General features: G+C 39.2%; 1 protein-coding gene and 1 pseudogene across 4 annotated transcripts; both read right to left on the reverse strand.

Moving 5' to 3' along the window:
• Positions 1–34989: 34989 nt before the first annotated feature.
• RBBP6 (RB binding protein 6, ubiquitin ligase) lies at positions 34990–65652 on the reverse strand. Of its 4 annotated transcripts, XM_054580886.1 has the most exons (19): positions 64384–65652; positions 59887–59986; positions 57774–57810; positions 53500–53544; positions 51408–51496; positions 51199–51295; positions 50673–50812; positions 49001–49114; positions 47941–48113; positions 45927–46030; positions 45467–45807; positions 44110–44206; positions 43942–44020; positions 43791–43845; positions 42541–42609; positions 40303–40665; positions 39923–40024; positions 37308–39065; positions 34990–36958 (listed from the first exon to the last, which is right to left on the reverse strand). In XM_054580886.1, the coding sequence occupies exons 1-19, from the start codon at positions 64547–64549 to the stop codon at positions 35383–35385; spliced, it is 5505 nt and encodes a 1834-aa protein (XP_054436861.1). In that variant the 5' UTR covers positions 64550–65652; the 3' UTR covers positions 34990–35382. The 4 variants fall into 4 exon arrangements, with proteins under 4 accessions (XP_054436861.1, XP_054436863.1, XP_054436862.1 ...); XM_054580888.1 differs by lacking the exon at positions 49001–49114; XM_054580887.1 differs by lacking the exon at positions 39923–40024.
• A 5021-nt stretch (positions 65653–70673) lies between these two features.
• On the reverse strand, positions 70674–71578 carry LOC129076772 (tubulin alpha-1C chain-like; annotated as a pseudogene).
• Between the last annotated feature and the right edge of the window lie 72601 nt (positions 71579–144179).

Here is a 144179-nt window from a genome sequence, read left to right on the forward strand (position 1 = left end):
ATGCCTTTGATTTCTGAATATTGACTTTGTATCCTGCTGTTTTGCCAAATTCACTAATAAGGTTGAGGAGTTTTTTGGTGGAGTCTACAGGGTTTTCTATGTACACTATCATGCCATCTGCAAACAATGATAGTTTTACTCCCTCCTTTCCTATTTGGATGTCTTTTATTTCTTTTTCTTGTCTGACCACTGTGGCTAGGACTTCCAATACCATGTTGAATAGAAGTGTTGAAGGCAGACGTTTGTCGTGTTCCCGATCTTAGTGAGAAAGCTTTTAGTTTTTGCCTGTTGAGTATGATGTTGGCTGTATATTTTTCACATATGGCCTTTATTACATTGAGGAATGCCCCATTTATTCCCATTTTGCTGAGTGTTTTGATCACAAATGGTGCTGTACCTTATCGAATGCTTTTTCTGCATCTATCGAGATGATCATGTGGTTTTTGTCTTTCCTTTTCTTTATGTGATGTATTACGTTTATTGATTTGCGTATATTAAACCATCCCTGCATCCCAGGAATGAATCTCACTTGATCATGGTGGATGATATTTTTAATGTATTGCTGGATGTGATTTGCCAATATTTTGTTGAGGATTTTAGCATCTATGTTCATCAGCAATAATGGCCTGTAGTTTTCATTCTTTGTAGGGTCTTTATCTGGTTTTGGGGTTAGGGTGATGCTGGCATCATAAAAAGAGTCTGGGAGTCTTCCCTCCTCTTGGCTTTTTTGGAATAGTCTGGGAAGGACATGAGTTAGCTCTTCCTTAAATGTTTTGTAAAATTCTCCTGTGAAACCATTCACTCCAGGGCTTTTGTGTGCCGGGAGTTTCTTGATTGCTGCTTCAATTTCACCAGCTGTTATTGGTCTGTTCAAGCTTTCTGCTTCTTCCTCCTTCAGTGTTGGAAGATTATACTTTTCTAGAAATTTGTCCATTTCATCGAGGTTTTCAAATTTCTTGGCATATAGTTGTTTATAGTAGTTTCTTACAACCCTTTGTATTTCTGTGGTATCAGTTGTTATTTCTCCTCTTTCATTTCTGATATTATTTATTTGGATCCTGTCCCTTTTATTTTTGATGAGTCTGCTTAAAGCCTTGTCGATTTTATTTATCTTTTCAAAGAACCAGCTTCTGGATTGCTTAATCCTTTGAATTCTTCTTTTCATCTCTATGTCATTCAGCTCTGCTCTAATCTTGATTATTTCCTTCTTTCTACTTCCTCTGGGATTCATTTGTAGTTGTTTCTCCAGTTCTTGAAGTTGTAGTGTTAGGTCTTTTATTTGAAATGTTTGTATCTTTTTTAGGTAAGCCTGTATTGCTATGAACTTCCCTCTCAGGACTGCCTTTGCTGTGTCCCATAGGTTTTGGACTGTTGTATTTTCATTTTCATGTTTCCAGAAACTTTTTGATTTCTTCTCTTATCTCATTATTGACCTATTCATTGTTTAATAGTGTACTGTTCAGTCTCCATGAGTTTGCAAGTTTTTGAGGTTTTCTTTGAGGTTACTTTCCAGTTTCAAACCCTTGTGACCGGAGAAAATGCTTGGTATTATTTCAATTATCCTGAATTTGCTGAGACTTGCTTTGTGTCCTATCATGTGGCCTATCTTTGAAAAAGTTCCATGCACATTTGAAAAGTATGTGTATTTTGCTTCGTTGGGATCTAAGGTTATATATCAGTTAAGTCCATTTGATTTAATGTATCATTCAGCTCCACAATATCCTTGTTGATGTTTTGTTTGGAAGATCTGTCCATTTTTGACAGTGGGGTGTTAAAATCCCCTACTGTCAGTGTGTTGCTGTCTATAGCTTTTTTGTAGTTGTCCAAGATTTTCCTTATATATTGGGGCGCTCCAATGTTGTGTGCATATAGGTTACAATGTTTATGTCTTCTTGATGGATTCTTCCTTTGAGTATTATAGTGTCCCTCTGGGTCTCTTTTTATGGCCTTTGTTTTGAAATCTATTTTGTCTGATATAAGTATTGATACCCCTGCTTTCTTCTCTTGCCTATTTGCTTGGAATAATTTTTTTCCATCCCTTTACTTTCAATCTGTGTAGGTCTTTTGTTCTGAGGTGGGTCTCTTGAATGCAGCATATGTGTGGGTCATGTTTTCTTATCCATTCAGCTATCTTGTGTCTTTTGATTGGGGCATTTAGTCCATTTACATCAATAGTTATTATTGATAGAAACTTATTCACTTTTTCCCTTTGTACCTGTGTTTTTCTGTTTCTCACTCTTTTTTCATCTTAATCCCTTTAGCATATCTTGTAGTGCTGGTTTGGTGGAGATTTATTCTTTTAGTCTTCTTTTGTCTGGGAAACTCCTTATTTCTCCTATTTTAATTGAGAGCCTTGATGGGTAGAGCAGTCTTGGTTGTAGGTTTTTGCTTTTCCTTACTTGGAATATTTCTTGCCATTCCCTTCTGGCTTGCAGTGATACTGTTGAGAAGTCAGATGCTAGCCGTACCAGGACTCCCTTATATGTTACTACCACCTTCTCTCTTCCTTGCTTTCGGATTCTGTTTGTCTTTGGTATTTTCCATTTTAATGATGATGTGTCTTGGAGTGAGCCTCACTGGGTTCTTCTTAAATGGGATCCTCTGTGCTTCCTGGACTTTTGAAACTTTTTCTCTCCTCAAACTGGGGAAATTTTCCATCATTAATTTTTCAAAGAGGTTCTCTATCCCTTGCTCCTCTTCTTCTCCTTCTGGTATCCCTATTATGTGGATATTATTGCGTTTCAGGTTGTCCTGCATTTCCCTAAATGCCTCTTCATTCTTTTGGAGTCTTTCTTCCATTTCTTGCTCTTTCTGGGAGCTTTTTTCTACCTTGTCCTCCAGCTCGCTGATTTGATCCTCTGCTTCATCTAGCCTGCTTTTTATTCCTTCTACTGTATTCTTCAATTCAGAAATGGTATTCTTCATTTCCTCTTGTGTCTTCTTGATAGTTTCTATGTCCTTTTCCAGGTTGATATAGTTTTCTGTAAGATCCTGATAGTTTCTCTGCAGTTTCTCATAGTTATCTTTGAGCTTGCTGAGCTCATTGAGCTTCCTTAGAGCCATTGTTTTGAATTCAATATCTGATAGTTAATTGCCTCTATTTCATTTAGCTCTCTCTGTGGGGATTCCTCTTTTCCTCTCATTTGGGGAGAACTTCTTTTTCTTCCCATTTTTGTGATAGTCTTTTTTTTTTTTTCTGCTTCTGCTGCAATTGATCCATCTAGATTTCCTGACTTTGTGGATTAAACTTCTATGGTAGTAGGCGTGCCTTTTTATTTGTTTATTATTTTTTCTTTTCTTTTCTTTCTGGGCCTGCCTCTGATGATGTCAGTTGTTGACCCTATCTGACCTTAGGCTGTTTGTTTGAGACTTCCAGGAATCTACTGTCTGTGTCTGTCTCCTATAATTGTCAATCTGGTCACTCTGTCCTCATCTGTCAGGCTTAGGCACCACAGGGCAGAGCAGTACCTCCTGATGGCGTGACTATTGTGTCCTTATAGGCTGCTGTCACTCAGGGGAGTAGTCTGCCTGAGCAAGATGGAGAATGTGGACTGGGGAAGGAATCAACACCAGGGCTCCCCAGTTACTCCTCTAGTTCTTTCACCAACAGCTCTGTCTCCAGTTTCTCCTTAAGGGTCTCTGGGCAGCTCTGTGACCCCTTCGGCCAGGGATCCACTATTTTTGTGGACCGCTCTGCACTCACATGTGGGCCCACTTGCGTGCATGCCAGCCCTCTCACACACTCACCGGCCCCTGGTCAGCACACGCTGGCACTGGGCGGTTTAGGGCTGTCTATTGTGTGCTTTCCTGCTTTTGGCTCTTTGGGGGCGTGGCCTGCCCATGCAAAATGGAGAGAGACTATGGAAAGGGGAAGGAGTCAGCTCTGGGTCTCCCCAGTTACTCCTCCAGTTCTTTCTCTAACGTCTCTGTCTCCAGTCTCTCCTCAAGGGTCTCTGGGCAATCTGTGACCCCTTCAGCCAGGGATCCTCTATTTCTTCCAGCCACTCTGCACTCAGCCCCCAGCTCACATGTGCACTGGCTGTGTGCGGAGTGCACAAAAGGCAGGTTAATTGACTCCCTTATGCCTGAGCGAGATGGTAGCTGCAGAGTGGGAGGTGAGTTATCACCGGGGCTCTGTTGGCCACCATCTCAGTTCTCTTCACAAAGTTTTCCTCACCAGTCTTTCTTCAGGCACCAGCCACTCTGCTTTCGCCTCTACCCAGAGATCAAGGAAGGTGGCTGCCACTGCAAATTTTTGTGTCAGCCCTTTAAATGTCTCTGTGCATCTCCAGCTGCCTGTCTCTGGCAGAGAGCACCCCTAAGCTTTTCGGGGTTGCATTTTGTTTGTGTGTTTTCCTGGTTTCAGCTGCTGTAGTATCCCTGTAGGGGTCCCTGTTTATGATTCAGACCCTGTTCTTCTCAGGGGGTTCCAACTGGCTGTTTCAATGTCCCTCTGTTGCTGGTGCCCATGGGTGCCCAGCCCACCCTCTTGAGCCTCTGCTGCACTTCTCATCCATTCGGATGTGTGAAAGTTGATTCCACTGTCTGTCTGCAGCTCCAAGTCTCCTCTCCCTCTATCGTTCCGTTGTTTTCCAGGTGATTTCTCCACTATTTAGTCACAATTCCAGCTTGGTCTTGTGAGGAGGTCAGTGTGACTCCCATTCACTCCTCCGCCATCTTTTTTCTCTATAGCTTGTTTCTTGAACCCATTTCTTCTACAGCTTACTTCTTCTACCTCTGTGACTGTCTAAATATACTTTCTTTTATAAAAAATAAGTATATCTACAATAATTTGTAAATGGATATACAATATAAAAGAGGTAAATTGTGACATCAAAAACATAAAACATAGAGGGGAATAAGAGGGGAGAGTTTTCATATGCAATCAAAGTTATCAACTTAAAACACTGTTATTCTGTAAGATGTTTTATGTAATCTTTGTGGTAACCACAAAGCAAAAACCTACAGTAGATATACAAAATTATGATAACAAGAAGGGAATCAAAGCATAACACTATAGAAAATTACCAAGTCACAAAGACAGCAAAATAGGAGGAAAAAACCAAGGAAACTGCAAAAACAGTTATAAAGCTGTAACATGGCATTAGTAAGTCCGTACCTATTAATAATTACTATAAATGTAAATAGATTAAACTTTCCAACCAACAAGCACAGAGTGGCTAATGGATTAAAAAACAATTCCCAACTATGTGCTTCCTACAAGAGACTCACTTCAGCTTTAAGGACACACATATGCTCAAAGTGAAGTGGTGGAAAAATATACACCATGCAAATAGAATCCAAAAGAGAACAGAGTTATTATAATTATATCAGACAAAATAGACTTTTAAGTCAAAAGCAGCAATAAGAGACAAGGTCACTATATAATGATGAAGCATTAATTCATCAAGAGGATATAACAGTTATAAATATACATGCATCCAACATTAGAACACTTAAATATATTAAGCAAATGTTAATAGGTATAAAGGGAAAAAGAGACAGCAATACAATAATAAGTAACTCTAATACCCTATTTCAATAATGGATAAATTATTCAACATTAGACTTGAAGTATACCTAAGACTAAATGAGCCTAACAAACATCTACAGAACATTTCACCAAACTGCAAGAGAATATACACTCTTCTCAAACACACATGGAATATTCTCTAAAATGGAGCATATTAGGTTGCAAAACAAGCCTTAGCAAATGTATTCAATAAGATGATTGAAGTCATAACAAATATCTTTTCTCACCACAATGGTAGGAAACTAGAAATCAATTTCAAGATGAAAACTGGAAAATTCACAAATGTATGGAAATTAAACAGCACAGTCTTGAATAAGCAATAGGTCAAAGAAGAAATCAAAAGGGAAATATAAAAATATCTTGACATGAACAAAAATGGGAACACAACACACCAAAACTCATGTTTGGTGTGATACAGGATGCTTCTAATAAGGAAGTTTAAAGCCATAAACACCTTCATTAAGAAAAAAGAGCCTTGGCTTGTGTGGCTCAGTGGATTGAGTGCTGGCCTGTGAACCAAGGGGTCACTGGTTTGATTCCCAGTAAGAGCATATGCCTGGGTTGTGGGGTCTGGTCCCTGGTAGGGGGCACACAAGAGGCAACCACACATTGATGTTTCTCTCCTTCTCTTTCTCCTTCCCTTCCATTTCTCTCTAGAAATAAATATTTTTGTTAATAAAATATTTTTAAAAAGAAAAAAGAAAGTGATCTTCCTAAAATAAACAAACCCAGCCAGTGCTTCTTGCAATGGAGATGGTCACTTCTTGTGATAGCTCCCAGTTCTGGAAAATGAGCATCCTCAAGAAACCTCAGAATCCAACAATAGCATGTCTATGTCATGAAATCTTGTCACTGCTATGACCTGATTCGCACAAGCTCTAAATTGGCTGTATTTAATACTTTCCTGCAAGTGGAGAAAGCTTTCTTTGCTTTGTTTATTAGTGGTGAATGAGCTGGCCCTTTCTGGGATAGTAAGAAGCAGAGTTTTGTGGGCATGCTGACCATCATTGATTTTATCATATCCTGCACAAATTAGTCTTGGTATATATCTATGAGCTGGAAAAACACAAGATAGAAACTTGGGGAGAGGTGTACGTACAGGACTCCTTTAAGCCACCTGTCTGCATTTTTCCTAATGACAGCTTATTTGACATTTTCTCTTTGTTAAGTCAAAACAAGATCCACAGGCTGACAGTGCTAAACCCAGAATCAGGCAACACCTTGTACATTCTTACCCACAAACTTTATTACAAAGCTATAGTAATCAAAATAGTATGGTACTGGCATAAAAACAGACACATAGATCAATGGGCCACAATTGAGAGCCCAGAAATAAACCCATGCATATTGAGTCAACTAATATTTGGCAAGAGAACAAAGAATACTCAATGAGAAAAGGATAGTCTATTCAATAAATGGTGTTAGGAAAACTGGATATTCACATGCAAAAGAATGAAATTGGACCCCTATCTTACACCACTCACAAAAACTATCTGGAAGTGAATTAAAGATTTAAATGTTAAGACCTGAAATTGTAAAACCACTAGGAGAGAGCATAGGTAAAAAGCTCCTTGACATTGGTCTTAGAAACATTTTTTAGGATATAGCAACAAAAGAGAAAATCAGTAAGTGAGACTACATCAAACTAAAAAGTTCCTACACAGCAAAAGCAAAAATGAGCAAAATAAAAAGTCAACCTATAAAGTAGGAGAAAATATTTGTAAACCATCTTACTAATGGGGTTACTATCTGAAGTATACAAGGGACTCTTACAACTAAATAGAAAAAAGAAAACTTACAACTAAACAGAAAAAAGAAAACAATCCAATTAAAAATGAGCAAAGGAGCTAAATACACATTTTCCCAAAGAAGACATACAAATGGCCAACAAATACATAAAAAGGTATTCAACATCGTTAGTCAGGAAAATTCACATCAAAATTACATGAACTATCACCTCACAACTGTTAAGATGGCTATTATCAAAAACACAAGATGTAAGTGTTGGTGAGGATGTAGAGAACAGAGAACACTGGTACATTGTTGGTGGGAACATAAATTGGTGAAGACACTATGGAAAACAATGTGAAGATTCCTAAAAAAATAAAAATAAACTACCGTATGATTCAGCAATTTCACTTCCAGGTAAATATCTGAAGAAAATAAAATCACTACTTCAATGAGGTTTCTGTACCTTCATGTTCAGTGTAGCATTATTCACAATAGCCAAGACACAGAAACATCTTAAGTGTCCATTGGTGGATGAATGGATAAAGAAACTCTGGCACATATATACAATAAATATTGTTCACCCATAAAAAGAAGAAGGAAATACTGCACTAGGTGGATTTAAATCATGTTTACTCTATTACAGTTGTCTCAATTTCCCCCCCTTTTCCCTCCTCCACCCATCCCACCCCACCTCCCTCTCCCACAGTCAATTCCCACTTTGTTGTCCATGTCCATGGGCATTCATTCATGTTCTTCATTTAGGAGAGGGGAATGTTCTTAATCCCACAAAACTTAAAAAATACCCACTAGAAAACCCCTTCAGCAAACATGTTACCTAATTGTATAACATTGAATGCTTTCTCCTTGGGATCAAAATGAGACAAAGATAATCACTTTTGCCATTTCTATTATATTGTATTAGAAGCTTTAGTTGGTAGAATGAGGCAAGAAAAAGAAATTAAAAGGTGTAATGATTGGAAAAGGACAAAATCAACTTGCAGAAAACAGTTTGGTATTTTTTTTGTATGCTTTGTGATCTAGCACTTTTACTCCTAGATAAATACCTAGGGAAATTCTTGCACAAATACACATGACATGTATAAGAATGAAAAAATAAATTAAAATAAAAAAAACAATGTTCATAGCAGCATTATTCATAATACCCCCAAACTGGGGGCAGAGGGGTAGGAGTGGGGACAAATGTCCATCAAGAGTAAAATGGATAAATAATCTGTGTACATTCATATGGTAGATTACTATACATCAGTGAAAATTAATGAACAATAGCTACAAACATAAATGTGGGTAAATCTCAAAAATAAGATATTGAGCAAAATAAATATGACAGAAAAATATCTGTGGTATGATTGCATTTACATGCAACTAAAAAGTTATATTTGTATTACACATAGGTGATAAAACTAGGAGGAAAATTATTATTACAGAAGTCAAAATAGGGTTTGCCTTTAGGAAAGATGAACAGGGATGCTATTAGAGGGCTTCTAAGGCACTAGGTGGTGGTTATACAGTATTTTCATTCTTTTGGCTGTTTATATATATTTTATACATGTTTTATGTGATATATCTCACCATAAAAGTTTTTTCTCAAAGCAACTCTTTTTAGGTCTAATGACCAGTTTACAGAGGACACAAATGGTAGAGGGAAACATATTGATATTTTTATCAACTGGCACCATGACCAAGAAATCACCAAAGTCTAGATCGTGGGGAAATCTAGAAGACAGATTATCATGTTTCTTCAAAACAAATTTCAAGTGAAAAGAAGGAGATAAAGAAGGAGCCTGGAAATTGCAAGACTTAAGGACATTTTAACAAATTGCCATGCATGGACCCTGTTTGAATCACTAACAAATTACATATCATGACAATTGCAGATATGTGAACATTAACTGGTATCTGAAGATAATGAGGATTGATTCTTGATTCTATGGGGATGTGGTAATGGTATAGTGGTTGTTTCAAAAGGGGGGGTACCCTTGTCTTTGAGAGCTAGTTAATGAATATTTACAGATGAAATGAAATCTGTTTAAGATTTGGTTCAAAATAATCCTGGGTGGGAGGGATGGTATAAAGTATACAAGATTCTCCATGAGCTGAAAATTACTGAAGCTAATGATTGTATACTGGGTTTCATGAAATTTTAGTGTTTGAAATGTTGCATATTAAAAATTAAACTAAAATAAAAACTAGGCAAAAAAAAACCCCACTTTTGATCAATCAAGGCTGTTCTGAAAGGAACATTCTGGGGTTAGTTCTCCTCACCTTGCCCAGAATAACACCTTTTTCCCCCACAAGACAATCTCCATCTTTGCTACTCAGTCTTTAATGTACATACGAATCATCTGGGAATCTGGTTAAAATCCAGATTTGGATTCAGATGGTCTGGTGTGGAGTGTGAAATTCTGCATTTCTAACAAGCTCCCACATGATGATGGGGATAGATTACCTCCAGGAACACAGCTTTTCACTTCCTAATAACCTCCATTCCACTGAGCCTACCACTTACCCATTCCGTATAATTCCTACCAGGTTCCATTCCCATTCTGACCCGCTAGATTCTGTGGCTCATCTTGACTGTCACACCCTGGTCAACCTCTCCAATATCCCTATCTTTTTCTTTTCTGTGGACCTTGACCAGCAGAACTTTAACCTGAAGAGATTCTACCATCTCCAGGTGCTTGAATTGAAACACTTGAATGATACTGGAGAAGGCTGCCCATTTACATGCTCTCTGTTCTGAAAGGACACTCCACTTTGCCCAGCAACATTACTTTATTTACAGTGCTTATTTCTACCTCTCCAAGATGACCATTGTATACATTTTCCTCTTCCCTCTTTCTACGCTTTTTCTCTCTACTAATTACCTTAACTTATATTACATGGTGAAAATGACAGTTGTCAGATAGGAAATTGTTCGTTCTTTTGACAAAATATGTATGCTTTCACATATCTGCTCTATCTTTTTTCTCATTGGTCTCTCCTATAAAAAATAAAAATATATCATAACCTGTTCATACACACACACTTTGGATCCCATTCCCTTTCCCTTTCAACTGGACCACTCCAATCGGTTACATGATCTAGAGGATCCTGATATTTTTTATTTTAAAGCAAACATAATATCTAAATACTGTCTGATTTCTATTATCTCTTTTACAGTTTATTTCCCTTCATTCACTCCTTAACCTACTCCAGTGTGATTTCCATTCTCACAAATTTACCAAAATTGCTCTTGTCAAAGTCTTCAGCCACTTTCATATTGCCAAGTCAAATAGACACTTTCCTGTCTTCAGTTACCTCAGTGTCTCAGCAACATTTGTTTGACCCACTGATAGAATGCTTAATTTTTTTCTGCTCTCATCCTCTTACCATCCCCCAAATATTCTAGTCATCTTCTAGTATTACCAATCTGGGGGACTTCTTTCATATGTCTCTTTTCTTCAACTCCTATTAAATCCATCAGCATGGCTTGTTTTTCCTACCTCTTAAAGCATTTTCCTAATCTGTTCACTCCCATTTCATCTCCATTATAATTACATTAAACTACATTGCCTCCTATTTCCCAAGCAAGCTATTTTCTTCTCTCAAGACCTTTTTGCATGTGTTGTTGCCTTGCCTAGACCCCTTAAAACACATTCTGAATTCCATATGGCTTGAGTTATATTCTAGGGTAACAATCTCACAAGTCTTCCTGGACTCCAAGTCATTCCCAAATATGCCATGAAAAAAGGAGACATTTCTACATCATGTTCTAGATACCATCCTGAGTCATACCCAAAACCAATGCTCAGGTCTCTGCTTGTTCTCAGCAGAAAGCAAAGGCTGATATTTGATCAAGTCTATCTCCCATCATAGCAAAATCGGTACATGATTTAATCTTGGCTTTCAGTTCCTCCCATAATAGAGGAAGACAGTATCAAGCTTATCAATTTGAATTCATGTAGAAAAATGGAAACAGATAGACACAATATTTTGTAGCTCCCCTAGTCAAGAGGTATGTCCCTCCATTCCTTGACCACATAACTTATCTAGGCCAGTGGTACACTAGTAAACATGACATGAGCAGATGTTCAAAAAGTTCTTGTGCATTGGGCTCCTCCATCTTACTGCTTTTGGAATCCACCACCATATGAAGAAGACTGGGCTAGTTCCCTTGATACAGAGACACATGGCCTGCTCAATTTCAACTGCTTCTGCCAATCGGCAGGCACACAGTGACACAATCTAAGATCAACCACCTGTAGCCAGCTTGTCAGCTGACTAGCTGCATAAATGAATACAGGCAGGGACAGAAGTACTGTCCAGATGATCCCTGCTCCAATTGACAACTCCCAGCATAATGAGCTATAACTAATTGTTGTCTTGAGCCACTAAGTTTTGGGTTGTTTTGTAATGCAGCAAAAACTAACAGATATCCTCCTGAAGAAGTCTTTTTAGATTGCAGATCTGATTGTGCTACTTCCCTACTTAAAATACTTTAATCATTGTTCATTGACCCTGGGATAAAACAGCCATTTAGTAATGCCTACAGAGACCGCCATAACTGATGGCCTCATCATGGTCCCACTCACACACCTCACTCAGCCCACAAGCATTGTTTATTCTCTTCAAGTGGTCCCAGTTCTTTCCCACCTCAAGGTCCTCACAGGTGCTATTCCCTCCATCTGGAATATTCTTCTGGGCTTTTCACCTTGTTGACTCCTGCTTCTCTCTCAAGTCACAACTTAAATATGACATCAGCAGAAGAGACTCCTTTGACCAACTCTTCCCCTTCACCCTCCAAAAGAAACATGTCTCTGATTATGTAGTCTCATGGTGCCCTGCTATCCTCCTTCTTAGCAAATACACTCATTTGAAATAATATATTGTCTTGCATGATGATATATTTAATAGTTGCCTTCTCTACTGTGTTGTAAACTTCATGAAAACAGGATGTTCTATTCAGAAATGTAGCCCCGAACTTTGCACACTAAACTGTCACATACATAACAATGTGGATAAATCTTTTTGGAGGCAGATTATCATAGCCATTCACTGTGCAGGCTCTGGAGAACAGCTGTCTGGGCTTAAACCCTAGCTCTACCACTTACTGGCTGAGTGAACTAACTAACTGCTTTGTGCCTCAGTTTCCTATCTCTAAAATGGGGATAATAATAACACCTACTCGTTGAGTTGCTGGGTGGGTTGTGCTCAATAATTGTCAATTATTTCTCACCCAACAATGTCAACACACCTGGGTAACAGTAAACCAGAAACTTCTGACACAGCCAACATCCCCTTCCTATGTGGCTATAGGAACTGTTATGATTAAATTTATATTTCTCTTCTCCATGGCTAGTTCCTCAGCCAACACTCTGCCTCATTTAGCAGAGGTGTGGCCCCAAACCCTGAGCCAGCTCTAGGAGGTGCCTTGTGACACCTGAGCAAGCCCCTAAGCATTGAGTACTGGATTTTGTCTCCTGATTTAAGGTCTGAGTTCTCCCATGGAGAGTCAGACATAGAGAGTCAGAGAGCATTGTCTTCCAACTGCTGTAACTGCCCTTTCTATCACTTGATGACCCCATAGCTGAGCTGAGATCTGGTGCCAACAATCATCCACCTAAGAAACAGTTCTGATGACCCCAGGAAATACACCAATCCCCCTTAATGCTTATGTGCGTGCACACATAAACAACTGGAAGGGGGCCATCTACATTGTCTTGTTGGGAGAAATATTTTACAAGGGGCTACTCAGTACATTTCCAATCACCAGTCCTCAGGAGCTGCTCTTTAAGGTTCTGGGCAGAAAGAATATAAAATCTAAGTGTTCAAAAAATTAATCTTAAATGGTGAAGGGGAGAGGAACTCCTAAGAAAAGCAGTGTGGGAGAGAGAGAAAAAGAGAGACAGAAAGTGGGGATGAATAAAAAGAGATGAGGGGAATGGAGAGGGAGAAGGTGATAAGTAATAAGAGAGACTGAGGAGAGAGAGAGACTCGGAGAAGCAAGACTGAGAGGGGAGAGAGAAGATGGAAGGGAGCCAGGCTGGCAGAAGAGAGGGAGGAGAGAAGGAGAAGCCCCTTCCACCCCAGCACAGCAGAGACAGCCAGCACTGCTCCCCAGGAAGCCTGCATAGGTTTGGGGCTGAGGGCTACAACTCCCCAAGGCCGGCAGGCACTTTCCTTCCAATGAGGCTGTCTAGGGCAACCTTACAGATAATTGCTCAGAGTGCTGATAACTTACCAGACTGGAAGTCAGTGGGCTGCAGAATGATGGGGCACAGCTCCTGGGGACCCCAGCTGAGGGGCCTGGTCTCCAGGTCCCCGGTGCTCACAGGTTAGTGGCTGTAAGATGAAGGGTTTTCCATTCAGTAAGCCTCCTACCCAAAGGTAGGGAGAGCCAGACCAAAAGGCAAAGGAGAGGAGGGGAACCTGCTTGTGTTTTTGTATTTAAATTGTTTTTGAGCCCACGTAGCCCTGAGAGTCACATGCTGCCTCCAACATCACCGGAGCCATCACATGATACAGGTCCCCCATCATGTGATGAGACAAATCTAACTTCAGCCCCCTGCACCCCCACCTCCAGCTCCCAGACTGACAGATAAAGTGTTTCTGGAGGAGCCTTCCTTCTCCCCGCAAATCAGTGATAGAGGGAGGGATGCAGATGTAGAACCCTCAGAGCCCATGCAATGCTCAGATCCTGATGAATAGTTAATATGTGTTTCTCCCTCCTCCCAAGCCACTGCGACTTGGAGCAGTGCCAGCCTCATTTGAATTCCAGCCTTTGTGAATAACTCAAGTGTCGCCAGCAATTGCAGGGCGTTTGAGCTCACACCATCCTGCCTTATTCTGGAAAGCCCAACTCAGCTGCCTCCCCTCACCACAACTTCCAAGCCTCCCCACAGGGCAGTGTGAGTGGGGGTGGGGTGGGGTGGGGGAGGGACTGTGGAGCGGCAGGGGGGGACACTGCTCCTGCTGAACCTAGTCTTTTTTTTTTCCCCAGCTGCAGTAAAAGTCAGGTGGGGCCCCGTCTGGCTCTCCAATTAGGTTGTCTGCTCTTCACCCAGTGATTGTGGCTCTGCTCCGTCTGCAGTTCTCCCTGTCTCACCATCTCTCTCTCCCTGTCTCTCTCCAAGTCTCTCTCTCTCTCTCTCTCTCTCTCTCTCTCTCTCTCTCTCTCTCTCTGAATACAGTTAAATAGATTTGGTTTAAAAATCTGTTTGGCTTGTTTCCTCCCAATGTCGTCACCTCCGTTACTCATCTATTCATTTACTAAAAAAACTCTAACTAAACAAATGTTTTGTTAGAGCACGTAGTATTGCATGTCTTGTTCTAGGCAGAGGAAGGAAAAAGGGAGGGATTAGATGTTAATGAAACACAGAAAACAAGATGTCTGACCTTGAGGTGCACGTGTCTGTTAGAAGCACAGAAACGTAAACAGATGTAGCAGATGCAAATCTGAGAAACTGAGGCAGGCAAACATGGAAATCCTCTATTTGTCTATACATAGAGTTTCTACCTCCAGTCCCCCTACCCCCATTCTGTCCAGTGTAATTCAGTCACTTCCAAATAAACTAATCTGAATGATTTTTCTCTGCTTCATATTTAAAGTCAAATTAAAGATTATGCTTTTGTCACTGTACAGCCTAGGCAGGGTTGATACAAAGCTCTGATCCTCAAACTACTAAACAAATGTGTGGCCCACTTTCCTTAGAGGAAGATAGTATGATTGTCACTTTGCAACCCACAGGTCTGTTTGAGCAACGGAGGATTATGTTTTAAGATATCTGAGCAGCATTGTAAAATGCCTCTGTTCCAAATCAGAAGTCTTGCTCTATACTGTCCTCTGCAATAAGAGCAGAGAAGGTGTCTGTGGCAGATACAGCTTGCCTACTCCTGGGTCTGCTTATCTCAGAAAAATTAAGCACCTGTATGTTTTAGGCCATCTTTAGTCAGGTATTCTATCACTTGCATGGCCTCCTTGTCATCGAAGGACTTTGGACAGCATCAGTGAAGCTGTAGAGGTGGAAGTCTGGTGATGGTGGATTAAAAAGTAAATTGGAAAGTTCTGATCCTGACAATACGGAGGACCACATAATCATGGAGAAATTCTGAGTAAAATATCTCAGACATTCTTTAAGTGTATAACTGAGCTCTCTAAAAGAAAGAGGAAATAGAAAACCAGAACTAAGCACTTGAGTTAATACTGTGTTAACCTTGGGGAATCGGTGCTTGTTGGGAACATGGCAGCCTTAGGCTGTAACTGCAAGCAGGTATAGGAGTCAAGGTCTTGTGCCTGGAGAGCTGAAACTGAAATTTCTACATCAACTTAGGGCCTTTAAAGTATATTCCCAGTGAAAAGGTGGAACAAAAGGAAGTTTACCTTTATATCCAAGGAAACAAAATAGCTTGTGCAATTTTATTTAAATTCTGAGTCAACGGAAAGATGACTCTCATAATAATTAAAAACCAAGGCCTGCCCTCGTAGGCCTTTGATATTTGAATATATACTACTTTCATCATTCAGGAATACCAAAAATGAGAAATAACACTTAAAGAGAACATTGGAGAGGCAAACATAGAACTGATCTAGAGGTAAATTCCCTAAATCTGAGCCTCACAGGCCTCGCAGAATCCCCGCAGATTAAGTTCCTGATTTTGGATATTTCTTGCCAGTCCCTTCTATCCTGCAAAGTTTTTTTTTTTTTTGAGAAATCACCTGACAGTCTTATGGGAACTCCTTTGTAGCTAATGATCTGCTTTTCTCTTGTTGCTTTTAAGATTCTCTCTTTATCTTTAACCTTTGCTTTTTAATTATGATGTGTTTTGGAGTAGACCTCTTTGTATCGATCTTCCTTAGGACTCTCTGTGCTTCCTGGACTTGAATGTCTATTTCCTTCACCAAATAAAGGAAGTTTTCTTTCATTATTTTTTCAAATAGATTTCCAATTTCTTGCTCTTCCTCTTTTCCTTCTCACACCCCTATGATGCGAATGTTGTATCCCTTGAAGTTGTCCCAGGGGCTGCTTATACTATCCTCATTTTGTTGGATTCTTTTTTCTTCTTCTTGTTCTGATTAGTTGTTTTTTGCTTATGTTCCAAATCACTGATTTGATTCTCAGCTTTATTCACTCTACTATTGTTTCCCTGTAAAGTGTTCTTTATTTTAATGAGTGTATCCTTTGTTTCTAACTGGACCTTTTTTATGCTGCTGAGGTCCTCACTGAAGTCCTTGAGCATCCTTATAAGCACTGTTTTGAACTCTGCATCTGATAGATTGCTTATCTCCATTTGGTTTAGGGTTTTTTTCTGGAGTTTTGATCTATTCTTTCATTTGGGCCACGTTTGTCTCCCAATTTTGGCAGACTCCCTGTGTTTGTTTCTATGTATTAGGTAGAGCTGCAATGACTCCTTGTCTTGGTAGAGTGGCCTAATGTAGTAGGTATCCTGTAGGGTCCAGTGAGACACCATCCTGTATAACCCAAGCTTGGTACTTGACTCCCTTTGTGTGAGCTGAATACACCCATATCTTGTAATTGAGCCTTGACTGCTGTTGGCAGGTCAATGGGAGGGATTTACCTAGGCCAGTCAGTTGCAAGCATTGGCTGTGACCACTGACCCCCAGACCCCGCCCTCTGTGGACGATCAGCTGTGCAGGGGCTGGGTGGTGGTGTTCTGATGTGGTGTGCAGCTGTCTACTGAATGCACATGTCCTGGGGTTTTCCAGGTGGTGCAAGCCAAGGTCAGCCTCTACCTGAGCTATAGAGCAACCTGAGATGGCTGCTACTTGTGCTGGGCTTGAAGATTCCCAGGTGAAGCCAAGCTGTGAATCTAGTAGGCTAGCTGTTGCTAGTGCTGGGCCTGGGGCCATTTCACAAGAGTTGTGTGGGCCTAGGGCCTCAATGAGGTCAGCTGTTGCTTCTTTGAAAGGATTTAGGAAGTCATGAAGCCTGAGCCAAGGCCAGGCATTCATATGGAAAAGCCACTATTAACAGCTGTAATTTGGGTGGGATGGAGCCTCAGGGGATCTCCAGGGTGGGGCAAATAGTGTTAGCCTTGTTGATGGAGACTCAGATATAGCATCTACATGCCAGGCCTGCGGCTCAGCCTTTCTGCCTGGGAGAAAGTTGTCCACCAGTTCTTGCCTTAACGCCAACCACTTCAGTTCATCCCTGTTTGTCACTGGTGCCTGTCAGGCTGCTACTCCAGTGGTAGAGCCTAGAGGGAGTGAGACTGAGTAAGTCTGTGTGTGGGTTCTTTAAGAGGAACTGCTTGGGACTCCAGAAGTTTCTCCCACTGACTAAATACCTGCTGCCTTTCTGCAGCTAGAAGTCATGGGGACTTATCTTTCTGGCACTGGAACCCTGGCCTTGGGGGCCTGATACAGGGCTGGGACTCCTTGCTCCCAAGATATTCCTCCCAAATTTTTATCCACCACATGTGTATATGGGACCAGCCCATTTCATGTCTCTGCCCCTCCTACTAGTCTTAATGGATGTAGTTTCTTTAATCCCATAGTTATCAGACTTCCATTCAACTCAATTTCTGCCTGTTCCGAGTGACGGTTGTTCCATACTTGTAATTTTGATGTGGTTGTATGAGGAGGTGAGCCATGTTTACCTATGCCACCATCTTGACTGGAAGTCCTTGGAACTATTTTCCAAATTAAGTTCCTGTTGCAGATGAGTTTATAACCAAAATTATCCAACACGAGCTATAACATATAAAGCACAAGAAAGTAGAACATTGAGCAAGATAAGATCCTATAAATTTCACATAATACAACAGTTGTATGGAGACTATAAACCTAAAATAACCACTAAAATAACATAATTAAGAGTCATAGTTAATAAGCCAATAGGAAAGATTAAATAGAATAAAAATATTCATTTCATCTGAACAAAAGCAGAAAAAAAGAAAAAGGAGGAAGAATAGATTATTTTAACCTATTGGTATCAATAATTACATTAAATGTAAATTGTCTAAATATCCCATTCAAAATAAGATTGTCAGATTGAATAAAAAAGCAAGAAACAACTGTATGCTAAAGAAATCCATTTTAAATATAAAATACAAATAGTTCAAAAATAAATAGAAAAAGATACATTATGCTTATAAAATTAATCAAAAGAAAGCTGAAGTGGCTCTATTAATATCATACATAAAGAGATGGCTGTCTACTACAAGGGATAAAGAGGGTAATTTCATAATGACAAAAAGTTCAATTATCAAGAGTATATAACAGTCTTAAACATTTATTCACCAAATAAGAGAGCTTCAAAATGCATGAAGTACAACCAATTGAACCATAAGGAGAAACAGAAAAATCCACAATTATGGGCAGAAACTACAACATCCCTCTTTCAATAATTAATAGAACAACTAGATAGAAAGTAAGTAAGGGTATAGAAGACTTTAACAACATATTAACAAACTTGATCTAATTGGCATTTATAGAACATTCCACATAACAGCAGAATACACATACTTTTCCAGTACACATAGAATATTTACTAGGATAAGCCACAATCTCAGTTATAAAACAAATCTCAGTAAACTTAAGTAGATTAAAATCATGCCAAGTATATTCTCTGAACAAAATGGAATTAAACTGGAAATCAAACATAAATAGATCTGAAAAATATCCAAATATTTGGAAACTAAATAACACACTTCTAAATAATCTGTGGGTTAAAAGACAAATCAAAAAGGAAATTAGAAAGAATTTTGAACTGAATTAAAATGAAAACACAATGTAAAAATTAGTTAAATGCGGCTAATGCAGTATTTAAATGGAAATGTATCACTAAATGTCTTTATTAGAAAAGAAATATCTCAAAGCATTAACCTCATCTTTTTACTTTATGAAACTACAGAGGAACAAGTGAAGTGCAATGTAAGCAGGAGAAAGAAAAGATTAGAACAGCAATCAATGAAATAGAAAATTATAAAACAATACTGGAAAATCAACAAGACCAAAAGCTTACATTTTCAGATTAATAAAATTAATACATTTCTAGCCACACTCATCAGGATAAAAAAGACACAAATTACTAATACCAGGAGTGAGAGAGATGACATTACACCAGATTCTATGGGTAATAAAAAAATAGGAAGAGGATATCGTAATTAACTTTATGTTGATAATTTCAAAACTTAAACAAATACCCTGAAAGAAAAAAACTACCAAAACTCATTCAATAATAGTTCAGAACATAAGATCAATACAAAAAAAAACCTATTGCAGTTCTGTACAGTAGTAATAAACCACCAAAACTCAAATTAACAGAGCATTTCAACTTACTATAGTTTCAAAAAATTATAATACTTAGGAATAAATTTAACCAAGGATGCACAAAATTTGTACACTGAAAACTACAAAACATTACTGCAAGAAATTAAAGATGATGTAAATAAATGGAAAGATATTCTATGTTCGTGGACTAGAAGACTTAACATTAAGATGGCAATACTACCAAAAGAGATCTACAGATTCAGTATAATCCTGTCAAAATCCCAGCTGCCATTCCTTTTTGTAGAAATAGATAAACTAATTCTAAAATTCATATGGAAATACAAGGGACTCAGAAGAGCTAAAAAAGATATACTTAGAACAAACTTGGAGGACTCACACTTCCCAATTTCAAAAACTTACTATAAAAATGCAGTGTAGTACTGAGTTAAGGATAAGCATATGTATCAAGGGAATGGGATTAATAATCCACATATAAACCCTTACATTTATGGTCAATTGATTTTGGAGAAGATGTCAAGATTCAATGAGTAAAGAATGGTCTTTCAACAAATGGTACTGGGAAAAGTGAACATCCACATGCAAAAGAATGAAGCTGGACCCCTACCTCCCACCAAAAATTAACTCAAAATGCATCATAGACCTAAATATAAGAGCTAAAATAATAAAATTCTTGGAAGAAAATGTAGGAGTAAATCTTCATGACCATAGATTAGGCAATATCTTAGGTGTGACACCAAAGGCAGAAGTAACAAAAGAAAAAATAGAATACATTGAACGTCATCAAAATTAAAAACTTTTGTGTTTGAAAGTGCACCAAACAGGAAGTAAAAATACACTCCATAAGAGAAAATATCTGCAAATCATATATCTGATAAGGAACTTATATCCAGACACTATAAAGAACTCTTGCAACAGTAGATAAACAGTCCAAGTAAAAAATGGGCAGAGGATTGGAATAGACATTCCTTCCAAAAAATATGCAAATATGGCCAATAACCACTTGCAAATATGCTTACTATCTTCAATCATTAGTAAATCCAAAATCAACGCAAATCCAAACCACAAAGAAATACCACTTCACATTTACCAGGATGGCTGTAAACAAAAAGATGGATGATATTAAGTGCTGGGAAGAACGCAGAGAAATTAGAACTCTCTTACACTGTTGGTGAGAATACCAAATGGTATAGTTGCTTTGGAAAACAATACGGCACATGATCCAACAATTCCACTTATAACACTGAGAGTCAAAAATACACATCCAAAGAAAAACTTGTATCTGAATGTTTATAGAAGCATAATTCAAAATAGCCAAAAAGGAGAAACAAGTCAATGCCCATCACTTGGTGCATCAACAAGATATGGTACAGTCACACAATGGAATACTATTTGGAAATAAAAACAAAGTGCTGATACATACTACCACATGAATGAACCTTGGAAACATCATGCTAAGTGAAAGAAGCCAGACACAAAAGGCCACATATTGTATGATTTCATTCATATGAAATGTCCATAACAGGCAAATCCATAGAAGCTGAAAGTAGATTCATGGTTGCCAGGAGCACATGTGAGGAAAGAATAGAGATTGATAGATGTCTGATGTTTCTCTTGGGAGTGACAAAAGCATTCCAAAATTACATGGTTTTGTCCTGGCTAGTGTGGCTCAGTGGATTGAGTGCCAGCCTGCGAACCGAAAGGTCGCTGGTTTGATTCCCAGACAGAGCACATGCCTGGGTTGTGGGCCGGGTCCCCAGCTGGGGGCATGCGAGGAGCAACTGACTGATGTTTCGCTCACACATTGATGTTTCTCTCCCTCCCTTCACCTCTCTCTAAAAATAAATAAACAAACAAATCTTTAAAGTTACATGGTGGTGATGGATGCATAGCATCATGAATACATTAAAACCACTGAACTGTATATGTTAAAAAGGTGAATTTTATGATATGTGAAATGTACCTCAGTGAAGCTACTATTACAAGTGAATCATTAAGTGTAGAACCTAAAACTATAACATTTTTAGAAGAAAACACAGGAATAATCTTTCTGAACTTGAGTTAAACAATGATTTCTCAGAACCACCACTAAATAATGATCTTTAGAAGATTAAACATAGAAACTGGATTCATTGAAATCAAAAAATATGTTCTGCAAAAGATCATATTGAATGAAAAACAAGTCTTAGACTAGAAGGAAATATTTGCATGTTACATATTTGAAAAGGAACTTAAAGAACTCTCAAAATATAAAAATTCAATTTAGAAATGAGTAAAATTTTAGAACAGACACTTCACTAAAGGAATTGTTTGAATGGCAAATAGTACACAAGTACTAAACATGAAATGTAAATTAAAACTACAATGAAATATTACTTATTACTAGAATGGCTAAAAATTAAAAGGCTCATGGATGTGAATCAGCTGGAATTCTCAGATGCTGCTAATAAAAACATAGAATGGTCATCCACTTTAGAAGACAGTTTGGCAGTTTCTGAAAGTGTTAAGCAGGCATGTGCCATATGATCCAGTATTTTGCTCTTAGGTATTTTACCCATGAAAAATGAAAGCATATATATCTGTAAAAAGACTTGTACATGAATATGTATAGCAGCTTTACTTACAATAACCAAACATTGAATACATCTCAAATGTCCATCAATAGGTGAATAAACAAAATTTTTTAAAAATCTACTTGGTAGCAAAAGCAAATACATGTCACAGCATGGATGAATCACAAAACAATTATGCTGAGTGAAGAAATAAGACAAAAAGAGTACCCACTGTATGAGTCCATGTATAACATTCAAATTAATTTACATTGTCAGACAGTATAACCGAAACTTTCTTGGGGGTTGAGAATGTGAGGATAAGAGGGAGGCTTACAAATGGCAAAAGAAAATATTTAGGAATGGCAGATTTGTTCACTATCTCAACTGTAGTGATTGTTGATGGTTTTGCAGGTGCATACATGTCAAAATTTATCAAATTTTGTAGTTTAAATATGTGCAGTTTATTGTTTAGTTAAATCTCAACAAAAATGTTTGACAAAGTAAAAAGAATAAAAACTAGTTTGTGATGTCTGTTTTAGCATTTGAAAGAACAGCCAAAGAAAAAAAGCACTATTGAATTCAGTATTAGTATACTTAACACTGTAATAGCAAAAGTTGACAATTTAAATTATAAATAGGTACCCAATAAAATGCACAATGGAATATCATACAGCTTTTAAAAATAGGAAAATTTCCTATGTATTGATTTAAAAGAAGTCCAAGTATATTAGTGAGTGAAAAATGCAAAGGGTAAAATGGTGTGCTTAATACTGTATTGTTCTAAAACTATTTATGTAAAAAGAAAGGGTAATAAAAATGTGTGTGTTAATAAACGTTAAAGAAACTTTGAAAGGATATACAAGCACCTAATAACAGTGGTTACTTGATGCGGGCTGGTTGTGGTTATTGATGGAGGCTGTACAAGATGTTAAAGGGCACGTCTTCACATATTTGTACATATATATTCATAAATACACACATTCATAATTTTTGAACCATGTAAATGTATAATATATTCATAAAATTAAAATAGAAACAGTAAGAATTAAAATTTTTAAAAGAACAAGAATAATTACATATAAACTTAGAAGAATTGGTAGAAAATATCATTGAGTTATGTGATTACAGTAATTTTAATTTTCTGTTATTTCCAACTTGTTCAAAACAAACGTGTATTGCTACCTTTGAAACCAGCAGAGCAAAAATAGATGCTACTTGGCCCTGGCTGGCATGGCTCAATTGGTTGGGCGTCATCCTGCAAACCTAGAGGTCAGTGGTTTGATTCCCCAGTCGGTACATGCCTGGGTTTGGGTCACAGCACTTGCAGAAGGCGACCAGTCAATGTTCCTCTCCCTCTTCCTCCCTCCCTTTCCCTCTCTCTAAAATAAAGTAAAATAAAAAAAATATAAAATAAAATAAAAAAAATAGGTGTAACTTGATGTGAAAAAAGAAAAGTGAGAAAAGGACAAACAAAACACCAGATTTTGTTGTTGTTGTTAAAAATAAAAGTCAAATAGCTCTCCCTATTTGTGTATTGGTGACTAAATGAAAAAAAAAGTGGTGTAATTCAAAATGTGAGCCACAATTATGTGGAGACTGAGTTGCTTTCCTGTTCAGAAGTAAGTTAATTCCTCAGGAACAACAAAAAAAATTACAATCTATGTTTATTCCATGTTCTCAGCAAGACTGAAACGCATTCTATGTCTACATAATAACTTGATCCAAGTTACCATAAACAGCGAGCAGCAAAGGAGGAATGAATGGAGGTGAAAAGTGTAGTGTTGGAATCAAAACCATTGAGGAGAAAGTGAATGACAGACTGTACCTGGGATTTACCAAATTAGAGAATATAAATTATGACTTCCCCCAATAAAGAAAAAGGAAAAAGATTAAAAATAATTTTTAAAGCTTATGGAAGAGGTATATGGAGGAAAAATCCCTCATCTCCTTCCTACAACAAAGTTACCAAAAGAAAGAATAAAAGAAATAGGTAGAGGAGATGAAAGAAATAAAGATATGATGCGGGGAAAACATTCCTGATCTAAAGAAAGAATTTAAGTTGACCAAGGAGCCTGAAGTCACAAATCCTGAGTGGCCTTGAGAACACAAGCAGTTCAGGAATTTACAGAACCATGAGGGAAACTCTGACATTCTATAGGCCTAATTTTTTCTAAATCTGGGCGACTTGGCAAGCCCCCAGCTAACAATTTAACTTTTTTTTTTGTTTTTTTGTTTTTTTGTTATAGAGGATAGGACTGAGGAATTCCAGGTCAATGCAGTGGATCGAATGTATTCTCCTCTGCTTCTTCCCAAAAGTGCACTGTAATGATAATAAAGAGAAAAAAGGCATAAACAAACAGGAACAAAGAGACTAGCAAAGGAAATAATAGCATCGTATTCTTGGAAGGTAGAATTCATATGAGCAAGTGGTAACTGATCTAGCACACAAGAAAATCAGAGGTACAAATCAGAAACCCAAAGCCAGATTATTCCTAACACAGAAGCCCAGTAAGAACCAGAACATTTAGGTAGCAGGCATAACTGAAATCAGGAATGCAGACAGGGCCAAAATGGTAAGTACAAAACAGCTCATGCTGGTGAAGAATGGAGACTAGCCCCTCTAGAGAGGTTCACCCACAGTGGTTCCCAACCCTAGCTGCATACTGGAGCTATTTGGGCAGAGCCTAACGTTAAAGCCTGATGTTGAGGCCACAACTAGATGTAGTAAATCAGAAACTCGGGGTGGCATCTACCCAGATATCAGCATTCTAAAAAGCTTCCCAAGCAATTCCAATATGCAGCCCTTGTGAGAACCACTGAAGAGAAAGCCTCTGGATATGAGAACATCTGGCAGAGCTGTAAGCAGGTGCTGTACTGAAGATGCGGTGATGCAGTCTATATACTGAAAAAAGCCTACCTGGTTCCCAAAAAGTATTTGGTAGCTGGGTTTGTTACACTGCATCTCCTCTATCCCATCTTAAAGAGTGGAAGGCTCCTCTCTGGGAATACTAGAAATGCCTAGAAGTTATCGGCAGCTAGGGATCCCCAATGAAATGACCCAATCAGATCACCCAGCAAGGGAACCCACTTGACAAACCTTGCATAGAGTTGCTAACTCAAGGAGCATAAGAAAACCTTGAACAAATTCTATCATATCTCTACAAACCCTATTATGTCCATGAAAAAAAAAGAATAGAATGTTCTTTTTTTAAGGGAACAAGAAAACAAAAAGGAATTCTGAGAAATGTATTCTAAATATGCTAGCAGAAATAAAAATAATGTTGAAAAAAACTTCACAGCAAAAAACATGGATGGAAAATAGGTGAAAAGGGTTAAGAAAATTGAAGGACTAGCTCAGGAAATCTAACATTTAAATAATAAGTTGCAGGGGAGAAAATGAAATGGAAGATATTATCCCACAATAAAATATTTTTCAGAACTGAAAGACATGAGTTTCCAGATTGAAAGAGCTCATAGAGCACTTAGCAAAATAAATGTGAAAAGACTCATATCAATGCACATCATTGGTTTTTTAAATACACTAAGGATAAAAGGAATTTCCCAAAAGTTTCCTGGGAGAGGGGAAAAAATCACATACAAGTGGATTAGGAGTCATAATGGTTATGAAATCCTTATCAGCAACACCAGAAACTGTATCATGAGAAATGTCTCTGATAATTTCCAACCTGGAATTCTATGCTTAGCCACACCGTAAGTCAAGTGTGGTGCGGGGCAAATAAGAACACTGTTGGTATTATAGGCTCTCCAAAAATTATCCTCTTATGCAGCTTTCTCAAGAATTTACTAGAGCATTCCTCCACCCAAAATGAGGAACCAAAACTAAAAAGAAAGACATAGGATGGAAGCCACAAAAATCCAGTGCAGGAGAGAGGATGAGGAAAATCCCCAGGTGACAACAAAAGCAGCTAGTAAGATTGTACTTGTTTGGCAGGCTGAAGAAGACAAACACTTTTTATAGAAATAGAAGAGAGGTTCTAGGAGGGTTATTGCAAGACAAAAAAAATAAATAAAACTGAAAACACACTTATTTGAATATACTGAGGAGGTTTGCATTTTCAGTAATTTATTGGAAATAAAACACTTTTTAAAAAATGAGCCACTTATTAATTCCAGGAAAAACAAAATTTTACAAAGAAATATTAATATATCAAATGATTTGATTCTGAACAATATATATTGGCATAACAATGTGCACACCATTTCAATTTAGCCCAAATGATAAAACTTATTTGGAGGATGGGAGAGAATATATATGTATGTGGGCGTGTGGAAAGGAGCTGCTAAAGTCAGTAATAACTAATACTTGAAATTGAAAAATCAAGAAATAAGAGTATGCTCTTTATATATAACAAGTTTGTTTTTCTTTTAAAGAACTAGCAGAGTTGAAATTGACTCTCTGGAGAATTGGTGTCAAAGTTCAATGGGTAAGTCAGGAGACTAGCTTTTGTTGTCTTAAAAAAATATGACTTTTTAAACTATGTACAGCTTTGTTAGAAATAAAAACAAAAAATTTTAAAGCTTGAAACTGAGATTGTGTATTATTATTATCTGGGCAAACTTAATGAAGAAACCATCATAGACAAATCCTGGTGGAGATATCAAGGTGGTGGGAGGAGGGAGAATTAGGTCGATGTTGGACTTGCAGGTGATTTTAAATGCCTGAATGCAATGACACTTTATTAGCATTTTCATTACCAGTGACATTTAATTTTCTCAAATGTTAGTTGGACATTTGTATTTCTGTGTACTAGTTGCATTTGTAATTTTAAAAAATGTGAGGGGAAAAAAGCTGCTTTTTAAAAGAACTAACTGCAGTTTCTTCTGCCCTCTAATGGCATAATTCATCGAAGAGGAATTGTATCTTCATTCAGAAAAACAACTTACTGATTAATTTCAGTTTAAAAGATAAAGAAGCTATCATATAGGACAGAAAAGAAGAGGTAATGTTGTGTACAGAGAATGGGAGGATTATATGATCTGCTCTGGGGAAAATGTCATAAGATTAATGAAGATTGCAACTCTACCAAAGTGAGATCAGAAGAGAAAAATCAGCACCAGGAGTAAACAACAGGAAACCAAAAAAGGAGCAAACTGAGATGAACTCAGAGTATCATCAGAAATATTAGAGAAGATCCTGGTTTCAAGTTTATTGGCCAGTTTGAAAAATAAAGACCTAAACTATTAAAGAGAAGGTGATCCTAGAACAGCAGTAAAACTGATCAACACTTGGGCAATACAATTTTGAATTTTGGGATTATGACACCTAAAACACAAACAATAAAAGAAAAAATGAACAAGTAGGACTACATCTAAAAGGACTAAAGCTAAAAGGCTTTCTCCTGCACAGCAAAAGAAACCATCAACAAAGTGAAAAGACAACCTGCAAAGTGGGAAAAATATTTGCAAACCATCTATTGGAGAGGGGGTTAACATCCAAAATATATCAAGAATTCATACAGCTCAAAAGCAAAGAAGGAAATAACTCAAAAATAGGCAAAAATGTAGAAATTTCTCTAAATGATTATCCAATTCTCTCAAAACTCCTAAAAAATTGTTTTCACATTTATTTCTGCTGAAACTGTTGCTGAATACTTTTATATTTGGGTCATTTTTGGATAATTATTCAAGTCTACTGATTTGTCTGCCTAGTCCAGTACCAATACCATATGATTTGAAAATGGTACACTGGAGGTTCAACGGTGTAATGGTGAGAACTCTGGACTCTGAAAACTGTTATCTTTGAGTATTTCTCCCCACCTGTGACATACCCAGGGGACTGAGGCCAGTATGACCTCCTTCTTAGCAATGAGACCAGGTATAGTAAATCCACTTTTGGAGTCTTCCTCTATCCCCATCAATGTTGTAGCCCACACCTTTGGTTTCCTTCAAGAGATTTCCATCATATGAAAAGTGACCTCCAAGGGAATGATCCTCATATGCTCCATAACATTCCCTGTCCTCCCAGGTTATGAGGTGCTCACAATACCCAAGGCCTTCTGTTTGTACTTTCCAAGAGGCATCTTCCTTCTCAAGAGACAATTCTGTGTGTATATTTTAAAAAAAACTTTAAAATGTGGTATTGTGGCAAAATTTCACACTTCTGGCTATGTCTGTCCCACCGCTTGTTCCTTCCCTGGCTTTTAGCAGTGATAGTTTCCCCCATATTCCTTTTTTATCACATTATTATTCTTGTTTCAGAAAATGAAAAAAAAATCATTCTACCAGCTTTATCTACACATCATTAAGCCTAGCTTAAAATATATTTTAAAACAGTAATTAAAATCGTTATTAAGGGGAGTTTCCAGTCAGGATGGCAGAGTAGGTAAATGTGGTACTCATATCCCTCTCATGATATCAAAATTGCAGCTAAACTGCAGAACCACCATCATGAGAACCACCTGAAATGTAGCTACCAGAAGTCCTATAAGAAGGATAAAAAGAAGCCACATTGAGATTGATAGGAGGGGTGGAGACACAGAGGACTGGGTCTCATACCTACTTGTAGTGGTAAAGTATCAGGAGGATATATTTCAGCTGGAGAGGTCCCCACAGAAGAGTGAGGGTTCCCAGCCCACACCAGGCACCCCAGCCCAGGGTTCCACTGCCAGGAAGAGAAATCCCCATAATTTCTGGCTGTGAGAATCAGTGGGGATTGTGGCTGAGTGAGACAGAAGGTTTCTGGAGCCTCAGGCATTCCTCTTGCCCGTGTATGGACTTACTCAGACTCACTCATTCTGAGATCCAGTGATGCAGCAGCAGATAGAAAGGAACCAGAGACATACAGGGAGGAAATGAATTGTCTGAAATGCTGACAGAGACCACTGTTCCTTTACTGAACCCTCCCCCGTGGGTACAGGAAGGTGAAGTATCTGAGTATCCATCAACCTGGCTCACTGTTCTACGTGCCCTGGTGATTCCCTGAGACCTCTCCCCACCCAATTTGCAGGCCTGTCCAAGCTGCTTTCAGTAGCTTTTCCATACAAACGGCCTGTATTGGCTTATGTTGCAAACTTTCCTAAAATCTGAGACTTACAAATCCCAAACCAGCAGCATCTGAGCTAAGGGTGCCCCATACTTCTTGCTAAGTGACCTCAGACCTGGCACTGGTAGCAGCCAGCCTTGGTTTGCAGCTTGGCCTCTCCTGGGTACCTCCAAGCCCAGCACAAGTAGCAGCCATCTGCAAATTGCTTTATAGCTCATACTGGGTCACCCGGGCAGGGCACTGGCAGTGGCTGACCTTGGCCTGCACCTCCAGGAGGCCCCAGAACCAAGACACCCAGTGGGTATCTTCAGACCATGCCAGAGCACTGCACCACCCAACCACCTTCATAAGCAACACACTCAAGGAGCAAACTCATCAGACAACAGAACTCACTGAAGCAAGTCTTGCTTTGCGGGGGTTGGCCCCTGTACAGCTGATCCTTCTCTGTGGTTGTGGCTGGCCCTCGCAGATGATCAGTCTGGGGGTCAATCCCTCCCACTGATGTGCCAACAGCAATGAAACCTCAATTACAACAGAGGGGTGCACACAGCCCATATGGGAGGAACAGCTGGAGCATCCAGTTCAAGTGAATGGGGAGGCTGTGCCACTGGGTCCTACAGGACACCTACTAAAAAGGCCATCCTACCAAGTCTGGGAGACATAGCAGATCTACCTAATGCATAGAAACAAACACAGAAAGGTAGCCAAAATGGGAAGGCAAATGACTATATGAAATGGAGGCATGCAAACTAATAACAATGATTACAAGAATGTTCAAGGAACTTAGTAATGAACATACTTAAGACCTTAGTAAAGGTCTTAAATGGCAAATGACTAAATGAAATGGAGGCATGCAAACTAATAACAATGATTACAAGGATGTTCAAGGAACTTAGTAATGAACATCCTTAAGAAGTAATGAACATCCTTAAGACCTTAGTAAAGATCTTAAATGGCAAATGACTAAATGAAATGGAGGCATGCAAACTAATTAACAATGATTACAAGGATGTTCAAGGAACTTAGTAATGAACATCCTTAAGACCTTAGTAAAGGTCTTAAATGGCATAAAAGATGACAAAAAAGGACAGTCAGAAATGAAGAATACAATAAATGAAACAAAGAATACACTAGAAGGAATCAATAGCAGATTAGATGAGGCAGAGAATCAAATCAGTGATTTCAAAGACAAGGTAGAAGAAAACACCCAATTAGAGCAGCAAAAAGGAAAAACAATGATAGTTTAAGGGACCTCTGGGACAATGTTAAGCATAACAACATCCACATCACAGGAGTAGCAGGAGAAGGGACTGAAAAACTATTTGAAGAAAGACACAGAGTTCAGGAAGCGCAGAGAGTCCAAAACAAGGTAAACCGAAAGAGGCCCGCACTAAGACACATCATAATTAAAAGGCAAAAGGCAAAAGTTAAAAGACAAAGAGTGAGAATCTTACAAGCAGCAAGAAAAAGCAGTTTAGTTACCTACAAGGGAGCTCCCATAACACTGTTAGCTGATTTCTCAACAGAAACTTTGCAGTCCAGAATGGATTGGCACAAAATATTCAAGGTGATATAAAGCAAGGACCTACAGTCAAAATTACTCTACCCCACAAAGCTATTATATAGACTCAAAGGACAGATAAAGAGCTTCCCAGACAAGAAAAAGCTAAAGGAGTTCATTCACCAAATCAGTATTACAAGAAATGTTAAATGGTCTTCTTTAAGTGGGGCGGGGTGGGGGGAGATAAAAAAATGTGAGTAATAAGATGGCATAAATACATTATCCATCAACAATTACTTTAAATGCAAATGGATTAAATGTTCCAGCGGAAAGATATAGGGTGGCTGAATGAATAAGAAAAGAGACCCTTACATATACTGTCTACAGGAGACCCACTTCAGTTCAAAAGACACACACAGACTGATTGTAATAGGGGTGGAAAAGGTATTTCATGAGAATGGAAACAAACAAAAAAAGCAGGGATTGCAATATCAGACGAAATAGACTTCAAAACACAGGACATAACAGAGGACAAAGACAGACCCAGGATTTCCACTTCTGGGTATTTATTTGAAAGAATCCTAAACACTAAATTGAAAAGACATTTGCATCCATATGTTCATTGCAGCATTTAGTCAAAATATGGAAACAACTTAAGTGCCTATCAATAGATGAATGGATAAAGAAGTGGTACATATATACAATGAAATATGACTCCACCATAAAAAAAGAATGAAGTCTTATCATTTGCTAACATGGATGGACCTAGAGGGTATTGTGCCAAGTGACGTAAGTCAGAGAAAGACATATGCCAGATGATTTCACTTATACGTGGAATCTAAAACAAAACAAAAAACCAATCAAGTAGAATGGAAATAGATACATATAACATTTTGATGGTTGCTAGATGTGAGGGGATTTAGGAGTGGGTGAAAAGGGGGAAGGAATCAGGAAGTACATGTTGATAGTTACAAAATAGTCTTGGGATATAAGGTATAGCATTGGGAATAGAGTCAATACTGTAGGAAGTTATGTAGGAAGTGGAGTGATCACTTCATAAGTTAAATAAGTGTCTAATCACTCTGGGCTGTACAGCTGAAATTAATATAATCTTGTTCATCAACTATAACTGAAAAATTAAAAAAAAATTTAAATTGTGTTGTGCCAATGCTTCTACAAAAAATGTTTTCTTTTGAATCCTAAATTCATGTCCACACTTTTTCAGTATCTTTTACTACTAAGAAGGGAAAACTAAATAGAAAAATATTTATACTTGGCCAAGCCAACTTCATACCAATTACCAATAGCCACATTTCCAAGTAAAAAAGCAAGATTCATGCTGGTGTTGACTTTACTATGAAATCAGTTCACCCTCTGCTAGCTTTTTCTTTTCTAAGAGCATAAAGAAATTAGCAGTAACTATTTTTAAGTCATTTTAACATGATCTTTATATTACAGATTTACAACAAAGAGAAGGAAGCCTTGATAAGCTGTTTAAGATGACATTACTGTTTCACACAAAATCTATTTCCCTAACTCTATCTCTTTTCCACAAGTGTGATGAACTGTTATTCACATACAGCAGCCCCACAGTACCCTTTATCAAGGATTGAAGTGGCTTAGGTTAAATTCTCCTTTCATCACTACTTGCAATTCTTAAAATTCAATGAAAAGAAAAAGTAGGGTACACTATATACATATCTATTTATTTGAGGCTTTTGTGGTTAAAATGAGACCCACTGAAGCCAGATTGGGTGAATGGCAGATGTATAAAAGGATTGAGGAAAGAGCATATTCCGAATCAGGGCTTTCGTTCCATATAGGTTTTTTTTTTTTTTTTTTTTTTACAATAACAGCATTGTTGAAGGAGTTAAGAGACAGGAAAGTGTACAGACAGATGGGGACACCTGCACATATCAGGATGAATAAATCATTAACTAGCTAGGATTTCTCTGAAATCCTGGCTTAACCACTTTAGAGGGGACTTCGCTCTCTTCATTAGGCATACAGAAACTAGCAAAGGAATTCTTAGGCCTAATTGCAAGGCTTGCCCATTCCATTGGCACACTGAAGCAGCTAGGTATTGTGAGAATACAATTTTTCTAATTTACAGTAGAACGAAAATTATTTTGTCCTTAGCAAGGTGACATACCAGTGGTTTCCAGGATGTTTGCAAAATGTAACTTCAAAGCTAAAAAAATTTTTTTTAAAATCAATTCAAACATTGTAACGTGCAAGGCATTGTTTGGCTTCTGGAATTAGATCAGACACATTCCTTTTGATGAGCTCACACTTAGTCCAATGAGAGAGATGACCAGGCAGAACCCACAGAGAACTTGGGAGTATCACTATAGCATCCTCAGTGAGGGTATTGCATATGGGCATGGGTAGGCAGGCCTTGTAAAGGAGTAATCAAAAAAAAAAAGGAAGGCCGACTCTTGAACAATGAAACTGTGGAAACTGTGAAGCAGGTGAAGGATGAAGGGAATTCCAGTCAGATGAAACAGCCAAGAGCAAAAGATACGGAGATATAACATGGCTTTTTTGGGGACCAGCAAAAATAGGTGGGCCTTACACATTGTCCAATCCCTCCCATGGTAGGAATGAGGAGGACTTGTTAGTCTTGAGTATCCAAAGATGGACTGAACCTTCATAGGTAGTTTCCTGCTCAAAGTAGCATTAGACATCATGAACCACTACAATTTCTAAGGACCAAGTAAGTACAAGCACCTAGCACAGTTGTCTGGCAAAGTTACTTCTTAAATTTCAAGTGCGCTCAGCACCCTTAACTAATTAGAGTATTAAATTGTTTAGGTACAGCAAGATGGATAAAGGGAAGCAGGTTTGGGGGAGTAATGTGATTGAAATGATGGTGTGCAAGCAAACATAAAAAGATAGAAGAGTAACTAAAGGCTGAATTGACACCTCAGGCCTTAACAAAGCTGTGAGGATGGAGTGGAAACATGAGGTTATAGATGAAATGTTGAGTTTAAATTCAGCAGGTAAATGATCACAGGCAATAACTCACCCCAGGAAACTGTCATTGGAGTGGACTGCAGTTAAAGTGGTCAGGAGAGCTTAAAAATTAGAAGACAATGAGCCTAAATAATGAAACTTACCCCACACGATGGAACTGAGTGTCAAAATTCTCAGTGTGGGAGATATAATCTGGGTTTGGGTCTAGATTACTAAGAATTAAGAGTCTGGCTGCCTGCCGGAACTAAAGCAGAAATGCTGTTTTGTGTGGGGGGCAGAAAGGCTGGGGGTGGGCAGCAGAGACATCCCATCCCTAGTGACAGCTGTCTGGGGGTAAACAAATGTGATCTGAGAAATCCTAACAAAAGTAGAGCTCTTTAAAGAAAGTGGGTTTCATTGAAAGGCAGCATTTCCTAAACTCAGTCCTGAACAGCTTTCATGATGTTAACAGAATTTGTTTTGCCTATAATTTTTCTTTAGATTACCTAATAATTTTAAATATTAAATGCTGCATTAAAAAACATACTTAAGAAAATGTTTGCATACCACCAGAAATTGGGTACCAACACCTGTATACAGCACTGTAGTCATGCACACTCTGGAGACCCTGAATCAAGGCAAGGAGACAAGTTAATAAGCCAACTGCTTTCCCCTCCCACCACCAGGCTAGAATCGGTCTCTTTATTGTCCTTTTTTTCCTCCCTTGTTTTATTTGATTCTAAAGGAGAGAGGGAGAGACACATCAACTAGTTACCTCTAGCGCACGTACCGGACTGGAGACCAAACCTGCAACGCAGGCCATATGCCCTTGACCAGATGTCAAACTGGCAACGTTTCAGTTTGTGGAATGGCACTCAACTGAACCACACTGGCCAGGGGCCAGCCAGTCTTCTTCATCCCTCTTTATACATCCATGTTTCCAAAGTGGGCTACCTCCCAAATCTGAATAGCATTTCATTACCTACTCTATATATACTTCCTGAACCACAGCCATTAAGGAAATTCATCAGTTGTACCTAGTGCTTCTGCACCTACTACTGCTTGCTTTTGTCAACTGGGCATAGATAGATGCTCACTGGTCTGTCCTCTTTAGCTAACATCTTATCAAGGAACTTAATACTCATTCATCCAAGTTTGAAGAAAAACACATGACCATAAACAGGTAATTCCTCCTCTCTAAAATTCAAGTTCGAATTCTGACTATTCAAGACCCTTCTAGATTTATTCAACCAAATCTCCAATTAATCCTAGTTCATTATTTCTGGCCATCTACTACCAGTCTCAATAGACAATACCTTTTATGCTTACTTTAGAATTCTGTATATTCAGTCCACCTTATAGTAAAGCTCAAAGGCTATTTTAAGTGGGAAAATGGAAAGACAAAGAGACATGACACTACTTTCTTCAAATAATATTCCACATTTGAAAAGTTTACTGAAAACTTTTATTGTAATCAAAAAGTGACATAACGGGGTTTTAATGAATTCAGCAAATCATTCTGCTGATATTTTAGAACTGATATCAGCTTTTGCCAGGCAATTAAAAAATTCAAATGTGAAAATTTCACAGTACAGTAAACTCCACCCCAACTAATTAATGGTGGTTAAAAATAATAAATCCTAGCAAAACCTCTCATGTTACATGGTCACAACTCACAATTCTGTACAAAAGTTCGTGTTATAAAGCTCTGATGTAAAAATCAAATAATCAAGCAGCAATATTTTAAGTGCAGCACAGGGTCTTCCATATCATTATTTACAAGGCTTGAATCTCTTTACATTATAACAAAATTTAATACAGATGACTTAGTAATTAAGTCAATTTTTAAAATCTGTCCTACACAGGGACAGATTTCACTTTTTGGTCATCTTTCTCCTTCTCCTTCTCCTTCTCTTTATCCTTGCTCTTCTTTGATTTCTTTTTCTTGTGTTTGTGTTTCTGGCTTTTTTCCAATTCTGCTTCAGGACCTGCATGTTTCTTATGCTTCTTATGTTTTTTGTGTTTCTTGTGCTTTTTCTTTTCCTTCTTCTTCTTCTTCTTCTTGCTGTCCTGACTTTCTGCAGAACTGGCACTGCTACTGTGGCTTCGAGTTTGGCTTCCAGAAGGGCTGTGACTTCTACTTGGGCTAACACTAGGACTGCTCTGACTCTGGCTCCTGTTGAAGCCTATCTGGCTGGCTGGTGCTGTGTCTGGACTCTCTTTTACTTTCTCCATGACTTTATCTTTCAGTTCCTTAGAAACTTTTCCTGAAGTTTCTTCCTCTTTCACTGATGCATTGCTTTCACTGTCACTTTCATTATAGTCTGGTTCAAAAGCAGCTTCATCAGTTTCTCTAGTTAAGTCAGAGGAAAGGCGAGAGGAGTGACTTAACTGGGTTTTAGGCTTAGTAGCATTCTTGTCAATCTGCCCAGTAACCTGCTCTTTTTCAATCTGTGGGTCTGGTGGGTTAAGTATATAAAGTAATTTATTGCCACTTGACTCTTTATTGTTCCTCGTTTCTAACACATGCTTCTCACGATCCTTGCAAGGATTTTTATCTACAGATTTTGTCTCTTCGCTTAGGCGTTTAGTATCATAAGGGGGTTTATGGTCATGAGGTTTTTTGTCTTTTGAGGGACTAGAATTACTTTTTTTGGAATCTCCTGTTCCTTTTTTAGGCAAATCTCTCTCCTCCCTTGGCTTAGTTTTCTGTCCAGATGCAGAATCTTTACTCCGAGAAGGAGAGTCTTTTCTTCTTGTTAATTCATTCCTTTCATCTCTACGTTTGGAACTTGAATGTTCTCTGTTGTCATAGTCCGTTTTTTTGTCTCTATTAGGAGTGAAGTCTTTATTTGAGGAACCTCGAGTGGAATCATGCTTATCTGAAGTTCTAGTCTCTTTGGAAGATTGAGACAAACTTTTAAAATTTCCTTGTTCATTCAGACGGTCCAAATTACTATCTTTCTCTGGCTGAGTACTGCTCTTTCTCTTTTCAGGGTTTTCCTTTTCTAATACTGAATGATCTCTATCTTTGGTTTTCCCTTTTTCACTAGATGCAGTGTTTTTTGAACTTTTGAGCTCATGCTGTATAATTTCATGGCTCACTTCCTTGGTGACTTTCTGAAGTTTCTCTGATGGCTCACTTTCTTTTTCAGTATATTTGACTGTATTTGATGGTTTAGTGCTAACATTTTTTATAACACTGGCAGGTTTTCCTACTGTCGATATAGGCTGTGTGGCTTTAACATCTTCTTCTTCAGATTCAAAGTCATCTTTATCCCATTTGGACTGAGGAACCTGAATCATAATAATGACATCTTCAGCAGGAGCAGTATTGTCATTATTATATTCTTCCATAGTTTTGATGACAGTTCGCTTTGTATCTGTTTTTTCTTCAGATTTTCTCACAGGACTGCCTCCAGTTGAACTCGTACTAAAAAGAAATTAAAATATTAATAAAGAACTTATTATTGAACACTAACATAAGAAAGCTAACTTATACATGATATTTAACTTTCAAATGCAATTATTTTGCTCTAATAGAGATATAAATGATTTAAATATATAGTTGCATTAAAACAATGTGACTCACCCTCAAACTTTACTTACCACCTTAACAATTCCTTTCTTAAGACAAAAGTGAACAGCCTAGCCCCCAGTATCAATACACACGTTATTTAACATATTCTACTTTAATAAAAAGTACCAGCATGGATAAAATTAAAGAAAACTCTCTCCCCGAAACAACCACCTACACCCTCCCCACCACCCATGTCAGATACCTGGTATAGTCCACAAGAGTGGAGCTGGATCCTTCTGTTCCAGTTACTTTTCGTCTAACCTTCCCTTTGACTTTTTCTTGTTTGATTTTGCTAGATGTTGACTCCAATTTTTCAGAAGGTTCTTTTGTATTAGATACACTTTCTGTACTTCCAATTTTTTTACCAGTTTCTCTGTTGAGCTTGATTTTTTTGGCTGGGGCTGTTGATGATGAACCTTTGTCTTTCTCCGGGGTCCTGTCCAACTTTTCAATATCAGGTTCCATTTTGCGTTTTGGCGATGGTTTCACTATTTCAGTTACTTCTAGTTTAGAGATTTTCATTGATGATGACTCAAAATCTTTATCTATACCTTTTTCTTCTGTTTTTCTTTTTCTTTTTTCTCCCTTGCTGTCAAGCAGCTTACTTTTCTCATTAGGCTTCTTAGCCTTGTCTTCCTTACTAGTTAGCTTTTCTGATTTGACATCTTTGGGATAGTCCTTCTTCACTTTTTCCTCTTTGATGGGTTTTGTTTCTTGGTGCTCTTTGGCTGACTTAGAGTGAGCTTTTCTGGGGGTACCAATGGTTTTTTCTTCTTTCTGAGAGGAAGATGATGACTTAGCACTGTCGGCCTTTGGAGTCTCCTCTTTGGCTTTTTTAAGTGGAGGTTCAGATCGAGGAGACTTTTCACGCTCCCCTTCCAGTTTTTCTTGTGGTCCCCTCGCAGGTCTTAAAACAGTTTCTTTTTTGGACGGAGCAGATCCATCATTTTTTCGTTTGGCCTTGTCACCTTTTGCTTTCGGTTTATCTTTTTCTCTTTTGTCTTTTTCAGACACTGATTTGAAAGTGATAGATTCTGCATCCATTGGTTCATCTCTAACTGGTGTAGCATCATCTCTGCTTGGGAGAACAAATAATGAGTCTGTTTTATTTTCTTCACCACTTGTAGGTTCTCTTGATTTCCTAGAAGTTTCTAACAACTCTGGGTTTAGAAAGCCTTCACTCTCTTCCCCCTTTCTTCTCCTCCTGTGTTTCTTATGTTTACTTCCTTTAGCATCTCCTGGAGCATTGTCACCGTCCTTCTCTTTTGACTTTGTACTGTCCTTTTGATTGTGACTGTCTCTTGTTGAAAGCTTTTCTGGATAGCTGCTACCTATGGTCCGACTTCTGTGACTTTGTCCACCAGAATAATCTTCTCTGCGGCCTCTTGTAAAAGGAGAATTCCTGATGTTAAGTTGTAAAAATCTTTCTGGAGAAAAGTTCTCTCTATTTGCTGATGGTCGAGGCTGTGTTCCAGCAGCATAGCCTTTGTAATATTTTTCATACCACTCTCTGTATTTTCTCTCCCATTCTCGGTAACGTTCTTTTTCAAATGGGTCTCTAAAGTCAACACTCCTTCCATAATAAGCTTTCATGTCATAAGGTGGTGGAACTTCTCTGTATCTATTAAAATATTCACGTTCTGTTTCTCCTTGAGGTACAGTACGTTTATTGGGAGACTGTCCCCTAAATGCTTGAGGAGATCTTGATCGTGAATGGTATCGCCTATATGGGGGTGACCTCGACCTAGATCGATGATATCCATGAGATCTAGACCGTGAACGGTAATTTCGACTCTTGCCTCTGCCTCTTCTGGGGTATGGAGGTGATCGTGAATAGGAACGAGAGTGTGAGCGGCTAAATGATCGAGAATAAGAACGTGATCGCGTTGAACCGGATCTTGATTTAGAGTAAGTATAAGAACTTCTTGAATATGAGGAACCACTATAGGGAGATTTAGACCTAAAAACAAAAACAAAACAACAGTTGATAGTTGAGAGATATATACAAAATAAAATATAGACCTCAAATTCTAGCATGCTTCTCCTCACGGTTCCATCTTTCTTTATACTAAGTTTTATCTTGGATGATTAAAGAGGCACAGGTGCCTCTATTGGAATGGAATAAAGTATACAAGGTCAGATCACTCACTTATTACAAAATGAAAGAGAAATCTTAACAATTAGAGTGAGGTGCATTAATGTACCATGAGTTATATGAGCTAATTAACTTAACATTAAAAAAAAAAGCCAATTAAATTTAAATTTTACTTCCTATCTGCTTATTTAAGTGAGTAATTTTCTTGTCCTATCTTGGCCAATAGTCTAGCTTTAAAAGAAACCACATTTCAACTGTAAGCTTAAAATATAAGAACTTTAAACAAACTTCCAGGGAATTTTTATAATTCAGTTTTTCTACCAATAAAGCAACTTTTATTCTACCACACATCATAATTACACAGGTTAATGTTCCAGCAAGAAGCTGTAGCCTTAAGTAACAGGATCCTCAGAAATGTGCTTTGGCTATTCCCCTATTTCTTTCCTTCCACAAACATTTCCCAATTATTTCACACTACAAATAACTTCGAGGGACAAGGGCACTTTAATCCCCATAACTGCTAGTTCTACACAATAGAATTGACACTGAGACATTATTTCAATAAAAGGATATTGGGAAATAAGCTGCAGCTCTCCATCTCTATATATCTAGACCGAATCAGAAAAATTCCGTAAGTGCAGTGTTATTTATATCCATAGCTAATCCCTGGATATGCAAAGTCCCATTTGTAATTCTGTTGTGAAGGCTTGCAAAACACTAACCTGGAAAATGAGCGCCTACGCTCCTTTTGAATCTTTTTGTATTCCATCAATTCCTTAGCAAAATCATTTGTAAACTCATCTAGCTTGGACTTTTTCTTTTCCCTAGTAAAATAAAGTTAAAGAGTGAAAGTTAACAAAAACCATTTAAGAAAACTAACAAGACAAATGTAATTAGACCATGAACGAAATGAATGAAATTGCCATTAGTTTTCCACTTAAAACTACAGGTAACTAGGAATCCCTGAGGAAGTTGCTTGTATGGCTTTGGTTCAATTTCTAGGTGATTTTTCTTATACTAACTGGAAACACTGGAAAATGTTTCCAAAGATACCTACATCAGAAAATGAAAATGTATAATAACTTCAAATGAAAACACTTACTCTTCTTTTAGCCGTCGTTGCTCTCTATAGAATTCTTCCCTGGACAGAGGTGGTGCTTGTGTTGTTGGGATGGTATTTGAATGAGCGGTCTGCACTCCTGATGATACCCAAGGTGTTGATAAATTGGCTGGTGCTGGAGGGAACCCTGGGGGAGGAACACTATATCCAGCAGGTGGTGGCTGGCCAGGAGGAAACTGAGGAGAAAACTGTGGTGGAGGAACACCTGGAGGGAGAGGGAGTGTATGTGGAGGAGGTGGGTACAAAGGAGGGGGTGGGACAGGCACAAAAACTGGAGTTGTTGGTAGTGACGGGCCTTGAGTTCTCTGTGATCTTTCGCTGTGGTGTCGTCCACGGTTTATACTTCTGGAGAAATAAATTCCAAGATATTATTCCTTCAAACCAAAATCATCTGAGACAAGTAAGCCTGTCTTTTCTATCCATACTTTTGAACTTACAAACAATGGAACAGAATAAGAACAAATAAGTATAAGAACACTGATATTATTTATATGTACCATCATTTATTTGTAAAATAATTATAAAGGCCATCTAGAGACTGAGATGATATGATACAAGTTTACAGGGCCTTTTCTACTTGGCAAGGCTATATTTAAAAGTTATTTTTTGTGAAGTTCAGATTTATTATCACTCCATAATAATCTCACTACTTCCTAACCTGTCCTTAAAAGGAACTAGCTGACAGCTTACTGTCTCTGTAAGCTAGTTCTCCCCAAAATGCCTTCCAAGACCAAAAGTTTAAAAGGAGAAAAAACTTCCTGTAATCTTTTTGAGAGAAGAAATGGATAAAGACCCTTCAAAGTAGAATAAATAATGAGTTTTAACATTTTTAATTTCACTGTTTTCTTTCAAAAAGGGTTAGGTAAAAATAACCCTTTTTGAAAGGGTTGGCCAAAGTTTCTGATTTACCTCATCAAAGACACAGTGGCTTCTTTGAAAGAGTGTGCTTTTTTCTATTAAACAAGATTCTTAAAATTATAGGTAACTGGTACACAGCAGCGGCAGGAAGGGTGTTTCGATTTTAAGCCTGTTCTCAGAGTCTGATTTAGTAAACATCACCTTACCATAACGTACTCTATAATGAAGTCTTAGTTAACTTTCAGAAGCTTAGCAATTCTCAATGGTACACTAGAAAATACCTGAACTAACCCTGTTATAAAATTAATTTGGAGGACTCTCTATCCTGGGGAGGAGTATGACCTAGAGATTAAGACTTATGGCTTTTTAGATTAACACTGCTTCTACCGGTGGAGCCCCTAAAATCTCCTTGCCTCTTCTTATAGAAAAGAATGAAGAATGGAGATGACTGGGAAAATTGAATCTGGATGGAAGAGAAATAAATGCATTCTTTCTTCCCAATTGGGAGCTGAGCTGGTTAACTTAAATATTATCTGGGCCTTAGTGACTTCCCCTGCCCTCAAAAGAGTAAATGTAAGTCTATATTCTGCTGTGCGCTGACAGGGAGAAAGTAGTCGTTGGAAAGGAGGCTTAAAAACCATCATTAAAATAATAAGTGTAATCTGTTTCTTTCTAGGCCTCTTAAGGGCAACTACTGAAGACTTAAGTGAAATACAAAGGGAGATCACCCAAAACTGGAATTCAGTTATAAAAAATCGTGTATTTATTCTTAGATGATTAATACTTCAGTAATCTTCAAAATACTCTATCATTTTTTCCACTGCTCAAAACAGGTTTTGAACTCATCAATTCTGATGTCTTTTAGTGCTTCTGCCATGTTTTGTTTCATCTCTTTCACATCAACTAAACATTTGCCTATGGGGACTTTTTCTTCTGGGGAAACAAAAAAGTTGCTTGCGGTGAGATCAGGTGAATAGGAAGGGGGAGGAGGCATGGCGGTCATGTCGTGTTTGGTCAAAAATTACTGAACACTCAGTGTGTTGTGGGCAAGCATACACTCATATATCATCCATCTCAAAATGGGCAAATGCAAGCAAAAAGTCTTCAAAAAAGAAAAATTCACTGAACCTGAATGCAGTCTTTTCCAACACCACGAGCTGATATACTGATACAGATGGGTTCCTGGAACACTCACCTGGTAGAGGAAGCCTGTACTATAAGGGGCTTGCCCTCCAAAAGATAATTCCAGTATTTTTTTGCCTCCCCTTCCCCCGTAAGTGTTACCATTGCTGTGTTTTAATTTCTGCATGTTATATTTTTCATTGTGTCATTAATGTTTTTCAAGATTTTTAGCAAGCTTACCTGTAGCAGCTCCTCTCTCCCCTTCTAATTTGCTGTGGTGGAGAAACCAGATATCCAAGCTTGTTGGAACTGTGTGGAAAGAAAGATAAAATAGGCTTGATTATAACACATTACTTTTTAGTGTGTATATACTTATTTTAACTACCATGAAAACTTTTTTCTTACTCCCTGATCCCAACTCTTAGAATGGTTCCAGCTATGAGCAAACATTACAATTATTTAAAATTAACTGATTTTTCTGATTAACATATTGTAACAATAATCACACATCAATATAGAATATTTTCTGCAATATTATATTTTAATTAGCATTCTGTAAGTTATACTGTGAACTTATTGTTATAGAAAACGAAGAAAGCCCTTTGTCTGTTAGGCAACTGTGTAGGCATTTTCCATGTTAAGTGGTCAGTATCAGTCTAATTCTATAGATGAGGAAACAGGCTGAGAGGTAAAAACCAGATGCCCACTGTCACGCTGCTAATAAATGGAGGAGCTGGGATTCAACCTCAGGTCTACCTGTTTCCAAATCTCACACTCTTTCTTACTGATGCATTCTGCTAGTCTCTCATTTAACAAACATTTTCTCTTAGAAATTTGGTTTATCTTTCAAGCCAAAAGACCAAAGTTTTAGAATATATACACAAATATATAAACCTGTTTATATGGATTATATAAACAAATCATTGTATAAATAGGAAGATAATAAATCTACTGATTTTTAATGCCATATAATACCCTATAGGAAGATCAAAGTTCTTTGTATTTCAGGGCAGAAAACCATTATCACAGAGATTTTAATATGCAATAAAATTTCATTAACGCATACTATTCAAAACAAGAAGTTTGTGTTTGGTAGACTTTAATCTTAATATGTATTTATTTATTCAAACTTTGAACAAATTAAGAACAGGAAAAAATATAATCCATTAGTATAACGGAGTCAGTATTTAAACTATTCTTTTAAGTAATTCTTATCTATTAACCGAGATCCTGTCAAAATCACCACTTGTTAAGACATAAAAGCAAAAAGAATCTAAAAGATTTTATATTCTAGAAAAGAATTACTCATTTTTAAGAAAATTCATAGAATTTTGAATTTGTGATATTTTACATAAAAACTATGTTAACATGACACATAAAAGAATTTACAATAAAGCCATTCAGAAATACACTGCCCCTAGACTGTAGCTTTTACTGTTATTATCTAGGTCAAGGCAATCAGCTGAAGATTATTTTAAACATATACTTACTGTTCCCAACCTGGTCGACCACCACCTGGACGAGCAGTATTTATTCTTACTGGACCTTGGAAGCAAAAAAAACAAAAACAGTAAGTAAACATGAAATTGCATTTAAATAAAGTTAAAGGAAAGAAGTCCAAACCAGGATAATTTCACTCACCAGTTGTAGGAATCAGCTGTCCATGCAATAATGACTGTCCAAGCAAAGATGGAGTTCCAAGTACAGGTACCTGGTAACCCTATGGGGGAAAAAAAGAAGTTTAAAAAAATAGTTTAAAAATATATTATAAAAAAAGTGTCTCCAAATTTCAAAGCCAGTAAAACTTACCTTCTCTTCCATTAGAGCAGTAATTGCAATTGAAGAGGTTCCCTTTGAATGTTCTGATGCAAGGGCTGCAGCTGGCAATAATTTATTATCAGAATCCCTGAAAAACAATATAATTTACAATACATTAACAAGTCATCTGAAGTGAAAAATTAAAAATCACAAATTATTTATTCATCATCTGCTTTTAGATGAGTTAAATCAAAGATGATGAAAACTTTTGAGGAAAATGAGAAACTGGACTTTTGGAAAGTCCTTCATATACGAGTGAATAGTAGAAAGAAGAAACCTCCTTAAGAAGCACCATCTATGATTTGTGATAGATACGTCAGAAATCAGTTCAGTTCTATATAGCAAGGACTCATGGACAAAACCAAAGGGGAAGAGCTGAGGGAGGGGAGGTGGGAGGGGGCAAGGGAAAGAGGTGGGGGGAAGGCAGAGACAAATGTATTTAAAAAGTAAATAAATTAATAAAAAAAAAAAAAAAAAAAAGAAATCAGTTCAGTTCTAAGAATAATAAAGCCTGGAAAAAGAAGCTCAAAGTGTGGGACAAAAAAAAAATACAGAATTTAAGATGAAATTCTACTTCCAGCTCTGCCATTAAATCAAAGGAGCAATTCTCAGATAAACCAATGAATTCTGTGCCTTAGTCTCACTGTTAATCAAATAAAAGGCTAACCTATCTAGGTCAGTGGGATTTCTCAAATATACATGTAAAGATCCCAAGCCTGAAGATTTTGCTTCAGCATGTCTGGAGTTCGTCCCTGGCATCTATTTTTTAAAAACTGGTTGACTTTTTAAGAATTTATGAGCCACTGGACTACATGATCAAAGGTCCCTTTCATTCTTCAAGTGGAAAGATTTAAGTAAGTTTTCAATTCTTTTCTATGTAATTATGCTATAAAACAATGATTATTTCTGACCTCTCTACCTTTACCAATGTTCAATGCCTCCCTTCTCCACCTACTCAAAATTGCTCTTAGTTCTGCTCACAACTGTTCTTTTCCAATACCATCAGTAAGACCACAAGTAAATTCTTCCCGCTGTGAACTGCAGAGCCTTTGAACTGCAGAGCAATCAAATGTTGAATATGATTCAACATTTACGAGGGGATGTTGGCAACCTGTACAGTTTTTGAAGTTGGGATACTTAATTATTTGCCAACCAATCTCCTTCATCTGCCTTTTCCTCCAATAAGACTAAGCCATTTCTTAAAAGTCACTCATCTTACCGAGCAGAGTGGTCCACAAGGATGTATACACTGCATGTCACTAGAATAACCATAAAAGCAATATATAACCATGAAAACCACACAACTGTTCTCACTTGTTTCCTAACACTGAGAAGTCCTTAGACCTACCGGAAAGGTCCATCTGATTTTTCTGAGTGGACTGATATGGAGACTGTTGCAGTTATATCAGGTACAGGCGCTGGGGTAGAAGATGAATTTCCAGGCACAGCAGGGGCCAAGGAAGACTGATTAGAAGTTAATGAAGATATAGAGGGAGCTGGGTGAGCTGAAGAAGACGTCACTGGAATCATCAGAGGGTCCTGTTGTCTTGATATTGGAGATCTCATCAGAGGCTGTAGGTTCCGCTGTATGAGTGGTCTCGGAGGTGGTATTGGTGGTGGTGGTGGTGGGGGTAACTGTTTTCGTAGTCTTTTTGTATAACCAGTTTCATTTTTGAAGTTGTTAACAGCCTACAGACATCAAATATAAAAATGCAGAAAATGTAGTGTTTATTCAAGTACAGTTAAATCAAAAGTTTAAAATTTTTTTCATAAAATGGTTACTATAAAAGGAATAGAAAGATAGTTACCTGTCGTAAGAATTTATTGGCAATTAATGCATCAGGAGAGACATCATTTTGATGACACGTTGGACATGTATGGTCATCTGATTCCAAGAGTGCTGTTCTTATACCTATGTATCAGATTTTAAATATTAGTAAAAGTATAGTACTGTTCCATTACATTACTGTTTCCCAAGCACACATCACTAATCATTTCTATTCTTTGATTAATAAACTTAAAAGTAAAATCCCTCACCTCATAGCACTCTGCTAACTTCTACCTTAAAATAGAAATCATGAATATAACAAACATTTAAATTGAGAAAAAAAGCACTTTCCCAAGTACTTTTCTCTTTGTTGAGCTAGTAATTGGAGTATTACAGAAAAAAATAGCCTAGAAAAATAAAAACTTTACGTGGCTACAAAGGGTTTAAAAAAAAAAAAATCACCAAGAAAAGGCATTATAATATAATCTTTATTTAGTCAAAGAAATCAGAGACATCTAGAGCATGTAGAAATAACACTAAATTATAGATTCACTGGTTATATTCCAGTGTAGTAAAAAAATTCAGTAATACATGGTTAGTTAAATCCAAGACACTCTGAAAGAAGTCTTAAGTGACTTCCTCTCTTGACCAGTCTTCACTAAAGAGGCCCCTCAAAAATGTTTATATTTCAAAACTATCTTTTGAAATGAAAAAGGCCAGAATAATAAAATTTTCAGATGACACTATTTTCATTTTGGTAAGAAGGAATGAATTTGGGATTAAGTGGCAGGAAAAAAAGTGCTAACACAAGTGATCATAAAAAAAGTCATGAATAACCACATGGCAATTTTTTGGGTCTGTTTACAGAGAGCTGTTCTAAATTACACTTAGAAATTTACAATTCAACAGTCTTTTCTTATCCTTGGCAGAATGGGAGGGAATACATTCCAAGACCCTAAGTGGATACCTGAAACCTCAGATAGTGATGAACCCTATATATACTATGTTTTTTCCTATACATACATACCTTTTCACTTAAAGGAAGTACTTTCTGGCTTCTCTTTGGCATATATGAATTGCCAACATCACTACTCTCGTGCTATGAGGCCATTATTAAGTAAAATAAGGGTGAGTTGAACATGAACACTGTGACACCATGACAATAGATATGAAAACCAAAATGACTATTAAATCACTAATTGGGGTGAGTGTATGCAGGGTGGAGACACTGAACAAAGGGATGATTCACATCCCAGGTAGGGAAAAACTGCTGGTTGTGAGATTTCATCATGCTACTCAGGATGGGGCACAATTTAAAGCTTATGAATTATTTCTAGAATTTTCTATTTAATATTTTCAGACTGTGATTGATGGGGGTCAACTGAAACCACAGAAGGCAAAACCTCAGATAACAGGGGAGCTATGGTAAGATATTTTTCACAATCCAGGAAAAAGAATTAATTACCATTTAAAAGTATTTCCAGATTACCCAATGCCCAAAAGGCTTTCAAAGTTCTGGATACCTTTTGAAATGTATAGGAAACAAAAATCTTACAATTTATAAAACGTAAAGTACAGTCAGTCACCATGATGAAGGCAAAGGAAGTGGTTAAAGGGCTATTTAAAAAAAAAAAAGGCAAAAAAAATAAGTTCTATTAAATGTTTTATCGACATTTCATATTAAAATGCATGATGTTGCTAAGTGCCCTTCCAAGCAGAACAGCTGACCCTTGAATATGGGTCTGAAATACATGGGTCTGCTTATTCAAAGATTCTTTTCCCCTAATATGATTTTCTTAATAATTTTTTCTAGCTTACTTTACTGTAAGAAAACAGTACAAAATACATATAACATAAAAAATATGGGTTGATCAGCTGTTTATTTTTTGGTAAGACTTCTAGTCAATATTAGGATATTAACAGTTAAGTTTTGGGGTAGTCAAAAGTTATATTCTGATTTCTGGTCAGTCAGTGCCCCTAATCCTTGTGTTTTTCAAGGGTCACCTGAATACATATCCTAAAATATACGTCTTCAAAGGCTCAGCATGTCTTACATTCATCACAGTAGCTGTTTCCACAACAGGGAATGACAACAGCATCAGTCATAATATCTTTGCAGATGAGACATAGCAATTCATCTGGGATAGGATCCTCTTCTTCAGAAGAAGAAGATGGTTCCTCTGGTAAGAAAGGGGGTTTTTCTTTCTTCCCAATTGCATATGCTTCTCTGTAAAAGAAGGTTTTAGCATTTTAACAATGTTAAGAAGGCAAAGTATTTCAAGATATTTACATGTTCTACTATACCCTAATGGAAGCTTATCACTTAGTACAATGCCTAATGAGTTGACACAAGTGTAACACCTTCCAAAATAAAGGAGCAATTATGAACATTCTCCCTCAAAACAATGAAAAGATATAAAACAAAATCCTCAACAAGTAGAACAAAAAGAAACAAAGAAATACTATAAAATTGGCTAAAAGGACCTTAGAATCCGTAACTCTAAAAGCTGAGGGCGAGAGAGGTAAAGTGACACATTCAGTGCCACAAATAGCAGAGGCAGGACTTGAGCTTCGACATGACAATACCCTTATCACAGTTTTTTCCCTACCCTATATGATGTTCCCTGAGGAAGAAAAAAAGTTTCCCTCCATAGTCTAACAGTCCTCAATACTTGTGAAGATAGTTAAGAGTGAATGTCATAATATGGGTAACTAGAATTGGTACAATTAAGGGGAATACTATGTCACCATACACAAATGATTAACAGCCAGTGGTCTACATATAATCAGTATTTTAAAAGAGATTTATCTATTTATAGGCAATCTTCATTTAAACAATTAGAATATATGTTACAAAAATTTAACATAACACCTCATTACAAATTTTGGGTCCTTTTTTTTTGGTAGAAATGCATTATGCAGAAATGCTAGATATTAAATATATTAAAAATAAAAAAAAACAAAATACACTATTCTCAGACTCATCACTACTGCTTCCAACACCCCCATCTTCTCTGTAATCAGGCAAATTTGTCAAACAGGAATTCTTAGAGAAATCCTTTCTATCTCATTTAAGAACAGAGTGTGTTTATCTCAGCTGGACAGAGAAGGTACCTTAGGTGTGCTATTTGTGTTGCAGTTGCTCCATAGACATCACCACGATTCCAGAAATAAGTGTCAATTTGCTTATGCCCCATTGTTCCCAATTTTTGAAAGAGGAGTCTCCCACTGCCCAAGAGAGAAAAGAAAAGAAAAAAAAAGGAGAAGAGAGGACAGAAAAAGAAACAGAAGAAGAGTCTGAGTTGCTTATTAGTGGTGTTAGTGGAGAGAGTGAAAGTTTCAATTAAAATATTTGGGCTCCCATTTTCCCCAGCATTTGCTGTGTGTTTGGCACAAATGGGCTTTTTGTATTTCAGCATTCAAAAGCAATGAAGTTAATTATTAGTTATGGTTCACAGGTGATGCTAATTTTCCAACACAAATTTCTATTTAAATACTTTTACTTCTATATATTATTAATAGATGAAGCGGTCTGCTCTTAAACTGTGTCTGTAAAAATCATCAATTTCAACCTAAAATTTTTTGGAAGCATGTATGAAATGTATGATTTAGAAAGAGCTAACAAAAGACTGCACTAAGATGAACCACAAAAACACAAGATGGTAACTGATAAAAACAGATGGGGATGAAGCTAAGAGTAAGCAGGTTGGGAGTTTAGGAAAACACATTCTTTCTGTGACCTAAAACAATGTATTTACTGAAGTACCTACTGAAAAAACACTAACTTTTCAATGTCATCCCACGGCACAGCCATTTTTTCATTGTCCTCTTTTGTTCACTGTACTACATTTCAGTATCGCAAGAAGCTGAGTAAAAACTGTGTTCTTACATACAATTTCTTTCACACTGATAACAGGAACATCCATTCTCTAAGTTGATGTGTGCCAAGGTAATTTCAAAATTTCTTGGAGAACTTGTTAAGAGTGCAGAGTCCTAGCACAGAGCCTCTGAATCAAATGGGGGTGAGGTGGCACACATGTGGCCAGATCACTTCACACACTTTTTGTAAGAGATTCTTATGCACTATGAAGTTAGAGAACAACAGTCCCCAAAAACAACACTTAATATTGTGTTGTATGAGTACTTGAGGGTAACAAACTTGTTACAACTTGAGGGTAACAAAAAAGGTAATTAAAAGCATTACTAAGAGCACGTAACATAGTTGAACTACTTCCCCAGGTTTTCACATCTACCCATTTCATTAAAAATTGGTTCACAAAATAAAATCTGAAAACATTAAAAATAAGCAGTAAGGTATAGCTTACGGTGCTACAGATGACCTGAATAGTTTACAAAATAAGCCATACTTCAGAATCTTTAGATTCACACCGATAACCTAGTATTTCATCCCTTCTTGGCACTTACATTTTGCCTTGACATATTGCAGAACTTTTGTTCTTAAGCCTCGTTTCTCAAAATGATTAAGATACTCATCTTGTTCACTTAAAAAGTGCAAGTAGCATGTAAAGTTATGTGGGAGTATGTATGTGAATGAGGAAGAAAGCAGGGAATGACAGAAAAAGAAAAAAATTAGAAGACTACAAGGGAAGTGGCACTCACTGATAACAAAAGCCCCCAAATCCATTTTAAATTTGCTTCAAATGGAGCAGACTGCAGCCTCTCATTCATAACACAGAAGTTGCCAAGTCCCAAGCTCATGATTAAACAAAACACTATAACCTGGACGGACTAGTCCCCACAGGCCATATGTAATTTGAATACTCACGCATCTATAGTTGGTATGGCATATTTTCCAGTGTTGGTGAGCATTGCACCTTTCATGTTAGGATCTTTCACTTCCATCATGAAACTTCTGGGAATTCCAGTGCTCTTTTTAATCCTAGGACCAGATTCAAAGTTCTTATCCTTTTCAGAGGTGAAAGGAGAGAGGAAGAGAAAAAGCAGTTACCTTTATTTAATAGTTAACATGCAGTGCTTACCAACTATTTGTAGTGCTTTACATGTAACTTCATTTAATCATTACAACAGCCATGTGAAGTACTATTATCATCATTTCACAGGTTAAAAAAAAAATTCATGGTTGGAAAAATCAAGTAACTTGCCCAAGCTTACTCAGCTATTAAATGGCAGAGCCAATTAATTTGAAAGTTTCATTAGTTTGAAACTGGCAATGCAGCTCCAGAGCCATTTGCCACTGTAGTACAAAAGGCAGTATTTACCAAGAAAAATAAAATGACTAGTGAATATCTGTAAGAAAGTAAGCTGTACCATATTTTGTACTCTGGACTTACCCCATTTGTTGGGCAATTCTTAATATAATGGCCAGGTTTACCACAACGGAAACAGGTGTAAGATGGAGGTGGAGGACCTAGAGGTTTCTTCATGTAACTGAAAGGGAGAAAAAATTTCATGTACACAAAGGCTCAGAAAAATAGTGCTTCTCAATGGCGGGGAAACCCACCCCAAAGCCCCTATTAGTATAAAGTACTTATGAACTTACTTGATTGGGTCGTATTCATGGCCAGATTGCGACATCATTGCTTTAATTTTATCTTCTTCAGAAGCATTGGCTTCAGCCAGATTGGCAGTCTGTTTAACAGGTAATTATTTGACACACACATTAGAAACACATTTAAGACCACACAGCCAAAGACAACACCACTCATCCTGTAAAGAGCAGTATCTAATCTTGCATAAAAACAGCTATTTACATGTATAACCCAGAAGAGGCACTGGGAGTTCCTCAGGTGTTTGTGTGTATGCAGGACTGAAGTCTTTCTGGGGGTACTCAAACCTTAGACCCTGTTTGTACCTTGTGTTCAGATTTCCACACTACTCCTCTAAGAGTTAAACACTGAGATTAAGTTTAGAAAGAAACACTTGATGTCTTTCCTACCTTAAAAATAATTCAAGTGTCAAAGCATTAAGACTGTAGTTTATACTTACAAGTGGGAGGTGGAGTTGGGGGTAGAATAACCGAACACATTATGCAGCTGACATTAAAAATCAGAAGGCTCTTTAGGGAGTGGTGTCAGTTTCAAATTAGGTGCAAAACACATGCAATGAGCGTTTATAGTTTTAAACCCAACTCTCTCAAGTTTTATGAACTTTGTCTTTTAAGATATATAAAATATAGTCTAGATATAAGCAGGGTCTAAGGGACTGAGTCCTAATAACTTCAATCTTCAAGCATCTAGCATTCATATCAGCCATTCACTGGGTTTTAATCTTTACATTCATCCACAAAACAAGCAACCAGTTTTAATGTTTTATTGTAATTTTATATACAAAGTATGCTTAACATTAACAGAGCTTAGAACAACAGCAACATTTACAGAAAAATGGATTACAGAAGTTGAACAACTAATTTGTTTGAACCCAAACATTTACAAATAGTTAAAAAAAAAATCCCCCAAACCTCCAAAACTCCCCAACTGCTTCCCACAGAGAAACAATGGTAGGAATAAACGGAAACTCAAACGTGGTCCTTACAGTACATAAGAATTAAAACAGTATACTAGAAGTTGATAATGATGTTAACTCTATGCTAAACCACTTTGTATTAGAAAATCGTTAAGAGGATGGTTTTAGCCCATTTTACTGTTTATAGTTTTCCCAGAACAGGAATTTAAAAGCTATATTTGTAACTAGGACGTTTTGGGAGATACATTCTAGGGGAAAAGCATACAACCTATAACAAAGCCAAGGAAAAGATAGAACACCACCAATGGAAAACCCATCAACTCATTAATCTCAGTTGCTAAATTTGGTTTTACAGTTCTGAAAGCAGGAAAAAAGATTTCTGGAAAACTTTCTTGGCCCTCAAAAATCTCCCTATCCTGTAATATTTGCCTTTTTTTTTAAAGGCATGATTTGCAAGCTAAATCTATTGTTTGAAAAAGTAATCCATCACTAGTGCCTTCCCAAACAAAAGTACACACTTGAGCAGAAAATGTAAGCAATTTTATAGCAAAACATGGCATATACAACAATTTCAGGAGGACACAATTTGCCCCTCTGCCAAACAAACACATTGGTGTATTACTGCAAACAGCTTTATACATTTACATAATTCATGTAGTCTGTGTTCAAACAAATTAGGTTGTTTAAAACTTTTTCTAATGCAGACAGACTGCAAGTCTATAGCATAAAGAAGCAATTGTATTACATTTAAACTGTTGACCTTCATAGGTTCAATTCAAATATTCAAGAAAGAACCACGCAATCGTCCATGTAAAAAGCTTCTATTTGGCTGCTTAAAGGAAGTCCACATAATTCGCAGCCAAAACCAGGGAATTCCTCCAGAACTTTGTTTCCAATGTATAATTAAACAAAATGTATGGGGGGGGGGGGGAGTGTAGCTTCATGTGTTTCTTCTGTCTTGAAGATGAAAATACTCCAACATTATGGTAAGGCTGACAAAATACACCCCCTATCTTCTCAAAAACCACAACTACTCTTTACAGGATAGTAATAATATGTACAGTGTTTTTACAAAATTATCTCCTCCCCCAACCCCTCCAAAACAATTGTTCCACATAAAAATACGGTTAGAAAAAGATTTATATTTTCAAGAATATATGTATATATACCTTTGTAAGCTGGGCCAGAGAAATAGACGCAGAAGAGTCATCAATCTGTTCACAAAAAATTAAACACACATTCAAGTTCCACACTGAAAACATCTGAAAGTGATCATTTAGTCCCTATTGCCACTTAATGTTTAAATATTGGGCAATTTATTAGAAGTTCGCCAAAGAGGGTTATTGTCTAAAAAAATGTTTTAAAGCTGAAAGTGTAGCTTACCCCCCTTTATCTCTCCCTACATATTTCACACAGTAATAAAGGCTAACAGTTGAGGGAGGTTCAATTACAATGAGAAAATGGGGTAAAGTATGTCACACAGGCACCCTGTTCAGACTGGTGACCAAACGCTAAATATGAGTCCAGTGTCTCCCAATGGTCTCTAAATGTGATGATGCTCAAGACAATGGACACTGGAAGAGAGAGTAAGAAATCTATCTTTCTGGAATGCCACTATACAAACTGTAAAATAAGCAGCTCTTCAAAAGCTCAGATAATCTTTAAAAAACAACTCCCACATAATTACTCCTTTTTCCCCAGCATATACTGCTCAATCTGAGTAAGTTTATTCTCCCATAGAGAGTAACAATAGCTTGACAAAGAAACCACAGCTTTATCAAGGTGAAGATGTTAGGCCAAACAAAAAGGGAAAACAAAAGGTGTCCTGGGGCAAGGGCAAACAGCTGGTACATATGAGGGTTAAATTTAATATGTGGAGAAAAGAAAGTTAATCAAATGGAGCAAGTACTATATAGGAAAGATATAATGGGAACTTTAAAAAAAATTTTTAAATATGACTTTCTTAAATTTTTCATTATTTGGCCCCCTGACATGATTTTAATATCAGCTTTAAAAAGTGTTTGTATGTGCATCTATGTTCACACACATACATGCACATATCTTTAGCATGTAACTGTGAAGATAGGTTTTCCATATAGGTGTACCCAAATGAAAACATTAGCTTCCTACGCACTAAGGATCATGTTATAATTCTCTCATTTTTGGTCATAACTTTAAAGTAGAGAGAATGTAGCAAGATGTCTGAATCAAAGGAAAAAACAACAAACAAAAGAAGTGAGTCTTCATCAGGTATATTTCAAGTATTCCAGAGTAGTAAAAGCAGCATGGTGTTAAGAGGCCCAAACAGAAATATAACAAGTTTCAATACTAAGTTCTTGGCACAATGCCTGCCACAGTCGGAATTCAATAAATGCGAATTTAAAAAAATGTTGGCTAAATTTTAAAATACATCTTATAAATATCCTGAGATTTTAAGTTAGTTTGATGGTTATTATTACTGGGATGCTTACACAGAAGGTTCTTAGCTCTATGCTGAGGGACTCTATACAGAATTCATAATGCAGCTTTTGAAAGAATTTACAATACCCTATTTTTAGCCAGAATAAAATGACCTAGTCAATCTATTTTAGAGGGTTACATTTTACATCAACAAGAATTATTTGAAATTTATTTAAATAACTGAATAAACCGTCAGCCATCATCTATACTATACTTCTAACCAATGAAACAAATAGCCTTTAAAAACAGTCCATTACTACCTACCTACAATATGATGCTGATCATTACCTTAGAAAGTAATCAGTTATATTAACTTTCTTATGTTGAAACTAAAAAAGTAACATTTTTGTTCTTCCAACTCCCAACACTTAAAATACAGCTGACTTTTTGTTCTTATGCCAGGCTTTCTTGTCCTTTCTTTTTACTTTCTGCTAACCTGTTGTAAGTACTGTATATTTCCCCCACCAAATAATCACCACAGCAGCTAAACACCTTATAATCTACAAGGAAGTCAACTGTACCACAAATTTAGAAGGGTACCCAAACTGTTTTCGACATATAGCAAGGTATGAAGAAATAAGAGAAAACTGCTGACAAGGAATGGTTTAAAAATGACTAGAAATATGTATGTACTAAACAAAATAAATATAGTAACTCTCAGATACTACTGATAAAAATCTGAAGTCGTCAAAACAACTGATGAATGCACATTGTAGACATCATTAAAATTTAAGACACCTCCCCACATCCAATTTGTAGTCCTGCTTCCAGGAGCAAGAATTAAAATCTCTTTCACCAAATATACTTGCTTGAAATTAAAGGACCCTACAAAATGTAATTCTGATGTCTGGTTAGTAGAAAGAGCACCCAGCTTTGGAGTCTCAAACATGGAAGGACAATTAAGTAAACAAAGCTGAGGAGTAGAGACAGAAATAAACAGCCATCCTTGATTAGAGATGGCTAAGTTACCAAAATGTACATATTCACTTTTACTAATCAGAATTTAAAAAACTGGTTTAGTGACTTTATCTTACTTGGATTTTGTGAATGTGTACAATACACATGATTCTTAAGTCTCCTAAGGTGAGCACAAATTACACTTGATGAATCAAATCTCTTTTCTCATCCTAAATGTCAGTAACTGTACCCCAAGCAAATAAATGATGGGGATATTTACCAACTTATCTAATGTCTCCATTTCAGACAGTTCTACCTAAAGATTAAAGCCACTTTAAAAGTACAAAAAAAGAAAAAGAAAAAAGAAAAAAAGAAAGAAAGAAAAAGAGAAGCCTAAGTAAGCATAAATACACTGCTTCTTGTAAGTGTAATACAGACATGCCAGGGAACACACAAGGCTAAAAGAATGTTAACTTTATTTATGAACATGTGATTTGTGTTTATACACATGCTAATAAACAAAAAGGAAATAACTGTTTTCAAGAAATAAAACTTCATCTGAATTAGTTAAAATACTGTATAAAATGTACTTTATACAAAATGTGTTACATTAACTACTACAGTCACCAGGATGTCTTCTATTTTGTGCTAGCATTTGGATACATAAAAATCAGTTTTAAACCAATCACCAGCAAAACAGAAACTTGGACAGTTTTTACAGCATTATGCTTAAAAAAACAAAAACAAAAACCCATATACCCCAAAAGAGGGGGAAAAAAACCCAAACACTATGAGTTTGGAATCACTGTATTTAGTTCCATGGGAACTAAGGCCATATATATTTTAGAGCACAAGTCCAAAGTTCAGATTTTCTATGTTATCATGTTTAAGATCCAATGATCCAAGGTTAGTGAAATGCCTGATACACAATTCAAGATCAGTATTTTAAAAGAATAAAGTGAAACAGCAAGCAGTACCCTTGAATTCTAAATGAAGATTTCAGACATCTTGTATTGTGTACAAATCAGCCTAAGCAGTCATATGTTTAGAGAACCATCCAGTTTACAGAACCCGATTCCTGCAGACCTGTGTTTGGAAACAGATGCTTTTCCTCATAGTTGAGGAATGCTACTAGTTGTTAGCTCAAAGTCAAAACGGTGTCATACTTCGGATTACTCTGTGGTAAGACAAGACCTTACCCTGGTTATGGGCAATTACCTTTGATAAACTACAGCTCTCAATTAGCTTACAATTAATGCAACATTTTAATATCTTATGAGAAAGGGAAATATTTTAATTTGAACAACTGAGCAGACTAGAACTGAAAGACCTTGAATTAAAATTTGAAAGCAATGTACTCAATTGTATAAAATCATCAAAAAGACATCGATATACTTGTGGGGGGCCCAATTTCAGGTTTTACTTTATAGTACGGATAGAAACAAAGAGTATGAGCTCAAACTTGCCAAATAAAGCAAAACTAAATAATAAAGCTGCATCAACGGTCTCTGGAAAGCTTTCTTCTATGATGTGTCTGACCTTGGAGAAAGCATCAAACTTTAATACGAGCTTCACATGTTGCTAATGCACTTTTCAAAGCCATCTATCAGGCAGGGGGGGGGAAAAATCTAACAAAAACTAAGTGATACAACGTGAAAATGGCAAAATATACACTCCAAACATTTTTTTTATTGCAAGAAACAAAAAGCACACAACAGCCTGTACATACATACAAAATACTAACTATAGACAGACAGATGTAGAACATGTTGTCATGTTCATTAGTATAAAAACTACATGATCTAAAAAGGATCATACATTAACTGTACAACACAGTGTCATAAAAGGTTGCTATCATAATTAATATGAAACTGTTTTGGGGGCACAAATTACCCATTTCTACAAAATAAGTGTGCAAATTATGCCACATATATCCAGATTCAGCTGAGCTGTAATCAAAATACATTTTATTTACAATATGTACTATGATCAGTTGGATATTAAGTTCTAAAATGATTTACTTCACTGCTACATTTAAAGGTAAAAGCAATGTGTAGAAAAAGTGTGAGATTGTGTTTTTACATACTGCTTTTGAAGTTCCCATCACTGGTTCAGTTCGACTTCTAAAAAACAAAAACAAAAATAACATTAGCTCTATGAGCAGCTATTTAAGATTTTTGTGCTAAAAAATCTTAATACGTATCTCTAATCACACATTTACAGGACAATCTTCCCTTGGGATAAAGAATTAAAAAGAGCCAATTTCCAAAATAATGAATACACTAACTTTGACTAATCATCACCACCACCTCTGAACACAAATTGCTTAAGGTGTATTTGGGTTAAAACAAAACAAAACAAAACAAAACAAAAAACTCCATACTGGGGAATTCTAGAATAGGTATATCTTGCCACTTACAATGTTTTTGAGAGGCAATATGAGGACTTTGTTAAGAAACACTGTGGTTTTTTCTTAACAGACTAAACAAATTATCCCCAGTTTTTAATAGGTATAAATATTAATTTTCATACATCAGATTTTCTTAAAACAAGACCACTGTTAACATTTGTAATTTGGTTCCCTGAGAAACTGCTGTGCTCTAAACACTAGCTTTCAAATCCAGAAAGACAGGCTGAGATTCCTTTAATTTTTTTTAAATTTGAAAAACACTTTATGAGTATTGAGTTGCTTTTAAATTTATGAATTATTGGATTCTTTAAAAAGTCTCAAACTGTGACCAAGACTAAAACAAGAATTCTAACTTCCAGAAAAATATAACATAAGTTTGACAGACTATTTTAGTAAAAAAGTTAAACAGTTATGAAGAATTGGACAAACTGATTTTTAAAAAGAGAATACAAATAAGCCCAAAAAGAAACTCCTTTAAAAGTCCACACAGGAAACAGGCCAGAGGTTGAGTTGCTAAATATAGCATTTAAATGCTTAGTTTTAATTTTAAGTTTATGCTATCCTGACTAGAGAGAAATGTTAGATAGTATCTGAAAGGAGTTTCTAAGTTTGTGCATGATTTGGAAGTCTTGATAAAAATAAAGTTCTCATTTTCTAATATTTGCTCAACTAACTCAGAGGCATTTTGAAGCAAAAATGTATTAAAAGAAATCATACCAATAGTGAATTAACATGCAATTCTGTAAAAGCAAACTTATTTTTCCATGTACTTCAAATAATTCCCCAAGAGTTTTTGAATTAAAAAAATAAACCAACCAACCAAAAACCCCCAAAACTGAAACTCAACGTTTTTAAAAGGCAACTGATAAAGTATAATTTCACACTAGATTTTAGGAATTAACTTCTTCCTTATAATTTCTTAAATCACATTAAGTTAAAAGCACATAGTTCACTTGGTATTTACTGCAAAAAAAAAAAAGTATTCAGCTTTTAAAACTGTTACTATAGAGAAGTTATTATACAAGACATTAACGGAATATACCTTTACAGCAAGCAATGAAAATAGTCCCCTTCTAGTCAATTTCTTGAGCTCTAGACTAGTCCTAAGATACTGCTGTTTTCTTACTCCAATAATGGTCATTTACCATGTGCCAGGCACCATTTATACATATCTCCATTTCATTTTGAGGCCTCTTGAGGTAGACTTTAGGAGACTCACTCAAATTCACACAATTAGTGTGAAGCAGTAAGTAGAGTCAAACCTAAGTCTGATACCAGTGTCTGCTCATAAATCCTATGAACTCTCTGGCCTCCCAACAAAACCCCTTATGGATAAGGAGCAAATGTTATTACTGAATACTTCTGATGCTATCAAAATATTTAGGACAGATCTCTTAAGAAATATACTTTTTTTTTTTAATAGTAAGGGAAAAAAAGAAAGTGCAGAGGCAGATAAAAACAAAGAAGGGTACAGAAATATTTGAACACCATTTTCTTGTCTTTCTAAATATTACATATGTAGGGCAAAAATTCTTCCTAGTAGTGCTCACTCCTAACTACATACAGATTAAGTTAATCTAAACATCAGGCAGGGGACCAGGGGTGGAAGCGCACAGGGAGAAGTCAGAAAAAAGAACAAACCCATCCTCACAGTCTTAAGGACTGAGGAAACATAGGAGACATATTCATTAGCGTAAAGAGTTTCATTCTAAAATACACCTGGTTCTTTCTCAAACAATAAAAGTCTATTATTTTGAGACTGAAATACATGAAATTTATAAATACTTACATAACATATGTCTTGCTTGTAGACTTAACACCTCCAATAGGAATTCTTCTAACGATAACAGATGAATTCTTAGGAATTAGAGCATTATCATCAGTATACTCTGTAAATAAAATGACAGAATTGAGTTCCTATTTGGGAATTTGGGTAAGTCACAGTCCTCAAGAAATAGAGAACTTTAACCGAACACTAATTTTATGAGAAATAAATAGAAAAGAGCATTAGTAACTACGTGTTCCTTGCATCTAGATTACCAATACTGTCATAACAAATATCCAAAGCCATTAAGGGACTTCTCTTCAAAGGATATCAAACAGTGTCAGCTGGTTCTTGGCCCTGACACCTCTACTTTTGTGGAACCTCAAATTTTAGTGAGACTAAATTATTCTCTAGTTTATTTAGCCAGTAATGCTTAACATCTGAATTATGAAAAAAGCTGTTGTTTATAATGAAAAAATGTTGTTTATAATGTCTGTCTCTCCTAGCCCCTAAACGTGAGTATTACTGGGGAAAACAGACTAAAACATTAAATTGACATGTTTGAATACAGAAAAAAGGATTTTATAATGAAAAATTAAGTGGGATACAATTTTGAATAGAAAGTTGATTCAAGGAACTGATATTTGAGACTTAAAAGACTGAGAAGCCAGTGAGATGTGCAAAACAGCTGGACAAAGAGTTTTTCCACACAAAGAAAAGCAAGTGAAAAAAAGAAAGACACAAAAAGACCAAGTAGCTGACGCAAATTAAAGAATGACATGAAATACAGGTAAAAAGGCACTGATCATATACTGACTTATATTTTGTTTCTAAGCACAACAGAAAGTCACTGAAGGTTTTTTTTTTTCTTAAATGACAATTTGATGTATGCTTAAAAAAAAAAGGTAACTTTGGTATCTAGGTGGAGCATGAACCCACAGAGAAATAAAAGCAGAAACAGGGTAACTAATAAGGCAGCTATTGTGCATTCCAGGTAGGAGGAGATGAGAATGTTTTGTGCTGGGAATATGACAGAGAGAAATGGAGAGTCAGAATGTTTGAGGCCGAGCTACTAAGGCTCATGCAGGAACTGCACTGGGGTGAAGGAGCAACATGAACTGGGCATGAATTTCTGGGTTCTGGTTTAAATAACTGAATGAACAGTGATGTCACTTTCTGAGAAGACAAATGGAGAAGATGAGTAGATCCAATTTTTCTACTGTTTGAAGTATTACTGCGATATTTTTGTAAGAATTAAATTTAAAAAGTAACTGGACCAATGAATTTAACTATGGTAAAGAGTTGCTAAGGAAGGAACTTGTACAATTACAAAAAAAAAAAAAAAAAAAAATCCACCACAGGGAAATATTTGTAAAACTGTACCCATCTCCCTTAATCACACAATTAGGCAGACATTAGGGTATACTGTTAAGGTTACTAAGTTTACTTGCTTCACTCAGCACGAAGTGATTGACTTCATTTTATACACACATATGTATCAGTTCTATTATTTTTAATCACAATACTATTAGTATTTCCTGTTATGAACTACTGTTCAAGAAAGGACTCTTTTGAGGATATTTCAGGCAGTAGGTTGTATCTCACAGGCATTGAGTTAGAGTGATGCAATTTCCCAAATTCAGGAATACCAACATAAGCCTATCATCTTGCATAGTTCATGACAGTCCCAGATTCCAAGCAAGCTCTGAGCAAGAAAATTGGGAACAGAGGAGATGGGGATTCTTTAAAAAGCAAATTCGAGAATCAAAAGTTGGTGTCAAACACCTGACAGTTTCTGAATATTTAACAACTCTCAAAAGTGTTCATGGAGAGGAAAAATTAGCAGGTGTGCTCATAGTAGCCTTCCAATACAATTTAATCAGTACAGTGCTCTGTCAAACTAGAAGTTGTGCTTCAACACCAGATGCTGTAATTGACCTTTTAATTTTTATGTACCTGAATTACACCAATGATTTCCTAACCTTGAATACCTCTTTAATAACCTGTCAGCTTCAAAAGACCCTTTCTATGCACCATTGTAACTTTTAGTCAAAAAACATACGAACACCTTGGATGAAAAGGAAAACAAGATAAATTTGAGAAATGAGTAAAAACAGTAAGAGTATTTTAAAAATACTTCACTCTCAGCTTCCAAATCTTTCACACTAAATTCAAAATGAAGGCTGTTTTTTGGGGGGCAGGGGAGGGCTGCTGCACAAACATAGGAAAACAAGTTTATATAGTTATGTAGGAAAAACTTTAAAAAGATCATTGGAATTTCATTTTGAAATATAGCCTAGAAATAAAGTAGGATTCTTAAATCTAAAGCATGAAACTCCGAGTCAAGCATTTTAATCTTATGAAGAACTGAGGGTCCTAAACATAAAGAGATCAGGCAATTTAAACATTAATTCCAGTCAACTAGTGATAATCCAGCTCAGCATTCTCTTCTTGGTAATCTCCTAATTATGAAGCTATAAACATGTTTTGTATTCTTTTTAATACATTGGATGGTGCTAAAACCAAGTGGCACCCTTAATTCAGCTATCTTGTGACAACTGGGATACTATTTCCAATAAAACTCATTAAGTGACTATCCTCTGCACTACAATATTTCCAATTTGAGGATTACAAACAATGCACATTTTCTCTCCCAAAGCTCCTTCTCTTAACCCATTTAGTATTACGGCTTTCTCCAATAAGGACAGGTCACACAGATACATAAAATAAACACGCTGCTGGGCAAAGCATTTCCTTGTTTCCAGGATTTATCAAAATAACGTATTACAATTTTGTGGCTTAGAAAAAAGTAAAACATCACAACAAAACTCTTAAATTTTGGACAAGAATGCCATTGACCTTACTCTATCAAATTTACTCTGGCCTAACAAAGTTGTAATCTATTAGTTAAAAAAGATGGACAAGTCTAGCCTCAAATGATTAAATTGTGTAATACTTCAGTAACATGAAACTTGCACGGTATCTAATGATTGAAACTTCCTTAACATTCTATAATACCATTTATGTTGTCTTTCATAAGTACCATTCACTATCAAGATGGCCTGAAATTCTTAAAAATTCACCTGTTTTATTAAGTGTGACTATAATACTTAAGGAATGCTTTTGGTGGTCTTAAAGAAAATATTTCCCTTAGGTATTTTCTTAAACAATATTTTCAAAAGCTCTTTCTCAAACATCCATGATTACTAATTTTTCCTCTCCTTAACTAGAGAAATGCTATACATAATTACAATTACTACAGCCTTACATGAAGTGTCCCTTAAGTATGAAACTTTCTTAAAAAGGGGGAAGTAAAGAATATTGTTTCACATATTAAGTAAAATTCTTCCTCAATGATTATTTTTGAGTCATGATTGCCAGTACTGCTGTTCCTTAACACTATACAATCATACTTATGTTTGAGTGTAAATAGAAAACAGCTCTTACATGACAAGACTTATTCTACCTACCAAACGACAGGCTAGAAGTGGGGCATCCCCCACTACTGCAACTAAAGGAACCTGGGTCACCATAAACCGAATTTAGTAATCAAGAAAAATCCTAACCTAATTAGGACTTCACTTTATTTCTTTTCTTGGCATGGATAAAACCCAAAAGACTGATGAACTGAAAACTACAGATCAACATTACAATACTGAGAAAAGAAACCAAAACAAGTTCAGAGTCAGAACTGAAAAGGTCATCTGTCACATTTTCATATCTACTGTTAAATTCTCATTATAAAATGCTTTTACAAAAAAGAGTACAATCAGTTGGTAATGGATACTCATATGGTAGCAGCCTGTTTTTCAGTATCCTAGTATCAACATAATTATGTAAAAAGTCTAGCAATCATTACTTTAAAAAATCTCTACTTTTGATACTCAATAAACATAAAAGAGTTCAACTGCTTAATTACTGTATTACTAATTCTTAAATTTACACACAAGACATATCAAGTTCCAAAAGCAAGTCCAACATTTTAAGACTGGCTGGATTAAATCCTCAAAAATATTAAAGTAAGGCTCCTTTCTCTACAAAACAGGCAACTACAAAATTATAATAGACAGCAGGAGTTTGAAAAAGACATAAAATTTACCATTAAACCCCAAAATGTTATGTTAGAAAGTTAGAGAAGTAGCTCTAACGCTGCTTTTACAAATATGAAGCCTTGCATATATATGTTCTCCCCCTTCCTCTGGCAGAAAAGTTAGAAAACTCCCACTAATCAAGCACCCAGAGAACCCCTACCCTCTTCCACCAAAACCCTCATTTTCAAACATTTGAGAGGAATAATCAGACTCCCACGTTTGTGGATTAGCCTGTTACAGATGATCCTCGTATACATCAGATAAAGCCAGTTAAAACTCCAAATGCTGCAACCCTTGGCTGTCGATTAAAGTTGTATCAAAAGCATTAGAAACAGTCCCACAAGAGCCACAAAGGCGGTTAGTCTTCTGCCACGAACCTCAACTAGTATGTCTTCAACCGGCACATATCTGGAGTCCATGTGACTCTTACCTTCTTTCGTCTGCGCGTTGGTGATCTGCAGGTCGCAGTCAGCAGCTTTCAGCTTCTCTCTCCCCATAATCTGCTTCTTTAGGTCGCAGAGGGAGATGTGGAGCCCATCAAAGGTGACGGTATCATAGTTGAGTTTAGAAGAAAATTTATAATGCACACAGGACATGGTGCCAAAGGATTCCTAAGGTTCAGCGAGGAGACGTGGACACGCTCAATATATGTATATTTATAAACTTAAGAGCAGAATATGTACACACACAAAACACTCAAAGACACTGAAGGACCCTAAGGCCTCGGATTAAATACCCCCCAACCACAAGCAGGGGTTCGTAAAAACAATACCCCCGATACTCAATCACTTCATGTGCAAGAAGGCGGACGAGGACGGGGAAGGGGAATGGACAATCCGCCAACGGGCACAATGTCACCCGGCTGGGTCCCCCTCGCTCATGCTAAGGGCCGGCAGGAGACGGGGGGAGGGCAGGCGGTGCAGTCAATAGCGGTCAGTCCACACGTTAAAGTCCGAGTGACCCCGCGGGGTCAGGGGTCCATAGTGCGGCCGCACCTCCCGGTGGGTCTCTCTCCGTGGTTTGGGATGACCCGGGCCCCGGGAGAAGGCTGAGGGGAGAGGGCCTAGGCCCGGAGTCCACCAGCGGCCTCTCGCCTCCTCCTGGCTTCCGGACGACCGGCGTCGGCTTCCCCAGGCCCAGGCCCCCCACACACACAAGCCCTGGTGCCTGCTCCCCGGAGGCAACAAGCGGTGCCGCGGCCTAGGCCCAAACGCGCCGTCGGCGGCGGAGAGGCCTTCCGCAGGCCGATGCTGCCTCTACCCCCCGCCGCCGCCGCCAACGCCGCCGCCGCCGCCGCCGCCACAAAGCCGGCACCAGGCCTCCACCGGGCCTCGAAGCGCTGCCTCACCACCCCGGGCCCCGCCGGCGGCCGGGGGTCTTCGGCGGACCCTGGCGCCGCCGCCGAGGCTCCCTGACGCTTCCTCCCGCCGTGTGCTCCGCGCTTCTCTCGCCTTCCGCTCCCGTCGCCTCTAGGCCCAGAACATCGAGAACACGCCCGGGAACCGCCGGGCGACGACAAGGGCTTCCTTTTTGTTCTGCCCCACTGCCGCTCTCAGGCGCTCACCAGGAGCCGGCGACACCTCCGAGCCAGGCACTATGGCGGACGCGGCCTGGCTCCAAGCGAGCGCCCACTCCGGGGTCTCTTAAGCAGGGATTGCACGGGCGGCGCTTGCGGGCGGGGCCGGCGTGCGCGCGTCGGCGGCCCGAGGGGCGGGGCCCGTGGCGTCACAAAGCGCACTCTACCCACGTGATCACGCGCTTTGTGACGCCCAAGCGCGGAACCGGAACCAGCGAGAGAGCGGAAGAAACCATTTCCCTCCAAAGGGCGGGGGAGACTGCAGAGAGGTTTAGCTCGTAGGTTGGTTCCGGGAAGCGAGCTCGGGTTTCGCCAGGTATTACCGCGCTAGTTTGCACTGCAAAAAGGGGTTGCGGAGGGGTGCTCGGCTAACTCCCCTTGCCAACAATTCCCAATTTCTCCGAGCCCTCCAATTTAAGTTAACGTCATAGTTGCTATGCAAGCACCCTGTAGCACCCCGTAGCTTCCTTTCCAACAAACTTGCTACCCTAAGATCTTCTAAGAGGAAAGTATGGAGCAGCCCCAGGACTGAACTGATAACAACAAGTATTGTAAAGATTTATTGAACTCTCGCTACGTGTTAGGAGCAGCGCTCGGCGTTTTGTAACACTGCCAGGCTGTGGAGCCACGTTGTGTGAACTGGATCACTACCTCTGGAACTCCTAGATTTAACTCTGTGCCTCAGTTTCATTGCCTGCAAAATGCTGTTAAAGTCTAGTCTCCTTTCATCGCCATACGTTTTGGGTGGTGAGCACACAATGCAAGATACATATGTTGTATTATAGATTTGTACACTTGAAACCGATACATTGTTATTAACCGCTGTCGCCCCAATAGCTTTAATTTCTAAGAAATTCTATTAAAAATAGTACTTGGTTTACTGGGTTGCTACTGATGAAATAAATGAATACATTTCCATTGTTTAGGACAATGTCTGGTACATGGTTTAGTATGTCTCCATGTGGTTCAATCAATGTCAGCTTAATAATAGCAACAAAAAAACCGTACCATTACCTCCAATTTATAGATGAGGAAAATAAAGCTAGAAATCATGAACTTTCTGAATTCACACAATCAGGGTAGTACCTGCTCAGTGGCTGGCCCAAAATCTCATTCCTAATTATAAAAGCCGAGAACTATGCCAAGAATCCCCTCAGTGGATTGGAATAGTTTTTCCTTGGGGCATGGGGAAGTAACTGTTGTTAAGACGATTAGTGACTTGGGCTGTGAAAGAATTCCGAAAGAGAAGAAAGTGTAGAGGATAAAGTATTTACTCCGCAAGAAAGGAGAGCGGCCTGGTGTGGCGAGATACACTGTGATTGAGGGGTGGGGGCTTTGTGCTTTTATTGGATTATAATTTGATTAAAAAAAGGGTGGGGGGTTGCTGTTGTGTGGCCCCTGGGCTGTTGGGGCGTTGGAACAGGAGGCTGCAGTTTGTTCCAATGTTATCTGTCTGCGGCAGTAGGGAGTGGTTAGTTCTGGTCTTGCTCTCAGTAATTTCCAGTCTTGGGGACATAAGCTCAGAAGAGTAAAAAAAATGTCAGTCATGTTTAAGAAGGTCATACGCCTGCCAGGCAAATAGTGCCACAATAGCAAATGGGGCTGGCTTTGTCCTTTCATTCCCCCCTCTGGTTTTAAAATGGATTTATTCTTAATGACCTGGTCCAGTTCTGGTTTTGGGGACTAGGGATGAAGTTCTCTTCTTCTGTAACTACTCCCTGTGGATTATGAATGTAGAGTTGTTCCTGCCTGCGGATGGGGTATGGGTCATTAATAGGGAGAGGGTGGAACTGGACAGCCTGAAAGGCAAGAGCTGTAGCCAAGGGTTGTTTGTGAAAGGAGTCTCCTAGAGCTTGAACTCTTTGTTAGATAAAAGACATGAGATATCTTAGGAGATATGACCCAATATGACATAAAGGGAAGAGCTGCAATAGGGCCAAGGAAAGGAGTCAGTCAAGAAAACTAGGACCAGATGTTGGTTTTAAAATTCCACCAGTTAAATCCTCCCGTGGCTCCTTCTTTATACAATTTGTTCACTTTGTCAATCGTATTTTTTAGATTATTCTGTATTTTTCCAGATTGTTTAATGAAAAAACAACAGTCCTCATTAAGCATAGCACAGGTCCATCCCAGGTTGGCCATTAGTAAGTCTAGGGCTCACCTATTCTGTAGGACAACTGTTAAGGACCTGATTTGTTCTTGTAGGGTAATAATTTGGTGGGCTACTTCAATTATCTGTTGAGTTACTTCCAAGGATAGTTGTTGGGCCATAAAAATGGAATTTAAAAGGGTCTGTTTTGAGAGACTTGTAATGAGGGGTTTGAGTCCCTTGAGGGCCTCTAGCTTAATTAGGTATTGTGAGCGGCAAGGAAAGTGTGTGGGATCTTTCCTGTGGATAGTGATGGGCTGTATGTAATGTGTTCTCCCAGGAGTGTCAGTGTTCCAGACCTCAGGTGGGACCCTATTTATAACCTGAGAGGGAATGTGGTTCAGGAGAGAGGCTAGGGTTGAGGAAGTCCCCAACAGCCCTAGGAAAGAAGCCTGAGGATGTAGAAGGATCTGAGTACTTAGCTTAGTAATTAAGTCTCTTCTGAGGAGAGGAGTGGGACAATTAGGAATTAATAACAATGAGTGAGCAAAGACCTGATCTTCCAAAGCCGGAGGAGGTGAGGGTCTGTGCGGTGGCCTGAGGCCTTCCCTTGACCCCAGGGATGGAAACAGGAGAGGAAGACAAAGGGCCCAAAAATGGGAAGAGCAGAGTAAGTGGCTCTGCAATCGATTAAGAAATTAATTAGCTTACCCAAAATGGAGAGAGTTACCCAAGGCTTGGCCAATTCGGTGGTATGAAGTGGAGCCTGGTCCGATGCCGGGGCCCATCAGTCAAATGTCTGGAAGGAGGCCAAGGAGGTATGTGGGTATGGAGGAAGCCCCTCTAGGAGTGCCTGCCAGTTCCAGAAAAAGAGTTTGATCTCCTCCCTTGAGCAGCAATCCTCCTTCCAGTGCCCTGACCTTTTGTATCATGGGCAGGATCCCCAAGGCTGCTGCTTTTTCTTATGTCACTCTTTGTTCCAGTGACCCTTTTGTTCATAGTTGAAGCAGGTTTGGGTCCCCAGTGCCACTGATGGCTGTCCTTGCTGTTGCATCCTGGGCCTCAGGTACGTCCCTTCCTGTAGAGCCCCCTCAACTACTGAGGTTAGCATTTGGAAAGCCTCTTTTTGCTCCCAGGATCATTGTTGATTCTGCTCCCTTTTCTCCTCTTGTCTTGCCTCATCACAATTGTTAAAGACATTGGAAGCCAGATCAACTAGCTTTGATTGTGGGGTCTGAGGGTCCTTTTCTAGCTTTTGGAGTATGCGCCAAATGTCTGGGGCTGAGTGGGAAATGGAGTAAATTGCTAGGGCAGACTGGCCCTCCCTAGAATTGGGGTCTAGGTTAGTGTAGAGGTGAAAAGCCTCCAAGTCTTAGAGAAGAAAATAGCAGGATTCTCATCTGGCCCTTGAGTGACTTCGTTAACCTTGCCGTAGTTAACAGGCTTAGTAGTGGCCCACTTGATTCCTTCTATGAGGCAGAAGAGCATGTGATCCCATTTACTGTGGTCAGGGGAATTAGTTTGTTAGTCCCTATTGGGGTACTGATAAGGGATGTCTGTGGTGCTGGGGCCATAAGTATTAGGCCACCTCCCATTTAGGTCAGGACCATACTCCTGTGCCTTGGTCCAAATATGGCCTCTCTCTCCCAAATTGGTACATGTAGAAAGATAATATGAATATCTCTCCAGGAGAGGTCATAGGAGAGAGAGATTCAAACTCCTTTGTAAACTTAGCAGGGTTTGCCAAAAATCTGCCAAGTCTGACCTCAATTTGGGAGAGGTGTGACATTGAAAAGGGAGCCTGGACCTGAATAGTGCCCTCTGATCCAGCAGCCTCCTGGAGAAGGAATTCGGTCACAGGTTTAGGAGGTTCCTTTGAAAGAGACGGCCTGAATGGATATGGGTGGGGGAAACCCTATCTGAAGGTGGGACAGGGAGAGAGGTCTGAGGAGGAAAAGTAGGGAGAGGAGATGGAAGGGGTACTGAAGAGTCATGTGATGGGGAATATTGAAGAGGAGGATATCGTCAGAATCTTGGGAAGATGGAGGAGGAAGGGAAGTAGGTGTAAGAACATGCGACAGGAAGCACGGAGAACAGGATGGTGAGAGAGTTTGAAAAAGGCCTGAATGTAAGGAACCTCAGACCATTTCTCGGAGCTACAACAGTACAGGTCAAGTTGGAGGATAGTATTATAGTTAAGAGACCCATTCATGGTCCAGACTTCTTGGTCACTCAGTTTTGTATTGAGGCCTGGCTGTGTTGCAATAGAAAATCACGTGCTTGGGCTTGAGGTTGGTTAAGTCCCAGAACGTTCAAGTTCATAAGTAGACAACCCAATGGGGACATTTTTGGGTGGGGTTGATTGAGTATTGTACATGGTGAGAGCTATGAAAAAGAGAAGGGAAGGATAACTCAGGGATGGGAACAACCAAGGCAGGGGAAGTTTCAGAAGGGTGTCCCCAACTCAAATGACCTAGAGGTCTGTGGCCAGAGCTGAGCATCCTTGAGCCTTAGGGCAGACCAAACACAAGGTTCTGCCTCAGAACCATGAGTCCCCGATTCTGTTTAAACTTGGTTTAAATCAATCGTCACCTTGTCAGAAAAATCTTCCTAAGGCTACCTTATCTAAATAGGAAGGCCATTATTCTGTATCCCTTTACTCCTTTTTTTTTTTCCTCCAAGCCCTCATCACTACTTGGCATGGTATATGTTTGTTTCTTAATTTTTTGTCTCCCCCACAACTGAGAACAGGGATTTGTCTTTTTTGTTTATGTTGTATCCCCAGCTCTCAGAACACTTCCTAAACATAGTAGGCACTCAGTAAATATGTGTTAAATTTGTGGTCTGTAAACATATCATGGCAATAAGATTTTGGTAAAGTCAAGGGCAGCCTCAGAAATGAAAATACAGTTCAACTCAACCACATTATCAATATCAGTGCTTTTTTTTTTACATTTAAAATAAAAACATAACTTTCATTGACAAACTTGGGATACAATGGACTTCACAGAACAACAGAAATAAGACACCAGAGTGTAATATTGCAGCAGACAGGTTAATACTCTTCACCCTCTTCCTCTCCCTCAGCACTACCTGTTCCAACTTCCTTGTAATCCTTCTCAAGGGCAGCCATGCTCTCACAGGCCACAGAAAACATACCAGTGGACAAAGGCATGCTTGGCAAACATCAGGTCAGGCTTGTGGTTCAGACAAGCCCAAGCCTCAGCATCAGCTGTGATATACAGCTTGCTGTACTTTGGCCAGGTCTCCACCAGGTACCACAGTGGGAGGCTGGTAATTAATGACAACATTAAAACCAGTAGGGCACCAGTCTATAAACCAGATGGTAAGCTTGGTCTCGGTGGCAATGGCAGGATCGACATCTTTGGGAACCACGTCACCACAGTACAATAGGCAGCAAGCCTATGTATCTACTGTATTTCACCATCTGGTTGGCTGGCGCAAAGCATGCATTGGTGATCTCTCCTACAGGAAGCTGTTCATGATAGGCTTTCTCAGCAAAGATGACAGGGGCATGTGTGGCCAGAAGGAAGTGGATGTGGGGATACAGCACCAGGCTGGTCTGGAATTTAGTCAGATCAACATTCAGGGCTCCATCAAACCTGAGGGAAGCAATGATGGAGGGCACAATCTGGCTAATAAGGCAACTAAGTTTAGCGTAGGTTGGGTGCTCAATATTGATGTTTTAGAGGGCCTCGTTGTCATCCATGAAGGCACAATCAGGGTGCTCCAGGGCGCTGTGTGTAGTAAGCGTGGAGTTGTAGGGCTCAACTATAGCTATGGAAACCTGGAGTGCTGGGTAAATGGAGAACTCCAGCTTGGACTTTTTGCCATATCAATCAAGAGATGTTCCATCAGCAGGGAGATGAACCCAGAACCAGTTCCCCCACCAAAGCTGTGGAAAACCAAGAAACATGAACACTTGGAACCTGCAGTCATTAATGAAGTTTGTCCTGATACCTACCACCAGCTCTTCTACCGTGAATAGTTCATCACAGGCAAGGAAGATGCTGCCAATAAATATACCTGACGCTACACCATTGACAAAGAGATCATGGACCTTGTCTTGGACAGAATTCAGAAACTGGCCTACCAGTGCACAGGTCTTCTAATTCAATCCTGCCAAGTGCCCAATAGCATGACAAAACCAGGTTCTTAGTCTGGTCTCAGCCCAGATTCACAAAAAGTGTGTCCCCTATGTCACCAATGCATCTTTCTCAAATGGTTGATTGTCTTCATATTTTATTTATTTAATGTTGCAAACTACAGAAAGTTTAGCATTTTTATGTAATAAAATCCCTCAGTCTTTTTTCCTTTATGGTTTTTACCTTTATTTGCAAACTTAAAAAGAAATAACTTTCTAGCTACTCAGCATGCATCCTAGATATTTATTTGCTTATGCTTCCTTCTAGTTTGTGTATGGGCATCATGATTTTAAATTAAACTCTATTCTGTTTGAATGTTTTGTGCATAGGGTATAATATAGAGTGAAGATGGTTTTATGCCTTATAAAATTGTGAAATATATTGTTAAAGAAAAAAGCATAAAATATGTACTTTGATACAAACTATATACATGTTCTATAGATATTAAAGAGTTTTTAATTATGTTTTAAACTATATATTTTATACAGATCAGATGATTTTTTAGTTTTTAGAAGATTTTGCAACATTGCATTTGACTCCTCTTTGTTTTGTCTTCTTACCAGCACTTTAAGGTACATTCAATTTGTTGAAAGCCTAAGGTCATGGATTAAGTCATCATATCAACTGAGTTTTTGAAAATTGATGTAAGCAACCTATTGTTTCTCCGCTGTTAACTCATTTATTCATTCAACACACGTTCAAATGTCAAAATAAAAATGTCTGAAAATCCCACACGTGGGAGATGGGGATCACTAGGATCCCCTATGATCACTGGTGGGGTATACATTGGAATAGTATTTGGGGAAACGATTTGGAATTCTCTTGCAAATTTAAGTATTCCTATACCCTATGAATCAGTAATTCCACTCCTGGTTATGATTGTTATGTATTTGCACAAGAATTTAATGGAAGCTCTTTTTAATAGTGAAAAACTGAAACAACCCAAATGCCCATGATCGGAGAAGAGATAAATGCATTATAGTCTATCCAGACAGTAGAATATTACACAGCAGTGAAAATAAATAAAATACAGTTGCATGCAACAACATGGTGACTGGATCTTTTTAGCTGTTCTGGAATCAAACAAGCAGGTCTCAGAAGATGACACATTGTGTAATACCCATTCTATACATTTCAATAACAAATAAAACTAAATAATACATTATTTAGCTTGGCATACAAATTTAACACCTCTGAAAGAAAATGACCAGAAAACAAAAAATTCAGCATTGTGATTACTTCAGAGATGGAATATGAGTTACTGGTAATGGTCTTGTTCTTGGGTAGATTCACAGATATTCGTTATTTTACTAAAAGTAAACAAATAAAGACAGTAACTAAACTAAAGGGGAGCCATGCACAAAACAGTGTTGATAAGAGATCCTGAGATCAGAATTTTGACTCATCCACTGATGGGCCACTGAGGTTGCATCTCTCCCTTCTTCCCACTGCCAGCAAATAGTGTCACAAACATTCATACAGAAAAATGAAGTCCCTTAAAGAAACAAAAATTAGACTAGCTCCCTAAACTCTGTCACAGCACTTAACGCTCTAAGTATAAATAAAATTCATTTTTACTTGTACTTTAATAATTCAGTTCTAGTTTTCTTGTGCTGAGATTAGAGAAGGGACTTGGCCATCAGGCTCCCAGTGATCTGGAGCCAGAAAATGCCACCAGTGATCTTACATCATCCAGTGTCTTCTAACTTTTTTCCATCTTATACAAGTGGGACTCAAAACTAGGAATATTTTTAAATGGTGGAGCCTCATAAAAGTGCCATGGGATGTTATATATAGGCAGATACATGCCAAGCTGCCTTCTAGGAATTCAAGGGTTCTAGGTAAATACAAAGGAGGAGCAGCAATGAGAATGTTATTGTGTTAGAGCTGAGGCAAAGCAAAGGACCTCAGAGAAGCCTCTTCTCTTTTAAGTGAATGCAACTTATTCATTCATTCCCCAGACATGCACCAGGTCATGAGTGCCAGTGAGTGCCAGGCACAGTGCTGGGCGCTTGGCTGTTACCAGTGAACAAATCAAAGTTTCTGCCTGCAGGGAGTTACCATAAGCAAGGGAAGTCATCTACTTTTAGAGGCCTCAAAGTTTGCCATGTGACCTTGGGAAAGTAATTTAACTTCTCTGGCCCCTGGTTTCCTCTAAGACCTGTTTCATGAGCCCTGTGTGACTCCACTTGGAAGGGTCCCATGCTTGGTTTAATGCTCTGCTGTTGCTGTCTTGGCATTCCTCATAATTTTCATTTTGTCCTGAGCCTTGCAAATTATGTAGATGGTCTTAGTTTCTTGATTTGTGAAACAGTTAAAATAGTGCCTTCCTAGAAACAGAAAACAGGGGTTCGGGGAGGGGAAAATGGGAGATGATACTCAGTTCACATAGTTTCAGTTTTGCCAGATGAAAAAGTTTTAGAGCTCTGTTGTATCACAGTGTGAATATATTTAATGCTACTGAGCTGTACGCTTAAAAATGATTAAGACGGTAAGTTTTACATCATGTATTTAAAAAAAGGACTAAAAATAGTACCTTCCTGATAGGGTTATTAACACAATTCTATGACAGTGCCTGGCACACAAACACCATTTAAGTGTTGTTTGGGAAGTTAAACTGCTGGAGATGTCTCTTTGAAGTGCTTCCAACTTAGATAAACATAACAATGCCAGCAAAAACTATGACTGGCATTTACCACACGTTTCCTCTTCACCGCTCCCTGTGCAAAGTAGTTTTTATGTAATCCTCCCAAAAACCCTGCGGATAAGTCCCAATATTATCCCCATTTTATAAACTTGGCAACGAGGTTCAGAAAGGTGAGGTCACATGCCTTGAGATCACACAGGAGCCACAATTTAAAACAGGGCGTGCCTGGCTAGGAAGGGCAGTCTCTTCACCACTATTTTATGGGCAAGGTGTTAGTCCTATCATGGAGCCTGAAGGAAAGGGCTGCCTCTGTGTGTGTATCAGGCACAAAGCTGGTCCACTGCCAACAGACTGTCCTGTGGCAGCTTTTCTCTTCTCTCTCCCGCTTACCCTCAGTTATCTCTGGTTTAGTGTTTTTATCTTATCCTTACTCCTAGATTAAGTTCCAGGAGGGCACAGACCTCATCTGCTTCATCTGCATCTTCCCTGAGGCACCTGGCAGGTGCTAGGGAATTATCTGTGTAGCCCCATATGACTCTTGATAAGTGGTTCTGCTGGCTTCTCCAGCAGTAATAAGCTTGGTAGATTAAAGCAGGACAGTGGCCCGAAAGGTCCCTGGAGGAAGTGCAAATGGAGACACCTGTACTTACACAGGCCTCATTCAGGCTTTTTGCGTGCCCCTCACCCCTGCATGCCCATTATTGCTGGGCCCATAGTCCCGGCACTGGGCTCTGTGCTGTCCCATTTACCATGTACTATCTCCTTTATCCTTACCTGTGAGGTAGGTGTGGATCTTCTCCCAGTTTTACACAGGAAGAAAACTGAGGCTCACAGAGGTGAACCCAAGGTCACAGCTAGTAGTGGTGGAGCCAGGATTCCAACCCAGTGGTGAGCTTACTTTCCTTGTTAGGCAGGTACTCCCGGTGGTGTCTGTCATACCTGTGCCTGTCTCAGGGATGCACTTTGCCTTTGGTTTCCTGGCTTTTTCTCCCAGAGATCACTGGTTGAGAGGAGGGGAATAAGAGAAAAACATTCATTCATTTCATAGAACTCACTGAGTGACAGCTTGTCCTTAGCATGGTGCTAGGCACTCAGAATGCAGCTGTGAAAATGACAGACATGGCTTTTGCCAACCTGGAGTTTCCATTCTAGTGAGGGAAAGACAGAAGAAGCAGTCGGACAAGCAAAGAGGAGAGATGATTGTAAAATATGCTAAGTGTTATGCAGAGGCAGAGTATGATGGATGGTGGTTAAGGGTGATTAACACTGGATGGTCAGGAAAGGTCTCTGGGAGGAGGTAACATTTGAGCTGGCATTTGAATGACAATAAGGTGAGGTTCTTGGGGAAGAAGTTTCTAGGTAGAGTGAATGACAAGTGCAAGAGTCCTGAGGGTGATCAAGGGATAGTCAGTAGGCCAGTGTGGCTGAAGTATGTGGATAATGAGGGGATGATAGAGCTCATACCAGAAAGGCAGGGGACAGGTCATGTAGAGTTATAGAAGCCATCTGAACAACTTTTGATTTGAGGGAGGACCGTCCTAGAAAGGTATGAGAACTCAGGAACACCTTATGTTAATGTTCAGAGCAATTTGAGTATGGAGAGGCACCATGGGTTCCTAAGGCTCAAGTCACAGCTGAACTGTAATTACCTTCACCAGCATCCTGGTGTAAATTCCAAGGAACTTGTAAGTTCCAGGAACTTGAAGAGGCCAGGAGAGCATGGGGTTGTCAGGTGTGATTTATTGAAAAGGCAGTGGTTGAGTAACACAAGACACATGGCTCATAGCATCTTCCCCAGGGGTCACATGAGCAGGACTGTGGCTTTAGATAGGTGGAGAGGGATTGATCCCAAGACAGATCCTGCAGCTCCTGGAGCTTGTTCCACCTGTCATGCAGAATGGTGACATAGATCTGTCAGGAATGGGTCAAAAGTAAACCTGATTGTCCAGGCCTGTGATTTGTGAGAAGGCCTGCAAGGGACTGGAAGTAGAAGTCCTCCTTAGTGAGACAGGACATGGGAGTCACACAGAGGAAAGAAATGCCCATGTAACTCTGTGCCAAGGCCTTGAGCTTGTTCCAAATGCAGAAGCCAGAGTGTCTGACTCAGCAGGGCTTTGTGCAGGTGATTCCGAGGCACAGCCAGGGTTAAGAACTCCCACTTTCTTGGTGGCTTGTAGTTTAGTGCACGGATGCAGGCACCACATACAGCCTTGCTTCAAATCCCATGCTGTATTAGGGGCACTGAGCAAGTCACGTAAGCTCACTGTGCCCTGTTTCCTCACTGCCCAATGAAGCTGGTAACTACAGCACCTCGATCATAAGGCTATTCCAGGGAATAGAGCACCTGAGAGCAGTACCCACACCAAGTGAATATTGGCCATGATTGCACTACTCCATTGACCTTCAGAACCATCCTGTAAAGAAAGCATCATTATTATTCAGGTTTTCAAATGAGAACTGAGGTTTAGTGAACTTTCCAAGTTCATACTAAAAGCATTTTGTTTGCAAAACAAAAAGACACATTCCATCCCAAAATGCTCATGGGATCTGAGGTTCAATGGGCAGATCACTGCTACTGCTTGCAGAAGGGAGGTGATAATACCTTTCTTGCATGGTTGTCCTCAGGGTGAAATGTGGCAAAATTCCAGTCACAGTCACAGATCAATCTTGCACAAAAAACAACTATAAACTCTGGAGAAAATGCAACAACCTGAAAACACTGTGGAGCAATCAAACCCAGACAAGTGTTAGAAGGGTGTCTTCACTTGGAAGAAAGGGACAGCACAGGGTAAGTGTCTTGTTTTCAAAGGCAGGACAAATCTGTGCCAAGGAAAGTAGCTTAAGCTCTGCTAGAATACTACCTAGTTTTACTGGCCAGAGGAAGCAGAGGACAAGGATACACAAACACAGCCTCTGGAAATTGAGGGGAGATTCCTGGAAAGAAAGATCCAGAGAAGAAAGCCCCGAATTCTGTGTGTAAACTCTGCTTAAATCTCTGACAGAACACTTGTATGGAGGGTGACTCTGGCTAGAGCTCTAAAAAAAGTGAACTGGCATTTCAGCTGACACTCATCCCAGGGGAGGCAGTTCTGCAGTGTGAGTTCAGCCAAGTTAACTGTCTGCTTAAAAAAAGGAAAGAAATTGCCTGCTACATAGTGATACAAAAGGATATTCAAATATATAGTTAAGTGCCAGGCATCATAAAAACCATTGTGTAATGTGCTTCTGAATTATATATACCTAAGTATCTGTATATGTACATGTACATATATACATGCCACATACATATATACATACACACTTGTATCTATCTAGAATGTTTCCGAAAAGCTTAAAGAATACACAAGCTGATAAGAGTGATTGCTTTCTGGGAAGGGGAGATGGAATTGGGTGTTGGATTGACCAATACAGGAGGTACTTTTCTCCCATTGTCTTTTTTTTTTAAGTCACAATCATTGAAGTAATCAATAATTTTCATACAGAAAAATTCACCCCTTTTGGTTTACAGTTTTCTGATCTTTGGCTAATACCTTCCCTCACATAACAACCACCACGGTCAGGGTACAGAGTATTTTCATCACCCTCCAAAATTTGTGGTCAATCCCGCCCTCTACCCTCAACCCCTAACAACTGTCGAGCTGTTTTCTATTCCTACCATCTTGCCTTTTCTAGCTCATTGTATAAATGGAATCATGCAGTATGTCCCTCTTTGAGGTTGACTTCTTTCACTTAACATGTTGCATTTGAACTTCACATCATATCAGTGCTTCGTTCATTTTGTTGTTGACTAATCCTCCATTGTTTGCATGTACCACCGTTGGTGTAGTCTTCAGCTGAATATGTGGGTTGTTTTCTCTTCCAGCAATTACAAATAACACTGCCTTAACTTTCACATGCAGGTTTTCATTTCTTCTTGGTCAGTACTGAGGAATAGGTTATTGGGCTACAAGGTAAAGTGTCTGTTTAACTTTGCGAAAAACCTGTCCAACTGTTTCTCAAAGTGGTTCCATTTTGCATTTCCACCCTCCAGTGGGTCCACAGCCTTGTCAGCACATGGTGTTGTCAGTACTTTTTCCTTGTCTTAGACATTCTAATGAATATGTAGGAGTATCTCACTGTGGTTCTCATATAAATTTCCTTAAGAGTTGACAAGTTGGAGCATCTTTTCATGCGTTTATTTGCCACCATGTATCTTTATAACAGCATTATTGAAATAAAATTCACATACCACAGCACTTACCTTTTAAACATATAGAATTCAGTGGTTTAAGTATATTCACAGAGGTGTGCAGCCACCACTACTGTCTAATTTTGAAACATGTTCATCACTCTGTACCTATTAACAGTCATTTCCACTCCTTTCTCCATCCCACTACCCAGCACCTGGCAATCATTAATATATTTCCTGTCTCTGTGGACTTGCCTGTTCTGGACAGTTCATATAAATCAGGCATCCCCAACCTCTGGACTGTGGACCAGTACTGGCCTGAGCCTGTTAGAAATTAGGCTGCACAGCAGGAGGTGAGCTTGAATATAATGTGCTAGAATCATCCTGAAACAATTCCTCCCCCTGACCCCCATTCCATGGAAAAATTGTCTTCCACGAAACCAATGGTGCCAAAAAGATGGGGACCTCTGATATAAATGGAATCATACAGTATGTGGTCTTTCTTATCTAACATCTTTCACTTAGCATAGTATTCTCAAGATTTATACATGTTATAGCATTATCAGTAATTCATTCTTTTAAAAAAATTTTATTTAGCCTATTACAGATGTCTCAATTTTTCCTCCTTTGCCCATTCCACCCCCAGCTCCCGTAGTCAATCCCCACACCGTCGTCCTTGTTCATGGGTCATCCATACATATTCTTTGACTAATCTCTTCCCCTTCTTTCCACCATTTCCCCCCTCTCCCCTCCCCTCTGGTAGCTGTCAGTCTGTCCCATGTTTCCATATTTCTTGTTGTATTTTGCTCATTAGTTTATTTTGTTCATTAGATTCCTAAGTGAGGTCATACGGTATTTGTCCTTCTACAACTGGCTTACTTCACTTAGCATAATAGTCTTCAGTCCCATCCAGGCTGTCACAAAAGGTAGGAATTCCTTCTTTCATTCTGCTACGTAGTATTCCATTGTGTAAATATACCACAGTTATTTAATCCACTAATTTATTGATGGGCACTTAGGCTGCTACTAACATTTGGCTATTGTAAATAGCATTGCTATGAACATAGGGGTGCATAAGTTCTTTTGAATTGATGTTTCAGGATTCTTAGGGTATGTTCCCAGCAATGGAATTGCTGGGTCAACTTTTTGTGCGGCTGAATGATATTCTATTGTATGAATGTACTATTTCATTATGGATATGTAGCTTATTTTACTTTTTGGCTATGATGAATAATGCTGCTGTGAATATTCATGCACAAGTTTTTATGTGGACACCTATTTTCATTTCTCTTAAGTATGTACCTAGGAGTGGAATTACTTAGTCAAATGGTAAAATCATAGTTTAACTTTTTGAGAAACTGCTCAGCTGTCCTTTAAAGTAGCTATACCATTCCACATTCCCACCAGGAATGGATGAGAATTCTGATTTTTTCACATCCTTACCAACACTTGTTCTTCTTGGTTATGGCCCCCCCTAATGGGTGTAGAGTGATACCTCATTATGGTTTTGATTTGCATTTTACTAATGACTGATGATAAGCATTATTTTGTGTGCTTATTTTCACCACCAATTTTGCTTGTCTGGTGGTTTAGCCTAGTTCTTTATGCCTGAGGGCTCTGAGCCCCTGGTTTTCATGCCTAAAGGAGCCTGGGGTTGCTGCAATTGCCTCTTCATGGTTAAAATTGGGCAAAGGAGCACCCAAGGGCACCCCAATAAATACTGTATCAGAATCCTCTCTGTCCTCATTATGTAGCAGCAATCCTATATCCTTGTGATAATGAAAGTCAATTAGTTCTGCAAATACAGTAACTGCTGTTTTTTGCCTGCTGGGCTCCTGGCATTAAGTAGCTCCAAATGACCACGTAGCAGGTTCAGGTTAGTGGAATGGTTTCTATGTCACCTGGTAGAAGCATCCCTCCTCTAGGAACCAGGGTCTTTAGCTCAGCAGGGCTTAAAATTTCAGGAAGAGGAAACACAGATTCCTAAGTGGGTCACTGGGAGTGACAGTGGAGGGGCCACTGGTACCCCTTTGTTGTCAGATCTGTTCATCATAACTTGTAAGTACACACCACCATATAATGGCTGTTGGTTCAAAGGATATATTGCATCTTAGGGGGCAGTACCCTAACCCCAGGATCTCATCAACAAGCTATACTTTCAAGAGGCCATTTCAGTGTTCTGTCAGACAAGCAGCTTCTGAATGATGAGGAATGTTATGTCCATGATCATCTCTCTTTCAACATAAAGTAAGTCCCTTAGCCTTAGCTTGTTATCCAGGACCCCATGAAGGAAAATCAGATATTTTGTGAGTTGTTAGATAGTGGTGCTCACCAAGGTACTATGGACACGAAAGGTAAACAAGTCTACACTTGGGATCCACGTGAATCACAATAGGGACAATTCATTGCCTTCTCCAGTAGAAATGGTCTGATGCACTCAATATTCCCTGTGGATTGTTGGATTCTTCTAGTGATGGCTCCATTAATAGTGGGAAGAGATGATGCTGACAAGCAAAATATTCATCTTGCAGCAGTGGCCTCAGTGGGAGGGAGCCCACGGTTCTAGGCCTTTGCTGAGTCTCTGTCACATGATTATTTCATTCAAGGGCTCACAGTTACAGCCTAACTATAGCTGTAAACAGAAGGTTACACATCTTCACTGGACAAGTTTTCCTGTCCAGCCAGTTTAGTTGCTTTCTTTTGGAGGATGCTCTGGTGGGCACTGATGTGAAGCACAGGGATGCACACCCTTTGTGCCTCTCCCGCAGATCCATCTATGCACTTCTACTTCAAGATCTCTGATTTCTCATCTTGCTTCTTCAAGGCTCCTGATCAATCATTTGAACCATTCTGCACCGACAATAAGTCACTTCTCTCTTCTCACCAACTTGATGACCAGGTAGGTCTACTACCTGAAACTCTGTCCAGTCTTTTGAAGCTGCTCCTGAGTGGGGACACTATATTTTCAGCTCACACCAATGTATTGAGCATCTATGGACTTGGCTTTGGTTTTCCTATTCTCTGTGGCTGCATGTAGGAAATTCTTCACTAGGACATAGGTATAAATGAGGAAGAGCATCAGAGCCATAGAGGTAGGTAAGAGTGATGTGTGGGTCACATGTTTGTATAACTCAATTGAACTCTCTGGGCCTACTCACAAATGGTCCTGAATGGGCCATTTCCACTGTCCTATGGATTTCTGTTGTACTTGATGAGTGTTTTCACTCGGTGGGTCTAATGGCAGCCAGCTCATTTTAGATGTCCCATAGTTAGGTGCTCTCTCTCTACTAGGGTAGAGTGTTCTGTTAAGAGTGTGGGGTTTGCAGTCAGAACTGGACTCAAGTCTTGGCTTTAATGTTTTTTGCATGAGTTTCTTAACATTGTTAAACCTGTTTCCTCTTGTGTAATGATAATACCATAGAACCTGCCCAATCGGGGGCTGTGAGGGCACACATGAAATGCTTAGCATCATGCCAGGCAGGGCCCACATTTAATAACTAATAACTAATCCTAGAAGTAACAGTGTTCATGAAATGGAAGCCCCTCTACCCCATGTGACTAAAGAGCATCCTGAGCTCCTGGCCGACTCCAAGTATAGTTTCATACGAGGCTCCAAAAATGCAGTAAAAGGCAATAAAACCATGGTAAACCAGTTTTTGCAGAGTTTCTAGTCCATGTGGCAAGGTCAACCACCCCGAAAGAAGCTGGCTCTCATGGCAGTATTTCCAGTGTCACAGAGAAGAGAGCCTGGGACTGAAGAGCAGGAACCTCTGCTCTGGAAGTCCTAGTCTCTAATTTCCCTAGGGCAGGTATCTCATGTGCTTTGTTTTCATTAATCACCAGAGTCTAGCATAGTGCCTAACACAGATAAAATATGTGATGAATGGAAGGCGGAGTGTGACTTCGGAGTAGGCTATTTAGAACTGAGCTTCTAGGTATGAAAAATGGGTCTAAAAACCTTTGTCACAGAATGTGTGTTGTTCCATTGATGTAGCGCTATATAAACAGGATTTTTCTCTCTGAATGATGGTTTTCTCCAGCTGGGCACTGTGCATTGTGGGTGAACAGGATTCAGTTAAAATCTACTCCTTCCACTATAAACAGTGTGGACTTGACCACGAGTATAACTTCTCTGTGGATGAGCACAATTCAGCATTTAGTAAGCTGTCAATCAAAGCCTCCTGGCTGGGGCCTATCAGCGTTGGGGCATGCTTTCCACTGAGTTTTCTGTTTGGTCACTAGAGGTCAGGCTAATCCCAAAGTTCAAGGCTCTTAACATGTTTGGTGTCCAAATCAAAAAGTCATCTTGTCCTGTGAAACTGTACACATATGCCTTCTAGGGTGTGTTTCTGTCCTTCCCAACCAGCTCTCATATTTTGTCACCAGGCTAAGAGAATGCGGAAGCCCACTGAGGGAAACTATGTTGAATTATTTCTGAGAAATATCCAGAAGGCAAAAGAAAGACAAAGCTGAAAGTAATAAGAATTTCTGGGTGTCAAATATGTGCTGGAAACTTTCATAAAGAATTTTACACATATTAATCAGCTTAATGCTTATAAAACTCTAAGGGGTATGTATTTTTAGTTTCATTTTGTAGATAAAAAGTTGGTGTAGGAACAATAGCAACTGAGATGAGCCTGGGTTCAGGCCTGAATGCCATTAATAATCTGGGATCTATGAAACACTGCCCGCTGTGAGCACTTCCCAGGCCCAGATTCTTTTGGCCTTTGGGTCAAGCATGTTGGAAGATGGAGGGCACTTGATCCCTTCCTTTTACTTTCCTGTCTGTGGCTGTTTGGCAGACACACAGACATGGGTTCAAATCCTGGCACTGCCTTTCGCCAGCTGTGTGGCCTGGGCAAATACATACCTTGCTGAGCCTCAGTTTTCCCTCTGTAAAAGGTAGAACCTTCTACACAGGTTGTTCTCCAACCTCTCCAACTCCTCTTCTGTCTCCTCTGGAATGTGAATTCCCAGAGGGAAGACTTTTTTTTAAAAAAATTTTTCCCATCATTTAATCAATTTATAGTTTTTTGTTTCTTTTCTTCTTAATTTTTTTAATTTATTGGGGCTGATATTGGTTAATAAAATTATATATGTTTCAGGTGTATGATTCTATAACACATCATCTGTATATTGTATTATGTGTTCACCACCCAAAGTCAAGTTTCTTTCCATCACCATTTATTCCTCTCATACTCTCTTCCATTACCATTTATCTCCCATTTACACTCTTCTACTTCCTCCCACCCCCCTTTCCCACTGGTATGGTGATTACCATACTATTGTCAGTGTTAATGGGTTTTTTTCCCTTTTGCTTAACCCTTTCACGTTTTTTTCATTCAACCCCCATCCCCTCTCCCCTCTGACCACTCTAAGTCTGTTCTCTATCTCCATGAGTCTTTTTCTACTTTGTTAATTTTGTTAATTAGATTCAACATATGAGTGAAATCTTATGGTACTTATCTTTCTCTGACTATCTTACTTCACTTAGCATAATACCCTCCAGGTCTATTCATGCTGTTGCAAAGGGTAAGATTTCCTCCTTTTTCACGGTCAACTAGCATTTCATTGTGTAAAGGAACCTCAGCATTTTTATTCACTCATCTCTTGGTAGATACTTGGGCTGCTTCCAAATCCTTGCTATTGTAAATAATGCTGCGATGAACATATGGTGCATATATTCTTTAGAATTATTGTTTCAAGTTTCTTCAGATATAGTCACAGAAGTGGAATCACTGGATCATTAGGCAATTCCATTTTTAATCACGCCCCCAGCTGGGGACCTGACCCACAACCCAGGCATGTGCTCTTACCAGCAATTGAACTGGCGACCTTTTGGTTTGCAGGACAATGTCCAAACCAGTCAGGGCCATTTTAATTTTTTGAGTTAACTTCATACTGTTTTCCACAGTGGCTGCACCAGTCTACCTTCCCACTGACAGTGCACGAGGGTTCTCTTTTCTCCACAACTTGCCAACACATGTTTGTTGACTTATTGATAATAGCCATTCTGACAAGCATGAGATGATATCTCAATGTGGTTTTAATTTGCATTTCTCTGATGATAATCATCTTTTCATATGTCTTTTGGCCATCTGTATGTTCTCTTTGGAGAAGTGTCTATTCAGTTCCTTTGCACATTTTTTAACTGGACTGTTTGTTTTTTGGGTGTTAATTTTTTTCTGTTTAAAGATTTTATTTATTTTTAGGAGGGGGAAGGGAGGGAGAAAGAGGGGGAGAAACATCGATGTGTGAGAGAAACATTGCTAGTTGCCTCTCACATGCCCACAACAGAGGACCTGGGCACAACCCAGGCATATGCCCTGACTTGCTATCAAACTGGCAACCTTTTCATTTGCAGAACAATGCCCAATCCACTGACCACACCAGTCAGGGCTGGTGTTAAATTTTGTAAGTTCTTATAAATTTTGGAAATTGACCCCTTATCAGATGTAACATTGCTGAATATGTTCTCCCATTCAGTGGGTGTTGGGAACTGTCTCGCCTGGTTTCAGGGACTGTAGCCTTGCTGACAGGTGAGAGGTCCCCAAGGCTGGAGTTGAGCAAGGAGGCCTTGGGAAAATAGGCCACTGAGGAGACAAAACCTGTCCCCCTGGCAGGGGCTGCACCCCTCACATCACCCTGCTTGGCCCCGGAGGATGGCTGGTCAGTCAATGAAGGGTAAGACCCCTCCATGGCAGGGACAACTTGAGACCGGCACAGTCACATAGGGGCCATCAGGGAAGGACTTGGGGGACATGGAGAAGAGGAAAAAGACCCTTACCCCTCAGCTTTGTCATGGCCGGAGTCCTTGTTCTACCTAAAAGAAGTCTCCTTATTTCTTGGCTGCTCTGCCTGCTGCTTGACTGGGTCTGTGAAACAATACTAAAGGCAGGTACTGCCCTAACCTGGATCAGGCAGTTCTGGGGGACAATTAGGCCTGGAAAAGGGAAGCGTTAGAGCCTATGAAACTTACTTTGCTAAGAATGCCCTCGTGTGAATGAGTACTGATGTTTGGCATTAGGCATAAAATGTGATCAGTTTCCCAGGTTTCTGGGCTGAATGGGCACCACTCTGTCTACCAGACCCTAACCTGAGGCGAATCTCTGTGTTCCTTCAATCATAGCCTTTTGACATTGATTGATGAGCTTTGCATCCATGCTGTATACCCCTGTACATATTGTTCTCAATAAAAGCCACTTTGAGAGAAGGGCTCAGGGCATTCTACACTAGAGGGAATCACCACTTCCTTTCCCTGGCAGACTGCAAAGTGTCTGGAATGACTTATTTCATTTTCCTCTTCCCGTGGCTACCCCCAGGGGGACTCTGAGCAGGATGCGGTAACCCCCACATCAAGTGGGTTCATTTCTCATTTTGTTTATGATTTACTTTGCTGTGCAAAAACTTTTTAGTTTAATGTAGCTCCATTTGTTTATTTTTTGTTTCCCTTGTCCAAGGAGATATATCAGAAAAAACATTGCTATGAGAAATGTCTGAGATTTTTCTGCCTATGTTTTCATCTATGATTTTTATGATTTCAAGTTTAGTCATTTAAGTCTTTAATCCATTTTGAATTTATTCTTGTGTATGGTATAATAAGATGGTCTAGTTTCATTTTTTTGTATGTATCTGTCCAATTTTACCAACGCCATTTATTGAATAGACTGTCTTTACTACATTGTATGTTTTTGCCTCCTTTGTCAAATGTTAATCGACCATAAAGGCATGGGTTTATTTCTGGGCTCTCAATTCTGTTTCATTGATCTATGTGTCTGTTTTTATGCCAGCACCATGCTGTTTTGATTACTATAGCCTTATAATATAGTTTGATAACAGGTAGTGTGATTCCTCCAACTTCACTCTTCTTTATCAAGATGCTATGGCTATTTGGGGTCTTTTGTTGTCCCACACAAATTTTTGGAATATTTGTTCTAGTTCTATGAAATATGCCATTGGTATCTTGATAGGAATTGCATTGAATCTGTAGGTTGCCTTGGGTAGTATGGACATTTTAATGATGTTAATTCTTTCTGTACATGAACATAGTATACATTTTCACTTACTTGTAACTTCCTCATTTTCTTTTTTCAGTGTCCTATAAGTTTTTGAGTACAGGTCTTTTACATTCTTGGTTAAATTTATTCTAGATTTTTTTTTATGCAATTATAAATTGGACTGTTTTCTTCGTTTCCCTTCCTGATCATTCATTTTTGGTGTATGAAAATGCAACTGATTTCTGGATATTTATTTTGTATCCTGCTACTTTACTGAATTCATTTATCAGTTCTAGTAGTTTTTTGGTAGCATCTTTAGGATTCTCTATATAGAATATCATGTCATCTGCAAGACTTCTTACACATTTTTTTTAATGCCTAGAACAGTTCCTGGCACATAGTCGGTGCTCAATAAATATCTGCTGATGACTGCCTGACTCTTCCCACTGAACATTACTTAAAGTGGAAGTGTCCCCCCTTTCTATATTTTCACCAAGTGAGCATGACTTCAGTCATTTACTAATGATTGTTAAGCCATTCATTCATTCCCATACATTTGTTGTGCTTCTATTTTATAACTTCTGGGACTGTGAAGAGGCATAAGATGTCTACTCTTGAGAGCCTCAGGTCCAGGATGAGACAAGTTGGCAGTTTTGCATGTCAACAGTCAACCCCTGTGGGATTCACTGCCCATAGATGTTTCTCGTGTACTTGACCCTTGCTCATTTAGAAGCAGAGTTCATTGTGGCTAAGGGAAAACAACATTTGGGCTAGACAGTCTCATTGGGTGGCATAGAAGTGTCAAGAGCTGGGAGCATGGCTGAGGCTGTGCTATAGAAATGGCCATAGGCAGGCTGGGTCAAGTCTGGGCTCTTATTTGAATGGACAGGCAAGGAGGAGACAAGCTTCCCTGGTCCAAGTAATATGCTAATTCTCCTAAAATTGATGGCTAAAGAACCAACCACATGCTGACATTTCATACATTGCTTTAGATCCTAAATGCAAATGGACGCTTTACAACCCAGTCATACTTGTTTGTTTTAAGGCCTGTGAGCTTCAACTAATTGAAAGGAATCTCGTAACTTGGAGGAAGTCTCATTACAAAGGGGCATTGCACAATCTCTTGGGGAACCCCTATGGCTAGGAGTCCAAAGCCCAACCAACCATCCTTTGAGGGTACTCTGACTCATTGAAAGGTAGGCAGGTTTGACATCACGGGGAAGATCACATGGACCTTGAGAAATGATTGGGGCACATATGGAAATCGTGTGTACTTGACCCTCAGTCAACAACATGGCAGCTACTGCTGTCCTTACTGAACCAGCTATGTGGCTTCTAGCCCTGATGCTGTGCAGGGCTCACTCCAGGTAACAACAAATATTTCAGTCATACCTGTTAGAGGTCAGTCATTATTCCAAGTCCTTATATAAATTAACCTCTACAGCAGCCTTGTGAGGTAGGTACTGTTAATAGCCTTATTTAATCAAAGAAACTGATGTACACAAATTTGTGTCAGTGGTAGATCACAGAGGTGGTAAGTGGCAGAGCTGGATTTGAATCTAGGTAGTTCCACTCATTTTCTTAGATGTTGTAAATAAAGGCAGTGGTGGCTTTACCTAGTTTGGAGAGTGACTTTTTCTCTGGCCTTTGATCTTAAAAACTAAGAATTTGTTCCCATTGTTCTCTGGTTTTACATGACAACCTCCTCCCTAATGGCATGGATGGGTGACTCACGTTAAGTTGCCTGGGGGATTTGGGTGGGGAACAGTGTCAGCATAACAAGAGATGGAATATATTACATCTGTCTCTGTGTATCCTGCTTCCCATCTCCTCTACCTTCACATTATTCTACTTCCTGTCCACCTCCAGTTTTAGAAGTGGGGTTTAAGATTCTGTGGGCAGCTCAGACCTACCTGTTGTCTTCTTCCTCCATGGCAGTGCTGGTCAATAGAAATATAACGCAAGCCTCACACATCACTTAAAACTTTCTAGTAGCCACCTTGAAAAGGTAAAAAGATAGCAGTGAACTTAATTTTAATAATGTTTTATTTAAACCAACATGTCCAAACTACCAGGGCTTCAACGCATTATTGGTATAAAAATTCATTACATTCTGTTTTTAGAAGATGGCTTTAAGTCCCAAGGCTATGTTTATCTCCAACATAATGTCTCTCAGAGACAAAAGTTTTGTTCTCTTTTAACAGAGAATCCTCCATGTTTGCTGATTGTGGCAGGTTTGACCCAAGTTCACTGAACACATGGAGAACAGTACAATATGTATTCATTCAACAACTACCTGTTGCAGACTTCATAAATTCAGTCCTGCATAAGGGCCTGAGGAAATGGGAGCACCTTCTCTCTGCAGAAAGAGGACTCTGGAGATCCGCAGAGGGTTCCCCTCAAAACTGCAGCCGAGTGCTTATTAGCACACGCCTGTGAGGAAACCACCCCTGGCCAAGGGAAGACCACCAAGAAGATTCAAGTAGACCTTACACAGGGTCAGAAATTATTTATGTTCTTATCAACCAGAAAGAAAAGAACTCCTAAGGCATAGAATATCAAACAGAACCCTGAGAAAGATAAAGAACCCTAGGTAGTACCCAAATTAGCTCTAGACTAAAAGTTGTGCTGGACCTGCCTCACATTATTAAACAGGCCTCAAAAAATGCAAATCATTTCCGGTAACTTAACTGCATCTTAAAACTAAACCTCAAAATATTTAAAGAAAACAAACAAACAAACAAACAAAACTTTAGCATATAACAATGTAAAATTTAGTGTTCGGTATCCGATAAAAAATTACCAGGCACTCAGATGATACAGAGATCTGATCAGATCACTGGGAAGGAGGAGGGAGGAGCTGTAGGAAGAGGCAATGGTAAAGAGCTTAGAGTGGGGTTGGCCGAGAAGCTGAATGCCTCCAGAATGCATGGAATTATGGGCCAGAAGATTTAAAATAAAAAGAGGGCAAAGATTGCCTCTCTGGCTCTTCCTCGAGGATGCCTAGATGATAGTGCTGCCACTGCCTGCGTTTCTGAAAAGATGGTAGAAGGAACGCTGGGTGCAGCCTAGGATTTGGCTGGCCTGGCAGAGGGTGGCAGGGTTAATCTTCTTTGGATGTTCTAGAGGGAATGAGCTCTGAGGCAGAAGCCTGCCATTCTTCCAAAATTGTGTAGCTTTTGTATCTTATGTTGTTTTGGTTTGTAAACTAATCCTGTAGAAATAAGGTAACTAAAAACCAATGGGAAGAATGATAGAACTCAGGAGTTAAAGAGTTTAGCCCTAAATGATAGGCTTAAGCGATAAAAGTTGTAACTAAAGAGTTAACAGTTTAGGCTTAAGTGGCTAATTAATATGGAAAGTTGTTATTTCAAAATTGTCTAGCTTTTAAATAAAGACTCCTTTCCTTTATCACTAAAACTTTGCCTCCTGATTTTCACCTAGAGGGTGGTGGCAGGCAGTAGAGCCCCACTCGCTGTTCAGTAACACAAAGAAGCAGAAAAATATGTTCTGTAAGGAGGAGAAAAACTAACCAATAGAAACAGACCTTGAAATGACACAGATGAGGAAATGAGTAGACATATGCTCAAGAAAGAGGTATGAGAGACATGAGAGATAAAAAAAGACCCAATTCAAACCTCAAGATCTGTGGATCTCAAGGAAACCCAAGCATATCTTGGCTCTAACACTTGGCTGTGTAACCAAAGACAAGTTAATACACATGTTTGAACTGAGTGAAGCCAGAAAAGCCAGTGTTTGTGCTGCTTGTTAACTACCAGAACCAATAAGTAGAGACAATTATTGAATCTTCATGAGTACTTAATTCAGATGCTGGTGATCTGAGAAGATGGCAGGTTATGTACCTTCAAAATCCATTGTGACATCTCATCTCAAGTTGACCTTTTCATATGGAGAAGAAAGAGTGGGTAAGGCATTCAGGAAAAAAGTTAATTAGATAAGAGTTGCTGTCCAACACAATTTTCCTAGTGCTTTTTTTATTTGTTGATCAACAATTCTTTATCTGCCTCATCCTTCCTTAGAACACAATGGCTCCAGGGAAAGGGGAGGCAGATAAATTCAATTATACCACACAGTATCATCCACTGTAGACCCCATATTTTATATGAGATCCTCAGAATTTACTCATCCTAGAGCTTAAAGTTCATCGACCTTTTTTGTGATGGTCAACCAGATAATCCATGTGAATGTGTTTACTTAGCACAGAGTGTTTTTTCAAAGTGAAAAAAGAACTTTTCAAGATGATTCAGAATGGCTGGTGTGAGGAGAGGTAAGGGCACTAAGACCATGAATGAGCATTAACACCACTATTTATCAACTTGGAGAGAAGATTTAGGAAGGCATAGCCCACTTGGACTGTTGTGTAAGACCCTTGCTTCCTTTGGACGCCAACCCCTTCCCATGTCCCACCCTACCTTTTTCCTGGAAAGGAGGAAGTAAATGAAGACTTGCAGCTTCCTTCTCCTTCCCATCCTATGTGGAGTGTGTCAGGGAAACTGAGCTCAGAGAAGGTGACTGAGGGCTCTTTAGTGTCCTTTGCTTTTGAGTCACCAAAACTTTTTGCTTTGTCTAAAGATATTCTCAAATCTCAAAAGAAGCATGTACAGGCATATGGAGGAAATGATCCAGTATACTAGGGCTTTTAGGGTGTTCTTTGTTGCATTCTGAAAGATTGACTTGGTTCTGAAAATGCCTGACAAAACCTCAGTTTGAGCTCCAATCAACTCTGCATTTTCTGTCCAGATTTGTCCCTGGGACTAAATATTAGAGAAAAGCAATCTCCAGTTCACAAAATCTATAGATATCACTTACCAGGTTGGAACTATCTTCTTTTGTGAACCTACTTGTTTGCATAAATATTTCTATAACTTTTTTCAAATTTAGTTTAGTATCAATGTTATATTTATTCCTAAAATTTCCTTTTATTGTTTTGTATTAGAAAAATAGTAAATGTCCCTTGTAAAACATTTAGAAAATGTAGGTAAAAAAAAAGAAAAAATTTCCAGTAATCCTGCCAGCACATTTTAAATTTTGATGTATATTCTCCAGCATTTAAAAAAGCCTGTAATGAAAGTACAGTCACACTTTTTAAAGCTGCCATATCATGGTTGTCTTACTCAGCCATTGTTTATTCTTCTGGGACGTGTGTGTGTGTGTGTGTGTGTGTGTGTGTGTGTGTGAGAGAGAGAGAGAGAGAGAGACACTTCATAATAAATATAACAGTCAGGTTACATTTAATGAGAATGTGAATTGCACAATTTGAAATAGTAGGATATAAAATATTAATTAAATCTCACTTTATGGGCAAAATTTGAAATAATGTGAATCTTGCTTTGCATTTGTTGTTTTTTTTTTTTGCAGGAAATTAAATATTGTACAATGTGAGTTTTGCATTCTGTGAGGTCTTCAACAATGCAATCCCTTCTATAAGTATGACTATCCATTACTACCTTTTTTTTTTAGCCAGTGTTTAATTAATGGCTGATTGCTACAGCAGTAAGTTTCTTTGAGGATAAACACTTGCATATGTCACAGATGACGTCTTTAGGAAAAATTCTTACACATGAAATTGCTGGGTCAAGTCTTTTGATGCAAGTTGTCAAAATTCAGCCTGAAAGTGGTATCAACATCTATTTAACAAATATTTCCATAGTGCTTACTATGTGGCAGGCACTATTCTAAGAAGCATGCATCCTCATAATGATGATATGCAATAGGTATTATTGCTATTATCCCCATTTTACAAATGAGGAAGCTGAGTCTGCCTCAGGTGCCCAAGTTACAGATCTAGTAAGTGGTAGAGCTGGCTTCTGAGTTCTAACCCCTATCCACCACACTTGCTGCTTCTTCAATGTTCATAGCAGCAAACTGCAATGTGGCCTTCATGGTAATATCTGTCTGCTCAACAGGATTGTGAATATACTACATATATTGAAGAAATCAACTCACCAAAAGGTGATTTTTGAGTGCTGGTGCTATGAGAGAAAAGTCTAGTCCTTGGCTATCAATGAATTGTTAGCCTATTTGATTTCTTTAAGAAACCCCATCAAAGCAATGTTTTCAGAAGTTTGCCCTAGGCAGAAGAGACCTTTCATCTTTGGTCTTCATGCTTCTGGGGTCCACGTGTTCCCTCTATGGCTCTGCTCATGGCACCAGGTTTCTAGAAAACACTCCCAAGCTACACGGCTCCCTCCCTCTGATGTCTGCCCCAGATTCTTGCTCCATGCTTTAAGGTCTCCGCAGCCTGTGAAATCCCTCACCCAGTACTTGCTTTATCCACACACTCCAGCAAATATTCACGCTGAGAGGCCAACAAAGAGGCATGAAACTCTGCAGCTTTTTATCTGATGTACAGGTCTCAGTTTCTATACTTTCCTTGAGCTAGAAACTCAAGCTAGACCCTGGTCATAGTTAGGGTAGAAATGCTAAACTGATATAACAAAAAACAGTAGTCCCCTACTATCCATGATTTTGCTTTCTGTGATTTAATTACCCATGGTCAACTGTGGTCCAAAAACATTAAATAGAAAATTCCAGAAGTAATTCATACATTTTAAATTGCAGAGTGTTCTGAGTAGGGCGATGAAATCTTTTGCCTTCCTGCTCTGCCCCTTTGTGAACTTGTTCTGTTGTCCATGTCTCTATGCTGGGCATGCTCCCTGCCTGCTAGTCACTTAGTGGCCGTCTCCGTTACCAGGTAGACTGTTGCAGTATCACAATGCTTGGATTCAAGAAACCCTTATTTTAATTAATAATGGACCCAAAGCCATTCATGTAACTTTTATTACAGTATATCGTTATAATTGTTCTATTTTATTAGTTATTGTTGTTAAATTCTTACCGTGCACATTTTATAAATTAATCTTTATCATAGGTATGTATGTATAGGAAAAAACATAGTACATACAAGGTTTGGTACTATCCAAGGTTTCAGGGTTTCAGACATGGGGGTCTTGGAGTGCATGCCCTAAGGATAAGGGGGGATGGCTGTATCTTCATACATGGCTTAAAGAATAAAGTAGTTTATTCTCTCTCACGTAACAGTTATAAGGTAAGCATTTCTGATTGCTGGGGTGTCATTAATTCACAAGTTTTTCAGGGACAAGTTTCCTTTCATCATGTCACCTTGTCAGATAATAGGCCCTTGACCTCTGCACGGTCAAGGTTTCCATCCCAAGGAAAGGGGAAGGACATGGAGGAGCCACATCCTCTGCTTAAGGTCTAGGTGCACATTACTTCCTCTTGAATTCCATTGGCAAGGACTGAATCACATGGTAACACCTAAGTGCAAGGGAGACTAGGAAATGTAGTTTGTCCACATACCCAGAAAGGAGAGAGAATGGCTTTGAGGGAGAACTATGACCATCCAATAGATCCTCCAAGCAGGAGACAAACCTAGCTGGGCATCGGTCTACATGTAATGAGATTATGATATTTCCATTTCTTGCCCCTCTTCCTAACATATCAATGGGTGAACTTAAGAACAAGGCATACAGGCAGCTGACATTTATTTAATCTGAGCACACCAGCCTCATGGGCTCTCAAAAATTAGCCCAAAGAGCAAAATACACAGTGTTTAGATAAAAATTTCTGAATGAGAAGCCCAGCTCTATCATTATCTAACTTCTGCATGACTTTGCAGATGTTACTTAAACTGCATGAGTTTTAGTTTGTTGTGAGAATTATAGAAGCATGCAGAGAGGACCTGATGCAAATATTGGCTTCTGTGACACTAGACAATTCTGACAATTTATCTGAGCCCTGGCTTTTCTGGAGAATGGGATAATACTCTATCAGTGGTGTCCAACGTGCGGCCCAACACAAAATTGTAAATTTACTTCAAACATTATGATATTTCTTTTGTGATTATGTGTCACAGTGTATTTAATGCACGGCCCAAGACAACTCCTCTTCCAGTGTGGTGCAGAGACACCAAAAGTTTAGACACCCCTGCTCTACCTCTCACCAGGATGTGTAATGTTTTATGTCCGGAGCACATAAGTCAGTGTTGGCTTACTAAGTGTTGGTACTAAGAAATTCAGGAAATAATCAATCTTTAGGCTCAAACAGTATGAACATCCCATCTCTCCATTTTTCTCTGTAGGTCAGCTTTATCCTCAGACTGCCTTTGCATGGTGGCAAGATGACTGTGACATATCTAGAGAAAGAATGAAATCTTCTCCTTAAGACACCCCTTCAAGTCTCATTGACTCTGATATTTTATGACCCTGTCCCTGAACTGAGACTTGGGAGATGAAATTAGTTGATTGGCTTGAGCCAACTGGGCCCCACTCATGAAGTTAGGGATAGGGTCACTCTCAAACTACTCTATGGCAGTCACATAGTTCCTCCAAGGGAAAATGGGTTATAATTACCAGAAAGGCAGCCAAAACAACAGATGTCCATGACAGAAAATGTGTTTGAAGAATGAGTTAATTTGGCCTAATTATGGCCCAATTTTTGTTTGTTTTTTGAAATTCCTTCTGATGACAGATCAACTAATCATGGTCTCCGGCAGTTTTCTTTCACACCCTTCTTAGCTGACTCCTAGAGTTTCCTTCTATTGCTTTGCTCACACCCATTGCTTTCCTTCCCACAAGCTGATGGCAGTGTATTTCTGACCCACAGGTTCATCAGACATCCCCAAACCAATGGACTGAAGGGACTCCAGTAGGAATCCATATTTTTGAACTTGCAGTATTTGTCTTTGAAAGAGCAATGAACATTTTGTTTCCAAAGCCTATGAATATATACATTAAATCTCAGTATGAAAGACTTTGGAGATGAAACATTTATATATATAATTTAATATATAAAATATATTTAACCTAATAAAATAATCAACAATTTATTAAGTTAATTAAATAATTGATTAAATTTATTATTTAATTAATTAAAATGATTTAATTTTATTTAATATATAATTCCATTTAGTGTATTGATATATTAATATGGATAAGTAGATTAAACTTTTGGGGTTTCAGTTTCTCATTTATAAAATTTCTCAATAGAACTAGATACTTTCTAAAGTTCTTTTCAGCATGAAGACCCTTAAAAGAGGCAGTGTTATAGTATATCACCATTAATAATGGCCAGCATTAATTATTGAGTACTCAACTCTAAACTCTAACATACATATTTCATTCAATCTTCACAACAACCATTCAAGGTGTGAACTATTAATACCTTATTTTGATGGTAAAATTGAGGATTAAGGAAGTCATTTGACTTGTTCAAGGTCACATATGAGGTGGCTTCTTGGAACTGGAATTCAGGTCAGTCAGATTCCAGAGCCTGTGCTCTTCATCGCATTATGCTGCCACTGCAGCTTTCTCTGGGAAGGAAAGGACTTAGACTTTGGAGTCAGAAAGCGTTGGATTTGAATTCTAAATTCAGCACTGTGTACCTTTGGGAAAGTTATACCTCTCTGAGCTTTAGTAAGATATAAGATGGAAATAATAGTTGTACCTTATAAGTAAGGAATTAGAATTATAGTAGTTGAGTGAGTGAATGTAAAATCTTTACTCATAATCACTGCTGAATAAGGGACATCTGTCAGAATGACCCACTACAATAGACCCAAATGAATGCTAATTAATAGAATGCATTGTTACCAGGCACATGAGAATTCTATGAACAAATGTCTGGCTTCTGAGTCACCACCTTGAAGCCCATCATAAACATGTTTGTGAATGTAATTGTCTCTAAGAAAACTTTGCCTGTTTCAAATGGAAATAAATGCAATGACATAGACAATTCACAAATGATGGGGCAGGATTAAGATCTTTTAAATACCCCTACCAATGAATATTCTTTTGCAAACAAGTATTTTTTGTCTTTCAGTAATCTAGGTCATTTTTTTTTATTAAGGGGAACCATTTTCTCTATTATGGCTACATCATGAAATTCATTTTTCTAGGAATGAAGGGGGTACAAACACCTGAGAGCACAAATAAAGACATAGGATGCATGGGGGAGTTCTGCACAGATAGGGAGGGTAGTAAGACAAGTATCCTCTTTTCAGTCTGGGAGCTTGGATAAAAACGTAGAGGAAAAGAAGGACAAGGCATGAGATAAGTGTGTCCTGCCTCCCTCTTTCAGGATCAAAACTCCTGTTGGGAGGGGAAAAGTGTGTGGGTTCAAAAAAACTAGAGGCATTTGGAGGAAATGTGACAGCAGTGGGGCTTGATCCTCAATCCCCATTTAGGACTCTGAGTGTAAATGATTCATAGGAGGCCCAGCACCAATGTTGAGGGGGATGGCTTCATTACCTCTGATGGTGTCGTGTACTTACGCAGAGAGGTTCTATACTGGGATCTAGAGTCTCTGCCGATTCCCCAGTGCCTGGGAACACCCCAACACCCCCTCCATCACCACAAATAGGGACAAAGAAAGCAACTGGATATATTAGCTGTCCTTTCATTGTAAGGTCAAAATGATCCTGTAGCCAAGAGCTGCGGGATGGATTGTCTGAACCTGGGAGATTAAATTAAAATCATCATCAAATCTCAGAGCAATCCACAAAGCCAGTAAAAGCCAAGGTGGGACATACCCATCACAGGGTGCTGGCCCAGCCACCCAGGAACATAACTCAAGTAGGAGGACTGAACAGGAGTTCTGTGTCTGTGCGTGTCAGCAGAGGCCAGAAGATACCCCAGTGATCAGGCAGGGCAAAGGACATTACTTTGGAAGGCAGTGAAGATCCTGGAGGACAGCACCATGAGGAACATGTGGATCTGCCCCCTCCCATCCCCCAACAACCTCCAACTAAGAGGAAGTGAAAGATTTTCCATGCACCTAGATGCCATCTTGGGAAGGAGAAAGATAGTGCTGATAGCAAATTTGAACCTTAAATTGTATTAAATATTTACCCAAAAGTAATTGAGCCAACCAGAACTGTTCTGAAAGAGAAGTGACCAAGTTACTAGTTTAATTGCACTTAAGGTTTTTCTACCTCTGCCATCAGTTCATGGGATTAGGAGCCCATGAACAAGCTCCTTACAAAGAAATGAGAAAGCCCTTGTTTTGCACACTGAGTTGAAGTCTGCAGCAGATACTGTTGGTCACCCTGATTTTAGGTGTCTTCCTTTTTTCTGCACAGTCATTTGTTCAAGAAAAGTGACTCTCTCCCCTACAACTCAGAAAAAAAGATTGATTGTTCAAACTGGCCACTGTGCTCCATCACTTGTTAGTGATTGGTTTAGGCATGAGCTCATGCAACACTCCTGCCCATACTAGGACATCTGCTGGGGGCATCTGGGAAAATTTTCCTCATTGAGAAAGAGAGACATTACAGGGAAGAAGGTTTCTAACCTGATACAGGTAAGGGCTTGCAACTGTGGCAGACAGCTTGGGAGCAGGGGTCCAGTTAGCAGACTCATGACCAGGGCAGAATGGGAAGCCTGAAGGAAACTGGCTCCTTGATGATGCATTTGGACCACCCTCCCTGTATCCTTCTTCTTATGTTTGAGATGAATATCTGTTCCTTGCTGCCAAAATCATCCTAAATGAGGCAAAGTGTGGGTAAATTTTTGATTTTGCTACTCCTGTTTCATAAACGTGTCCATATGAGTGTAAAAGAGAATGTGGTGCTAACAGTCATTAGCATTGAAAACAATTTGTATCACTTCCTCCAGGCAAGATTTATTCCCAGACGATTGAACACCCCCCTCCACCCCCCACCCTGTCTGACAACTGGAGCTACTTTACATGGTAGCATCTCCTCTTATTTGCCTTAGATACCTTTCCTAAGGGAAGAGATGAAGTCACATTTGTTCATTCTTCTTGAACATGAACAAATGGATCCCTTTTGCCCTTTGAAAACATATTGTTAAAATGTAAAAAAAAAAAAAAATGTTTCTTCTACACTTACCTGGAAAGTGAGCTGGGAACAGGTCAACATCAAACTCATTGCCACTTTTTGGCTTTTACTGGTATCACCTTTGCCTTTTGCTGTGGAACAAAGAAAGTCTTAGAACATAAAATCATTTCAAAAAGAAGTGGATTTTAACTGCTGAGCTGCCCCAAGATGTAAAGCTCACACTGACTGGGGCTGTATAACTTGGCTCTCTTTTTAACATTCAGACTTCTCTCTGATTTTCCAAATTCAATCTACTTCGGTCAAGCCTATTTTTCCCCCAATCAACTTTCATTTCTTGGAGTTCATCATCACACATCCCTACTTATTCTGACCAAAAATTATCCTGTTTCAGTTACTAGCTGGAGAGAGAGAGTGAAGGCATGAGGGAGAGAGGGAGAGACAGAGGGCAGGAGAGACAGAGACAGAGAAAGAGAGACAGAGAGAGAGAAAGAGAGGCATAACCAATCCTTCCAAGGACTGTTTTCATTACAGAATATCCCACAGTTTTATATTTAATGAATCTGCAATCCTTAAGCTATGTCTTTCCTTTTGGAAATGCTATTATGTTCTAAGGTAACTTCAAGGGTGAGCTGGATATGGAAGGTGTAAAATTGTCACTACTTCAACCCTACTTCACTTTGAACAAACTCAATATAATATTTGTTTTACATAGTAGCTTAGAAAAGTGTTTATTGGGAAAAAAATTTTTTATTACCAAATAAAGTTTGAAAACAACAGCATTATATAAGAACAAACAAATGCACACAATTCAAATATTAAGTCCTGACTTTTAGTGTCATGTGGGTCTCTCATACCAAGTAGCAGATAAGAATAACATTTAAATTAATAATACGAAGTTTAGTAATATTATGAAGAGTTGCTATCCAATGTAACAAATAAACTGCAAACGTTGAGTGGCTAAACACTATGAACATTTATACACCACTCATTCAATGCACGTGTTCCTAGCCAGTGGTAGTTTTTCTCCTTGTAGTAATACAGGCACCCAGTTGTATGTTATCTATTGCTGTGTAACAAATTACTCCATAAAAACAAATGATCTCACACAGTTTCAAATGGTCAAGGATTTGGGAATGCGTTTGCTGGGTAGTTCTGGAGGGAGTCTCTCATAAATTTTAGTCAAGATATTGGCCAGGGTTGCAGTCTTCTGAAAGGTGACTGGAACTGGAGGATCTCCGTCCAAGAGGGCTGGCAAATTGATGTTGGCTACTGCTAAGAAGTCTCAGTTCCTCACCATGTGGACCTTTCCCCAGGGCTGCATGATTGTCCTTACAGCCTGTCCTTGTCTCCCCAGAGTGAGTGACCTGAGATAAAGCAGTTAGTCTCAGAAGTGATACTTCCCCATTTTCATTAAATCCCATTGGTTACACAAGTCAGTCTTATTCCACATGGTAGGTGAGTACAGGGATGTGAATGAATACTTGAAAGTAAGAATCTCTGGGGACCATCTGGGAGTCTGGCTAGCACACTAGGAGCTTTCTGTCTTGCAGTTATTACCATCCCCTGGGTTTTAGTGTTTTCTGATTCAAGACAGGGGAAGAGGAAAGAACACAAAGGAGTCACTTATGGGAGGATTTTATGGACCAGGGAAAGAAATGGCACATCACGTCCACTCACACTCTGTGGTTACTACTTGATCATACGGTGCCATTACCTATAAAGGTGGTTGGGGAATGTCAGCCCTTGCTGGGAAGCCTCTTCTCAGCAACAACCCTTTACTATGGGAGGAGGAGCATGAACTTTTGGTCCTGCCACGGGGGGACTAAAGACAAAACAAACAAGCAAACAAAGAAAAATATACATATACAGTGGTCAACATAACAGTGCAAAGCAAATGCTCAATGAATGATAATCATTACAGAAAACTCTTCTGATAACCTTGTGCCTATCTAGAACCCGGGACATATTTGCCTTAAATAAATGTTTATTGTATGAATGGATGAGTTAATGTAATGAATGTGAAAATGGTGCCAATGGGAGGAATTATAATTGATATATCTTGAGTTAATAAATTGCATTGGCAATCCTTATTGAGGTACAGATCCCCCTCTGGGTGTGCAAATTACTATCCCCACTCCAATTGGTTAAATAGAGACAGCAAATACAGATGGCTTTGCAGGCATACGGTCATAATCGCAACTACTCAACTCTGCTGTTGTAGCGTGTAAAGCCATAGACAATATGGAAATGAATAGGCATGCTGTGTCCGAATAAAACTTTATTTACAAAACAGATGATTAACCAGATTTGTTCCAGGAGCCAGAGGTTTTTGAACTGTGCTCCACAGGATTCAGACTGAAAGGGCACAGCCACAAGCAATAACATTCTAACTCCTTTAAAAAATACTGGATGAAAGAAGTCAGACACAAAAGAATCTTCCATTTATAGAAATATATGAAGTTCAAAAGCATGAAAAATGAAAATACATTGTTTAGGAGTATACATTAACATAGTGAAATTATAGAGCAAAACAAAAAGTGGATTATTTAGAAGTCAAGGATTGTGTTACCTCTGGAGACCAGAAAGGAAGATATAATTGGGAGGTGTCCATGAGGGACTCCTGGGCTGCTGCAGTATCTTCCTCTTGACATGGTGGTGGTTTCACGAGAGTTCACTTTACATGATTTACATGATTTGTTAAGTTATATATTTGTGTTTTATGCATAAAGAGTATGTTCTATTTCTCAATAAAATGTTGGAGAAAAATGAATATTAAGAATTATGCACCATGCTGTTTTGCTCCACTAACTAATTGAAATTCCTTTTCTTTGGTTAAAAACATGAACCTTTATTCCTACATTATTCTTATTAGTCAACTCATTGTTATTCAGCCCTGGCTGTGCATCAGAATCTCCAGGGGAGTGTTCCTCCCCACCAAACACAGATGCCTGAGCCTACCCTCTGAAGATTTTGATTCAGCAGATTCAGGTTGGAGCCTAGGCCTTGGCAGTCTGCAGATGCCGCCCAGGCAACAGTGGTATGCAGCTGTTGTTGAGAGCCTCTGCTGTATACTATGCTATCTTGTTGCAATTTTGTAGAGTATTCCCCTTAGTCACACACTTTGTCCCCAACATTCATCCAAACTGACAAGCTGAGCAGTTTTTAAAAATTGCATTTGCCTTAAAGCTAGGTTTCCTCTCAGTAAAGAAGTCTGGTCCTATTCAAAGTGGTATCTCATTTGGCATTTATTTTAGGCTTCCGTTCACCCACTCCTATGGAAACATGTTGAAACTGCCTCTTTGATACACTCATTTCCTTATTTTAAGCCAAGTGCATATTCTTGAGCTCTTACAGCCAATCCTGTCCCCCTTTCTTCGGTGGCTGGCCACACACCCTAGGGTAGATAAGTGCCTATTTATCCCTTGCTTTTGTTTTCGGAGCTCTAAGTCAGCTTCCTATCACAAATGAACATTCCTTCCATCCTCTGCTGACTCATCTTTATCAGCATTTACTGGAGAACCTTATCAATAGTCTTTTGAACAACTGCAAAAATTATGTGTGGCTCTTATCCTCAGTCTTTATTTACCTTTCCTACTATCTCTAGCAATTGCAAAGTATTTCAGATTGATTTCCTCTTGGAGGAAGTATGGCACTTCTTCCTAAGAGGTTTACAATAAATGCTTAATAATTTGTTCATTGGGAGATAAGCTCCATTTCTGTCAAAGCCAGAAACGGTACTCGTAAGTCCCTATTTGTTCTGGACAGTCCTATTATATGTCTGGCAATTGTTACTGGTGCTTCCTTTCACTTTAAAAAAATGTGTCAGTTTGCATGATAAGTTTTATGGTGACCTTATTCATTATTAAAGTCTGTGCAGTATAGTTGAAAGATAAAGAGAGGAAGAGTCAGGAGACCCTGATCTTCATTCCCACAAGGCCACAAACTAGCTGTGTGGGTTTGATAATTATGAACCCTCATCTCCAAGTGTGGTCCCCAGACCAGCAGCATCAGCATCACCTGGGAACTTGTCAGAAATGCAGAAATTCAGGCGTCATCCCAGACCTGCTGAAGCAGAATTAGCATTTTAACCAGATACCCAGGGGATTTGACAGTTTTTGAAGCACTGTTCTAAACTTCACCAGGCTTCAGTTTCCTAGTAAAATAAAAGCTGTCCGGCCTTCACAGAGCATTAAAAATAATATCAATGCATTTAATCCACTCCATCTTAATAAAAAATCCACAGGAACAGCTGAGAAGTACATTAAAAACATGTACTTACCTGTAGGGTGACTTGCTTTACATTTTACAAAAGTGAATGAATGGAATTTACAATTAAAGTGCTGCAAACATCCTTTAGTTGCAGCAGATAACAAAGGTACCTGCTTAAAATGACTGCCATTGGAGGGGGCAGTCTTCACAACAGGGAGCAGAGTGGACAGCCAGCGTTAATGGGTGTCGGTGTTCACTGTCCAAGGAAGGAGTGTCTCAGTGGGGCACCAAGAGCATCCAATGTATGTTTTACTAAATTAAATGCATTCTTCTCTGGTCTCTAATTAGTGTTAGGAGTACTTTTTACTAATTTACTAATTACTCTTCGATAATGGTAACCTTTTAAATCCCATATTAATGCTTTTCAAACACTTTCATGGACTTACCTCTAATTTTTCATAATCTTTGATCTACTGTCAGAAGAGTGGGAGTGGACACTGCATAGCAGACAAACTGCTTTCTGAAAGTCTGGCATTTCTTTGATACTATGTTCTATCTCTAAAATGGAAATAAATGTCATTTTCTACTGAAAAAAAGGAAGAAATGTACTTTTTTAAAAAATACAGATGCTGGCACGGTTTATAAAATACTTACATGGTTTATTTATGATTATTATAGAATTTTTCACTAAACATTTTGACTTGCATGAATGCTTCTGTTCCTGCTTTTCATTAAAATCACCACAGAAATGAAAATGGGAAGAAAAGAAACATTGTCAATATCTGTTTTCATCTCCTGTTTTTTTCATTCTCAGTCATACACTAAGATCACTTTTGCCCAATTAGAAAAAAATAGTATTATATTCAGATTTCTCGTAACAGCAGAAAAGGAAAAGGTATTTTTATTGACTTGAGAGGGAAATGATTCTTGTACTTAAAATTAAGGAGCATATACAGTAGGCTCTCTGGATGTTCTGGGGCATGATATATAAACTGAATATTTCTGGGTGATGGCATTTGGGGGTGGGACCTCTGGGAAGTGATTAGGGCATGAGGGTGGAACCCTCATGAAAGGGATGAGTGCCCTGTAAAAGGGACCCTAGAAAGCCTCTTTGCCCTTCTGCTAGGTGAGGAAATAGTGAAAACACAGCTGTCTATGAACCAAGAAGTGAGTCCTTACCAGACACTGAGTGTACAGACACCTTGATCTTGGACTTCTAGCCTCCAAAATGGCAGAAATAAATTTCTGTTGTTTATAAGCCACCCAGCGCATGGTATTCTGTTATAGCAGCCCAAGAGGACTAAGATGGTTATTAATTCAGCAATAGGTTGGTATCTTCAAACAGATAAGTCTGTAGGCCTCACTTGCCTCCTGCAAATCACCAATGTCAGCTTTCTGGAAGCCCAGATCAGGTGTGAAGTCCAGGGCAATTGCTCCCACAAGACACAGGAAGAAAAGGTGACTCACTTCAGAAAAGCCTGGGTGCTGAATGGACAGGCATTTCCTTACCAACCAGAGAGATGTAGGTAACAGAGAGCCGCAGAGTCTAATGGAAGTAGCCAGAAGCTTAAGTAGTCAGGGCAACAGAGGCAGTGGCATTGGTGGTAAAGAGTGGGTAGGCCAGTGCACAGGTGGCTGAGCAGGTTGTCAACAGCATGATGTACTAGGACTGGTGATGGATAAGCTGCGGTGGCAAAGTCACGGGGGATAAAAAAGGCTAGAGCTGGTGCAGAGAGATTTCCAGGCTGGGTGTGAGAGCCCATCTTGCATGTGAAGACACCTACCTCATTTTGAGAACTCCAGAGACAGAGGAGAGATGTGTCTCACAACTTGATAGATGTTGTTAGCCATTCTTTAGATGAAGGACAAACTGTGAAGGTGGACCCCTACCTGGCCAGTGATATTTTTAGACTTCAACTATCGTTATTAGAATTTGAATCCAATGACTAACCACTGCCCTTGGAGTAGAGCCTGGAGTACCCACCCTCCTCATTATGGATGGTAAATTGCTAGTTGAATGGCACTAAGGTGACTCAGTGACTCTGCTGGCCTTTGGGATACCCTGAAGAAAGGCAGAGCATTTAAAATTACTAGGATTTTATTCCCATTAATCTCCAAGGTGAGACAATGCATGTGTGTTGAGGTAGAGAAGTTCAGCCTGAAAATTTCTTCAGGAAGAGGTGGGGGAGGGAGGGTATATTTATAAAGACCTTTTCCATTGTAACAGAGGAACCAAGCAAACTGGCTTAAAAATAAGAGATTGGTTCATGTAACTGAAGAATTCAGGGATATTTGACTTAAGTGACTGAGATGGGACATTACCAGGTTTCGATGCCACCCTCTCCGCCTCTTGGCTCTACTTTCTTGTGCTAATTCCATTCTTGGTTTTGAGTCCAGATGTTAGAAGGTTTAAAACAGCCTTGGGTGTGGGGGGTGAGTTAGGGTATGTGGTGAAATGGTTGTAGCTGATAAGAGCTATAGAGACTGACAAGGAGATAGTAAAACCACCCCCCAATGGATTTACGTCTTAGAACCAGCAGAGGATCTGCTCGCTCTAACTTGGCAACTAATTTCACTTTGCTGTAACTAACCCTTAACCTTATTATACACTCATTGTATGTAACACATTAGTATACTAAACCACACACCACAAGCTACCATGATCAGAAATGGAAAGCCCATGATGTAAGGACATAAAAAAGCCTTCAGAGGTCTTCCAAGAGGTCTCCACCCCTTTCTCCTGGAAAATTCCTGATTATTCCTCCCCCTTGCTGAATGCTCTACCCCTTGATTAAATAAGCCTCAATAAAAGAAGTAAATCCCATTAGGGAAGGGCTGTTCTGTCTGTAGAGTAGCTCCCTCTCTGCCTCACTGCTTCACTAATACAGTCACTTTCACTTTAAATTCTATGCTGGCTCTGGTATGAATTCTTTTCTGCATGAAGCCAAGATCCCAGAGTGGGTCACAGACCCTCAGAATGCCTGCATCAGGAGTGCAGGTGGTGACTCTAACTGCTTAATGTCTACTTGGTTCATTTTAGCATTCCATATCATTTTAATTCATTTGAGAAAAAGACAACTCTAATAATGGTCCTTCTAACCCTTTAGTCTTTGTGTTTAAGTAAGGGAATAGGGATGACAGAAAAATGAAAGTGTAAGGTGCCCTCCCTACCCAGACCCCAGAGAGATACAAGAGCCTTCTTCTCAATGTAAGAGAGTGCCTTTTGAGTGAAAGCTCAACTTCTAACCTAGCTCCAGAGGACTCAACTGATCCTAAAACAGTTGCGGCTGGGGAAAGGGGCAGGTGACAGCCTCTCTCTGAAAATCTCTGTTTCTTGAAAAGTTTGAAGACATGGAACCAAAGATGTACCTTGCAGATAACAAATGAAAAATGTAGTCCTCCAAAAGGAGCCTGGCATAATGACAAGTGACCCCTGCAGAGAGGACAGGAAACTCCTCTACATCCATACTGCATGCTGTTGGACAAATTGTCAAACCATATTCTATCCCTTTGCTAAAGGAAAGAATCGGACTTATCTGAGTGTTTGCTAATGATCTTTAGTGTATTCAGCCTCCCTACAATTCTGTAAGGTGGCTTCTTATTTCTACCACTTTTCATAAGGAAAGATGGAGGTATGGAGAGGTGACTTGCATGGGATTTGAACTCAGCTCTGTCCTACTCCAAGGGAGCGGGATGGTGTGTTTCCTCTGACAGCTAAGAGATGCCAGAAAAGTTTCACAAACCTAGTTCAGTTGCCAAGATCAAAATTGCTTCCCTCTTGTTCAGGATCCCCCAGCACATTTGTTTTCTGTTGATTTTTGGTTTTGTTGATTTTAGGAGCCCCACCCTGTTTTCACACATACCTGAGGGTATTTGCTAGAAAAGTAAATTTGAAGGGAGACTTTTTACTGTGGGAGCCAGAGACTGTTAACAAAGCATCAACCCTTAGTTGTTTCTAATACCTGCCTTCCTCCACCTTCTTTTGGTTCTGTAAATTTTGGTCTTTGTTTCCTACTAAAAAATTTAAAAAAAAAAATTAGACTGCCTCTCTCATTGTTACATCTTTCACTCTTCACAGGGTATTGTTTTTTTTTTTTAAACTTTGAATGTCTGACTTTTGTAACTTCTTTGCCTTGATTTTCATTTTTTTTAAACCACACCTATTTTGGTCTTTTAAAAAATCTCAGCATTGTTTGATTGGAATCTTAATAAAAGAATCATTGTATCTTAAGTACCTATCTAGTCTCTTCATTCTTTCCCCCATCACATTTGAGCATTTTATTCAGATGAAGGTTTTAATAGATTTATTTAAATGCAGAGGTATATAAAATTAAAAGTTAAAACCCTCCCTCCCTGCCCAGTCCCATTCCCTGTGAACATTTAGGTGTCTGCCCAATTCAGGGTTCCCCCACAACTGTAAACCAATAAATCGTGTATACATATTACCATTCACATACTAATTTTTTAATAAAGATGAGATCACATCATCCTTGGTGTCTGCAGCTTCTTCTTTTTTTTTTTTTTTACATTTGTGATTATTCTCAGTTAAGCTTTGTTTTCTTTATTTTCCCCTCTATACCTCAGATGGAATAAAAACACCACATTCATGATTCATTCCATATATGTGTATGATTTTATTTGCTTATTTTTAGAGAGAGGTGAAGGGAGGGAAAAAGAGAGGGAGAGAAATATCTATCAATTTCCTTTCACATGCTCCCAGTAGGGGGATCTGGCCCGCAACCCAGACTAGGGTGTGCTCTGACTAGGAATCAAACTCAGTCGACTGAGGAACACCAGCCAGGGTCCATGTTTTGATGATTTACATAGAAGCGTAATGTTCTGTTCTGTGTTTTTCCCTTACCCCATGATCCTTTTAAACAGCTAGAAATGAAATATCTGTTTTCTTAAGGGAGACCGTCACAGCAGAAGACTTCTGGGCCTCTAACGCTGACATAATGGTCTATCTGGGGGTGTCCAATCTGCAGCCCAGAATGGCTGTGAATGCGGCCCAACACAAAATCGTAAATTTACTTAAAACATTATGAGATTTTTTTGTGATTACGTGTCACAATGTATTTAATGTGTGGCCCAAGACAATTCTTCTTCTTCTATTGTTGCACAGAGAGGCTGGAGACCCCTTGTAGACTTAGAAGACTATTTGCTTAGCCAATTTTTTCCTGTTGTAGAGGACATAATTCTCTGGCCTGGGGCAGAAGTGAGGGCAGAAGAGAGGATGAGAATGAGGCAGAGGTATGGGCCTTTGAAATGAGAAGGAGAAAAGAACGGGACTCTGTTAGAGACTGAATGTTTGTTTCCCCACAAATTCACAGGTTGAAGCTCCAATCTCTAGTGTTGCTACACTGAAGTAAGGAAGTAATCAAAGTTAAATGAGGTAATAAGGGTGGGACCCAATACTGATAGGATTATGTCTTTATAAGAAGAGACACCAAGGTTGGGGCAAGATGGTGGAGGAGTGAATGGAAGTCACATTCACTTCCTCCCAGGACCAACCTGGAATTACAACCAAATTGTGGAGAAATCATCCGGGACCAACAATTGAGCAACAGCAAGAAAGGAGCCTTAGAACCTCGGACAGACAGAAGAATCAGCTTTAGCACAACTGACTGGTAAGGAGGGCAGCAGAGACTTGGGAAGGCTGGCTGGGTGCCCACAGGCAGCAGTGCCAGAAGGATATTGAAACAGCCAGTTGGATCCCCCTGAGAAGAGTGTGGTCTAAACTGTAAGCAGGAATACCCAGCCTATAGCACCAGAGCCTGAAAAGTACACAGAAAACAGCCAGCTGCAAAAAGTGGCAGGTTTGCTCTCTGCCAGACATGGGTGGCTGGAGATGCAAAGAGCCTTTTAAAGGACCAATGCATGCATTTTTATTTGCAGCCACTTACCCTGGGCTCCAGCAAAGGTGGAGGCAGACTGGGCTGGAGATGTCTGAGGAGAGAATGGGGATGGAGGCTTTGGAGAGAGAACTGAGAGAGTAGCAGGTGAGATCCTGGTGTTGGGTCATCCTCCTTATGGCAACAGCCATCTTGCTGAGGCAGACCACTCCCCTGAGCGGCAGCAGCATGAGAGGAAACAATAACCCCGCCCCCAGGAGGGACTCTGCCCTGCCCTATGTGCTTAAGCCTGACTGCTTAGTATAGACTGGCAGCCACAGTGTATAGATCCCTGACTGAAGGGGGTGCAGAGTGGACTAGGGACACTTGAGGGTAGACTGGTGGTGGAGGTTTTGGGGAGAGAACTAAGACAGTAGCTGGTGGGATCACAGTACTGGGTCATCTCCTATACAGCAGCAGCCACCTTGCCCAGGCAGACCACTCCCCTGACCAGAAGCAGTGTGAAAGGAAATAATAGCCCTACCTCAGGAGGGACTCTGCCCCACCTTGTGGTGCCTAAGCCTGACTGTGGAGTGCAGAGTGACTAGATTAACAATTGAATGAGACAGCCACAGACAGTAGATTCCTGGAAGTCTCAAACAGACTGCTTAAGGTCAGACAGGGTTAATATCTGACATCGTCAGAGACAGATGCAGAAAGAAAAAACAGTGGTAAATACTAGAGGCTACAGAGAAAAAATTCCCTGTGGTCTTCCACATGATTTGCGATATTTTCTTTACTACAAAGCTTTTTTAACATTAATTTTGTATCCATCAAGTTTGTGCATATTAAGTTACTAGATTTTACACTAATAGTTCATTTCTCTCCTTTCTTATAATAGTCTTAATCTCTTTACAGCCTTATTAGTACTGGTTAGTTTGCTGTTGATAGAGGGATTGCAGTTATTTTTGCAGAAGTGGGTTTGTGTCCAGGGCTTTGTGGTTTTGTTCTGGCAGCACCAACACAAAAACACAAAGACATGGTGACCGTGGTGACCCTCAGTCAACCAGCTGGAGGGTATGACCCAGCAAAGAATGACCCAACTACAATCAAACCCCAATTACTTCCAGCGAGCCAACATAAATGGCATAAAAGGCACCCTAAGAGCAACAAGTTCAGGAGATCAAGGAGATTCCACTACTGAATCTCACAGGTCTCTTACCATAGACGTTCACACCATAAAGTCAGGAAATCAAGACAGATAAATTTAAGAAGGAGAACAAAAAATAAGAGTCTCACAAATAATGGGAAGACAAAGAAACACCCCCTACTCAAAGGGAAAGGAGGAATCCCCACAAAGAGAACTAAATGAAATAGAGGCAAGTAAACTATCAGATATTGAGTTCCAAACAATGATTCTAAGGAAGTTCAATGAGCTTAGTGAGCTCAGAGAGAATAACTAAAAACTACAGGGAAACTATGAGGAACTTACTGCAAACTATATCAGCATGAAAAAGGACATAGAAACTATCGATAAGAGACAAGAGGAAATGAAGAATACAATTTCTGAATTGTAGAACACAGTAGAAGGAATCAAAAGCACGCTAGATGAAGCTGAGGACCGAATCAGAAAGCTGGAGGATAAGGTGGAAAAAACTCCCAGAAAGGGCAAGAAAATGAAAAAAGACTCAAGAAGAATGAAGAAGCATTTAGGGAAATGCAAGACAACATGAAATGTAATAATATCCATATAATAGGGATACCAGAAGAAGAAGAAGAGTGAGGAATAGAGAACCTATTTAATAAAGTCATGATGGACAACCTCCCTAACTGGAGGACAGAAAAAGACACACAAGTCTAGGAAGCACAGAGGGTCCCATTTAAGAGGAACCCAAAGAGGCCCACTCCAAGACACATCATCATTAAAATAGCAAACATCAAAGACTAAGAGAGAATCCTAAAGACAGCAAGGGAGAAACAGGTAGTAATATACAAGAGAGCCCCAATAGGACCAGAAGCTGACTTCTCAACAGAAATACTGCAAGCCAGAAAGGAGTGGCAAGAAATATTCCAAGTCATGAAGAGCGAAGGCCTGCAACCAAGACTGCTCTACCCAGCAAGGCTCTCAATTAAAATAAGGAGTTTCCCAGACAAAAGAAGGCTAAAAGAGTATGCCTCTACCAAACCAGCACTGCAAGATATGCTAAAGAGACTGCTTTAAGAAGAAGAGGAAAAAGAGAAAGAGAGGACCACAGGTACAAAGGAAAAAAATGAATAAGTACTTATCAATAATAACCTTAAATAGAAATGGGTTAAGTGCTCCAATAAAAAGAAATAGGGTAGCTAAATGGATTTGAAAAACATGACCCGCACGTATGCTGCCTATAAGAGACCCACCTCAGAACAAAGGACCTACACAGACTGAAAATAAAGGGATGGGAAAAAAATATTCCAAGCAAATAGATGGGGGGAAAAAGCAGGGGTAGCAACACTTACATCAGACAAAATAGATTTCAAAACAAAGGTCATAAAAAGAGATCCAGAAGGACACTTCATGATACTCAAAGGAAGAATCCATCAAGAAGACATAAACATATTGTAAACCTATATATATACCCAACATAGGAGCATCCAAATATATAAGGAAAATCTTGGAGGACTTAAAGAAAGATATAGACAGCAACACACTGATAGTAGGGAATTTTAACACGCCACTGTCAACAATGGAAAAATCTTCCAAATAAAATATCAATAAGGATATTGTGGAACTGAATGACGCATTAGATCAAATGAACTTATCTGATTGATATATATATAGATAGATAGATGAATAGATAGACAGATAGGTGGATAGATATAAATCTTTCATTCCAAAGAAGCAAAATACACATTCTTTACAAATACACATGGAACATTTTGAAAGTTAGACCACATTATAGGACACAAATCCAGCCTCAACAATTCAAGAAACTTGAAATCATAATGATCATTTCCTTAGACCACAAGGGCCTGAAACTAGAAACCAACCTCAAGGAAAAAACTCAAAACCATTCAAACTCATGGAGGCTGAATAGCATGTTATTAAATAATGAATGGTTCAATAACAAGATCAAAGAAGAAATCAAAAAGTTTCTGGAAACAAATGAAAATGAACACACCACAGTCCAAAACCTATGGGACACAGAAGGCAGTCCTGAGAGGGAATTTCATAGCAATACAGGCCTACATAAAAAAGAGAAACATTTCAAATAAGTGACCTAACACTATGTTGACAAGAACTGGAGAAACAAAAACAAACAAAGCCCAGAGCGAATAGAAGGAAGGAAATAATCAAGGTCAAGCAGAATTGAATGACCTAGAGACTAAAAGAAAAATTCAAAGGATCAATAAATCCAGGAGCTGGTTCTTTGAAAAGATAAACAAAATCAACAAACCTTTAAGCAGTTCATCAAGAAAAAAAAAGAAGACCCAAATAAATAATATCCAAAATGAAAGAGAAGAAATAACAGCTGATACCACAGAAATTAAAAAGATTGTAAGAAATTACTATGAAAAATTATATGCCAAAAAATTTGAAAACCTGGGTGAAATGGACAAATGCCTAGAAAAATACAAGCTTTCAACAGTGAATGAAGAAGAAGCAGAAAGCCTGAACAGACCAGTAACAGCTGGTGAAACTGAAGCAATAATCAAAAAACTCCTTGCACACAAAAGCCCTGGACCAGACAGTTTCACAGGAGAATTTTACAAAACATTTAAGGAAGAACTAACCTCTGTCCTTCTCAGACTATTTCAAAAGATCCAAGAAAAGAGAACCAGCACTGCAAGATATGCAGAAGGGACTGCTTTAAGATAAAGAAAAAGACTCTATGAATACCCAGTTCCTTTCACAGTTGCCAATACTTGATATTACCAATACTTTTTAATACGTATTTTCTGATTGTGACAACAATGTGTTATTTTAATTGTTCCTTTGTTATTTGTTGAAACTAAACCTGTTTTTGTATATTTCTTGCCTATTTCAATAATTTTTTTCCAAAATGCATTAAATGACTTTTTGATATTCTTCATCCATTTATCAATGAAAGGTTTGTAGAATTCCCCCCGCCCCCCCAAAATAGCTATTAATGCTTTTTTATAAGTGTGGCAAATACTTTCCCATTCTATAACTTGTCCTTTAATTTTTTATATGTATATTACTATATAGTCTTACATGTTTAATACAGTCATATCGTCAATATTTTACTTTATAGGTTTGGATTTGAATATTTTACTTCAGGGTAAGAAAGTACCCTGAAGTATTCTTACCCTGAAGTAAAATATTATTTTGTATTTTCTCCTAAAACTCCCTTAGATTCTACATATTGATTTTTAACTCACTTGAATATTTCTTGTATAGTGTGTGAAATAGGGCTCTATTTTTGTTTCATTAGTCGTCCATGCACCTTATTTGTTGAATAAGCTTTATTTCATCCATTGATTTGAAATATCAATTTAATCATATATTACATTGTTAGACATATATGTTTGTTTCTAGAATGCTCATTATATTTCATTGATCTACTTGATTATTTCTGTGCTGGTGTCATGCTAGTTTAATTGCTGAGACTTTATAATGGGTTTAAATTTTTTAATATTTTGTAATTGACTTTGACATTTTAAAAAATTAAAGAAAATCAATCTGCATGAAAAAGAAAGAAAGAAAGAAAGAAAGAAAGAAAGAAAGATGGAACTCCTACCTTTTGCGACAACATGGATCGAACTTGAGAATATAATGCTAAGTGAAATAAGCCAGTTGGTGTAAAACAAATCCCATGTAATCTCACCTATAAGTGGAATCTATTCAACAAAATAAACTAACGAAAAAAAATAAACCACAGGCATGGGAACATGGAGCAGACTGAAAGTGACCACCAGAGTGGGTGGGGAAAGAGGACAATGGTTGAAAGAAGGGAAAGGGACTAGACAAATAACGTATGAATGACCCATGGACATGGATAACGGAGTGGGAATTGACTGTGGAATCGAGGGGTGGGGGGTAGGTTGGGTGGAGTGTGGTAAAGGGGGAAAAACTGACAACTGTAATAGAATAAACATGATTTAAAAATTTTAAAAATAAATAAATAAATTTAAAAATAAAAAATTTCTTTAAAAATAAATTTTATTTTTTCTTAATATCAATATATGTTAATTATAGAAAGTTTAGAAAACAGAAAATAAAATTCACCACCTCCTGCCCTCCAAAATAAAAGAAAGAAATTGAAGGCATTTTTGTACACTAACAATGAAATATCAGAATCAGAAATCAGGAAAAAAAATCCCATTTGCTATAGCATCAGGAAAAATAAAGTACCTAGGAATAAACTTAACCAAGGAGGTAAAAGATGTGTATGCAGAAAACTACCCAACACTGAAGAGAGAAATTAAGGAAGACAGAAATAAATGGATGCATACAATGTGTTTGTGGTTTGGAAGAATTAACATTGCCGCTACCCACGCAGAGTGGTGGTTCCTGAGTGGAGGCGATGGGAGATTGAGAAAGGACAACACAACACAAAGACACAACACAGGACAATTTAGAGAAAAGCGGGGGCCAGGTGGGGCACTGTCCTCTGATGGAGAGACAATAACAATGACCAGTCTCCGCATTTATTTTATAGGGGTTGGTTAGATAAAGCTCAAGGGAGTTTTGCAGATTTAGGGGAACACTGTGGGCATGGATTGTTCTGTTCCCAAGCTATCTACATGATAAAACTTTCTTCTGAAAAGGTTGCAGTCATCTTCAGCGGAAGCTGACGGGTATCTACTCCCTTCTCAACACCCCCAGGCTCGGGCTGCCGCCAGTTGCCAGCTTGCTCTGCCTTGCAGATGACAAGTGGTCGAGCGTTGCCTTGCCAAGCGCTTAACCAGGCTTTTGACGTCAGCCTTCACCATCCTCCACAAATATCATCAAAATGTCCATACTACCCAAAGCAATTTATAGGTTCAACACAATCCCTATTAAAATACCAATGATGTATTTCACAGACATAGAACATTTAAAAAATTTATATGGAACCATAAATGACCACAAATAGCTGCAGCAATTTTGAGAATGAAGAACAAAGTAGAAGGGATCACAATATCTGATATCAAACTATATTATAAAGCCACTGTAATCAAAACAGTCTGGTACTGGCATAAGAACAGACACATAGATCAGTGGAACAGAACAGAGAGCCCAGAAATAAACCCACATCTCTATGGTCAATTAATATTCAACAAATAGGGCAGAAGCTTAAAATGGAATAAAAATAGGCTCTTCAACAAATGGTGTTGGGAGAGTTGGACAGCTACATGCAAATGCAAAAAAAAAAAAAAAAATGAAACTCGACCACCAACTTACACCATACACAAAAATAAACTCAAGATGGGTAAAAGACTTAAATATAAGCCATGACACCATAAAAGTCCTAGAGGAGAACATAGGCAGGAAACTCTCAGATATCTATGCAGCAATATTTTCACGGATATGTCCCCTAGAGCAAGGGACATATAGGAAAAAATAAACAAATGGGACTTCATCAAAATAAGGAGCTTATGCATGGTTAAAGAAAACATCAGCAAAATGAAAAGGGAACCAACTGTATGGGAAAATATATTTGCCAATGATAACTTGGACAAGGGTTTGATCTCCAAAATTATATATAAAGAACTCACACAATTCCACTCCAGGAAGACAAACAATCCAATTAAAAAACGGGCAAAGGACCTGAACAGACACTACTCCATGGAGGACAGACACAGGGCCCAGAGACATATGAAGGGATGCTCAGCATCACTAGCCATCAGAGAAATGCAAATTAAAACCACAATGAGATACCACTTCACATTGGTCAGAATGGCCATCATGAACAAAGCAACAAATAAACAAGGGCTGGCGAGGCTGTGGAGAAAAGAGAACCCCAGTCTACTGTTGGTGGGAATGCAGACTGGTTCAACCACTGTGGAAAACAGTTTGGAATTTACTCCAAAAGCTAAAAATGGAACTTCCTTTTGACCCAGCGATTCCACTGCTGGGATTATACCCTAAGAATCGCAAAACACCCATTCAGAAGAACCTATGCACCCCAATGTACATAGCAGCACAATTTACAATAGCCAAGTGCTGGAAGCAACCTAAGTGCCTATCAGTAAATGAGTGGATCAAAAAACTATGGTACATTTACACAATGGAATATCATGCAGCAGAAAGAAAGCAGGAACTCTTACCTTTCGCAAAGACATGGCTGGAACTGGAGAGCATTATGCTAAGTGAAATAAGTCAGGGGGTGAAAAACAAAATACCATATGATTTCACCTATAAGTGGAACCTAATCAATGAAACAAACAGGCAAGGAAAATATAACCAGCAACATTGGGGGGAAAAAAAAGAAACTGACAGTAACAAGAGGGGAGAAGGGAGGTGGCAACGGGGAAAAGAAGGGGAAGGGTCATCAAGGAACATGTATAAAGGACCCATGGACAAAGCCAAAGTGGGGAAGGATTGAGGGTGGGAGGTGGTGGTGGGTGGGTCAAGGGAAAGGGTGGCGGGAAAATGGAGGCCAATGTATTTGAACAATAAAAAATAAATTAAAAGAAAGAAAATAAAAAAATAAGGAACAGATGTTTACCACACACACACACACACACACACACACACACACACACACACACACACACACAGAAGAGGTACCAAAGAGCTTTCTCTCTCCCTCTCCCTGTGCAGGAGCTGAGGAAAGGACACGTGAGGATACAGTGACAGGCAGCTGTCTGCAAGCCTGGAAGAGAGTTCTCACCAGAAACTGGGCCCTGTTAGACTTGCTCTCAGTCTTCCAGCCTCCAGGACTGTGAGGGAAAAAAAAATTGTATTGTTTAAGCCTTGCATTCTCTTGTATTTTGGTATGGCAGCTGGGTAGAATAAGAGACTCTACGACAGGTTTGAGAATTTCTCTGTCATATTCAGAGGGCCTTGGGGAGGAGACAGGCCTCATTATTATTTATTCACAAATACTTAATGAGGGCCAACCATATGCTAAGCCCAGTTCTAGGAACCAAGGATATAGCCAAGGGCCAATAGATGCAGCTCCTGCTTGCATTCCTGAAGCTGTCAGGTATTACAATGTGACAGCCATATTCAGGAATGGCAGCTTGGTGGTGGCCATGCAGAAAGGGTTTGAGAACCTTCACACATTTGCTGCTGCCCCAGAAGACATGGGAGAGCCTCAGAGACAAGAGGAGGGGGTGGTGGTCAGCAAAAATGGGAAAAAACAAAGAGAGAAGAAGAATGGTTGTTGAGGATGTCAACGGTACCAAAAAGAATTGTTGCCTCCCCTGCCTGTTTACCTCATTTTCTTTACACAGTGGTTGATAGACTTATAGACTCAGAGACCAGTTCATTCAGGGCTTCTGAAACTTGTGTGCATTGGAATTTCCTGGAGGACTGATTGAAGCATAAAATTTCTGGGCCCCTCCCCCAGAAATTCTGATATGGTAGGTCTAGGTCGAACCCAAGAATTTGCATCTGTATCAAACTTCTAGGTTATGCTAGCTACTTAGTTCAAAGTGTGAGTAGTTCTGATCTAATATAGCATTTTAAAAATAGACACCCACAGAGGTAAATGACTCACCCAAGCTCATGCTAGTCAGTAGAGAATATGGACTAAAGGATCAGAATTGGCTCTTGTAGACCATACACCCATCCCTGAATCAATCCCCTGACATCAAGAAGAAATGGTAAGTTCAGATTGATTTGGGGCCTGGGTCACAGGCTGCCTCTAGGGCTGAATATAGAGTCAGTTTCCTTAGAACTACATGTTCTTAAAGTGAGAGAAGTCTATTGCCTAATGAAAACAAATGGAAGTCAGGTAAATGGTCGCTGCAGGGCCAGAAACAACATATCTGGCAGACCATAAACTATGGGGAGGGTTTGATGCGCTACTCAGAACCTCATCATATCAGATAGAACCTCATCATAGGTAAGGGCACAGGCCCTGGAGGGAGCTTGTACAGGTTCAACATCCCACTTGCTATGCAGGTGGAGTGAGAGGAGGAAGTCTAGCCTGACCCCAGCGCTCATCAGCACATACCCTGCATGAAGTCTGGCATAGAGTCTACTTCAGAACAAAGTGTAGACTTCATGATTTAAAGCTTCTGGCTGAACAGAAAGGGTATAGTTTGGGAAACTCTTTGGGCTGGGAGGGCTCAGTCAGGGGTTATTCCTTTTTTTTCTCTTTGAAGCTGACAATCCAGGGGAGAGGGTCGCAGGACAGAGGTCTTTAGGAGATGGGCCTTTTCATTCCCACAAGATACATTTGACTTTCAGGCAAGCTTCACTCTGGGGAAGAGGTGTGTGAGTAGGCCACAGGAACTGGGAGGTATAGGTTTAGCTATTGACCCTGGAACCAGGACTAAGGTGTCCATTGAAGAAATGAAGTGTGTCCCAGGTAGCACCCACCCACGCCCCTCATTCTACTTCACTTAGGAACTGCCACCATAGCCTCCACGACTGTGGTTTCTGGGAAGCAGGGTCAGGGTGAGGCTCAGGGACCACAGGACCTTCTGCAGAGATATTCCTGTTTGGGTTGGAGGGGCGGGTGAGACTAAAAATACCACCTACATGACATACTTACTCTTCTCTTGTTAAGACCCTAGAGAGATTGCCAAGAGTCACTACCACCAAGCCTGTGATTAAACCATAATTACCACTTTCATGTTTATAAATTTTGTCCTTAATATCTTAGAGGAGTATTTTTAGGCTAGAACTTGGAACTAATACATCCCAATGCAGGAGTGTGGATTTAAGCAAGTATTTCTCCTTAAGGTTTATTTCCAGGGACACGGCATCAAGGCCAGAAGGGATCTTTCCCCAAGAGCTGAGCTGGATTTCTTTAGGCATACCAAGGTCCCTCACCAAATATGGAAGCTTTGTGGATATTTATGTTATTCCGTCCTTTCAACCTTCTAGGGCTATTTATTCATTCATTCATACATTTGTTAATTAACTAATTCATTCAACATGTATTTGTTGAGTGCTTACTCTTCGTCAGGCCCTGGGAATGAAGCAGTGAGTAAATACACAAGGTTCCGACTTTTATGGAGTTTATATTCTAGTGTTGTTGCAAATCAGGGAACCAGACAACAAATTTATTCATTCATTAATTTATTCATTTACTATTATGTAATATGAAGAGAATATGCAGGAAGAAGTGCCGTATCAAATCTGAGGAAGCAAGGCTACTTCAGATGGCGGGGTCAAGGAGGTAATTTGTGAGCTGAGAAGTAGCCAGCCATATGACAAGCCATCTCTCTACTTCTGCTTTGCTAACCCAAATTCCCCACTATTCCTTTACCTCTTAAGACTTCTCTCCAAAGTAAACATCTCCACCCTCCATCAACCTGTGTTAACTGAAACTTGACATTAGGATATCACTTCCCCCTGCAGCTCTTGCAAACAGTGGTTGCCCATTTTCTACACTCCATTTATTCTGGGTCAGAAGAGGAGTGTTGGAGCTTTTATTCCTAGTGCTCTCTCCATGGCATTTAAACATCCCCACTCCTTTGAGATTCCTGCCATCAAATTATACCACATCCTCCCTCTCATTGTTGTCATTCATGTATTTCCCAGATCCTCTACTCCATTCATTGAAGACTTTGAGACTTGGTCCACTGTCTTCGTTTTCAAGCCAATATTGACATTCACCTGTATTGTTCATCTGGCACTCTAGCTTAAGAGTTCTTTGATCTTGAGTCTTTTGAGTTTCACCTCTACCAGTTTCAGCTCTTTTCCACAGTTTCAGCCCACATAGGCTTCATCTTAGAAATCTTCAAGTTCTACATTTCAGTCTAAACAGAGTAAAGCCAGGTTTCCTCAAGCCTATTTCTCAGCATAGTACCACAAGTGAAATAAATACTACTCCTCCAGACAGCCACAAAATACACTGCGGGTCTTTAGTGAAGGGGTCTCAAGCCAGTGGTGGAGAGGCTGGTATATCACACAATACACAGGAAGACTTCCTAAAAATTATCTTCCTTCATCTCTCTCCCCAAAGCCCTACATCTTATAGCATTTCCTCACCTCTTGTCATTCTATTCCTCTCAAAACTCCCCATCCACTTAGTGTTCCTGTCTCACTCACCTTTCCTATCTTTGCCTCCTCTTACCACCTCCTTTTTCTCCTCTGCCTCAAGTACAATCTGTATCTTTTAAAAATGCCCTTGTGTGGGACTCTTCACATGTTCTCCATCTTTATCCATTGCCCCATCAGCAGATCAAACAAAGAATTCTTACTCCTTGGAGAACGGGAATGGGTGGGTGGGAGATTATAAATCTTTCTAATATGATTTGTCCTTATCATACCTCTTAGTGTCCATAATCTCCTGGGCATGTCCAGATCTTTTGTTCCCATTCCTCCTACATGTATCCTTCCACCTGGCAGTGACTTCCAGTGACCCTTTCTCTCCCAGTGCACTGGCCCCTGGCTGATGCCTCTTAGGCCCCTCTCAGCTCAGACCCATCTCAGAGGTGGTCATCTGAATGATCATTGCCTGTGTCCTTAACCTCTCTCTTTACCACTCCTGTCAAGGAAAACTCAATCCAAATCTCTCAATTAGCCATTTCTGCATCTGCACCTGGAGAACACCGCACACCCTAAAAACTGGTGACTTGCAAGACCATGGTGACAGATGCGAGGCCTGCAGAGCTACCCTTTCATTCATCCTTTTACTTGTCTGTGACCAATTTCTTATCCTGTCCCCATAAACCCACATCCAATGTACCTGATGCCAAATCATGTTTGGACTTTCCAGTTATAGAAACAAATAATCCCTCTTCTGTGTTGTTTTGGGTGTGTTTATTTAACTTGAATTGGGTTCTTTCCACATGAAATCAAAAGACCCCTCAGAAATAGAATTAATGACCCCAAGTTCAGAGAGAAAGTCCTGGGGGAAAAGGAAAAAAAGCCTCTTCTGAATGGGTAGTAAGTTAGGAGTAGCTGGTAATTCACCTTGGGGTTCAGTCTCCAAATTCTGGGGACAAATATGGTTGTCTGGGAAGCACAGGCTGATCTCATAGAGAATATTCTAGAAGACAACTAATGAGAGTAATTCTGTCCTCTTCTTGTCTTTGCCCCATATCCTCCTTAGGCAAACAGGACTGTCTGCAGTTTGAAATGGACAATCATACATTGCTAACAGCTGCAGCCCAAGAACTTCAGTTCTTGGCATAAGGATCCTGAGACAAAAGTATTTCTTTGTGGAAAATTATGCATTCATTGGGCTCATTTGAAACAAAATATGATTTGCATTTTAACTTCCTATAACAAGCTCCACTTCTGTGGATTTCATAATGTTTGATTTTGTTGGACCAGATTGGTGGGGCACATGCTTTACCAAAAACAGTTTAAATTCAAGCCCAGGTTTTTCTTATTTTTAAATAGCAACAGCTGCTAAGCATGATAATTATTGTATTTTATCAAAATAAACTCACCAATTTGCTTCTGAATGTTCCTTGGAGTTGCTCTGCTCAGGGCTGGGGGTCCTTAGAGCTGACAAAGAAAGCGCAAAGTTTGGATCTAAAAAACACAGTCAATGAGTCTCCAGATCTGGCAGGGCGGGGTGGGGGGTGGGTGGGAATGGATGGACTATTCAAGGACAGAGAAAAAACAGCCACTAGTTGGAGGCAGATCCAGTGAGATACTTCCCTCTTGGTATCTGTTGGGCTTTCTCTCTGCAGTGCCCAGCAACTCCAAATTTCTGAAAGATTAAAAGGGGAACATTATGGATTTATGTGGCAGCCAGTGTGATTGATCTCCTTTATGGAGAATTCAGATCATGTCATTTTTGCTTAAAATCCTCTTCCAGTGGCTTCATATTCCGGTGGTCTCAACCTTGGCTGCCCATTAGAATCATTAGAGAGCATAAAAATAAAACAAAACAAATAAACAAACAAAACAATTGCACAAGTTGCAGCCCAGACCTATCATATCAGAATTGGTGGGTTTGGGGGCCCAGACACTAGTGCTTGTTTAAAGATCCTGAACCACATTAGACCCTGAATTATATGCAAACTTCTGGCCACCCTGGCTGATCTCAGACCCCACCTTCAAACACTCATCTTCTGCCTTAACTCAGGTTAAGTTACTGGTCTTTCAGTTCTTCTACCTGCTTTCCACCATGGGAAGATTGAACTTTCCATGTCCCAGAAGACCCTCTGCCACCTAGCCTCTGCTCACCTCTTCAGTCTCTCCTGGAACCAGCCCCTTTTCTCCCAATGCCTTTCCGATCTTTTCTGATCTTTAAATATATCCTTTCTCTCAGAACCTCTGCATCTGCAATTCCCTTTGCCTTCCTCTGATAACATACTTTTTCCCCAGGTCCTCTCACATCTAAATTATCATTCAGGCCTCTAAGCAGAAAGCTTTCTGTGACATGCCATCTCTAACCTACCCCTGTTACTTGCCTTCTCATTACTGAAGTTTCCTGTATAGAACGACACTGTCTGATGACATCTTGTCTTTCTATTTGTTCTTTATCTGCCTTTAAGAAGGTAAGCTCTGTGAGATCTGAGACCTCTTCACTGCTATATTCAAGAGGGTTGGCATGTAGCAGGTGTTCAGGAAATACTAGATGAATGAAAAAAAAAAATGAGTACTTAGTAGATCACTCAATAAATACTGTTTGAATGAATGAATGATCTTATTTGATCCTTCAGACCACTGGTGTTAGCACCATCTCACAGATAATTCACCAGGGCCAGAGGTTAGGTAACTTTTCCAAGGTTATAAATCATGGCTAAGGTGCATAAGCTCTCTGCCACTGGGGGAAAGGTAGGTTGTTGGGGGAGGAGGGGAGAAAAGACATCTTTTTTTAAGGCTATGGATTTTTGGTGACTCTGCTATCACTAGAATGAGCAGTTCCTTCACTAATTAGCAAAGATATATAATTAGGTTATAATTGTGGGATTCTGAAGGGACCAGTTTAAGACCACATCTATAGCACCTTTTAGTGGACTCTAACTTTCTAACCTTCAGGAGGGTGATGGGAGGGCAATCATGATCATTTGGAGACCAAGGGGGAACCTCATTATTTCAAGGTGATGTGCTCTTAGCATGTCCAGAAAAGCTTGGGGCTAGGGAATGGAGCAGGTCTCTCCATCTCTGGGACTTCCCTGCTGTTGACTCATAGCAATGACCATCTGGTCTCTACAGAGATCTGCACCCCACACTGAAACCAGAAACAGCATGAGTCATATAGTGACAATTCTAGCAGCCAGTTAGCCAATGCAGCAGGGCAGAAAAGCAATGTTGCTTTTGGCTTTCTCTGTACAATTGGCTTCCTTTGCACAATTGGTCTGGGAATCTTTGTCAGTATGGAAACCAAGGGCACCTTGGTTCTCAGCTTTGCATCTGGATGTAAAAATAGTAACACTAGGTTGACGTATTAGTCTGCCTGGGCTGCTATCACAAAATACAACTGATGGGTGGCTTAAACAATAGAAACAATCATTCCAACAGAAAGAAGGAGAAAAGAAACAAGAAGCAGGAAAAAAAGTAAGTGAAAAATTAAATGTAAGATAGTATAAATAAATAAAAATATTCCAGTTATGGTGCTAAGTATAAATGGGCTTAAATCACTAGTTTAAAAGCTCTCAGAAAAATGTTTTAAACAGTAACTAAACTATATGCTACTTCTAAAATAGATTAACAATGATCAATATGGATGAATCTCAAAAATATGTAGAGAGTTTCAAAAGAATAAAATAATGTGATATAATTCATAAAGGCATTTAATATGAACAAAAGCATTGACCATCGAATATTATTTAGTGAAAACAAGAAATAGAGTTTTGGTCTTTTCAAAAAGAAAATTAGAGATCAGTGGTTGCCAGGTAGGGATAGTAGGGAGGAAGGAAAGAGTTGAGTGTGTCTATGCAGAGGTAGCATGAAAAAGACCTTTGTGGTGAAGGAATAGTTCTGTATTTTGCCGTGGTTGATGCACTGATCTACACGTGTGATTAAAATGACAGAACTGTACACATACATGGTACTAATATGTGTTCCTGGTTTCGATATTGTGCTATAGTTACATAAAATGTGACCATTGGGAAAACTGGGTGAAGGGTGCACAAAACTTCCCTGTACTATCTTTTGCAATTTTCTATGAGTCCATAGTTATTTAAAAATAAAATTGTTTTTAAACACTAAAAACAAAAACAAACAAACAAAAAAAATAGAAACTTACTTTCTCACAGTTCTGAAGGCTGGTAGTGTAAAGTCAGGGTGTTGGCAATTTTGGTTTGTGCATGGGCATTCTTCATGTCTGTGTGTCCAAATTTCCTGTTTGTATAAGGACACCGGTCATGTTGATCAGGGCCCACCCTAATACACTCATTTTAACTTAATGATCTCTTTAGAGGCCCTCTCTCCAAATACAGTCACATTCTGAGGCCCTGTGGATTAGGACTTTAACATATGAATTTTGGGGGACACAGTTCAGCCCATATTTATTGAGTATTTATTGTGTGTTAGCCTCATGGCAAATTACAAATATCACCTCACATAATTCCCCCAACTATACTCCAATACCAGAGACCCCACCAAAGCATGAATCTAACCTACAAAAAACCTGAAGGGCGATGAGTTAGGAACACTAGTAGGAAGCAAGAGGGTTTGGCAGCACGGAGGTAGAAGAGAAGTAGAGCCTCTCTCTATGGTTTAAGCCTTAAGGTTGAGAACTTATTGCTCTGAATTACCTTGCACTTGAAGATCCAGTATCACAGCAAGGACCACTACAGCTTCCCTTCCTCTAGATGACATCAAGTCCTGCCTGGTCTACTGCAGAAACAGGGCTGCAGGCTCTCCCAGCTTAATTGTACTGTCCTATGTGGGATTTTATTGGGCCTTCTCTGGAGTCCCACACAGGAAAATATAGAGGGCTGGCTCATTACCCTGCTGGAGAAGCAGGGAGGGTGGCTCAATGAAGATCTTTGACAGGATTCTTATCCTCCTTGGGTCCAGATGTCTTCCCTGTCAACTAAGCTCCCTTGGGAGGCATGTCCACTGCTTCTGGCTTTTTCTCCCTCTCCTAGTATGTTTGTTTAGCTTCTAAAAAAGGATTTATTGCAAGAGTCTCTTGGGCACATATTCAAAAACACCCAAATCACAAGGAGAAATCTGTTCAAACTCACATTGTACCCATCCATGCAGAGTTGCCCCTACCTACACTGAGAAGAACTTTTCACAAAACCTGAAGGTCAATGTCATTGTCCTTGGCCAAATCTGAGTAGCTAAGACCTCAGATCATTTTCTGCATACTCATTGAGATGGGCTCAGAGAAACAACAACCTTTGAAGATGTGCATATTGGTGATGATTATAACAGGATGACCCAGGGAGGAGCTCCATCATCCCCAGGGAGGCTAACCCACCCCCAACACTCCTTTATATTGCTCATGCTGGTCCTTTGGTTTCCTTTCAGTGTCCTTTTCTGCTGCCAAAATTTGATAATTCTTTCTCAGTCTAAATTTTAGGAATTATCTGTTTTTATGAAGCATTTCCCCAGTTTGCAGAGTTAACATCTTTTTCATCTGCACTGTTAGTACTGCATATACACCTTTTACTCATGCATTTAATAAATATTTTGTCCACCAGTTACTGGGTGCCGGTCTTTTGAAAGGCAATGGAGCAGATATAGTGGTGAGAGAGACACAGATAAGATTTAGGCTTTCATGGAACTTACTTTCTAGGTTGCAGAGACAGACCAAGAAAGCTCTCATCCAAATATTTATTATTCCCCCACTAGGTTATGAGCTTCATTACCATCCTAGTGGTCATCATCATCCTCCACTTACTCCCCATCTTATCAAGTCCCTGTATTACTTACTATATGTCTGGCTTTTCAGGTACTACTTGTAACTCATGTGAAGTAGGCACCATGACTTCCTCACTCTGTGTACCATCCTGCACCCCCCACCCTGCCAGCCCACAGTGCCTAGCATTATGCATGGTAGACACTCAATTCATTTTTGCTCAATTTGTGATTCATCTGTATTGTCATATTGACTAACTCTAAAGAAGCCTGGGCAGGTGATGTTTATGACAGAAACATTTGAACCCAAGGGGACCCCAGTAGGAATAGATTTTTCCTGGTTTTCTTACCCCCACTCTCCCAAACACATTCAGATATACACACAGTTCTAAACAGAGACACAGAAATGACTTCCAGTACTTATTACAGAGGAAATGTATGCAGGTGGTTATACAGGTGACGAACGAGATGACAGTAAGCTGTTGTAGAGTTCAAAAATGGCCACTAATTTTTCCTCTCTCATCAAGAAATGGCACCTATTCCTTTACCTCTTAAACCTGGACACGTTTCCTGACTCTCTTTGGGAGGAAGCAATGTTGTATAAGTTCCAAACTTGAGCCTGAAGAGGTTTCTCCCATTTGCTTTCTTTTTCTTGGAACCAGCTGCCAACTGAACAAGCCTGGCCTAGAATGTTGACTTATGTGAGAGACAAATGGACCCACCATTGCCCCAGATGACAGCCAGCCAACTTCCAAAGTTGAGCTCCCTGTTGACTTGGCAGCTGATAGTACGTGCATGAACATGGCCAGCTAGGACCAGCAGAAGAATTACCCAGCTGATTCCAGTCTAAATAGCTACCTCTTGAATTGTAGGCTACAAATAAATCGTAGTTGTTTTAAGCTATTAAGTTTTGGGTAGTTTGTTTCACAACAAAAGGGAACTGATACATGAAGCAAACCAGATTAGCAACACCAGGAAGTCACTGCCATCTGAGGCTGTGGGGACAAAGGGAGGAGGCAATAAAACCAGGGCCCAGTGTAATCACAGCACCTAAAAGATGAGAAATAAGGACACAGGGATTTCATGGAGGCTTGAAGGCACAGAGCAACTAGAGGAGAGGCAGTTGATGGAAACAGAGATGGGGGGAAATACCCTGGCTTCTCCCTTCTATCTGCCCTCCAGTCTCCCGCCTGGACCTGCCATCAGCTGAGTCAACTGGCAGCCAGTTGGGACAAGAGCCTGGACATGTAGCCTCCAGGAGTCAGCCTTTGTGCAACTCAGAGCAAAGCAGAGGAAGGACTGGAATTAGATCTGAGTGCAACAGAATCAATAACACACATGCTGTAGAGAAAAGAAAAAAAAAGTGGGATTAAGGATTGAACTTCTAAAACAGCACTACTGCATTCTCATATTCATATTTCATTCCCTACTCAGGAATTTAGCCCAGACTAAAAATGAATTCTAGCTATTGGAAAGCTGTGACTGCAAGTGTCTCACCTTTTGACAGAGTTAATCGAACTGTATTAGCCTATTTATAAAATGTTGCACCCCGATCAGCCCATCAAAAACACAAATCATCAAACATAGCCCAAGTGATACTATTATCAGCTCAAAAAATACAGCAGTTATAAAACACCAATTTGATTAATTTTAATTTATTTGGCAAGCATTAAGATCTTATATGCTGACCAAACACAATGAAGGAAGACACCAGAGACATTCACATACAATACACACAGATAATTTCTTTAAAAAAATTATTGCTACTATTATTATTTTATCCTCACCTGAGGACTTTTTAAAATTGCAATTAAAGAGAGAGAAAGTGGGGGAAGGGAGAGAGAGAGAGATTTTGATTGGTTGCCTTCTCATACTCCCCAGTGCTCCTACTGGGGATGGAACCTGCAGCCTGGGTATGTGCCCAGATCAGGAATAGAAGCCGTGACTCTTTAGTCTACAGGATGACGTGCCAACCAACTGAGCCATATTGGCCAGGGCAGATACTTTCAATAAAATACAAATGTTGTTACTAAGGTACAAACAGAGTGGGATGGGGTCATTTAAGTTGGGTTTTGAAGAATGAGTAGGAGTTCACCCAGTGGAAAAGAAAAATAATAGCTTTTTAGGGGAGTGTGCAAAATTTGGAGATAAGACACAAGGTGTCATATTTAAGAGACTATAAGTACTATAGCTTAGTGTGGTGAAAACACTGTGGTAGAGGAAATGTGGAGAGTTGAGGCCACTGAAGTGACAGGGGCTAGACCATGGAGGCCTTATATGTCACATCAAGGAGTCTGCCACTTATAGCCAATTGGGACACATCAACATTTTTTATTTTATAGGCTTTTAAAGAATTAAAATAATACATGATATTTTAAGGAGCTTAAAACTGACATAAATGGCAAATAAAAGTCAAGATTTCTGCCCTCTTCTATCTTGGAGGTAGCCAGGGATAGAAACCAGGAAGGTGTCCTGACATACCTTTTTGTTGTTCAGGGTTGATTTGTTTGCTTATGTGCTCTGGCTTGGATTACAGAAGATGGTATAATATACTTATCACTCTGCAACTTGCTTTCCCTCCCTCGTTCCCTTAACCATATATGGACATCCCTTCAGATGAGTTAGATTTAGCTCATTTATTTCTTCAACCCTTCTCTTACTGGTGGGCATTCAAGTTGTCTGTTTTTAGTAATTAAAAAAAAATATGATATGTCTCCTTGGGCTTGGGTATATTGGGGCTTTCATTTCAGTAAATTAGATTCCCAAAGGTAGGATATCTGGTTTAAAGAATGTTTGCATTTTTTAATTTTAATGGATATGACCAGATTACTTTTCTATTAGAAATTTCTATTTCTCAACACTGCCAGCCAGAATTGAACATTATCACTCTTTTATTTGTAAATTTTGGCAAATATAATGATGAAAAAAGGCTATATTGGTTTAATTTGCATTTTCTTTGCTTCTACAGACGTTGAGCATCTTATCATATGTTTACTGACAATTTACATGTTCCCCTATGTGAATTGTCTGCTGATTTTTCTATTCAGTTTTCTTTTTGTTATTAATTGGTAAAGGTTCTTTGAATATTAGTAACTGTTCGTCTTTAGCCACATGTTTGCAAAGGTTCTGTTGGGACAGGGACTTCCCCTTCCAGCTCTTCTGGCTGCTTGGATAAGTAATGACATGGCAGATTAACAAGAGGAATCAAGTGTTAATATGATTAAAACAGGGAATTCATGTAAGCATGAGAATTCCAGACAGTGAGGCAAAATAAGATATATACCTCATTCTGAACTAATGAGGGGAAGCAGGCATCTCCAACTTCAAAGGGAAGAAGGGCAATTTACAAGGGGACGAAAGAGTTAACATTTAATAAACAAATGTTTGTTGGGCCATCTTGAAACAAAGGGACACAGAGAAGACTTTGAACGGGCTTTGCTAAATTCTTCCCTAACACACACTCTCAGATTAAACTCTAGCTCTTTGTGAGAATCACTCCTATCCCAGAGCAGGTTTTCTGTCTCAAATTTTTTTAGGCAGTAAGGGGAAGAGTCAAAGCTTTTTCCTAGGGTTTTTTTTTTTTTTTTAAATAACCAACTTAAAACAATCAATACCCCTAAAAGGCATATTTTGGGATGGCAACTCTGCTCCTCTCAGTTCTTTTTCCTCCCCAGATTATCATTTTTGAAGCAATTTTATTTGTTAATAATTAGAGACTAACAGGAAGTTGTGAAAATGGCACAAAGTCCCAGGCACCTTTCATCCAGCTTTTCCCAAGGGGAGCATCTTACATAACTATAGGTTATGTAGAAAAGAGGTATCAAAACCTCATTTCTCGAACTTCTGGCCAACATGGAGGCGTAGGTAGATACACTTTGCCTCCTCGCACAATCAAAAGAAGGACAACAAATTTAAAAACAAAAAATAACTAGAACTGCCAGAAAAATCAAACTATATGGAAGTCTGACAACCAAGGAGCCAGAGCAGAAACATCCATCCAGACCAGTAGGAGGGGAGGAGATGGGTAGTTGGATTGGACAGGACCCATGGCAAGGTGGTGGCTGGAGGACCAGGAGGTCCCACATATGTGTGTGGATAAACCAGGAGGAACAGCTGGGGAATGAGACAGACCACACAACCCAGGGTCCCAGCGCAGGAAATGAAGTCTCAAAACCTCTGGAGGTAAAAATTTGTGGAGGTTGGGGTGGCAGGAGAAACTCCCAGCCTCACAGAAGAGTCTGTTGGAGAGACCCATGGGGTCCTAGAGTATACACAAACCCACCTACCTCAGAATCAGCACTAGAAGGGCCCAATTTGCTTGTGGGTAGCAGGGAAAGTGATTGGAAGCCAGCTGAGAGCTGAGCAAGCAGCATTGTTCCCTCTTGAACCCCTCCCCTACACGTGGAGTCAAAACTCAGTGACCTAGGTGGCCCTGCCCTGGACAATACCTAAGGCTCTGCCCCTCCCAATGTAACAGGCAAGACGAAACAAAGAAATATGGACTAATTGAAAGAACAGATCAAAGCTCCAAAAATAGAACTAAGTAATGAAGATATAGCAAACCTATCAGATGCACAGTTCAAAACACTGGTAATCGGGATGCTCACTGAATTGGTTGAGTATGGACACAAAATGGAAGAAAAAGGGAAGGCTATGCAAAGTGAAATAAAGAAAAATACACAGGGACCCAACAGTAGAGTGAAGGAAACTGGGACTCAAATCAATGATTTGGAGCAGAAGGTAGAGATAAACATTCAACCAGAACAGAATGAAGAAAGAAGAACTAAAAAAATGAGGAGAGGGTGAAGAACCTCTGGGACAACTTTAAATATTCCAACATCGAAATATAGGGGTGCCAGAAGGCAAAGAGGAATAGCAAGAAATTGAAAACTTATTTGAAAAAATAATGAAGGAAAACTTCCCCAGTCTGGCGAAGGAAATAGACTTTCAGGAGATCCAGGAAGCTCAGAGAGTCCCAAAGAAGTTGGGCCCAAGGGAGCACACACCAAGACACATCTTTTAATTAAGTTACCTAAGATTAAAGATAAGGAGAGAATCTTAGAAGCAGCGGAAGAAAAGGAGACAGTTAGCTACAAAGGAGTTCCTGTAAGACTATCAGTGCATTTCTAAAAGAAACCTTGCAGGCAAGAAGGGGCTGGAAGGAAGTATTCAAAGTCATGAGAAGCAAGGACCTACATCCAAGATTACTCTTTCCAGCAAAGCTATATTTAGAATGGAAGGGCAGATAAAGTGCTTCCCAGGTAAGGTAAAGCTAAAGGAGTTCATCGTCACTAAGACCTATTATACGAAATGTTAAAGGGACTTTTCTAAGAAAAAGAAGATCAAAAACTATGAACTGTAAAACAGAGGGGAGGGTGAGGGGGAAGAATGGGAGAAAAGGTACAGGGGATAAGCGGCATAAATAGTAGGTACAAAATAGACAGAGGAAGTTAAGGATAGTATAGGAAATGGAGAAGCCAAAGAACTTCTATGTACAATTCATTGACATGAACTAAGGGAGGGGGAATGTTGGGGGGTGGGGCAGTGTAGGGTGGAGGGGAATAAAGGGAAGAAAAAAATGGGACAACTGTAATAGCATAATCAATAAAATAAAAGAAAGAAAAAACTTCATTTGTCTTTGGATGTTATAGTTTATGGTACTAATTTTATTTTAATTAATATATGGTAAATTTTAATATTTGGTAAGATAAGTCTTACCATTCCATACTTTTTCATTCATTTCTTGACTACTATCTGGTTCTAATTTTTTTCATTTAAAATTTAAAATAATTTAAATTTTATTATTTATTATTATTATTGTTTAAAATTTACTATTCCCCTGTGTTTCCCCCTAAAAAGCTCTCCTGGAATTCTGATTACAACTCAGTGAAAATTATATATTGGTTTGTGAAGGACTGACATTTCAAGATATCAAGTTTTCCCACTCAGGAATATAATAGTTCTCTCTAACTATTCAGGCCCTATGTTATGCCCTTCAATGAGAATTTAGTTTTCTTCATGTAGTCCATGTGCCTTTTATGAATCATTAATTCATTGGCATTTGGCAGTTTCTGTCAGAAGTAAATAATTTCCTATTGTTGCTATAACAAATTACCATGGATTTTAGTGGTTTTAAAAGAACAGAAATTTCTTACCTTACAGTTCTGGATGTCAGAAATCATAACAGCAAAGGCTGAGTTCCCTCTGGAGGCTGCAGGAGACAATCCATCTCCTGCTTTTTCCTGCTGTTGGAGGCACCTGTGCTCCTTGGCTCATGGTCCCTATCTTGAATCATTCCTGCTTCAGCTTTTACTGTCACTGCTCTTGGTCTGACTCTGCCTTCCTCTCATACGGAATTGCAATTACATTGGATTCACCTCATCTCCAAGTTTTTAACTCAATCATATCTGCCAAGTTCCTTCATCATTTAAGGCAACATAGCCACAGGTTTTCAAGATTAGTATGGGGACATCTTTACAGGGGTGGGGGGCATTATACTATCTACCACAAATAGGATTATTATTTTTTATTAGTTTCATATCTTACTCTTTGCTGCTGGCATGAAGAAAATTTTATTCATCATTGTATATTTAAATATGTCATCTACCTTACCAAAATTTAATTATTTCAAATAGTTTTTGGTAGAGTCTTTTGGATTTTCTAAATGCACAGTTATATCACATGAAAATAATGTAATTTTGTTTCTTCTTTCCTAATATTTATATGGATTATTTAATTAATAATACTAAATAATAATTAATGTATTGCATTAGGTAAGATCTACAAAGTAATGCCAAGAATGAAGATTTTGACATAAAAATACTTCAGCTGAAAATTATAGTTGCTATGGGTTTTCTATGAATAATCATTATTATATTTTAAAATTTATGTTATATTTTATTGTTCATGCAATTATAGTTGTCCCAATTTTTCCCCCTTGATCCCCCTCCACCCAGACTTCCTCAGTACCTCAAACAATTCCTACACCGTTGTCCACGCCCATGGGTCACACACATATCTTCTTTGGCTACTACATGCGGTACTTTACATCCCCATGACTATTCTGAAACAACCAATTTATACTTTCTAATCCCTTCACCTTTTTCACCCATTCCCTTGTATCCCTCCCATTTGGCAACCAACAAAATGTTCTCTGCATCTAAGAGTCTGTTTCTGTTCTAATTGTTCATTTATTTTGTTTTTTAGATTCAGTTATTGATAGATATGCATTTATTGCCATTTTATTTTTCATGATTTTGATCTTCTTTTTAAAGAAGAACTTTTAACATTTCATGTAATACTGGTTTAGTGATGATCAACTCCTTTAGCTTTTTCTTGTCCTAGAAGCTCTTTATCTGCCCTTCAATTCTAAATGATAGCTTTGCTGTGTAAAGTAATCTTGGCTGTAGGTCCTTGCTTTTCATCACTTTGAATACTTCTTGCCAGTCCCTTCTAGCATGGCAGAAGTTTCTTTTGAGAAATCAGCTAACAGTCTTATGATAGCTCCCTTGTAGGTAACTAACTGCTTTTCTCTTGCTGCTTTTAAGATTCCCTCTCTGTTTTTAGTCACTGGTATTTTAATTATGATGTGTCTTGGTATAGACCTCTTTGGGTTTAACTTGCTTGAGACTCTCTGTACTTCCCGGACCTGTATGTCCATTTCCTTCACGAAGTTAGGGAAGATTTCTGTCATTCTTTTTTCAAATAGGTTTTTAATTTCTCACTCTCTGTTTTCTCCTTCCACCACCCCCATGATGAGAATGTTGGGGGTGGCGGAAGGTACACTTGAAGTTGTCCCAGAGACTCCTTACATTATCCTGATTTTTTTTTTGGATTCTTTTTTTTCTTGCTATTATGATTAGGTGTTTTTGGCTTCTTTGTATTCCAAATCACTGATTTGATTCTCAGCTTCACCCACTCTGTTGTGGATTTCCTGTACATTGTTCTTCATTTCAGTTAGTGTATTCTTCATTTCTGACTGGTTCTCTCTTATGACTTTTATGGCTTTTTAAGCTATTGAAGTTTTCTCTGAGTTCATCTGCTCTTTCCCTAAGTTCACTGAGTATCCTTATAACCAGTGTTTTGAACTCTGCATCTAGTAGATGGCTTGTCACCATTTCATTTAGTTCTTTTTCTGGAGTTTTGTTCTGTTCTTTCATTTGGGCCATGTTTCTTTGTTACCTCATTTTGGAAGTCTCCCTGTGTTCATTTCAATGTATTAGGTAGAGCTCCTATGACTTTCTGGCTTGGTAGAGTGGCCTAATGTAACAGGTGTCCTGTAGGATCCAGTGGCACAGCCTCCTCTATCACCCAAGCTGGATGTTTGAGGTGTGCCCACCATGTAGGCTGTGTACACCCTCCTCTTGTAGTTGAGCTTTGATTTCTGTTGGCAGGTCAATGGGAGGGATTTACTCAGGCCAATCAGCTGCAAGGACTGCCTATGACCACTGACCACCAACTTCTGACCACTGTGGAGGATCAGCTGTGCTGTGGCCCACTCCACAGAACTGGACTTACTTCAGCAGTGCTCTTGTGCCCTCTGGGTCTACCCCTTGAGTGTGTCACTTATGGAGATGGGTGGGTGGTGGTGCTCTGATGTGATCTGTAGCTGTCTACTAGGTGTGCAGGCTCTGGGGCCTCCTGGGAAGTGCAGGCCAAAGTTAGCCACTGCCTATGTTCTGTTCTGAGCCACCAGTCAACTACTAAGTGATCTGCAGATGGCTGCTACTTGTGCTGGGCTTGGAGATGCCCAACCAAGATCAAGCTGTGAACAAAGCCAGCTGTTGCTAGTACTGGGCCTGTAGCAACAGGTATGGGTCTTTCTGAGGCCAGATACTGCTTGTTTGCGGCAATTTAGGAAAAGATGAAGTATGAGCCAAGACAAGCCATTCATATAAAAAAAGCCACTGAAAACAGCTTTGGTAGGCCCAAAAGTTAAGTGAGGCAGAGCCTCATGGTGAAGCAAACAGTGTGAGCCAGGTTAATGGAGTCTCAGATAAAGCACCCAACTGCCGGCTCTTTGTTGGGGGGGATGGCTCAGAAAAGGAACAATGGCCTCTGCCAGCACTTGTTTTTTGGAGAAAGCTGCCCCCCTGCTCTTGTTCTGATACTAGACACTTCAGTTCCTCCCCATATGTCTCTTGTGATTTTTAAGCTGCTGCCCTGGTGCTGGATCTCAGAGGGAGTGAGTCCAAGTAAGTATGTGCATGGGCCCTTTCAGAACTGCCTGGGGCTCCAGAAGTTTCTCTCTCCCACAGCCTCAATCCCCACTGATTTTTACAGCCAGAAGTTGTGGGGGCTTATCTTCCTGCCACTGGAACCTTGGGCTGAGTGGCCTAGTGTGGGGCTGGGACCCCTTGCTCCCGAAGTATCCCTCCCAATTTTTATCCAACACATGTAGGTGTGAAACCAGCTCATTCCTCATCTCTGCCCGTCATACCAGTCTTAATGTTGTTTCTTCTTTAATTCTGTAGTTGTAGAACTTCCATTCAGCTCAATTTCTGGTGGTTCTGAATAATGGTTTTTCTGTAATTTAGTTAAAATTTCGCTAATGATACATCAGATAGAGGTTTGATCTCCAAGATATATAAAGAACTCACTCAACTCCACTCCAAGAAGACAAATGATCCAATCAAAAAATGGGCAAAGGACCTGGGCAGATGCTTTTCCAAGGAGGAGATACAGAGGGCTCAGAGGCATTTGAAAGGATGCTCAGCATCACTAGCCATCAGAGAAATGCAGATCAAAACCACCATGAGGTACCACCTCACACCAGTCAAAATGGCCATCATAAACAGATCAACAAACAACCGGTGCTGGCAAGGCTGTGGAGAAAAGGGAACCCTAGTACACTGTTGGTGGGAATGCAGACTGGTGCAGCCACTGTGGAAAGCAGTGTGGAATTTCCTCAAAAAGCTGGAAATGGAACTGCCTTTTGATCCCGTGATTCCCCTGCTGGGACTATACCCTAAGAACACCAAAACGCTAACTCAAAAGAACCTATGCACCCCAATGTTCATAGCAGCACAATTTACAATAGCCAAGTGTTGGAAGCAACCTAAATGCCCATCAGTAGATGATTGGATCAAAAAATAATGGTACATATACACAATGGAATACTACGCAGCAGAAAGGAAAAAAGAACTACTAAACTTTGCGACAGCATGGATGGAACTGGAGAGCATTATGCTAAGCGAAATAAGCCAGGGGGCGAAAGACAAATGCCATATGATCTCACCTATAAGCGGAACATAACCAACAATACAAAGATGCAAGGAAAATATGACCAGCAACACTGAAAGGAAAAGAAACCAACAGAGACAAGAGGGACGGAGGGAGGGGGGGACAGGGAAAGGGAAGGGAAGGGGAAAGTCAAGGAACATATAGCAAGGACTCATGGACAAAACCAAAGAGGATGAGCTGAGGGAGGGAAGGAGAGAGGGAGCAAGGGAGAGTGGTGGGGGGGGGGGGGAGGCAGAGACAAATGTATTTTTTTAAAAGAGAAAAGAAAATATGTATATTGAAAAAATAAATAAATAAATAAATGCTTGAAAAGAAAAAAAAATTTGATGTGGTTGTACAAGAAGGTGAACTGTGTTTACCTATGCTGTCATCTTCCCAACTCTCAATAATCATTATCATTTTGAAATAGCTTTCTTTTTTGCATGTTGGTGAGATGGGTCCATAAATGCTCTTACCTCCACTGGGGACTGTAATCTCATACCTCTGAGTCCAGTGGTTTTCTTTCAATCACAGGGACAGATGGTTTTCTTTCAGTCACTTAAACTAAGATGAAATCAGACCAACTACATATTTCTGCTTCAGGTCTCCTGGGGTCAGAAAGATGGAGCAGTTCCCATCAAGGACACCCAGAGATCAGTGTCTACCATTCATCTCTACTCCAGGGAGTCATCACATCTTTGCCTTAGTCCAAGGGAGGAAGTCTCACATCAGTCTCTCCTCTGGAGCTTTCAGTGTGACTCTAGTTTCCATCAAAACTCTTATTTTGATGTTTATGTTGTTCTAAGAGCTGATTTTAAAGGGGAGGAATTGGGAGTATTCACTCATTTGCCATATTCTAGAATCTCCTTAATCACATCACACTAATATTTTAAAGCAGAAGAGTAAAATGATCAGATTTCTGTTTTATAAAGTATTTCTGGAAGAAACAAGTGATTGAACTGAACAAGGTCCCAGTTAAAAAACTATGACAAAGGTTAACTGTTACATAAAATATGGCATACTCATATTATGTCTATTACAGTCCTCTACTTTCATCAGTGGTTTTGTTTTTCTTGGTTCCAGCTACTTGAAGTCAATTGTCTGAAAATATTATGTGGAAAATTCCAGAAGTAAACAATTTATAAGTTTTACATTCCTTGCCTCCTAAGAATTGTGTTGAAATCTCGCAAGTCCGGTTCAGTCTCGCCCAGGTGTGACTCATCCCTTTGTCCCCATATCCATGCTGTTTCCAGTCCCTGCTTATTAGTCACTTAGCCCTTTCATTATAAGATTGGCTGCCTTCGTATCACAGTGCTTGTTTTCAAGTAACCTTTATTTTACTTTATGATCCCAAAGTGCAAGAGTAGTGAGCTGGCTGTTCACATATGACAAAGAGAGGCCAGACAGAGCTTTCTTTAAGTGAAGAGGTAAAAGTTCTTAACTTCATAAGGAAAGTAAAAAAAATGAAGGTATACTGAGGTTGTTCAGATCTACAATTAGAATGAATCTTTTATCCATGAAATTATGAAGAAAAAGGAAATTCATTCGAGCTTTGCTGTTGTACCTCAACTACAAAAGTTACAGCCATGGTGTGTGATAAGTGCTTAGTTAAGATGGAAAAAGCATTAAATTTGTGGGTAGAAGACATGAACAGAAAATGTCTTCTGATACAAGGCAACATGTTTCGTCAGAAAGCATTGGGCTTGTTCTGTTACCAGACTAAAAAGGGTTGTTTGCCTGCGCACATCAAAGCCCAATAACACATGAACAGGAGTTTGCAACTAAGAAAGTAAGGGTTTATTAAGGAGATGGCGCCATGCCCTGAGTCACAGGTAGCTAACTAATGCTCAAAATTCTGACTCTCCAATGGCTTCCATGGGATAGATTATATAGGGCAAAAATTATTAATCATGGTGACTGAAGGGTTATGGTCCCTACTGATTGGTTTGTGCTAGGGTGGGGGTCATCGATCACTGCTTGTGGTCTTGATGTCAGCCATGGAGTTGTCCTGTCCAACTTTGCAAGGATTTGCAACGATGTATTTAGCTCTGGTTCCAGACCTAAAACACAACTGAGGCCAAGATATTGTCTTTAGCTTGATTAAAAACTGTTTCTGTCATCAATAGACCCAGGACCTTATTCCTAAGACTACTGGATGCTTACCAGAACCTCATTGTCTTGAGGGCTTAATGATTAAGCAAGGGAGAGGGAAGTGGGTGAGTAAGAGTCAAAGGGAAGTTTGAGTCAAAGGGGAAAAAAATAAGGCCACATTAAAGAAAATTAGGTTTCTGTGCAGTTACAGTACCAAGACTTCATTGAGGGGTCTTGGTGTTGATTCCCAAAAGGGGAATCAACATTTACCTAACTTTTATTACAGTATATTGTTATAAGTTGCTATTTTATTGTTGTTATTGTTAATCTCTTGCTGTGCCTAATTTATAAATTAAAGTTTATTATAGATATGTATGTATAGGTAAAAACACAGTACATATAAGGTTTGGTACTATCTACAGTTTTAGGCATCCACTGGGAGTCTTAGAATATATTCCCAGATAAGGTGGTGACTGTAGCACATAAAACTAATCCTCTTGATGTGTGTGTGAGTGTGTGTGTGTGTGTGTGTGTGTGTGTGTGTATGTGTGCATGTGTTGAGGTGGGCCTGGAATAAGGATGATGGTTGGCAGCACTTAGAATTCCAATATCCCTTCCATAGTTTGCTCTTCTTTAAACTGGAGTTAGTTTGACAACCAGACTATGGACAGCTAAGGGTGATGTTGCTTTGGTTCCCCATGAGAGGAGGTAAAGTCCTGCCCATGACTTCTGGCATCATAATTTCTCCCTGCTATCGATTTGGGACCAAAGAAGAGTGACCCTTTATTATTTTTCAAGATTTTATTTATTTTCAGAGAGACTGGAAGAAAGCAGGGGGGCCAGGGGGAGAGAAACATAGATGTGAGAGAGAAACATGGATTGGTTGCCTCTTGTACACACCCCATTCAGGGACCGAACCTCAACACAGATATGTGCCCTGACCAGGAATCAAACTGGTGACCCTTTGATTTGTGGAACAATGCCCAACCAACTGAGCTATACTGCTCAGGGCTCACAAGCCCTTTAAAAATATCTTTTTGGCATTGGCCTCAGAAACAGCTGACCAAGGTTAGGAAGTGAATAAATTAACCCCAAGCCCACACTATTGGCAGGACCTGGGAGCCTCTCTGGGTTAATTATCATCTGGATGATCAGTGACAGTGTCCAGACTGTGTTTAACATAAACAAGGTCCAAACCATGCAGCACCATGACATAAAATTCCCTAGATGAGTCGCTACTCCACATTTTTCACACTACAAATCTTCCTTTATCACCTTAATTCCTTGTTCCCACAGAGTAATCCAAGGTCCTTTCTTACTTCTGCTTACATATAGCCAGCAGGGATCTCCTCCTTGTATGTCACTGCCTGCAACTTGCGTTCATCATCCCTCACTCACAGCAGAGACTCTCAGCCCAGACCTAATAGCAGAATCACCTGGGCACTGAAACGGCCCCCCTGGTCAGGACCCACCCCAGAGATTCAGACTTGTTGCACCTGGGGAAGGGCCTAGGTGTCAGGAATTTTGAAGCTCATCAGGATTCTAATGTGCAGCCAGGGTTGAGAACCACTCATGTGCACCTCTTCCAAGTGGAGTTTCTCCAAATGCCTCTTTTGATTCCACTTTTCCAAACTTCTAATATTATAGAAAATTCTGTGATGGAGGAAATGTTCATATCAGGGCTGGGAATAGGGTGATGCAAGTGAGGCAGGTAGGGTACAAAATTTGAGGCGGCTCTTACTTTCAGCTGTCAGCCCTCCACTTACAAGGCCCTGGGAGTGAAGGCCTTAAATTTTGAACTTAAGGTATAGTTAAATAATATTATAATAACTATGTATGGTGTCAGATGGTTACTACACTTATTGGGGTGATTATTTTGTAAAGTATATAAATATCTGATCACTGTGTTATATACCTGAAACTAATATAATTTGTGTCAACTGTAATTAAAATAGCAAAAAAAATTTTTATTAAAAAAATTGAACCTTAGGTGTCTAACCCTAATCTCAGCCCTGGTTCATATAGCACCTACCTTCTTGATGGAGGTGATATTGTCTCCAAGGGGGCAAAAGTTGATTCCTGGTTAAAGGACCAATTTTCTGTTTTTATGTTTGAAGTACAGATATGCATACAGTACATAAACAGATATACAGTACACCTGTGTTATTAAAATTTCCTGGGTGGGGGATGGTAACTAGGAAAGATCATCTAAAAAGGCTCTTTGGGGAAGCAATAGTGGAAAAATGGTGAAAAACATTGATATAGGGCTCTCAGCATAAGTGCCATTGGGCATTTGAAATGTAGTGACTGGAACTGAGAAACTGAATTTCAAATTAAATTAAATTTTAGTTAATTTTAATTTATGTACCTGCCTATGGTTGCTGATTACAGTGTTACACAGCACAGATTGAGAAGATAGACAAAACAAATAAGATAACACAGTCCCTGCCCAGGTCCAAAGCACAAACCTATCCTGGAAAAAATGGGGTTTCCCTGGAAGTTCACACTGTAAGCACATATCCTCTCATGTAATCTCTCAGGCAAAAGGAGGATTCCCCCAACCCAATGCATATTTCTAGCCATGCCTCAAAGAGGGGAAGGCAAGAGGGAAAGCAAACAAAAAAGAAAGATGCTCAGTATCACTCATCATCAGGGAAATGTAAATCAAAACCACAATGAGATATCACCTCACACTAGTGAGGCTATTATAAAAAAATCAAAAGATAGAGCACAGGGAACCCAAAATGCTGGTGAAGTAGGTAGAAGGTACATTCACATCCTCCCAGAACCAAACAGGAATTACAATGAAATTATAGAATAATCAATCTGAAAAACCAATGGAAGATTAACTGAGAAGTCTTATAACCAACACTTTACAGAAGAAGCCACATTGAGACTAGTAGGAAGGGTAAAGATATGTAGATGGCTGGCCCTGCTCCCATGGGTCACAGAAGAGATTCTGGATAGATATCTCAGCTGTGGGGGTTCCCCCAGAGAAGTGTGGGGTCTCACCCCAAACTGGTCTCTCCAGCCCAGAGCAGCAGAGCCCAGAAGAGGCGCCATGTAACATCTGGCTGTGAAAATCTGGGGGGATCTTGTCACCAGGGAGAGGCAGGAGTCTGCTAAGGACACAGGCATGCTCTTAAAGGAGCAACACACAAAATCTCATTCACAGCCACTCACCCTGGGCTCCAGTGGAGGGAGAGCGGAGCAGCCTAGAGTTGTGTGAGGGGAGACTGGGGTTTGCAGCTCTGGGGAAAATGCTGAAGGGAGAGCCACCAGGATCCCTGAGCTGAGCTCTGCTCTCACTTTGCAGATGCCAGTTTTTTTGGGTAGAACACTCCCCTCCATATGGCATCAGCCTAGGAAAATGCAATAGCTCCAACCTCTGGATTCCCTGCTGCCCAGTTCTGCGGGGAGCTTATGCCTTGCCTAGGAGTCAGCTGCCTGGGCCAGAGTGTAGAGGTCTGGGCAGACTCAGTAGTGACAGTGACTGAGATTGTGGCTTTGGGGTGTGGGCCAATCCCCTCACCTTCCTGTAAACTTGGTTGCTGCCTCCCCATCATGAGAAATCCACTAGCCCCACTCTCTGGGTTCCCACTGATTCCACGTTCCTGATTCCTGGTGTCTGTGTCCTGCCGAGGTTTGGACAGAATCCAGAACAGACAGAGTTGTATGGCTCTGGGATGTGGGCCATTCCTCCTAACATCCCCAAACCTGACCAGCCCCTCCCTTCCCTCATAAGAGATTGACTAGCCCCACCTTTCTGCCTCCTGGCAACTGGAGTAATGTTGATTGACCCTGTTGCAATCAGGCTTTGGACAGAATCTGGGACAGATTGAGGTGTGTGGCTCTAGGGCAAAGACTTCCTTTCCCTCACATGCTTGACTAATGCAGAGCCCTTCCTTCAGTAAGCCAAATCTTGGTATGTTTGGGCCTGATAAACTCTGCTTGCCTCACCCTGACAACAAAAGCAACCTAACCTAATACACAGAAACAAACACAAAGAGGCAGCCAAAACAGGGAGTAAAAGAAACAGGTCTCAAATGAAAGAACAGGAGAAATCTCCAGAAAAAGTGCTAAATGAAATGAAGTCAAGAAAATTATCAGATATAGAGTTCAAAACTGATTATAAGGATGTTCAAGGAATTTAGTAAGAACTACAAGAAACTTACTGAGAACTATAACAACATAAAAAAGGACATAGAAATCATAAAAAAGAACCAGTTACAAATGAAGAATACCCTGGAAGAAATAAACAGTAGGTTGGATGAAGCAGAGAATTAAATCAGCAATTTGGAAGACAAGGGGAAAAAAAGAATTTAAAAGAATGAGGGTAGTTTAAGAAACCTTTGGGACAACATGAAGCATAACAATGCCCACATAATAGGGGTACCAGAAGGAGAATAGAGAGAGAGAGAGCAAGGATTTGAGAACATATTTAAAGAAATAATGGCCAAAAACTTCCCAAACCTGGTGAAGGAAAAAGACACACAAGTCTAGAAAGTTCAGAGTCCCAAACAAGATGAACCCAAAGAGGCCCACACCAAGACACATCATAATTAAAATGGCAAAGGTTAAAGATACAGAGAGAATCTTAGAGCAGCAAGAGAAAGACAGTTACCTGCAAGGGAGGTCCTATAAGATTGGCAGCTTATTTCTCATCAGAAACATTTCATTTCAAAAGGGATTGGGGTGAAATATTCAAAGTGATGAAAAGCAAAGACCTACAATCAGGACTACTTTAACCAACAGGTTAAAAATTAAGGAGAAACTAAGGGCTTCCAAGACAAGAAAAAAAGTAAAGGAGTTCATTAACACCAAATCAGTATTACAAGAAATGTCTAAGGGCCTTTTGAAGAGGAAGAAGGAAGAAGAAGAGAAGGAGAAGGAGGATGAGAAGGAGAAGGGGGAGAAGCAAGGGGGAGAAGGAAGGGGAAGAAGGAGGAGGAGAAGGAGAAGGAGAAGAAGAAGAAAACAGAAGAACATAGTTAAAGAATAAAATGGCAATAAATACATACCTATCAATAACAACTTTAAATCTAAAAGGCTTACATCCTCCAATCAAAAGACATAGGGTAGCTAAATGGATAAGAAAACAAAACCCATATATATGCCATCTTCACGAGACCCACCCCAAAACAAAAGAGACACACAAAATAAAAGTAAAAGGATGAAACAATATATTTCATGCAAATGGAAAGAAAAATAAAAGCTGGGTAGCAATACATATCTGACAAAATAGACTTTAAAACAAAGGCTAAATAAGAAAAAAGGACACTACATAGTAATAGAGGGAACAATCTAAGAAGAGGGTATAAACCTAGTAAACATTTATGCACCCAACATAGGAATTTCTAAATATATAAAGCAAATCTTGATGGACATAAAGGGGGAAATCCACAGTAATACAATCATAATAGGGGATTATTAACACCCCATTGACATCAATGGAAAGATCTTCCAGGCAGAAAATCAACAAGGACACAGCAGCCTTAAATTAGCTGCCCCCAACCTTTTTGACACCAATGGCTGGTTTCATGGAAGACAATTTTTCCATGGACTGGGGTCAGGGGTTGAGGGGAGACAGGAGACAGGGCTCAGGCCAGGGAAGGTCGGTGAGAGACAGGAGGCAGAGCTCAGGAAGTAATATGAGCAGCATCCATGGACTGGGAGAAGGGAGATTGAGAACACCTGCTTTAAATAACACATGAGAACAAATGGATTTAATTGATATCTTCAAAGCATTTCACCCAAAAGCAGCAAAATATACATTATTTTGTAGTGCCCATGGAATATTTTTGAGGACAGACCTCATGTTGAAACATAAAACAAACCTCAATAAATTTGAGATGATCAAAATCATATCAAGCATTTTCTCTGACCACATGGTATGAAACTGGAAATAAATCACAAAAAAACCCCTGAAAAACACACAAAGATATGGAGGCTAAATAACACATTACTAACCAATGAATAAGTTTTCAGTGAGATCAAAGAAGAAATCAAAAGATACCTTAAAAACAAACAAAAAAGAACACACCACAACCCCAAATCTATGGGAACCGCAAAAGCAGTCCTAAGAGAGAAATACATAGCATCACAGGCCTTTCTCAAGAAACGAGAAAAATCTCAAATAAATGATTTAACTTTACATTTAAGTGAACTAGAGAAAGGACAACAAACAAAAGTCCAAAGTAAGTAGAAGAAAGAAAATAATAAAGAGCACAGCAAAAATAAACAAAATGGAGTCTAGAAAAACAATATAAAGATCAATGAAACCAAGATCTGGTTCTTTGAAAAGATAAACAAGACTGACAAACCTTTAACCAAACTCATCAAGGAAAAAAAGAGAGGACCAAAAACAAACAAAATCAGACATGAAAGAGGAGAAGTAACAACTGACGTCAAAGAAATACAAATGATTGTAAGAAAATATTACGAACAAATATATGCCAACAAATTGGACAATCAGAATGAAATGGATCAGTTCCTAGAAACATATAATCTTTCACAACCATACCAGCAAGAATTAGAAAATCTAACACCTATCCTCAAACTATTCCAAAA

The sequence above is a fragment of the Pteronotus mesoamericanus genome, unplaced genomic scaffold (assembly GCF_021234165.1).
Source record: "Pteronotus mesoamericanus isolate MK-2021 breed Mesoamerican mustached bat unplaced genomic scaffold, CSHL_Meso_final contig_64, whole genome shotgun sequence".
Lineage (NCBI taxonomy): Eukaryota > Metazoa > Chordata > Mammalia > Chiroptera > Mormoopidae > Pteronotus > Pteronotus mesoamericanus.

Bases quoted from the DNA above. Each gene is read 5' to 3' on its own strand.
- RBBP6 (XM_054580886.1), bottom strand. From the start codon at position 64,549: ATGTCCTGTGTGCATTATAAATTTTCTTCTAAACTCAACTATGATACC. The intron at 53,545-57,773 runs GTATGTAAAAAC...TTTTGTGAACAG, and splicing joins TGATGGGAACTTCAAAAGCA to ATTGATGACTCTTCTGCGTC. The intron at 40,025-40,302 runs GTAAGTGTTTTC...TTATTTTACTAG, and splicing joins CAACGACGGCTAAAAGAAGA to GGAAAAGAAAAAGTCCAAGC.